The 113,056-nt window shown below is 42.3% G+C and overlaps 11 protein-coding genes across 22 annotated transcripts; 5 read left to right on the forward strand and 6 right to left on the reverse strand.

The window, feature by feature from the left end:
* Nucleotides 1-337: 337 nt before the first annotated feature.
* On the reverse strand, nt 338-18,424 carry LOC127611703 (cholecystokinin receptor). Its single transcript, XM_052082429.1, has 5 exons — nt 18,280-18,424; nt 9,802-10,050; nt 7,458-7,719; nt 6,085-6,212; nt 338-2,913 (listed from the first exon to the last, which is right to left on the reverse strand). Exons 1-5 carry the CDS (start codon nt 18,422-18,424, stop codon nt 2,369-2,371), a joined length of 1,329 nt encoding a protein of 442 aa, XP_051938389.1. The 3' UTR covers nt 338-2,368.
* rsph1 (radial spoke head component 1) lies at nt 9,658-25,551 on the forward strand. 6 transcript variants are annotated; one of them, XM_052082420.1, is made up of 9 exons: nt 9,658-9,695; nt 9,813-9,904; nt 9,989-10,076; nt 22,494-22,607; nt 23,553-23,658; nt 23,743-23,833; nt 24,132-24,267; nt 24,473-24,544; nt 24,687-25,551. In XM_052082420.1, the coding sequence occupies exons 3-9, from the start codon at nt 10,032-10,034 to the stop codon at nt 24,858-24,860; spliced, it is 738 nt and encodes a 245-aa protein (XP_051938380.1). In that variant the 5' UTR covers nt 9,658-9,695; nt 9,813-9,904; nt 9,989-10,031; the 3' UTR covers nt 24,861-25,551. The 6 variants fall into 6 exon arrangements, with proteins under 6 accessions (XP_051938380.1, XP_051938381.1, XP_051938382.1 ...); XM_052082421.1 differs by having other exon boundaries at nt 9,663-9,695; nt 9,986-10,076; XM_052082422.1 differs by lacking the exon at nt 9,658-9,695 and having other exon boundaries at nt 9,809-9,932; nt 10,007-10,076.
* A 1,666-nt stretch (nt 25,552-27,217) lies between these two features.
* On the forward strand, nt 27,218-30,932 carry pdzk1 (PDZ domain containing 1). Its single transcript, XM_052081558.1, has 7 exons — nt 27,218-27,761; nt 27,839-28,052; nt 28,825-29,157; nt 29,230-29,426; nt 30,187-30,423; nt 30,488-30,760; nt 30,865-30,932. The coding sequence occupies exons 1-7, from the start codon at nt 27,552-27,554 to the stop codon at nt 30,916-30,918; spliced, it is 1,518 nt and encodes a 505-aa protein (XP_051937518.1). The 5' UTR covers nt 27,218-27,551; the 3' UTR covers nt 30,919-30,932.
* Nucleotides 30,933-31,312: 380 nt separating this feature from the next.
* On the reverse strand, nt 31,313-36,172 carry si:ch73-390b10.2 (Golgi pH regulator). Of its 2 annotated transcripts, XM_052081560.1 has the most exons (14): nt 35,910-36,171; nt 35,661-35,720; nt 35,473-35,576; nt 35,070-35,176; nt 34,884-34,985; nt 34,693-34,813; nt 33,992-34,072; nt 33,789-33,898; nt 33,617-33,705; nt 33,137-33,229; nt 32,961-33,056; nt 32,030-32,119; nt 31,843-31,908; nt 31,313-31,770 (listed from the first exon to the last, which is right to left on the reverse strand). In XM_052081560.1, exons 1-14 carry the CDS (start codon nt 35,949-35,951, stop codon nt 31,564-31,566), a joined length of 1,368 nt encoding a protein of 455 aa, XP_051937520.1. In that variant the 5' UTR covers nt 35,952-36,171; the 3' UTR covers nt 31,313-31,563. The 2 variants fall into 2 exon arrangements, with proteins under 2 accessions (XP_051937520.1, XP_051937519.1); XM_052081559.1 differs by having other exon boundaries at nt 31,843-32,119; nt 35,910-36,172.
* A 573-nt stretch (nt 36,173-36,745) lies between these two features.
* LOC127612203 (dynein regulatory complex subunit 2-like) lies at nt 36,746-38,565 on the forward strand. Its single transcript, XM_052083171.1, has 2 exons — nt 36,746-36,901; nt 36,995-38,565. Exon 2 carries the CDS (start codon nt 37,188-37,190, stop codon nt 38,526-38,528), a length of 1,341 nt encoding a protein of 446 aa, XP_051939131.1. The 5' UTR covers nt 36,746-36,901; nt 36,995-37,187; the 3' UTR covers nt 38,529-38,565.
* Nucleotides 38,566-39,083: 518 nt separating this feature from the next.
* zgc:113337 (uncharacterized protein LOC503741 homolog) lies at nt 39,084-47,523 on the forward strand. The gene is made up of 7 exons (XM_052082769.1): nt 39,084-39,262; nt 40,141-40,258; nt 40,994-41,314; nt 43,523-43,855; nt 45,810-46,094; nt 46,919-47,020; nt 47,234-47,523. Exons 2-7 carry the CDS (start codon nt 40,171-40,173, stop codon nt 47,239-47,241), a joined length of 1,137 nt encoding a protein of 378 aa, XP_051938729.1. The 5' UTR covers nt 39,084-39,262; nt 40,141-40,170; the 3' UTR covers nt 47,242-47,523.
* A 4,090-nt stretch (nt 47,524-51,613) lies between these two features.
* Nucleotides 51,614-55,948, reverse strand: si:ch211-214p13.9 (cell surface glycoprotein CD200 receptor 1-A). Of its 2 annotated transcripts, none has more exons than XM_052082772.1 (6): nt 55,723-55,948; nt 53,696-54,004; nt 52,462-52,728; nt 51,959-52,055; nt 51,775-51,835; nt 51,614-51,700 (listed from the first exon to the last, which is right to left on the reverse strand). In XM_052082772.1, the coding sequence occupies exons 1-6, from the start codon at nt 55,790-55,792 to the stop codon at nt 51,629-51,631; spliced, it is 876 nt and encodes a 291-aa protein (XP_051938732.1). In that variant the 5' UTR covers nt 55,793-55,948; the 3' UTR covers nt 51,614-51,628. The 2 variants fall into 2 exon arrangements, with proteins under 2 accessions (XP_051938732.1, XP_051938733.1); XM_052082773.1 differs by having other exon boundaries at nt 51,808-51,835; nt 55,723-55,946.
* A 1,897-nt stretch (nt 55,949-57,845) lies between these two features.
* Nucleotides 57,846-64,510, forward strand: cfap91 (cilia and flagella associated protein 91). Of its 2 annotated transcripts, XM_052082752.1 has the most exons (17): nt 57,846-58,133; nt 58,221-58,291; nt 58,849-58,994; nt 59,081-59,164; nt 59,992-60,045; nt 60,123-60,298; nt 60,406-60,583; nt 61,047-61,204; nt 61,296-61,472; nt 62,062-62,198; nt 62,266-62,355; nt 62,440-62,511; nt 62,619-62,765; nt 62,977-63,198; nt 63,263-63,411; nt 63,515-63,606; nt 63,926-64,510. In XM_052082752.1, exons 1-17 carry the CDS (start codon nt 58,052-58,054, stop codon nt 64,099-64,101), a joined length of 2,211 nt encoding a protein of 736 aa, XP_051938712.1. In that variant the 5' UTR covers nt 57,846-58,051; the 3' UTR covers nt 64,102-64,510. The 2 variants fall into 2 exon arrangements, with proteins under 2 accessions (XP_051938712.1, XP_051938713.1); XM_052082753.1 differs by lacking the exon at nt 59,081-59,164.
* Nucleotides 64,511-64,887: 377 nt separating this feature from the next.
* On the reverse strand, nt 64,888-90,359 carry gsk3ba (glycogen synthase kinase 3 beta, genome duplicate a). Of its 3 annotated transcripts, none has more exons than XM_052082761.1 (11): nt 89,562-90,359; nt 85,221-85,414; nt 79,198-79,281; nt 72,611-72,721; nt 72,188-72,318; nt 71,998-72,104; nt 71,808-71,905; nt 71,619-71,726; nt 70,206-70,419; nt 69,778-69,876; nt 64,888-69,190 (listed from the first exon to the last, which is right to left on the reverse strand). In XM_052082761.1, the coding sequence occupies exons 1-11, from the start codon at nt 89,647-89,649 to the stop codon at nt 69,120-69,122; spliced, it is 1,305 nt and encodes a 434-aa protein (XP_051938721.1). In that variant the 5' UTR covers nt 89,650-90,359; the 3' UTR covers nt 64,888-69,119. The 3 variants fall into 3 exon arrangements, with proteins under 3 accessions (XP_051938721.1, XP_051938722.1, XP_051938723.1); XM_052082762.1 differs by having other exon boundaries at nt 70,206-70,392; nt 89,562-90,358; XM_052082763.1 differs by having other exon boundaries at nt 70,206-70,392; nt 71,631-71,726; nt 89,562-90,357.
* Nucleotides 90,360-92,063: 1,704 nt separating this feature from the next.
* Nucleotides 92,064-106,275, reverse strand: gpr156 (G protein-coupled receptor 156). Of its 2 annotated transcripts, XM_052082748.1 has the most exons (10): nt 103,128-106,275; nt 98,153-98,305; nt 97,545-97,672; nt 97,142-97,277; nt 95,841-95,951; nt 95,497-95,622; nt 95,281-95,376; nt 94,228-94,464; nt 93,949-94,107; nt 92,064-93,427 (listed from the first exon to the last, which is right to left on the reverse strand). In XM_052082748.1, exons 2-10 carry the CDS (start codon nt 98,267-98,269, stop codon nt 92,192-92,194), a joined length of 2,346 nt encoding a protein of 781 aa, XP_051938708.1. In that variant the 5' UTR covers nt 98,270-98,305; nt 103,128-106,275; the 3' UTR covers nt 92,064-92,191. The 2 variants fall into 2 exon arrangements, with proteins under 2 accessions (XP_051938708.1, XP_051938709.1); XM_052082749.1 differs by lacking the exons at nt 98,153-98,305; nt 103,128-106,275 and having other exon boundaries at nt 97,142-97,272; nt 97,545-97,673.
* A 154-nt stretch (nt 106,276-106,429) lies between these two features.
* Nucleotides 106,430-112,697, reverse strand: LOC127611958 (leucine-rich repeat-containing protein 58-like). Its single transcript, XM_052082770.1, has 4 exons — nt 111,927-112,697; nt 108,791-108,919; nt 108,416-108,693; nt 106,430-107,663 (listed from the first exon to the last, which is right to left on the reverse strand). The coding sequence occupies exons 1-4, from the start codon at nt 112,382-112,384 to the stop codon at nt 107,467-107,469; spliced, it is 1,062 nt and encodes a 353-aa protein (XP_051938730.1). The 5' UTR covers nt 112,385-112,697; the 3' UTR covers nt 106,430-107,466.
* Nucleotides 112,698-113,056: the final 359 nt, after the last annotated feature.

A 113,056-nucleotide genomic window follows, 5' to 3' on the forward strand; every position in this document is an offset into this window, starting at 1 on the left:
CCATCCCGCTCACGCTCACACCTAAGGACAATTTAGAGTGTTCGATCAACCTGCCATGCATCTTTCTGGAATGCGGGAGGAAACCGGAGTACCCGGAGGAAAGCCACGCAAGCACGGGGAGAACATGCAAATTCCACACAGGAAGCGAACCGAACCCTGTGCCGTGAAGCCGACGTGCTAACCAGTCAACCACCGTGTCATTTGAAATTAATTAATTATTAATAATAACATGCATTAAGGGTATCTGCATATTGTAAAAGCAACTCATGTCCAATGATGATTAGACTAGACGAGTGCAATTAGGGTTGTGCGTCATAATCTGCTAATTAATTAAGAATTCTGTGGATTTTGTGGAAGTGACTCGTGATTAATTGCGCATTGAAAATCAGATGGGGGCGGGGCGTGTAATGCACTACTCTGAAGTAACTAGCATAGGCGCTGTTGATTCACTCAGTGACTCGCCGTTTAGAAACGTATAACATGATTTCATCTGAGGCAATGGTCCTCAACCACCCGGACGCGGCCCGGTCCGAAGTGTCATGCGGACAGGTACCACATAGATGAAAAAAAAAAAGAAAAAAAATGTAAAATACTTCTGGTTTATTTATCTGCAGAAAAAAATATTTTGAAAAGTAACTAGATTCTCTCCATTCCGTCTATGAATGAATCGTGACTCTTGCCAAGTTGTCTGGCGCAATGCAAATGTTTAATCCACAAACTAGCAAAATGAGTAATGTAGACATATTTAGAAAGTTTAGTTGCAATGGGGGGAGCCAAGTGATGATTAGACACAAGAGGCTGTGCCCAGGAAGAAAGACGGTACTTTAACTCTGGATTTACGGCTACAGGGGATTCACACGGATAAACTAAGTCATATCTGCACAATATATGGTGAGCGGCTCTCCAATGAGGCTTTCAAAACTGATTTGTCAACAAATTTAAGTGCCTTCAGAGTGCCACACTTGGTGGCTAATCACATTGGTAAGGGTAAACCTTAATTCAATATTTGAGGCAAAAAAAAAAACAACCAATGAGTTTGTGTGGATTGTAGAATTGCCTTTCCCCCTCCAAAGCCATCCCCGATCGCTGTATAGTGGTCGGTCCGCGGCGGAAAAAAATAGTTGGTACCACTGACCTAGGGTAGCTACACACTCCTATCACAATTTCTCTGGAAAGCAAAATTCCAGAACGGAAAAAAGTAAGCCCACTTTTAAATATTCATTAAATAAGACAAACACATGGAACAAATTCAACTCGTACCTTAAGCTACCTATTGTATACATTTGAATCACGTTATAATCTGCTATTAAATGCTGTCTTTCTTAACACTTGGAAAAGATCTCATATAATTCTTCCCTGGATTTCTGACGGTACCACCGCGCCAGATTCCAGTTCTTATGATTTCAAGTTGCTTCATCTTTTCAGTCTACATCAACACGTCTCAAGTCCTAGTTCTTGCCATGACGTTGCACTGCCAAGAACAATATTAACACGCAGGCACTTATTGCACAAGGCATCTGAATTACCATTGATAACAATCATGTCAATAAATAGGTGACAGAAATATTTCACTGGTTATTTTCTTCACTGATGGTCCACCAAGTTGGCAAGTTTCATTATTTAACAACAGTTGACCAAACATTTTCTTTCAAGGTGTGTGTACAGGCAAATTGAAGGACGCAAGGGTTCCTTTGACATTCGTCACCCTTCATTTATTTACAGTCGCAGATCCGTGTAGGTTAAGATGTACTCAGCTCTATACATTTTATATATATACAATACAATACATGCTGTTTATATAGCGCTTTCCCAACAGCGGCAGCTGTAACAAAGCGCTTATCTATATATCTGGCTATTTTAAAAAATAAAATAAAATTTGGAATTTGACCGGCAATCTCTAATAAGATGACCTTGACAAGGAGCGGAGCGTTGAACAAACAATTTGTCATTTTTAATTTTCGCCGAGTTATATTTATTCTTTTGGGCGCTGTGAAGAGAAATGTTGTTTCATTTTTGTAAATCTCGAAAAGCTTGTGTATATATATTAAACAAGTGTAGTTGAAGCAGTCAATTTTAGGACACGAAATAAATAAATAAATAAATAAAAATGGGACAGCTGTAGTTTGGACGTGAACCGATATAACAGCTAAGCTAACACCTTCTGTTTTTGTATCCTTTGAGGTACATACCGTCCATTCAGACACTGGAATTGTTAATACCCCTATTTATTTTCTCACAATCATAAATTTAAGCTTCGCTGTCGCTACATTATGCTAACTGCTTTCGCGTAGGCCAAAACAAAGCGGATGTTGTACACCGCCTTGCTCTTGTAACTGTCTCTTCCTGATCGGACTAGCCTCTTTCATCCTCAGCACATTCCCATGGTGCTGACCGTTGTGTAACTAAACTTGGACATGGAAGGTCCCATGGCCGTAAAGTCCTCCTCGTTGTCTCTCAGCCCGCGGCGGCGGCGGCGGTGGCGACGGCAAGGGCTGGCGCAGCAGGAGAACATGGCGAGCAGAGCTTTCCGGAAACGGGTGTTCATGAAGCAGTAAATGATGGGGTTGACGCAGGCGGAGGTGTAGCTCAGCAAATGGATAAAGGCGATGGGTGTGCCGGAGAGGGCTTTTTTGGCTGAATTGTCATCGAAAGCTCGCCAAGTGTTGATGCAGTACAGAGGCATCCAGCACAGAAAGAAGAGGACCACGATTACCACCAGCATGCGGATGACTCGCTTCTTGGCCTCCAGCTTGGCCTCCGACGTGTTGCTGCGTGGCCGGTCCGCCCGGGGCCTCTTGACGGAGGCGGACATCGCGGACATTTCCAGCGAGTAAGGACGCTGGACGTTGACGTAGCAGCCGTCACCGTCATCACCGCCGCACGACATGGTTGAAGTCAGGCCATTCTTCACGTCTGTATTAGGCAGCAAAAAAAAAAAAAAAAAAGAGAGTTTCACTTTCTTTACACACTTTTATCTGCTGCAAGAAATTAACCCTTGACAAATCGAAAAATTCCGATTTGGTCTTTGGCCCTTTTGAGTCGGAGCTTCGCAAAGACTTGTGAGCCATTTCTCAGTAGATGACTGCTATCCTCCAACCAGTGATTTGGGTCATTTCCATACAGTTTGGTCCTCAAGGGCCGCTAATCTGTGCCGTACAAGGAATTTATTTTATTTGTTTAATTTGTGCCTTTATCACATCACTGTTGAATAAGTGTAATGGATTTTACTTTTGGAGTCAGCCAGTCCTTTCTCCAGTTGGTCCAGAATGCTGCTGCTCGCCTCTTAACTGGAACACATATGAGGGAGCACATAAAGTCCTATTCTGGCCTATCGCCACTGGCTGTCCGTGCACTTTAGAGTTCATTTTAAGATTCAGCTACTTGTTTTCATGTATTCTCTCTGAGCTGCTCCTTCCATACTGCCTGAAAATGTTTTTCTTCCTTGGTTTTCAACACAGCATGTGACTTTGAGTCCTTATTTTAGTTTTTCAGTTTTTTAGGGGGTGGGGTCATTGTTTTGTTCAATTGTCATGTCTTTTGTTTGTTCATTTATTTACAGTATGTTGCATCAGCTCCAGTTTAGTTCTCAAAATGAAGTTGAATTAAATATTTCAATACGAAAACACAACGAAATATCCGTCTCAAATCTGTTTAGAATTTTGTTGGGGCAGGCTTCATTACTGTACGGAGCAGGTCGTTGTCTTTTGATCTGTGTGTGCACTTGATGACCAAGGTATCCTTTTGTGTGTGTTTGTGAAAGCTTTGTCTGTGCCTCTTCAGCCATAAAATTGTCCTGTCGCCAATTTAGGTTTTAATTCAAGCAGTCTCATGGTACATGAAAAGCCAACCACATATGAGTGTTTTTGTATACATTACTCTTGTCATTTTTCAGAGATTTGAAATGTACATAGTGGTAGAGAGATTGAAATACTGTGTGTTTGAAACTGTTGTTCCATGTGCCCTCGTCATAAATTGGGCACCTCCAAAAGTCTCACCCATGCCCCCTGAAGAACAGCAAAGACTCATGATGACAAACCAATGATTGTGAACATCGCTCCGTGTCGGTCGGTGAGAGGACATTCAGGTCAAAGGGCAAAGCTGAAAATGATTTCCGTCTATTTAGGTGCCATGGAATTTACCGGTCATATGCGGCATACCTGTACACGGTATATACCATCACAACAAACTATCAACAATTGCTACGCACAGTTTGGTATGATGATGCACTTCACTCTGGCCATTTGTCATGTCGTGGTTCACATAGCCGACTTTCCTGCACCTTAGTCAGAGCAGGATGAGCAGTACAGAAAATGAATGGATGTACATTCTGGTTTTATAATTCTACAAGACTCAGGTGGAGGGCTGAGCTGACGAGACGCAGGCAGAACCAATAATCGGATAAAAGACAGGGAATCGAGACAAACATAGGAAACACAATTCCCAACCAAAAGAGGAAATGATCAAATGATTCGCCACGCAAACGGAACTATAAGCTCATAATTGACAGCCAATAGTGTTTCCTACCAATGAAAAACGACTGTTGATTCCACCCTCTCATCGAAGCAACCGTTATTTTATATCTTTAATGAAGACAATGTACATATTTGGAATGTTTCTATTCTTTCTTTCTTTCTATTCTTTATTTATACAATCTCTGCCTGTAGTTGCCTTGGTTACTGCCAAGGCTCCACAGTGCGAAAACATATTTGATTATGTTTGCCAGTGACTAAGACCACTAGACCAGACTAAATTGCGCACTGCCCTGCAGCATGATGACTATTTTTATTTTACTTCTACAATGCCGGCATGGAAAAAAAAAATTCAGATTAATTCTCCTAAAACATCTGAGAAATGACAAATGATCGTTTCGTTCAAATATTTAATTCAAGACTGGTACCACTTTTACGGCAATATAAGTACACGTAGAATATGCTTAATGGATTATTCAATTTGCCTCATTTTCCATTAACCTCCCATAAAATCTCCCCGGAAATTTTTTTTATCCCTTTTATCGGATTTCCACTTGGACTTTTTTTAGCCATTAATTTTTTTTTTTTTAATATCACTTTGTCTCTTTTTCAGACAACCTCTTTCCATGTAAGGCCAAACAGATGGCGACATCCATGCCAGCAGCTGCCAGCCAATTCCATCCTCCGCTCTCCGACTCTCAATTCCAGACCCTCTTGTAAGTACACTAACAGTTCCAAAGAGCACCTCATCACCCAGAGGACATCATGATGCGATGTTGCTAATGAAATCGTTACAGTCACAATTGGATTCATCTCGACAAAAATCATGCGGGGGTGAGGGGGGGCCGCTGATAAAATGAGATCCAATATAACAGCACCGGGCTTTCCAAAGATCATTTTCGCACAGCCACCGAGGTACTCATTTGACAATGTGCTGATTATGTTGGTTGTTGCAAGCAGTGGAATCGGACTCACGCTACCCCCACCTCCGAAATATTAAAAATGCATCTGAGAGTTTGCAGAAGTGTGTGTGATCTACAGCTTCTACTGTGTGTTCTTAGACAGGCCAGATCTGTCCCGCCACGTCATTTTATGTGGCCCACGAAAGCAAATTAAACATGTCCACTTCCATGATGCTTGCTAAAATCTCTACCAAAATTCTCATATTTAATAACTTGGAAACATATTTTAAGCATTTTCTTGTGACCAAACCCCTCATTTCAGAAACCTCAACAATAGTTGAATAAATCGTTATTATATGATTTCAGTCATAACGGCCCTCCAAAGGAAAAGGTAACTAAAATGTGGCCCGCGACAAAAATGAGCTTGACACCCCTGACGTATACTGTTGACATTTTTTAAACGCACGCATACATGAAACATTTTCTTTGGCGGGAGCAAATACTGCTTTGTGGTTTTCACTTTTCACGGGGGTCTCCGATTCCCATGAACCGCAAAAAACGAGGGATTACTGTACCGCGCTAGGTGATGCATCATACTTATAGGACATGTTCCCATGTTAAGTCATTCTCCGTGAAGGCGAAATTCCCCTCAGGGAAATTCTGATGACTTTCCCCGTCATCTGTATTCTGTCAAGCTCTGCGGGTGTCCTCACCTGTCGAGTCTTTTTTGTGGCCCATCTCAAATTGGATCCCTCTGTAAAGCTCCCGAGAGATGAGTCCATAGGCCACGCTCATCACCACCCCGGGAATGGCAAATAGGATAAGCAGCAGCAGCACGTACCTTAAAGGCACAGGAAAGGAATCGGTGCAATTTTCACACAGACAACGGAGAGTTCACAGCTGCGCAGTTTGAAGACTCGACTCTCAGGATCCCTCGGAAGTGTTAGTATCCACCGTGCGTTTATAGTGGCGCTCAAGTAAAGGAGGTGAGAATTGACTTGGGGACGCGAAGTGATCTGTGAACATGGACTATTTGCGCATTCTTGAAGGTGCGTCTAAACCATCTTGATAAAAACGTTATCTGCTGCAAAGTGAAAAACTGACAGACGGTACTTGACGCACTTAAGTGCTTATAAACACATTTTGTAAGTTTTTATTCATCGTAAATTTTGCCCGCTTTCCTACTTACGCACTTCGTCGAATGACACAGTTGTGGACTGTTGTTTGGCTTTCAACTTAGTCCCCGTCAGTCAGGGGTCGCCACAGCGAATAACTCGCCTGAGATGTTTGGCACACTTCCTACGCCAGATGCCCTCCCTGATGCAATCCACACAAGTTAAAGTAAACTTACTCAAATATTTGTACTTTTCTTCCCCACTAGACGTGTGACAGGTTTTGAAACCTGTCCATACCGTTCAATTTGAGTTTTTTTTTTTTGGGGGGGGGGGGGGCGTCTCATAGTCCGTTTTGTCATTTACTGAGAAGGTGAAGTGGGATTCGTCATCATGCCACCGCTGCTCACGGCTTTCCTCCCGGGGATTGCGCCCCCCCCCCCCCCCCGAATTTCCTAGCTTGTTTATGCACTATATATTGAGTCTGCAAAAGTTCGCTGCGCCCACCAGGACCTTTAGAGCTATTGGCAACTTGCACCAGATATGCTTTTCGACTACCACATACTGAGTCAGTTGCTCTTCAAAGAAAAGTCTCTCTGGTGCATAAAAACAGATTCCAAGTAGTCGGTAATACGCACCAGATAATTTGCATTGGAGAGATTTCCCCACACCGTTCACCCGATTTTCAGATTTCCCGTTTTAAGGACTTTGCATCCCACCATGCAAGCACAGTGAAGATAAATTCAGATGTTTGTGCTAAATCATTCACATCCTTATAATTTGACTTACACGCCATTGTCCGGTACTTTGCAACAGCACTCCACTAACACCCTTCGCTGTTTGTGCGTCGTGACTAGTTCAGGTCTTCATGTTCTTACTCATGGATATATATATATATATTTTTGCATGAACAGTCGCAACCTTTTTATACAAACCTATGGATACACATAATACCAGTTCACTATTGGACTCACCAGGACTGCTTGGCCACGGCGACGGGCCACTTGTGGCGACACTGGTGGGCAGTGGTGTTGTCGGGGCGTGCAAAGGAGTCCAGGTGACTCACCACCGGATACGGAATCATGATGATGATGGCAATCAGCCATGTCGCGGCAATTACCCGGTAAGCATGGGAACGAGTCTGCCACACCCGGGACTTCAGGGGGTTACAAATGGCGCTGTAGCGCTCAATCGCTATGGCAACCAGGCTAAAGGTAGAGATGCTCACTGATATACCTGTGGGAACACAAAACCTGATTTTAGAAACGCACGACGGCATCCAAGGGTGCTTATCACTACTCTTGAGATGTGGTCCATTCTAAAAAGTAACAAAAGGCTGCAAGTGATATCCGCAATCGAAGTGGGAACAAAAGCAGAGACGTGGTAGTGTGTTTACAAAAAACATATGCGAAGCGGAGAGGCAGGGATGGGTATCTGTTGAAGAGGAAATCATGTTGGTCTCAGGCTCAGATCCCATCTGCCTTTTCCCTCCTGACAAGACCAGACGGGAAATTACTCTTTACCTCTTTTATCCGCGTACGTCAAAAATGCAAACTGAATGTTTGTTTGGGTGTGCGAGTCAGAGGTGAAGTGTGTCGTCAACTCCAACTCTTCCCCCAAGAAAGTCTCTTCTATTGTCAAATTCCGCAGGCACAACTTTTTGTTCCACTCCTAAACACTGAGCGGCACAGCTCCACGGTCTTCTGTGATGCAATATAAGGATCGTATCAATCCCAAAACTTGTACCTGCAGTGATGTAATATATTATTTACAACGGGGGAAGTAATCAATTGATTTCCTGCTGAATTTGGAAGGTTTTTCACCAAAAAGTCACATGGAAATGACATCTTGAAAGTTATTCAGCAGCCACTTGGAAATCTCACGCTTCAGCTCTCTACTCCGTGACCTTTCTAGACTTCTTATTGAGACACAGCTTTGTTGCCTTTATGGTATGTTTTGGGCCATCGTCATGCCGGAAAACACCGCTTCAGTCTTCTTGCCAAGGAAAATGTGTATTTTTTAAATTTGGAATACTCAAGATTTTACATTATTGCACATGGCTGCCTTCAATGGCCCCTCAATACGGTAAAACTGCCCCAAACCAACATTTACATCTCCATGCATGACTGGGGGGGGAGGGAATGACGTCCTCCGGGTCATACTGATTGTTTTACACAACAGGTCAAGTAGCTGCCCGATTGTTTAACTCCAAATGTCATCTGACCAAAGAGAGATTTTTTTTTTCCGGAGTCGTTTAGATGTTCGGTTAATTGAGGCCATGTTTACGCTCCACTTCGCGGACAACAGCAATTTGGTTTGCTTGAAACATCGTGCGCTGTAGGTTTTTGGCTATTGTTTTTTTGTTTGTTTGTTTGTTTTACGGTATTTAAGTATTGTTAAAATTTCACACGGTCTACTACGGTATCTGTGACGTGCAGGTAAGGGATAAGGCTGCCGAGTCCTGGCAGTTCCAGAGTGCACAACAGCTCGGCCCAGTGTTTGTTTTTTTTATGGGGATGTTCTGTCAAGGCTTTCTGCAGACGAAACCAACGTTGGATTGCATTTGTGTCCCTTGGCAGAGTCGGATGAAACTGCCAGGCCTGGCTCCAGACTCGGCATCAGTGTGTGGGGCGCACATACTGTTGCTCGATGTTTGTTTGATACACCTAATTCACGAAAATAATTTATTGTAAAGCAAAATATGACACAGCCCATTCTGTCTTTCCATCTGTCTCTCTGTCTCACTCCCTGTCACATTTTTTTCATGTTTAGTCGCGTTTTACTTCAGTTCTATAATCAGCACCACAAAAGCATTTTTTTTTCTGGACAGTTGACAGTCTATTCTGTCTCCCTGTGTTGTAAACACAATCTAAGACGGAGGCTGTACATGTTTATTCTTGAGCAGGGGCACTGCGAGATTTCCGTCAATGTGTCACGTACTATTTTTAATTGCCGTCAGATCCTTCTCAGGCCCCTGCCGTGGTGCTTTGGAGCTGCTGCCTTCCGTTTCTGTTCATCACAACCCACAACTTGATGCAAGATCTCGCATGGAGCTCCAACTGAGGGTCAGTTTTTGTGTGGCACTTTCTGAATAATGTGGCGGTGGTCATCATCTTTCAGGTTGCTAATCTCGTCCATTACGTCTTTTGACATAGAGCTCGTTAATCTTGCCCGTGGTGGAATGGAAAGGAAGAAATTTATTCCTAGAACAGGTGAGTTGTTGTTTGCATATGTTATAATAAATTTTGAAATGCAAATCAATAACAACCATATATCGCCCCCCCCCCCCCCACCCCCCGTTCCCTTGACTCATCTCACCCATGAGGTAGGTTACGATCTTGCACATGATGGCGCCAAAGATGAAGTCCTTGAGGATGCTCGGGATGAGGCTGAAGGGCATGCAGAATACGACCAACATCAGGTCGCTGACGGCCAGCGACAGCAGGAAGGTGTTGGTGACGGTCCGCATGCGCTTGTTGATCGTCAAAACCACAATGATCAGCAGGTTTCCGAACACGCTCAGGAAGAAGATGAGGGAGTAGAGCAGGATGATCAGCGTGTGGTCATCTAACGCCGACGAAGACGCAAACAAGGTAGGATGTTAGAGTGTGAAGATCTTTTTGTCTTGTTCAACTCAATTGTTGGCTCATCTTTCGATGGCGATCATCACAATCGATTAGGTGTTGTTATTAATCTGAGCAGGCCACAAAATGCAGAAGTGCAGAATTATGATACATAGCATACTGAGACGCGTATTTGCTCATTTACATTCTTGATCTTACTTACGTGTGCCTCTTGGGGGTGCGGGGGGGCATATGTCGGTGACACTTTGTAACGCAGTTTATGCAACTCAAAGTACTCAAACTTGATTTTTTTTTGGGGGGGGGGGTCAATTCCATGACTCTCCTGCAGCTTTTCTTAAGTGGAAATAAAACAAGTTCAAGCCTTACAGTCGAATCATTCAACAGGGGTATCGTATTCGTTAAGATTGAGTGGTAATTACGCCCTCATCGATTCATTTTCAGAAACTGATTTGGCCTCTCAAAATTGTTCCTTGTAGGCATGAGCAGGCAAACACATGCATACTGAATAATGGCCACATTTTCTTCTCTGGACCACATGGGATGCAATAGTCTGTGAAAATCACAGATGGCGGCGGAGCTTGCTTATCAAAAAGCATCAAGGTCAAGCTTTGAGAACATTTTGACTGGCTGCAGCTTCTGCATTTGCTTTAAAAAAAAATACAAGTTGACAGATGATGTGTCACACTCATGATCGACTTATCGTTCGAAAACCAAAATGGACATCATAGTTTTTTTTTTGTGTGTATTTTTTATTTCTTTTTTACATGAATTAGTTTCAGTCATGCTCCCATTTTGCCCTCTCCCGTCAGTCAACTTGCTCGACACTGTGGGAGGCGGGACAAGTCATATTTTTCAGTTGCCGGCTTCGATAGATAGATCGATTGAGTCCATCGTTACATCTCGACCTATCTTGCACCGAGATTTGCAACTTACATATTCACTTGTAGTATGAAAGCAGTGTGAAAAATGTGCCGGCAGGTGATTGGATGGAACAGAAGTTTCTTTCATTTGTTTCTCTTTCCGCTATGCTGGATAGAATATGCTGCCCAGGCGTCTGCCTAATCGAAGACAATTAGCTTTCCTGTGTGCCGCCTGACTGTTGATAACTCTCTCAGTACATTTACATGAAAAGGTGACTCAGGAAATTCTCAATTGTTCCTCTGCTCAAATATGGTAGAATGAATTCAATTTTTTAATGTGCTCCATTCACTGGCTTATTTTTTATTCTTAACTGTGCAAGAATAACAATGGAGGACAAGCACAAGACTGTTTAAGTTATAATGATGTTGGCGTGTGGCCCATGTTTGACTCCAGTTCTTGCTTTCATTTCCCCAAATTAGCAAAATGCTGTTTGGTTGAGGCACACAGTGACAGTACCACTTCCAAATGCAATGTATTTAGGAGTTCCTGTAATTTTTTTTTTTGGGGTGGTAGGGGGGACACATTTGGTGAACATATTTGTACAAATAACAGACAGGATTTTACACAATATGGCTATTGTTGTGGTCGTAGTTTGCAGCGGTATATAGCTGCACTGGCATACCAAGCGCTGATTTGCTTGGGTTGAGTAAGATAAATAAATGTTACAATTATTTCTCTGTAATGCCGGAGCCGCTTCTCCTCACAAGGGTTGCGGGCATGTCCGAGGCCGTCCCAGATGGCTTCGGGCTGTAGGCGGGCTATACCCCGAACTGGTTTCTCCATAACGTTTATTTTCAAATGCTGTACATCAGATTGTGCAGGTGTACCTAATCAAGCGTCTGAGTGTCTCGTATCACCCAAACCATCTTCTCAGTCTTTGACGTATTGTGGCCACAACCGTTGGGGCAGCACGATGGTCGAGTGCTAAAGTGCAATTGGCTGACGACCAGTCCAGGGTGTACTCCACCTACCGCCCAAATTCCTACATACATCTCACCCGTGACTTTAATAAGATGCTGCAGTTTGGAATTTATGGATTTACAGTCTGCCGTGGAAACAAGTGGCTTTTCACTGAAATCCAAGTGTCAAACCCTACATCGAAACTTTTTTTTATGATTCAAATCATTTTAATCTGTTGTCCTTGATTTTGGGCGATGGGCTAACAGTCCAGAGTATACCACGCCTCTCGCGCATTCAATCAGTGAGCCGCAATCCTAGATGGTATGTGCGGTAAAGATGACGAATGACTGGTTGTTAATCTGGAGCGTTTTGTTCCATGTTCTTTTGCTCTATTTATGAATGACCCGCCACTAGGGGAAAAAAAACCCCGCATCCAATGACATCTCCTTTTCCTTTTTTCATCCAAGCTAAGATTAATTGTGGGCAGAGGCTTTTATAAGACACGCAAATACTGTAACTTGTGGCTCAGTTCATAATAGAGTTCATTGTCTGCCCATGAATATTTAACATTTAATCAGCTTTTCCCATTCAACAAATCTGACATTTTATGAACGATGAATTATTCTCTCGCCGCCTGTCTGATAAGTATGCAGCACGGCACTTTCTATTCCAGTTGGCTCTTGTGTCAGCGTGCCTATGTGAGGGTGGGGGGAAAAAAAAGAAATCTGCCCTTGCTCCTGTAAGGCTGAGGTATTGGTAAATGTCACCACGAGTGTCTTATCCAGCGCCGCAAATGTCACCTCAGCTGTGTCACAAAGCTCAACGGCAATCCACAACAGTTAATGGAGGATGCTGAAAACCTCTTCCCGACGACAGACTGTTGGAAGTACGTCCCTTCTTGCACTTGCTTTCAATTGATAACAACATTGAAAGTTGCGCAATCAACACGGCAGATGTAGCAAATATTTGCTTTTACAAAGATAATAATGCTCAGTTTTTATGCAATTAACCCTTTCAGGGACAGCGGTTACTGCAGTGGACAGCTGACCGTGTGATCAGGTTACAGGGTGCATGAAAGGGTTAACTACCGGTATGTGATCATTACCTTGCGCATTTTTTAATATTTTGGCTACCTTACTTGGTGTCATGAGAGCGTCGTTCACCTTATTAAAAACAGCTCTCGGTGCTCGAAGCTAAAACATTTTTTTTTGGTTTAACAGTATGAACATAGTTGTATTGCAGCAGAATGAAACTGAGGGATGTTTCTTAATATGTTCCCCTCTTTGGTAGATGCGCTTCAACCTCTAAGGTTGAACACAATCAGTTGTATCATTCAGGCGCTTCGTGAGAAAGACGCGTTGCTGATGGTGGCACAGGAATTGCATGAAATGCTCCAAATTGAGGCTTTTGAGGTCAGTGGAGTGAAAGTGAGTTCTGCCCCCTCACCCCCCCCCCCCCTTTCTCATCCGAGTAATGCCCTCCTGTTGATGCTTGATGAATTGCAATCAGCCCTCATCCTGGATAGCTCATCAACATTGTCATTGACTCGCTAAAGACCTCCTCACTCGTTTGCACTCCGCGAGACAGCGATCCAGCCAGGCCACTTCATTTGATGTCTGCATGACTGCTGAAGTGTGAAATGATGTTCACTGTGGCAGTTTGCTGTGTGCCTTCAAAACCACCTGCACACCCCTCTTTTTGGTTCAAGTTTTGACGCTCAGCTAGCTAAACGTAGGAGCAGTGAAGTCAACTTCTCATTATGAATTAAACAATCAGCGCATGCTGTCGCAGGTTTCAACATGACCCATTAAAGTCCCAGAGAAGAAAATTGAAGGACATCTTTTTTTAAATATGCGGCACCTTGTTGGTGATTGGATGGATGCTGTATATTGACGGGTCTGGAGATGAAGGCGCATGTGTCAAAATGCTAATCTTGACTGCACCTCGCCTCGGTAAACTCCATAAATGAAGATGATGTGTGTAATGGACAAGGAAGAGCGGTTGGCGGCCGTGAGCCGGTGCAGCATTATTTCCGGTCTGAATGTGAGCCAGTGATGCTGAGAGCAGCCGCGCTGGGTCTGATATCCTCTTGAATTCTTTTATACAGGCACAATATAGTGTCTGAAGGGAAAACTGGGGTCTCTATTTAATGTCAGACACTGAACTTGTCAAAAAAGACTCATCGCCATTTTTGTTTTAAATTGCCGCCATGATTAAAAAATGTGAGCATAGTTGATGTTGCATATTCGCTAGCAGGTAGACCCGCCGACATTCAGAGGCCTCGGTAGTTATAGCATGCGGGAGCACTGTATGAATCATTTACACCAAGTCAAAAATAATCTGATTTTAGGTACCAAGTGTGTTTGTTAAGCGCTTCAAAAGCACAGTGCACTAAAATGCTTCAGAGAGCAATTAATGACAAAATAGTTTGCAGAAAACTCTTTTGTCTCACAATGGAGAAATTCCCAATTTACAGCAGCAAAATTATGTAAGGGAAAAATAGAAGAACAAAAAAGTATATAAATATACGCATATTAAAAATGGGTGAGTGGAGGTGAGTCCAGGTTTTCAGGTCTCTCTATTTAATAGCCCAATAGAATAAACAAAATTACAAGACAAATGTCAGTCATAAAAGGAGCAATAAAATCAGCACGAATAAAAATAAATTAATCATAAATAGGTCAACATCCGATCGGATGTCAGAGACCACGAAAAACGACAAGTTTTTAAGTGCGGTTGGTCCACAATTTTGGAGCAGAAACTACAAAGGCTCAATGCTGTCAAAGCTTCCCTTGCTTTTTGGCTCAGTCAAGACCAGCTTGACCTGTGATTGTCTGTCAAGAATATTGTTTCAAATCAAATAAAGTGATTTTAACCCTTTCGGGGGACAACGGTTACTAAAGTGGCCATCTTACCATGTTATCAGGTTACGGGGTGCATGAAAAGGTTCAATTGAATCCTGAAGTGCACTGGGTGCGAGGGATCTCAGGGTAAGATGATGGAAATGTACTTGAGTTAACATGTCCAAGTTAAGACGCGCACCGGCTATTTGTAAGCGACTCATGGAAGATGTACTGACAAGCTCACAGAGTCCACACTATTAGTCCAGCCAGGTGCTGATAATGCCATAGACTCTTGTTTCAAAGTGTTGACTTGAAAGAATTGGCTTGACTTTGGCCAGCTGCCTGCAGGGACTTAACTCCTCTCATCTGGCTCTCAAATTTCGGATCGGCATCCAACTCGACAGCAAGGTTTGAGATTGTCATCTTATTCAGAGTGGCCAAGGAATTTAATTCTACCATGGCGTTCTCAGCTACGCCGCCCAAAAAAACAAAACAGCTATTGTCATTGTAACTTAAACAGTTTAGAGCCAGCCATGCCATTTATATGAAGACACCTCGGCAATATAATGGGAGAATGTCCATTATCCCTTTTTTTTTTTAGAGTTACATAACTGTGGCCATTGTCCATGTTAAAAAAAAAAGTAACTTTCTGATTCAGGATCCAAGTGTAATAAAGTAAAAGTGGGCCGAGAACTGAACCCTGAACCTGGAGATAAAGAATCTAATGTTTTTGAGCATTCTTCAAGCAACATCAGACATGAACACGCCTCTGTTCTGACGTCGTTGCTACCGCAACCTGCCATGCGGGTCAGGACTGCAGCCAAGTCTAAACAAGGCCAGATACTATTTGGCCACGATTGTGGACAGTCAGCCCTAAAAATCAGATTTGAGGAGGAATCTAATTGGAACCCGATATGCCTGCAGTCTCAACGCAGCCTATGTGTCAAGTGTGCTTCAGCACTTCCTCCAAATCCACTTCTTCCATTTGTGGTGAGGCTTGGGAGACATGCATTGTAGTTAAACACTGTATGCACTCAGCAGTCCAAACAATGTGGATTTAAGGTATCAAGCGTATTTGAGCATGCCACAGATTAGCTGGATACGTGACCAAGTCCACTTCTTCCGGCCGGTGCTGAGGCCTGGATATTGTACCAGGGAAGAGCGTGGAACAAATCACTTGCACTATTCAAAACACTCCACTTTCGAGGTATCTATTATGTTTGAGCAAGTTATGAGCAACAATAAGAGACTATTGCTGTCAAGCGTGCGTCGGCGTCATATGAAACAAGACGACAAATTTTAACTATCAAGTGAACTTCAGCATGGAGCCCATCTCAACTGCACCAATTCCTTGGAAGTGTACAATGCGTGATCGCAGTATGAAACGCTTCTACCAGTCAAAACAATCCAGGCTTTCGGTAATAAATGTGCTTGAACATGGCATACATTGCCCACTGTAAATGAGTCGGACAGTCCCTCAATCGAAGAACATCTGTTTTCATGAAGAGACAATTGTTTGCATTCATTTGTGGTTTTCCCCACTCTGACGCCACCTGATGGTTATGCTCACATACCCTGAAGATGAAGTGTGTCAGTCGGACTGCTTTCTTATCACCTTTGCAGCCAAAAGGTTCTCCACCTGTTTGTGAGGCAACACAAAATCCTCTGGATTGCTTCAACCTCTTGGCATGCCAACACCAGACTTAAGTTGATTGCTTATAGCGCGATGTGTTTGACATGCAGTCTTTTGCAGAATGCGTTCCAACTTTTGTCAAGTGAGACATTCTATAGGAGGTGGGAGCTGAAGATGCCAAGTGAGTAAAGAACCAGTGAGACAGGTTTGAGAAAGGCATTGGTCGTTTGAACAGCACGAAGCATTGAATCGAAAACGTGTTGTCTTTGTCGACACTCCTAATGAAGGTACTTCATTTTGTGCGGTGACTCACGCACACACACTTCATTAGCACACCATAAAGGAGGGCCAGTTAGAGTTTGATTAAAAATAGCATGATATGGTTGATAAAGTAGCATTTTGTCTGTTTTCTATATCACATACTGTCAAGCAGGGGGTTGGAAATCTATGGCCCTTACGACCGATTTAATCCGCCCCCCAAAATGAAAATGAATAAAACCTTATTAGAATCAATCAGTATATTTTTAGCCCCACTACTACTTTCCTTCACTAGGGTACACCCTGAACTGGTTACGAGCAGGGTACATAGAGAAAAACAAACATTCAATTCTCGTCGAGACGCAATACAATTTTCAATCAACCAAGTTTTCAGAATGTGGCAGAAAGCCAGAGAGAAGCACGGCTAGAACATACCAACTGGCCCAACTCTAAAAGGAAAAACCACGTCCAGATTTTAACCCAGAAACCCTTGACTGTGAGGCAGAAGTGCCAACCACTAACTCGCTGTGATACCTTCATTCATCTGACCGTTGCATTATTTTTTTCACACCTTTAGTATTTCCCCGGGGGTACTAAAAAGCTGAAATTACCCCTGACAGGAAAACTCTTCCCTACTGCAGAAGCGTGACTATGTCACAGTCCAGATGTGAGGTCAGCTGATCAGCTAAATCCCTCTCAACAGCCAGGTTTCATTTGCACTCTTATGCCTCACGCCACAGCGGCGGCTACATTTAGGGCTTCAAAATAATGGAATGGCTTTCTGCATGATACTCAATTTGGCTATTTGAGATCGTGCAGAGCTACAGTTCCTCGGCATCGCACTTGTTTACCTTGGCAGAATTTGTCTTAAAAATCTGAAATTTTTTTTTCAATACAAAAGAAAAAAATATGCATGAATTGTTTAGATGACTTGAGAATTTCAATATTCTTTTCAATAAATCTTGTTCAATATGTCACTATCGATTCAAGAAAATGATAAATGAATTCATTAAAATATGCAGGCCTATATGTAAAATAATGAATTCCGTGCAAAATATTAGAATGGAGCAAATGAAATGCAGTAGTTGTTTCAAGCGGCAGATGTGTATCCCTTTCAGAAATTAAGCCATCATAATTATTTTCAAGAACTTTGTGTTATACCCGCCAGCCGCAATATTGTGAATGCTTGCAATATATGTATCATTATTCTTTCTGCCTTTATGGTGGCAACGCTGTTCAAGTTGGAATGAGTCCGTCTGACAAGTCTCTATATTCCTCTCTGATTATTAATGTGTTTTATGCTTACTAATTTAATCAAATGCATCGTACTGATTTGTAAAATTTTTTGACGACGACAGCGTAACCAAAAAGTTAGAGGAAGTTCTTAGTATGATTCAGTATGAACACTGAAAATGAATACCGCTCTGACAGCGTCAATCAAAATTCAACCATTATCTTGTATTGGGTCTCATTCTGTTCTGCAAGTGGTTACATGTGGCCGGTGAACCTAAGTAAGAAATTGAGCTTGAGTGAGTTTAAACGTCAACAGCGGTGATTTAAAATGAAAAGAACCTCGGGTATCTTTTGAAATCGTGACGTCACAGCGCCACGTACGTTCTACATGTTTTTCCCCCCCAACTTCTATATGTTTTCTCACCCTTTGGCCGCACGCCACGAGGGGTGAGCGCCGTGGAGATGTTGCCGCAGCTCCGGTTTGAAGCGTCCGGGTTTCCGTCCTGCGCCACAAAAACGCGTGCCGCTGCACACTCCCCAGACGTCTCGTTCGGTGCTAACGAATCCATAATTCTTTACTCAACTCGCATATACTGGTAAGAAGTTATAAGTGCTCAAATTCCAAAATGTTGCCACGCACACTTGCATCCATAACGTACTTCTTGCAAAGTTCTTGCTTGGGAGGGAGGAAAAAAATTCACTTTCCTTGCAGCTGCTTGTCTCTGCGTGTCAAAAACGAAGGGAGAACCCTGCACACTGGTACCTTGGCACTTAAGTGAATCTCACGGAGGGTGTGAGGCGTGGGGGCGGGGGGGGGGGGGGTGAGAGAGAGAGGGAGAAAATGCCTCGTCGTTCCCATGTAGTAATTTCACGACAACCTTCTAGTTGAGAGTCCATCTATTTTCTAAAGCTACAGCGCTTCATAAAAGGAAATCTGTTCAAATAATTTATCACATCTTGTTCTGTGCCTTAATTCACTCCAGATGTGTAGTTTCATACTGTATGGAGTGACCGGCTATAAACCCCTGGGAGTAGAATTACACGCACACTATCGCCTCCTTGTGGCCAACACCCATAACTGCATGTCGTTTTGTAAGGTTTGAAAATCGAAATTATGGTCATTGCACATGTCACAAGTACAGAGCAACTAAAATAATTGTATTACTGGTGTTCAATACAGTTTTCATTCTTTGAGCTTTCACCAATGATTAATATTGCGACCTTTTAATACATAAAATGTCATTTAATACAAAGAAAAAAAAATGTGAACAAAGACTTACTCCGGATTTATTTTTTGCTATAAGTATTGACAGCATCCAATGAGAACCTGCTACCTTCAAATAAGGCCAGGATCAGTCCGATACAATATTATATATAACAGTTTCAACCTCTCAAAGAAACACACGGGCTCTGTGTGGGATCTGGAAAAAACACATTATCCCATAGTGGCATGACCCCACAGACCTCTTTTTTTCCCTCCACTTGCTTGGGAGGGTTTTTACTTACAGTTCACAATCATGCATATTTACATTTACCACCACAACTTTCAACATCACAAAAAGGGTTCCAAAAGATAAACCCAGATTGCAATCTGAAATGGGTGGCATCTCATCATGCTCTTCTTTTTGCATCTAATCTTGGCATCGCTGGCAGTTGGGGGTCAATTACACAGCCACTTGCTTCACTCTGTGCAGAACAAATGCACATACTGGCCCTGACCTCACTGAGGTTCTGTGCTGTAGTGGCGTAACAGCATTAATGTCAGTGCGTTTCCTCCTTTGGAGATGCATGCTCATGCAATCTTATTGACCGAACAAAAAGTGCAATCTGTTTTAGATCTTGATTATTGATGGATCGATTCCGCATTTAAATGGATTGAACAGGAACCTTGTTCTTTTCTAAAGCCTTTGCGTGTTGGTGATTTCAAATGAAAAGTATCACAAAAGTATACTAAAGTAGAACACGATGTGTTGCATTACACTGGTTGACTTGACCACCGTATAATAATGAAATACAATTATTCATATTTTGCAGAGGGAACAGGAAGATGTCAGCGTGGTGATTGCCACCCATTTGTGTTTTATGAATATTGCTGGGACTGACGATGACTCGCATGATTTAGGTGTAGTGTATCAATTGTGCACATTCAATATTTGTATTTCTACTTGGTGATAATGATTTGTGTCAGAAATGTTTCATGACTTTTATTGTGTATTATGTTGCGGTGTGTTCCGTTTCATGTTCTCCAGACAAAGAACACTTTTTTTTTCCTCTCGGAGGCCCGTTTGAACATTTATAAAATTGTAAATATCTGACCGAATGCGTTTCTTGTTATTTGTTTATTTTAAGCATTTGTGTTTTAAATGTTTAGGGCTATTTTTCTTATTTTCTTTTGATGTTATTTCTTTTTAAAATTTCTTGACAGCCAGATATGTACAACTTATCACAACTTAATGGATGGTCCGTCTCCTATGTGCCACACATTTGGGTGGTCAACGTGTTGTGATATATCTAAACAGGGGACCATCTGCTCGGTCTGGAAACATGTTTTGTTTTTTAATGACGGGAAAAATTAGAGGGGAGGGGATGGCCCAATATGCCTCAACTCTAATCATTTTTTTCTCCTGTGCTTAATTGGCTATCTCAGCTAGGTCATGTGTCGAGCCACTTAGCCCAGATAAACAAGTCATGCGAGGGTGCCAATCTGGATGAGGAGCGAGACTAGTGTTTCCCTGTCGCGGCTGGTAATCATGAAATGCGCTGATGACTGCTGATTAAGACACGTTGGAGATAAATCAGTTCTAGTGTGGCATTTAGCAAGTGGCATGTCTGCAATTATTTGTTGGAAACACGACTGCTACAGTCAGCTCACGGAAAAGCATCCATCTTTTGGCCGGTGCATTTCAAGACAGCCCTAATGGAGGGTGCACACATCAGTGCTAGGCAGAGCTCAAGAGGATTTTGGGTCCAACATGCACACTTCTCTGGTGCTCGCTAGCAGAGACTCATACACTAAGACGTGGACTTGAGTCTTTTTTTTTTTAATTCACACACTATGACAAGTTTAAGCCATTCTGTGTTGTAACACAAGTGGAGCGTGAACATGGTGTGATACAGACAACAGCGAGGAGGCTAAAAATGTTGATCTTTCCATCAGCAGCTACCCGTGCTTGTCAAATGTACAATCACCACACTTCCCTGAAGGTGTGTTGTTGCTGAACATTCCCGGTCGGTGATGACGTCCATTTGAGGCATTTATGCTTTTTAAAAACATAAATGTGTAGGGTTTTTTTGTTGTTGTTGTTTTTTTTTTACATGTGCAGAGTACATACTCCATGACACCAAATGGGGGCCACATTTCTTTTTAGTGTAATATATCCCCAGAAGAAAACTCCACCATAAGCAACTAAATAAACCACCGTAATGTCAGCGTATAGTATTTCATGTGACTTTGACATCCCAGACCCTTGTCTGTTTTGTGTAGTCCGTTTTGTACAATAATTTCTTGTTATGAACATTGCTACATAAATGTTTTTTTAAGAAGCAAAAGACACTACATCGTGTGCTTTTGAATGTGATCCGATGCGGCAGTCTTTCATCATTTGTAAGGCTGGATCCCCCAGGGAATGAAGTTTATTTGGAAACGTATTTGTCTGTCTCCTGTAATTCTCTTAAGTGACACTGAAGGGTGCAGTTGCTTCCTTGCATTTGTTTCAGTACCTTTGTTTCACCTTTGTTTCAGTAACGGACTGCGATGATTAAATTAAAAGGAAGGACATGCAATCGCTGGAAACACCCCTTTTTGAGAATATTGTTTTTGTTTTTTTTAGAACATTCATGCTGTATGTATACGAATCAATTACAACAAAATCAACACAACGATGCAACCAATTAACAGCATTCACAAACGGAGATAAAATAAGCAAATGGAACGCTATCCTGTTCTGGTCACGTTTGATTGACAGGAGTCAAAGCAATTTAACATTACAGCGTTGACGTAACCGATTTCTCGAAATTGGAATATCTTATAAGCAAACTGCCTGTTTTGTTTTTCATTGTTGTTCAGTAGATAATGTGCAAAGGTGACTGGGATAATGTTTTAAGGTCGAAACGCGAAAATACAAGTGAAGGTGAGACAGCTAAGTTAGATGAGTTAGAACTATCAAAACATGTAAAGTTTGATATTCACGTCATGTAAATACAGAGCACTAAGTTTGACGATTATGACGGCGCGCCCGCGGGGGAGGGGGTAATAGAAGTGCTATTTAAAAATGTATATCTTTTTACTCGCGAGGACATGACAAACTAAATCATGATGTAAACTTCCGGAATTCAACCGACTACGAGCCGAGGTGTCCACGCACCTCAACGCGTCATCTCCTCAATATCCCCTTCCCAAATTAAACATTTAATTATTCTTATTATTACTTTTAAACGGAACGTTAATAACAATGTCCGATATCGACTCTGACGAGTTTGACGAGGAGCGCAATAAACTCGGGGTGAGAACCAAGACAATATTCGTGACTCGACTGTTTTGTTATTGTAAGGTAGCCTAGGTAACGCCACTGAAATGGCATCCATGCTAGCTGACGCCGGTAATTTCATGATTTAGTTGCATTATTGTATTTGTTCCAGGAATACGAAGGGGACCGAAATGAGGCTGGGGAACGACATGGGATGGGTAAAGCTGTTCTGCCGAAAGGAGACGTTTACCAAGGACGATATGAACGTGGGAAAAGACATGGCAAGGTAGGATTAGCAATTGTCAAACGATGTCAATCCGTCATGAAAACTGTAAAGAGTCGTTTGTTTGTTGAAAGTGTAATGAATATTTCTCATGGGCTGCATTGTGCACAAGTGGTTGGATGGCCACGTCACAGTCGCCAGGTTCTTGATTTGAGTATCAGGCCTGTGTGCACATGTTTCCTTGGTTAAGGCAAGATGCTTAATTCTCCATAGATGTGAATGAATGTATGTCTATGTGCACTGCAATTTTCTAGCGATCAGTCCAGGTTGGAATGCACATCTTGCCCAAAGTACACCGGGGTGGACTCCACATCATCCTAACGAGGAAGTTTTAGCCCTTTTAGGCCAACGTGCCAAATTTGGTAACCTCAATTTAAGTCGAAATTATATTTGTCATGATAAGGTACGAGTATCATGTCATTTTTCCAACCAGTAAATACATTCATTCATTCATCTTCCGTACCGCTTGAGCCTCACTAGGGTCGCGGGGGGTGCTGGAGCCCATCCCAGCCGTCTCCGGGCAGTAGGCGGGGGACACCCTGAATTGGTTGCCAGCCAATCGCAGGGCACACATAGACGAACAACCATCCACGCTCACACTCACACCTAGGGACAATTTAGAGTGTTCAATCAGCCTGCCACGCATATTTTTGGAATGTGGGAGGAAACCAGTAAATACAAATAACACAAATTAAATTGTTCTTGTTTATATGAGTCCTGCGATTGTCTGGCGACTCAAAGTCAGCTGGGATGAATTCTAGCTCACGGCAAGTCATAATGACGACATTGGAAATAAGTGGATTTTGCAAACATGTGACTGACCTCTGTGTTTGGATGATGAATATCATGAATATCAAATCGAACCATCAACGACAATGAATGCTACCATCAACTTCGAAAACTTCAAGTAGCATTTAGAATTGCTGTCCGCGTGTGTGCTGCTGATAGGGCACATACCGCTTTGTGAACGGAGCGAGATATGTGGGAGACTACCTCCAGAACATGAAACACGGACAAGGCATCTTCTACTACCCAGATGGATCCAAATATGAAGGTATGTCAACACTTACAGCACGTGCGTATGTGACGGTGGATTATAATTATTAACAACTCGTTCCCTCATCCGCTTATCTCACAGGCTCGTGGGCCGAGGACTTGAGACAGGGTCATGGTGTTTACACATACTCCAATGGGGACACGTACGTTGGAGAGTGGCTAAATCACATGAGGTACTTCTTCAAGAAGCGGTGGGAGGCGAGCGTCCGTAAACATAAAGTATTCTACTCGTGGCAACGGCGGTTATGTCTTTGGCACGTGAACATGTCAACAAACACAAGGACCCCGATTTCTACTGCATCAACAAGTTCCCAGACAATTTAAACGGCGCTAGCAAATGCTAATCCGTGCATTCAACAAAACCCAGGACAACTCTGCTTTCCTGACAAATCCAAATTTGCTGAGGTCACATGTCGAGCTTGGTGTTACCTTTTCACATGAGAACATTTTGTTGACATATTTTTGATAAAGGCACGGCGAGGGCACCTATCGTTACCATGACACCGGGTCGGTGTACACCGGGATGTGGGCGAATGGCAAGATTGAGTCTGTCGGAGAGTTCATCCACGCCAACCACAGATACAGCAGTAACTTTGTCAACAATAATGTGAGTTCTGGTTCTAGTCGATTCTTTTAGGTGTAGTTGCAAATTGAAATGACATTCAATACATTCCAGAAGATACTCATGCTCACTTTTGTGTGCCAATCAAATACCTTGACATGGTGCGCGGTCACCACAAAAGACATCTTCTTGGTCATGGGTCAAATTGTCAATAATAATCAAGTTCCCTGTTGTTGTTTTTGTTTTGTAGCCATCTGGTCCAGGAAAGTATGTGTTTGACATTGGCTGTGAGCAGCACGGTGAATATCACCAAATAGAGCAGGTAATAGCATGAACAAAACAGAAAAAAAACACATTTACCGGTACTCATTACATCTATGTTGTGGCCGAACACCAGCAAGTGCATCAACAACTTCTGTCTCCCTCCAAAAAAAAAAAAAAGTATACTCACTCTCCTTCCACAGGACAGGGCCGAAGGCGAGTGGGGTGAGCCAGGCTCCAGTACGCTTCTCAAGTGGTTTCCAAAATGCATCACGGGCCTTACGTCGCAGGAAACTGACGGCGAGGGTGAAGGCGAGGGCGTGGGTGAGGGCGAGGCTCCACCCGAGGTTTCACTCGAGGCTCCAGCCGAAGCGTAGCCAGCGACCAACCTTACTATACGCGATACGGTAGAAATTGAAAGAACATACCTGATATGAACAGTACAGCGCGCACATTGAACTCCTTCTAGGCCGTGGGGGAAATACGGCCTTTAGAATTGTACCCATGTTACATTTAGACAGAAATGTCCTTTTTTTTTTGCGTGTGTCATCATACAATATAAAGTTGTTTTTTTTCAGGCCTTAGATGAGTTTGCGTCACCTTTGACCCATCCCAACCCGCTGAGGTATCATAATTACATATTTACAGCTGCAGGACTCTCCCAGTTACCGTAGCGTCCATAAATTCACTTGACGGACAACACGCACTGTTCCTTCACTGTCAATTTTGCACTTGTCCTAGAAACAAATGTCCCCGTTTTCTTCAGCAGGTCTTAGATTGTTCTTCTTGACACAAGATGGGTACTGACAAAAAAAAAAAAACGTTTTCGACATAAGACTAAAGTATCCATACATTAAAACATTTAATCCCACCGGTCACATTTGTCAAGGACAACAATGATTTAATTTACAGGACTCTAAAAATTTATTACCGATTACTTAAAAGGGCTACCTGATTTTGACTTTTAAATGTCTGGGAAAAACTTGGGTTAATACAAACGTGAATGAGCACAATAAAGATAATAAGTAACAAGTCACATTTTGTAAAATAATAAATGTGAATTAGATTAACTGGGCTGCACAATGATTGACTGCTTAGCGTGTCGGCCTCACAGTGCAGAGGTTGCACGGTTCGATTTCCACCGGCTGCCTTCCTGTGTGGAGTTTTCATGTCCTCTCCCCATGCCTGCGTGGATTTTCTCCGGGTACTTCGGTTTCCTCCCACATTCCAAAAACCTGCATGGCAGGTTAACAGAACACTCCAAAATTGTCCCTAGGTGTGGGTGTGAGCACGGATGATTGTTCGTCTATGTGTGCCCTGCGATTGACTGACGACCAGTTCATGGTGCACCCCGTCCGTCTATTGCCCAAAGACGGCTAGGATAGGTTACAGCAGGCCTTGACCGTTGTGAGGAAAAACGGATCGGAAAATGGACGGATAGTCTGACTGTTGACTGATTGTGAATGGTCATTGTCAAATGGAAAGCGTGCATCTCCTCATTCTGAATTTCTTCTTGTCTAAAACAACCACAATTATTTATCGACAACAAAAATAATTATCCTATGGTTAAGAAATGTGGATGTATGGTTGATGGAGACTAGACAAACACAAGGTTATCATGTTTAAAAGTTTCATTTTGCAGCATGTGTGCTCTCGCAGCTTGGACACAGTGGAGCACAGAGAATCAAGGCCAAATTGAAGGCGCTTGTTCACTGATAATACAGGACGTGCCCGCACTGATGAGAATGTCCTTGAGTAAAGTTACAGTTGTCTCAGTTCGTGGAGAAATAACAAAGTACCTGTTGATTGCGCAGGGAGTTGTCTTGGTCTAAAAATGTCTACCGAGGGCCGTATCGGAGGGCCGGCCGAAAAGCACGGCATGCAAGGGAGACTGTTTGTCTGATATGTTACTTGAAATTTTCATATGTTCCCAATAAATGTTCGGCATGGAGCACAGAAAGCTGAGTTTTGGTTGGAGTTGTTTGTTCAACTTCACATCTCTGACAACGGTCAGTGAATTGATTTGCTCAGAATGTTGTCGGCTGTGCAGAAGTGATGATCATCACGTTTTGGAAAGACTGCAACCTGCGTCACAAACCCAAAGACAGCGGATGACATAAGTCTGTAAAGGCACTCCTACCTTGCACTGTTGAATCACTCAACCTTTAGGTTCACCTTCGGCCCATCAATGTTCCCTTGGAGGGCATGGGTAGGAGGAGAAAGAGGAGGAGGGAGCGTGCGCGAAGAATAACTCGGAAGCCGTGACAGGTGAGCGCTTGCTTCTAGGACGGTGACCGAAGAAAGACGTGAACTGGTAAGTGATTTTGTTTTTTTAAAACTTTATTTATTTAAATGTTTGGTGCCCATTCCTTGTGTATAATGACTCAAAATCATTTAAAATGAGGTAATTTTGTGTGCTGGGGTGTACTTTCAAAGTTTTTTAAACTATGCTGGTACAAAATTTGCAAGGTCCATTTTTTTTTTTGTAACTACTGTAAAATGTGGCGCCAGATTAACTCCCTTATTGTCGTTAATCTCCAATAAAAAGCACCTCTCTCCAAATGTTGAGATTGTCGATTTCTGAACCATATTTCATATGTAAAAAAAACAAAAACACTAACGTTTTTTTAATACATATGAAATATGTACAGTGTTTTCTTTTAAATTGGTCATTTGACCATATTCCACTCTGAAAGAAAATCTGATAAGTATTTCTCTAGTTTCAGGATGTTTCTTTTCACGTGTTTTTAGTTAGCCGCTGTTCGAGAGGGACCAGTGATCATTTTGTCAGCTGGCACGTGCACGCCAACGAGCGATTAATGAACATCTGATTTGCAAGGTGGATGACGGTGGCAAAATAGTTCAAAGTGCAGCTTGTCTTTTCAACCCGAGTCATCACAGAGCAAAGTGATTAACCATTAACTGCCACCTTGAAGCTAGCGCGGAAGATTAGCTTTCTTATCTTCTAAGACTCGTTTGGGCTCAGGTGCTGTTCCGTGAAACCGTGATGGTCACATGACTGAGACATTTAAACCTTCTGGAATGTCATTTTATGTGTGTGACAGGACATGGCCGCCGGGTACAAGCCAAAGGTGATATCTCTAACCAAGAGCCCAGGTCAAACATTCGGCTTTTATTTGAGGATAGAGCACGATGAGGAGGGCCACCTGATCCGCTGCCTTGAGATGGGAGGCCCGGCCGAGCTGTCCGGCATGAAAGACGGAGACCGGGTCCTCAGAGTGAATGGCAAATATGTCGATGGGCTTTCCCATTCTGAGGTAAGTGACCCTTGTGCTGTCGTATAACAATTTCAGAAAGCCTTGTTCACTTGTTCGCCTTTGCTCCGTGCGGCCAGGTGGTGGAGTTGGTGAGAAGCAGCGGTGCCACGGTCAACTTTCACATACTGGACGAAGCTTCCTACAAGCAGGCCAAGGAGCGGGGAGTAAACCTGGCTGAGCCTCCCCACTCGACAGCAGTCAACGGTGGCGCCCGGCGCGCCCTGAAACCAAGACTCTGCTACATGGTCAAGTCCGGCTCAGGCTATGGCTTCTCTCTGCGTTCCGTCAAAGGTGACATCATAAAAATCGCCTCCCACTTCATGACTTACACTTGCCTCATCATCAAACTGAAATAATAATGCTGATGCAGTAGAGAGGGTGGCCCGGTAGTCCAGTGGTTAGCACGTCGACTTCACAGTGCATAGGTTTGATTCCAGCTCCGGCCTCCCTGTGTGGAGTTTGCATGTTCTCCCCGGGCCTGCGTGGGTTTTCTCTGGGTATGCCGGTTTCCCCCCCACATTCCAAAAACATGCATGGCAGGCTAATTGATCACTCTAATTTGTCCCGAGTTGTGAGGGTGGATGGTTGGTTGTCTCAGTGTGCCCTGCGATTGGCTGGCAACCGGTTCAGGGTGTCCCCCGCCTACTGCCCGAAGACAGCTGGGATAGGCTCCAGCATCCCCGCGACCCTAGTGAGGATAAAGCGGTTCGGAAGATACAGTAGAGACACCAAAACTATTTTACAAATTTTGGATCTGTTGCATCTTCTCCCACTGCTTATGTGGGTTTTCTCTGGGTACGTGCAATGTGTGATGTTTCACTTGATCTGGCGATTAGCGTGGGTCTTAAACGGAGGTGGCCAAAAGATGCCTAATTCAAATCAAACTCCATTAATAAAATAACCACCAGACGGTGCACAAATGGAAAAGAACCCGACTTATTTAACAGATGTGGTGCTTTTAATTCCATGACGTGACGATACTGTCACAATTTTAATATTGGGATGTTGCCGTTACGGTTGCATCCGAAATGACTGCACACGTCTTTATCGTCCATATATCCAGGTGAGCAGGGCGTATTCGTATCGGAGGTGACTCCGGGAGGCGTGGCGGACCGAGCCGGCGTCAACACCAACGACCGTCTGGTGGAAGTGAACGGCGAGAATATCGAGAGCTACACCCATGAACAAGTGGTGGACAAGGTCAAGATGGCGGGCGGGAGCCTCATGTTCCTGCTGGTGGACGAGGAGACCGACCGCTACTACTGCAGCATGAACATGAAGATCCCCGCTCAGTTCGCCACCACCAAGTGCCTCCCTCACGAGCCGCGCATCATCAACTTGACCAAAGCGCCCGGCGGCTACGGCTTCCTGCTCAAGGAGGAGGCCAACATGGGAGGTCGGTGCCTTGCGTTCTCCCGTCGCCGTGGAAACCGGCGAGCATTGACCGCGAGCTCTTCGGTGTGTGCAGGACACGTGATCACGGATATCGACAGAGGCAGTCCAGCGGAGAGGGGAGGTCTCAAGGACTTGGACAGGCTGGTGGCTGTGGACGGCCAGCAAATGGACACAAGCGCTCACGAGCAAGTGGTGGACGCCATCAGGCAGAGCGGCAACAAGTGCTGCTTGCTCGTGGTGGACAAGGACACCGACCTCATGTATGCTCAGGTGAGATCCCCCTCTGCCATAATATTAGGCACACCTGCACAAGCGAACGAGACGGTTGTCACTGCCTTTATTTCACAATAATTATACATCTTTTTTTTTGTCGTTTGAGTTTTTTTTAAATTCATGAGTACAGGTGGTTAATTTAAAATATGTGAAGTTTTTATAATTGTAATACATTTTAGTTTTTATTTTCATTTTAAGGTATGCCATTTTTATGAATTTGATTAAAAAATAATAACAAAATACTTATTCAAAATGTGATCTTATTTTTAATTAAATAGAGTACCGTACCTTATTTCATGTATTGACCAATACATATGGGGTCTGAGAAAATAATTTCTGGGGCTGCACAGGTTTCTGTTTGGGCTGAAGCACCCCCCTCACCCCCCACCCAAGCCAGAGTGTAGCACCCTCCTTGAATATTAAGCATCTTATTTTTAATATCTTCATTATTTATATTAAAACACATCATCAAATTTGGATTGTATTTTAAAGCCATTGTACATATTTAATTTGTGCTTTTACTTGTCTGTTTAAAATGTGTGTGTGTGTGTGTGTGTGTGTGTGTATATATATATATATATATATATATAATCCATTCTTCCATTTCGATCACGTATACTGTTCAAAGTCTTGGATTTTATTGTTAAGTTGTACATCGTCGGCCTTGGTGGAGTATTGTGCTCTACTCAGCGTTTACGCTATTCTCGTTTCTGTCAGCGCAGACGTTTTGATCTCGTGTGTGTCTGTGTCCACCCAGGGTAAAGTGTCGCCCATGCTGTTCTGGGAGGAGAAGAAGGACTCTCTCTCTCCGCCTAGTTACTCTGAAGCTATCACCTTCCCCGCGCCGTTTAAACCACCCACAGCTGCTCAGGAGAGAAAGAAAGATGAAGAAATAGAGCTGAAACCTAAGTTGTGTAAGATGGAGAAGACTCCCGCTGGATACGGTTTTCATCTCAACGGCATCCAGGGTGTGTTTGGACAGCATATTAAAGAGGTAAGACAATCAAAAGAAAAGAAGCAAAGTTTTTCTTTTGGTGACATCACCGGCGGACATACAGGTGGTGAAGGGCGGGGCCGCCGACGTGGCCGGCCTGGTGGATGACGACGTTGTGGTGGAGGTGAACGGGAAGAACGTGGAGCAGTGCACGCATGACGAGGTGGTGGACATGATCCGCGGAACGGGGAGCAGGCTGGAGATGCTGGTGGCCACCAAGAGCGTCTACGAGCAGCTCAAGGCTAGAGGGACGCCCGTCACGCGTCAGCTGCTCGGCGAGACGTCGCAAGTGCAAGTCCACAGTGAGGATCAGGAGACCGCACCGGTTAAAGAGAGGGTGAGCAGCTTTTTGTCATTGTTTTTGAAATGTGCGCTATCATGAAAAATAGCGACACATTCAAATCAACATCGAGACATCTAAGCGGGTTTCTTTTCTTGCAGACCTCATCGGTGTCTTCATCTTCATCTTGTCAGAGTTTGGATGACAGACTTTGACAAGCAACAACATGCTGAATGTTTTTATATCCAAACAATCCTCATCAATGGCCAAAAAAGAAATTGGATCCTTACCGGTACAAAAATTTGTCACACGTTTATGTTAAACTATCGTGTAAAGGACCGATGGAAGACGGGCTGCTAAATCTTGGTGACTTATAGGCGTATTACATTTTGATCAGATCGCAGTCCTTATCTCCTGGCCTTCCCCGTTTTATTGCCGACCGTCATACAAGTCTCATTCTATCAATTTGGGCTTTCTACTGAACATGGAACCTGGGTAGCTTACACGTGTTTGTACCTCAGATGTTTTACTCTACTTTTGTTCCGTTCATGGTGGTGGAAAAGAAAAACTTGTTCAAATGTTGAAAATTCAGAAAACAATTGTCCTCCCCCCAAACGATGCTGCTTTTATTGAATGCTTTAGAATTAAATGGTGACATAAAAAATGCAGAAGCAGCTCCAGTGTTAAGACTGAAAGAAAAAAAAAAGTATTATACAAAACAAATACATTTTAGCAAAGAACAAAAAAGAATCCTTTTATTCCGTACTTTGTAATTAAGGGTCCGCTTTTCAAATTCCTGATTCAGGAACAGGGGATTTGGAACCATTCCAATGATCCAAAACATGGTGGGGTGGGGTGGGTCACAGTGTCATGTGCTTCTCGGGTGCTTGCTTGTGGGCCAGGTAGAGGAAGAGGATGCTGGACAGGGCGCTGACCAGGAATATGACGTCGAACCAGCGGTGGTAGAAGTTAAACTGCAGCTCTCCCAGAACCTCCGTGACGATGGAGCGGTACTCCAGTGGCATGCTCATGCGCATCAGCAACACAGATGACACAAAGTACATGCCCTGACACACACACACACACATTATGAGATCTCTGCTCCACTCTTAAAGATGAGGCAAATTAAAGAAACTCACCATGATCTGAGCAAGGACCAGCACAATGACGTTGGAAGATTTGCTGCTTGATATAGCGTAGAAGAACTACAATGACGAGAAACAGTGACCGTTTTACTTGTTTTGCCAAAGTCTGCCAGGGCCAATGCACACTCTTTTTTCCAAGCCACTCCATGATTTCCAACGTGCTTCCCTGTAGATTTTGTACCTTTGTGAGGGTGATGAGTAAGCCTCGTATGGAGGTAACGATGATGATGCCAACCAGGATGAAGGAGATGTGCTGGGACCAAAACTTCACCTGAGAGTGTAACATAACCACATTTTGTATTAATAACTACAAATGCGTTTTCAAAGAGGATGACGGGATTTTCAGTACACAGGTCTACCAATTGAGTATTCTGGTGCTGAAGAAACTCGCTAACTGCGAGGTCTCTGTAGGTCCTTAAATGTCCCTTTTTTTTGTTTGAACTTTCAACGTGATCCTTACAAATGCAGAGAACAGAACGTTTTGTTTCCAAAATGTCCTAAATTATTTTAAATTAGTCTGTCAATATCAAGACATTTTTACTACTTACCGCTCCTGGTGTTCATATTTCCAATTATCGTAAATTTGCCCTTAAGCTGCAGTTATCCTTTTGATCTTAACATGTTCCAAAATAAAATGTGCTCTACACACAAAAGCCATGTGTTGTCCATTTTGTCATTAAAAAAATTGACATATAATTCAATGAATCAAAGGGTAAGTCTGTTAATTTACAATGTGTTCTATTTATCTAAATTCAAATGTAAAGTGTTTAACTGTCTATACAGTAGGCCAGCATTACATGGACAATGCTATTTTGACACACCTCGTAATGAATTACTGTCATGAACGAATAGTGGAATGGACTAGAATCTTGCTTCTTTTAGCAAGACGACTTGTGATTTCATGCTTGCCAAGTTTATGGAAAGGCTTTTCTCTGTTTTCATTGCACTTCGGGAAGAAAAAAAAAATCACCTTTGGGGTGAATTCAAATGAAGGAAGAAAGCCTTTCTAGACAAGCAAGCATCACATTTTCTTCCATTTTCACTTCACTGTCATGAATGAGTGAACTTTATTTTTTGTGTGTGTATGTCAAGAGGGAAACTTGAGGTCTTACGTCAAACTGGATACCCAAGTAATTGACTGTTATTTCAATGCCCCTGGTCACCGGATCCGTCTTTCCCACCCGATCAAACACAATGTTGATGGTGGCCTACGATGGATGGACAACCGTGTTTCAACCACATTTGACACAATTCAAAATATATTACAAATCAGTGTGCGCGTGCTCACCATAAAGATTTTCCACACGCAATAGATGGAAAAGAAGTAGCCAAGGAAGTTGAAGTATTTGCCCTGAAATGTCTTGGAGTACTCAATGCGCTCCTGTAAAAGATGGCAATGAGCCCGATGTGATTCAGTGAAGAACTCGGATAATTCATTTTTTTTTTTTTTAATGAAGCAAACTTTGCCTCACAGCGTCACGGTGATCATTTCTCGACACTAAATAATCTTGTTAATCGGCACATTCATACATGGGCGAGAACGCCCAGTCAGACTGGCTAACCGTTAGCCAGTTAACAGGCAGCTGCTAACAAGAACTCACAATAGGCAATTATGTGGCACACCCACGCAAAAAAAAAGTCAGATTTTTACCGTGTGGAAAGTAAGGATGCCAAACCCAAGTCGACAGAATTAATACCTTCACTCCGTTTTGTTATTCTAACATGTGAATGAAATATGTTCAACAATTTATCTGTGTGTGTGTCATACTTTGGTGGCTTGCAGGTCTACAGTCTCGAGAAAAAGCTGTCGACTAAGCTCCTCCAGAGCGTCCACCTCCTGCTGGATGAGTGACAGGTCTGCGCGGAACAAAAAGGAGACGTGTAAGTGAGCGCAATTTATCGCTGCCATTGAGTTGTTAAATCTTTCAAAGAGAGGCTACTTTCGCTTCCCGTTTGCGGTGAGGTGACGCTCTTGATCATGCCCCACAATCCCGTCTGCTTGTTCTGGTCTTCTCCGCGCTGGTACATTTGCCTTCGCGTCATGGCGATGCTGCACATCACGTTCGTTCATTCCATTTATTTTCCTGAGCATTTGTTGTCAACTTTTTAAAAAACATACAAGATAGTTCTCAGGAGGCCTTACCGTTTTTTCTTACTAACGATCATGTCCATAGTTTGAAGCAGACGCCTCTCCAAAGCGAGGATGTCACTGTCTGTCACATTTCTGTGAGTTGCAGCAAATAATGCTCATAACGTTTTTTTTCTACCCCTCAAGGATGCAAATTGAAATAAACAAGAAAGAGGGTAGTCCCCAACTTTTTCTCAACAACCATTTAGAGATGGGGGATGATGCTGGATGCTAGCGGTCGTAAATTAATCGCACATTGAGCGGGGTGGAGAACATACATTCCCCATTGGAAAGTATAAGTTCCGCTACATTTAAAAAAAAATAGTTATATCCATATCAAATTGCATACTGGGTCACATACTGGTGTTTGGGGACCACTGCTGTAACTACAGTATTTAGAAAAATAGATACATATCTAATCATATGAATTAATTGATTACAAGTTTAAACTTAACAACAAATAACTTTCTGTGCAATAAGTGGAGAATAAAATATATTTTTAATAGATTAAATAATATGCATAGCAAAGGAATACCTAATCAATTTCAGACATGCACTAATTTAAAAACGGAACAAAAAGTAAAATAGTAAAAACATGGCCTGTAATAACTACCAATTCAACATGATAAATTCATACACGCACACACAGTTAAATTTAAATAATGCCACTTATCTACTGCTAGACCAGAAGGAATGTCTGCACTGCTTGGACCTACCTGAGGAAATAGGACATATACGTGTATGGACAGTTGACTGCACCAAAGCCAGACAAGAGAGCCATGAGGGTGACTCCTATCACACCAACACGACTGATGAGCTGTTCAATGGATAGAATGCCTAAAGGACATATAATATAATTACATATATACTGTTTTTGTCGGGTGGTGCGATGGCATGGCTGACTTACCGTGTTTTGGACTGAGGATGGGAAAAGGGTCGCCCAGCTTCCAGAAGAAATACATGAAGGTGAACCACACCATGCACGCAAACAGCAATCTGTGTCTGTGCACTGTAATGCAAAAACGACTTTTTTTTAATGTTGCGTACAGTGTGTGCAACACATCAAACAAACCGCTTTGGTGTGTGCACTTACACAGGCGGATGTTGCTAACCACAAAGTAGCCAATGTAGAAAGGCACCACAAAGATGAGGACCAGCAGAATCACGTAGAGATTCAGCTTCCAGTGAAAGTATCTGGAACTTGAAGGGCAGACTCAATATCACTTTAAACCTATCAAGATGTAATTTGAAAAATATGAACAAAAGGTTCATTGAGGACTCCAAATTGACCAAAGGCGTGAATGTGAGTTTGAATAGTTGTCTCCTCTATACAGCATGTGCCTAATAAATGGCTATCGATCAATCATGTGTGTACCACGCCACATGCTTCAAAGTTAGCTGGGATGGACATCCGGTTCACCCATCACTCTCGAAAGGCAAGCGCTACAGAAAAATGACGGATATAAAAAAATAATAATAAAAAATAGCGTCCTTACCTACTACTTAAGGCACCCAAAATCTCAAAAATGATGAGCTCAAACATGGTGCATGAAAAAGCAAAGGTGACAGAGAAGACCACCTGCACCACATACCGACGCACCTGCCAACGCATGCAAACAAAAGTTACTCATAACACACAGCAAAATAGCGATGTACAGAATGTAAAGAAGACTTTTTGAAGTACCTCGTAATCTTTGAAAAGCTGTCGCATGAAGAATAGCCAACCAAACCCGAAGAACAGCACCTTAAAATGGATCGCAAAGAACACAAAATATGGCATAAAATGTTTTTCCTTAAATGTTTATATTATAGAACACATGAAATAGGAAATATTTAAATACTGAAATGGGATGTTTAATGGACGAGACGTGAACGTTATATTCGATTGAATTTTTACTGTCAATCAAAATAGAATACTGTCATTTGAGGGTACCTGAGACGTGAACATGATCACGGAATCCACCAAAAACGACATCGTGTTAGGTAGGGGTGTATTAAACGGCCGCTAATCCACCAAATAATCGATGTACCTCTGAAAGAGGATTGGAGAAGCCTTTCAGATCATGCCGACACAAAAACCAACCACTACCCTTGAACGATAAACATTTATTTTACTCATAATGGACGAGATATTATGAGTGCGACAAGTTAGAAGGGTCGTCTGTAAATGCGTCATCGTGACAGCTCGGGGGAGAACTTCCGTCGCCATAATATGACGTACGCGTGACATATTTAACAATTTTTTTTATACCCTCACATTTTGTAATGTGTAATTGGTGTGTACAGCAGACATTGTTTAGAATATATTTTCGAATATAGGTTGAAGTTACTGTCGCAGCACCATCCTTTAGCGTCTGGCGCGTGTGTGCGGGTGTGTGTCTAGGGCAGCCATAATGGAGCGGTACAACTCGTGTTAATTCGTGAATGTCCATCCAAGTAAAATTTAGGAATGTAAAATATAAAAAACACCAGAAGGACGATTTGCTTTTGTAAGGTCTATCTGCAACCCTGTCATTAGATTGTGATTGTTTTTATGATATTTATTATTGAAAAAAACGAAGAAAAATAAATCATAAAAAGTTTTTTGAAATTCAAAAAATTGATTCAAATTAAATCAGCAACAAGCAAGAATCAATCCGCAATTAATATATGTATTTATATTTTTCACTTTATTCTTTTTTCAAGGATATGTTAAAAATAAGAATGTCATATTCACCGAAGTGCAGTTTCTTACCAACATTCCAAAAAGATCCATGTTCCTTAAATTGTCCATATGTGTGAATTTGAATGTGATGTCATTTTGTCTGCATTTGCTCTGTGATTGGCTTCATTCAGCGATCAATCTGTTATGTACACCTCAAGTCAGCTGTGTGAGGCTCCAGTTGAACCCTAATGAAGACGAGCACAATTGAACATGGCTGAACAGTAAGACTTTGATTCATTGATGCGAATAGTCTTTGCCTCTTTTCTGGAGAAAGTATGCCATAACCGTTGTACTCATGTTCTTAATGTTATTAGGGCAGAAAAAAGGGGTGCTAACATCATCATGACAATGTTGCATCACTGGGCCAAAGACCTACTTTCCTCTAATGCATCACACTAAATGACAGGGTGATGTCATCTTTGCAGCTACCAATGACAAAATCCAGACACTTGGAGTGCCACATTCTCACTGCTGGTTCAAATTGTTTAACAACGTGCGAAAGTCAAAATGCCTAAAAAGAAAGGAAAGAAGAAGGGCAAAGGCGCAGGGGATGACCCCAGTCTGCGCCCACAGATCATGAGGGACAAGCTGAAGAAGGAAGACGCCAACACGGCGTTGAATGCCATAACGCTTAACGAAACCTATCGCCTCAGCCTGCGCAGCAACCGCTGCGATCAGCTCAAGGAGGAGATAGCGGCCCTCCGGCGTACTTTTGAGCGGCGGGATCAGGACCTGAACCGCGCCGTGGAAAGGTTCGCGTGCTGCGTGCAGGAGGGAGAGCGTCTCTCGGCTCAAGTGTGGCGTGTGCACCGTGAACACGTTGAGCGTCTGCGTGCCATGCAAGAGAAGCGGCTGAAGTTCCTGGAGGAGCAGTGGGACATGGGTCAGGACGCTTTAGACCACAGGCTGGAGGTACTGAGCGAAAGAATGGCGACCTACTTCCTGCAGTCACGCGTGGGTTTCGAGGACACGGTGGTCCACCTGGAGCGTCACCACCAGCAGGCCTTGGCAACCATCCACATGCTGTACAGCGAGCCCATGGAAGCCCACGGGGTCTTTGAGAAGAGGAAGGCTTTCGAGGTGGAAGAGTGCTTCTTAGACCAGAACGTGAAGGTCCTCAAGAACCAGAAGGCCGAGAAGCGCTACCTCCACGAGATGGAGAATGTGGAGCGCATGGAGGCCAAAAAACAAGTCTCGGTGGTCACTTCGAAGAAGGGCGTGGCGCTCTACAACACCATCATCGAGGTGCAGTCCCGGCTGGAGGCCACCGAGAAGAGCAACTCCGACATGACGGCCAAGCTGACGGCAGCCCGGAACGACGCTAAGGCCAAGATCCACATGCTCCTCAGCCGGATGGCTCGGGACCGCGTCCCCATCCAGATAATGATCAACGAGGTCAGCATGCATAGCAACGCCGCCGCCAACAGCCTGAGGTTGATCATAGCCAAGGGCGCCCGGCTCCTGAAGGTGGCCGAGATGTGTCGCCATTTAGAGGCTCAGCAGAACGAGGAGCAGGTGGCAGCCGAAGAAGTCATCCAGGGATCGGAGACTGTGGAGCCTTCGCCAATGTACGAGTTCCCTGAGCTGATGAAGCGCTACAACGCCGCGCAGCTCCACCAGGACGTCCTGAAGCGGCGCAACAGAAACCTGCGGCGGGAGAACCAGCAGCTACAGCTCCTTACGCGCCAACGCGTTGAAGCCAAGACCATTAACCCGGACACCCACAACGGACCGTACAATCCTCTTCTTCTCAAGATGGCCCCCGTCATGGAGAAGGACGGCGCCAAGCAAGTGCGATGTGTCATCGAGGGAGTGCACGCCATCAGAATACTCTCCCTCAATGAGTGAAGATGTTCATCAGGGATGTCAACACAAGGATCCACACTTGGGGGTCGGGGGGGATTGTATTTTTGCCCATCCCAAGTCTTAATGTCTTTTGCTTTGCACAAGATGTCTTTTGGAGCTACCAAAGATGACAGCTGATGTTTCAACTTACTTTCCGTTTACATATGTCGTATTATATTTGTATATAGAAATTATATTGATCCAATATGATATGGATGCACGCTAATAAATTACCGCTTCAAACCATCATGTCATTTGCTTGGCTCGTTATTATGGCTTACGCGCGTAAGCCTTCCTACGTGATTAAATACTGTAGATGTATATGCTGTACTTGATTATACATAGATAACAGTCAACAATTGAGTGACGTTTGCGTCATAATTTAATATGCCACTCGGAGGACTTTCAAAAAACTGAAATCCCCCCTCGCCCCCTCCCACGACGTGCAACAACAAAGCCTCGCTCACAAGAGGGCGCCGTGAGTCCAATCCAACGCTACCAAGTGGTTCCCCCCCCCCCCCCCAAGGCCCCCCCTCACACCTCCCCTCTGCGTGGGTCCACTTCTTTGCAATCCGGAGCTTCACTCTGCTGCGGAACATTTGGGCTCACAATTGGAAACACTCACGCTGAGGCAAAAGCCTCTTTGTTGTCCTTTGTGGGATGTTCGGAAGTCACTGTTCCAAGTGACATGTTGCTGAGGTAGAGCATCCTCAAGCATCGTTTGGACACAAGGAGAGGTCAGTGTCTTGTTTTATACTTACTCCCGAAATGTCCATTCTACGTATTGTTTGATTGCGTGTAGCTTTTTAGAGACCTATGAGAGGCTTTTGCAACCAAATGATTGTGACACTGAAATGTTCGAAGCATTTCAATCTTGCCAATATGGTTTGTTGCAGTGGACGTTTGTCTGCTATTGAGACAGTGACAAATGTATTTAGACCACCACCTGATGAAAATGTTATGCCACGGCCACTCTCAATGAACAGCATTTCTAATTACCAAGCTCCGCGTTTGACGTTTCAATCATATCTAAAGGACCTGTAAGGAGATTTTTAATGATAACATTTTATGGTGCATAAAAACTAAACAAATAAAATAGTGAAGTTGTAATAGGGTAGTTTAGCGCGTACCCAGGCGGCCCGGCAAGTGGTTGTAGCACATCTGGGATTTAAATCTGGGCCCAAGCCCTAGTGTTGCATGCCAGTTCGGTTGTTTGAAGATTCTAAAAATATTTGAAGACTTTCAATTGCCCATTCGAGTGTGAATGGTTAGTTGTACTCTGCGATTGTCTGGTGATGAGTCCAGTATGTACCACGCACCCTCGCCCCCAATTCAGTTCTGAGTGGCTGCAGCACACATGACTCGAATGAGGAACCACACGAAGGCAAGTGGGTGGCTAGATGTTGCATTTTTTTCCAGTATCCATACTTTCCGTGACATTTTAGATTAGTGTCGTGTAATGGCATGTATAAATGATATTTCTAATGTAAAGAGGGCACCTTGGCTCTTTGAAGGTGAGGAAACGCCGCCTGAAATTGTCACTGCTGTGGGCTGGAGATGGCGTATGACGGGATGACCAGTTTGAATTCTACAGCAGTTGTTTTTTCTTCATCAGATCTTCATCTTCCCTGTTAAATGAGCAAAGATGATGATGATGATGATGATGATCCGGGCCTCCTGTAGGAAAGGTCTACATGTGTGTTTGCTCCTTCTGCTGGTGGCAAAACTGCAGGGTAAATATTTCATCATGTTGAACTCACATTCCATGGGTGGGTTAGACAATGGATGGATGGATTTATGTACCACAAACGATCGCAAAACACGAATATGATTTCAAACTCATCTTAAATCATCCTAAGAAATAAATGGCTTGCATGTGATTAGATTTTGGGGAAAAAAAAGAATTGCCCATGCATGTAATACTACATGTAGTTCTATATGTAGTATTGCATGTTTATGTAGTACTACACATGTAACAAAGACTCTCCATTACAGCCCAGGCTAAACTTGGCTCCTCCTTGACATACAAAGCTTGTCGAGCTCTATCACTTCAACACCCCGCCCCTCCCTCGGACCAACTTGACTTCTAAAGGATTTGCCTTGCTTTGTCTTGTGGCATTTTAGGTATTTTATAGTGAATAAAGGAGAAAATCTGAATAGCCGATTTTGTAAATAGCAATTCACAAACATGCTTTTTACTGTATGCAGATCAATAAAACTATTGGGGATGCCACTTCTTCCCTCATTTTTCTGAAGAAAAAAAAATATGATTTAGATTTTTTGCGTCATTTGTGGTCATTTGTTGAGATGGTGAATTTTTGGTTTTGGTTTGCTGCCAAATAAAACCATCAGAACATTTCATTTACAACTCAATTTCACTTTTTTGAATGGAACAACTTACATCAAGTTTTCTCACAATATTCTCATTTATTGATATGTACCTATAAATGATATCATATGTGTCCAAGGTAAGGTCACAGCCCCGGAGCGAGTGCAGGCCGGCGTGGGCAAGCCGTTCACTTTGACGTGCGCCTTCTCGAAGGACAAAGGTGATGCTGTGCGGCGGGTGACATGGCTGGACGTGAACAACCAGACGTTACTCAGCTACCAGCCGGGCAATAAGGACAGTGTGAGCGGGCAGCAGCACGTGGAGCTCACCCCCTCCTCGAAGGACACCTCGTCCGTCACCATCCAGAGAGTCAGCTTCAGGGACGAAGGATGCTACACGTGCATCTTTGACACGGTCAAAGCTCATGCAAAACAAGGACGCACCTGCCTGACCGTCACTGGTGAGTAAGGCCCGCATTGTGTCACTTTACTACTAATGTAATTCTCTTACACAAAGTATATAAAAATAAAAATGTAGCCGTAGTAGAAATTTGACAATTACTGTAACAATTGTTTGGATTTTGTAGAAGCAGTCCTAGATGTTCTTATTTTTATTTTTTTGGCAATGCTTCACTCAGCACTTACATGTATTGTTTAACTATGCAGTTCATCGTAACTTTGGGCTGGGTAATCACATGGTTTCTTCCAAAAGTAAATTTCCTTCCTTTATTTATTTTATTTTTTTGCATATGCGTGTTTGATTGTGTTTGTTGTTCAAATCAAAAGAGACAGTCGAACATCCGACGCTTTAGGCTAGCAATCAAGTGCACTCTCGAAGCGTAAGTCATGAACACATGTAGGAAGCCTCTCTTTGAGATCCGAATGAGTTGCGAGCATGGCTGACAGGAGAGGATTTTCTCCACGGGAGAAGTTCGGATACTCAATTTTCAAAGCTGTTTTTCGCTCGACACTTCTCATATCATGTCTGCTGCAAGACCTCATGGGTAGTGAAAGCACATTCCTTTGAGTAGGAAAAAGGCTTCATATTGGCCCAAGAATAATCTGACTGACTAAAATGCGTTACCCGTTCATTTTATGTTCAGATAGACATCAAAATTATGGGGTGTCATAATTTGACTCAAAAGTAAACGGTGACAAAGTCACGCTGCTACTATGCTGGCTTTGAAAAGAAGATTACGGGGTAGTGTGGTTGCCGTGACAACTGTGATTTCACTATTAACAGTCTACATGGGCCTTAATGTTGGACCATCCATGAGACCTCTCATACCATATTTTCAATGGATTTTTTAATTAATTGTTTTAATTGGAAATGTTTTAAGTTTTTAATATCACTCAATGTGGCAATGTAAAATCAATAAAAAGTTCAGCACGGATATTTTGCATCGTAAATAATGCAAGGGGAACTTTATTAGGTGTACTGGAAATGTTTAAAATAGAATTCAAGTGTAAAAAGAAGTTAGGAAAATCAATATATAAAATCAAATCAAATTTATGCTCCATTAGGGTCCCTAAATGGCTGCTTATGACTCCCAAAATTTGAGATTGTACAATTTTCTTTTTCTTTTTTGGTGCTCGCTCAACCAGTAAATTTGATGATTCTTTCTCTTATTTTTTTTTCTACAATAGTCAATAAAAGCTCCAGAGTTCTCCACAGTCAAATGAAGGAGAACAACTATCCAAAGAATATGAATATTAATTATGAAACGGAAATCCGCCCGTCCGAGATGCCAGATGTTTATTGAGGTTAAGCATTTAGAAAACTATGGACTTGTCCATTAAGAGTCATTTGTAGTCATATAACACGCATATCATATGACATGTATATCCGACCTCTGTGGGCCTTCCAGATGAGAATGTTCTTCATTCCGCGCGGCGGACAAGCATGATGAAGTCCAGCCAGGTATTTTCATAAAAGAGAGAACAGGGCTCACCACGCTAAGCAGAAACAGCTGTGGTTTGTTTGCTTTCTGTTTTGGACACATATTTTTCAAAATATTTGAACTGTAACCGCTCCGGGGAGAGGAGGTCCTCAGAGCACGGGTGCCGACGGTTTACACGTCAATATAATTCAAAGGTTGGGGGAATAAATAATTCGTCGGGTTACAGGAGTGCAAAGGGTCAGGTCGGTGGCAAAATAACAAAAGCAAGATAGCAACGTGCAAACGTGATAAAATCTGTGTTGTGCAATTGATATTTTACAGCTGGCAAAGTGCTTTGTTCCCTGGTCAACTTCCAAGATGTTTCAAAGCCATTTTATTCATTGGAAACCATGTATTTGCCTGTATATATTTTAACTATTGTCATACAACTAAAATAAAGTAAAGTTACTCGCCCTTTGAAGGTGCTGGACAGACACATAATGAGAGGGAAAAATGTTTGCACTGCGATACTGCCATCTTTTTATGGGAACTGATTAATTAAGCGTCACATTGTTTTGATGTATTTATTTTGTGTCAGCTTGGTCAAGTTGTCTTGTATTTCTCATATTGGACTGAGCAGCCAGTCCTTTTCCTAATTCGGAGGAAGTTTGGTAGTCTAGGGTTTCTCTCGCTCACACGCACGCACGCACGCTTTGAGCTGAAGTTCACTGATTCCCTCCTGTTTTGTATTTAGTGTTCACCCCCCTTCCGCATGTGTTTCCCTTGCAGCATCGGTGATAGCAGACAGCAACAAGACAGCAGTGAGTGGGAAAAAGGCATCCCTGTCGTGCTCTTACGGCCTGCCCGAGAAGGTGCAGCAGGTCAGCTGGCGGTACGCCTCGGCACCGGGGGGGCTCTCCTCGGACGTGGCCTCCTATGCCAAGAGGAGCGATCCCATGATCGAGCCCGCGTACCAGGGCAGGGTGCGGCTGAGCACTTCCCTGTCGGACAGCACACTCACCATCCAACCAGTTGCCATCCTGGACGAGGGCTGCTACACCTGTCTGTACAACACTCATGCGGACGGGCCAAAGAGCTCCACTGTGTGCCTCTCCACATATGGTGAGCATGTTGCTAAGTCAGGGTTTCACATTTTATGAACCAGCGTGAATAGTTCACATTGAAAACACCAACATACACTGGCCACATGGCTTATGTCTAGATTAAGCCCATTACATTATTTTGCCTTTCAGTATACATTGCCGGCATAGATAAATGAAGAAAAAAAACACACACAAATGCTAACATTCGCGTAGCAGCTATGCTAATGTTAGCATTTGAAATGTTCATTTTGCCGTTGTGTCACATGTTACAACATCTTTCACACAAATCCTGTATAGAAAATTACACACACGCAAAGCTAATGTTGTATGCTAACATCGGAACGTGTGTTTCTTTTTGTCATTTAACGCTGCATATGCTCAAATGTTATTAAAGCCTTTCACAAAGGGTTCACGCGAAAAAATGAATAACATGCCAAGCTAGCATATGCATCTGTGTTTATTGTGTTTTTCCAGGCTGTGTTTCCTCAAATGTGACAATTGACTCTCTAACTTTACACAGAACTCACACACAAGAATAATTTGAATGCTAAGCTAATATCCATCCATCCATTTTCTAATTTGTTTATCCTGATGAGGGTCACGAGGCCTGCTGGGGCCCATCCCAGCCATCTTCGGGCAGTAGACAGGGTCAACCCTGAACTGGTTGCCAGCTAATCGCAGGGCACACATCGACGAACAACCATTTGTGCTCACTCTCACACCTCGGCACAATTTAGAGTGTCATGCATGTTTTTGGAATGTGAGGGGGGAACAGGAGTACCCGGAGAAAACCCACCCAGGCACACAGTAAGGCCGGAGGAAACGGTTAGAAATGCCCAAAATAAACACATGCTAATGTTACCATGGTTTCCATTGGAACATTTGTATCCAATCTGTGCTTGTGTGTGTGAGAGGGAAAAAAAACCCAACAAAAGCTAGCTCCCCTCAGACTTCACAGGAGCATGTCTGGGATTTGAAGCAGGAATGTTGATCCTGTCTTCCTGGCTCATTTTGCAAGGAATCGGAGCTGCGCGAGACTAAATGGTGTGAATTGCTCCCGATGCATGACTGTTGTTAGTGTTTGTCAGCACACAGTGACCGGCCTGTGTGCTTAGTCTCTGCTTGGCTCTTTGGTTCCCACTCCCTCGCTCTCGACTTCCATAAACACACGTGCTTTTGTTCGAAACACTACAGTACAATACAGTAGGTGTTTCTATTTGTTGAGAACTATTAGCATTTGGATTGTTCTCCTCCATGACAACCTCCCTCCCTTCAAGTGCTGCTATACTGGAGAGAATGCAAGACCTCATTCGATGCATGCTGCCCGTTAACAGTGGCGACTGCAACATATCTTATTAATGGCAACACTTGCTTTTGTGTCGTTATCGGCTCTGATAATGTATCTTGAAATGTGGATACATATCCGCACACAAACATGGTAACTACTGATCAGAACATTATAAAGGCTGAGGTGAACTTTTCAGTAAATTCTTGGCCGCCTGTAAAAGTACAATATCCAAATAACTCTGGCCAAATAACGTGTTGCTGCCAATACAAACGTTCCAGTCGACCATTCCTCCTCAGAACAGCAAATTGAAACCAGACAGAGGTTCTCGTATGGATTTTATGGAATTCACAAATCTAAACGTGCTCTGTTCAATCTCTACCACATTAATACATTTAAAATAAATGCCCCAAAAATAATCCAAATTATCATTAAATTATTGGGAAACATCTATGCTTGAATTGTACTTTTTTTTTTTAAAAGTTGGATACACCTTGGGCGGTGACTGGTGGTCGACTGGTTAGCACGTCCGCCTCACAGTGCAGAGGGTACAATGTATAAACTTAAAAGCAGTTTCAGGTAGTTTTCATTTTGTTAATAAAACGGCGGGGGTGGGGGGTTCAATTTTAATTTTAAACAACCCTGCTGTCCATCCATCCATCCATCCTTCTCCTTATGTTTGTACCAGCGCTGCCCAAACCTCAGGTGAGCTACAAGAGCACGTCGGCCGGCGTGATCGAGGCCAACTGCAGCGCCGTGTCGCGGCCCCCCGTGGAGATGGTGTGGAACGTGGAGCAGGACAACCGCACCGTGGGCCCACCAGTCACGACGCTGCTGCCGCGGGACGACGGTACCACGCTGGTGACCAGCACGCTGACCGTGCGGTCCGGCCTGCTCAAAGACGTGTCCGTCAAGTGTCTGGTGCACCACAAGGGCCTGGAGGCCCCCATCGCCGTGTCCATGAACACCAAAAGTCAGTCTGAAATCGTCTCCTGCTAAAAATATGTCGTTTTTGTCGTATTTAACCACATTGTGGGGGGGAATTATCTTTGTTCTCCTCAAACTCTGTTACTGTTTTAGTTTAACTTTTTTTTTGTCTTCGCATTTCAAGAAAAGTTTATTAGTCGTAAAAGTGGTAATCCTCATTACTCCTTGTAGCCCCACTTTTTCGTTTGTGCCCTCTCTTTTTCGACAGCAAGACTTCTGACACTGTTTCCCCACTTTTTTTTTGCTTTTTGCAATGCATAAAAGTCAAAAGTCATTTTAATCGCTGTAAAGTCCCTTGAATAACAATTATTGAAAAAAAAGGAATCCCAAATTGACAGGAATATTATACAGGGGACTAAATAAGAAACACGTTTCACATATTTATACATTTACCAGTACCTAGGCAGTACTAAAGGGTCGTGGGGATTAAAAAAAAAAGTCATTATAGTACATTTCATACGCCATAACGCAATATGCATTACGTACTGCAAATAAAGTACGTTAAAAAAACCCAACAACAACATTTTCAAAGGTATGATTTTAAAACGACCTTGAAAGCCCTTAATGATAGGTAAAAAAAAAAAGTGTTTAGTTTTTTCACCTGGGATTAACCCTTTCAGAGACAGCGGTTACTACAGTGGACAGCTTATCATGTTATCAGGTACCGGAGTGCATCAAAGGGTTAAAAGCATTCACACTTCATTGGTCTGTTTTGAATATTCATTTGTATTAGTCACCAATTTCTTGACAACTAATGGAAATATGAATCGCCTGCAGTTCTTGGCTAAAATGTGTGTCATGTCCTCATAGTTGGGACGGCCCTGGCCATCCTCATTTCGGTGACCACGGTGGCAGCTCTCCTCGTACTAGCCCTCTGCTTCTGTCTCTGGAAGTGCTTCCTGCGCAAAGAAGGTATGTGAGCCGGTCCATTCATTTCTTTTGCCGGCGTACACCCGCAAAAAATGCAAACGACTATGTCGTTCATATAAGGTCTGATTTGAACGGGTTTCATTGGAAACTTAGTTTCCAGTTCAAACCTGTTACATGACTCTGTGACATCACAACAGGACAACTACTTTACCGTTCTTTTCATCTGCCATTAACTCTTGATTGTACTTGTTGCAGCCGACTGATGACTTCAGCACCGCCTCACAGCATTTCTATCATCGCAGCATTGAGCGCCGACATTCACAACTCCAGAGGATGTCAATCACTCTCCTCGACAACCCTACGACATTCGTCTTTCCGTGTATGCTTGACTCCTGTTTAAAAATTGAAAAGGAAATCTTTTTGCTCACTTGCATACACTCTATTGTATTTTATTTAAACACAATGAATAGTTAACCCAAAGTGTTTAGAATTATTATTAAGAAGTATTGGATGATGAATTAGCAATAAAACATGTATTTATTATTGTTGTGGGCTCTTTTTTGTGCGTATGAAGCCTTAAGAGTGATCTATTTCAGAGAGTGGCATTCAAGGAGCCTAAGAAACAATTCAAATGTATACATTAAAGAAATGATGATGAAAAGCCTAGAATAATAAAAAGTTTTTAAAATATATTTATAAATATCCATATAGCCTCTCAGACATTTGTGTTTTGTTTTTTTAGTCCAATATGTCTCTTTCAATATTTCGGGTTGCCTACCCCTGGTTTAGGGTGATGGCTTGGGGTTAGCTTGGTACACCTCCAGCTGGAATGAGTCAGTCTGTGACCAGTTCCCCACCCTCGCAGACATACAACACAAACTTCACATTCAACATGTGAGCTCATGTTCTTTTTTTGACACTTTCTCTTCCTCAGTTCTAACACTGGAGTTGGGTGAACTGATGGAAGACATTATCTCTCTGTCTGTGCAATGTCCATATGATGCCCATGTGTGTGCATTTGCATGCTCTGTCCTAATGAATCCTTTGTCCTCAGAGAAATCTAACACGAACGAATGGGGACAACGTGTGTTGTAATTGTTTCATGTTGTGTGTGCCTGCCACGACAACACAGAGCACTTAAATTGTTTCATTTTCATACTGGCGAAATGACATTTGAGCAAGTCCGTGGTTCACAACACCGCCCTCTGGTGGATGGTGGATAGCTAGCTAGCTAGTTGATGAGCTAGCCGGATAGCTAGCTGACGAGCTTGGTGGCTAGATAGATGTAGACCATGGACTGTATAGGAAGGCGTTTTTAGGCGGAAAAAAAATGACTATGTATAGTAAGTCGTTTTGAGCCCAAAATAACGACCATGTATTGTAAGGCGTTTTAGCTGAAAAAAAACGACCATATATATTAAGGCGTTTTTAGCCCCAAAAAACGACCATGTATAGTAAGGCGTTTTTAGCCGCAAATAACGACCATGTATAGTAAGGCGTTTTTTATCGGAAAAAACTGACCATGTAAAGAAAGGCGTTTTTAGGCGAAAAAAACGACCGTGTATAGTAAGGCGTTTTTCATCGGAAAAAACTGACCATGTATAGTAAGGCGTTTTTAACCAAAAATAATGACCATATATAGTAAGGCGTTTTTTATCGGAAAAAAACGACCATGTATAGTAAGGCGTTTTTAGCCGTAAAAAACGACCATGTATAGAAAGGCGTTTTTAGGTGAAAAAAACGACCGTGTATTTTCGGCTAAAAACGCCTTACTATACATCGTCGTTATTTTCGGCTAAAAACGCTGTACTATACATCATCGTTTGTTTTGGCTAAAAACGCCTTACTATGCATGGTCGTTATTTTTGGCTAAAAATGCCTTACTATATATACATGGTAATTTTTTTTTGATGAAAAACGCCTTACTATACATCGTCGTTATTTTCGGCTAAAAACGCCGTACTATACATCATCGTTTGTTTTGGCTAAAAACGCCTTACTATACATGGTCGTTATTTTTGGCTAAAAACGCCTTACTATACATCGTCGTTATTTTCGGCTAAAAACGCCTTACTATACATCATCGTTTGTTTTGGCTAAAAACGCCTTACTATACATGGTCGTTTTTTATGGCTAAAAACGCCTTACTATACATGGTCGTTTTTTATGGCTAAAAATGCCTTACTATGCATGGTCGTTTGTTTTGGCTAAAAACGCCTTACTATACATCGTCGTTATTTTCGGCTAAAAACGCCTTACTATACATCATCGTTTGTTTTGGCTAAAAACGCCTTACTATACATGGTCGTTTTTTATGGCTAAAAACGCCTTACTATATACATGGTCATTTTTTTCGGCTAAAAACGGCAAACTATACATGGTGGTTTTTTTGGGCTGAAAACGCCTTACTATTCATGGACGTTTTTTTTCGGCAAAAAACGCCTTACAATACATGGGGGTTTTTTTTGGCGAAAAACACCTTCCTATACATGGTCGTTTTTTTCGGCTAAAAACGGCTTACTATACATGGTCATTTTTTTTCGATAAAAAATGCCTTACTATACATCGTCGTTATTTTCGGCTAAAAACGCCTTACTATACATCGTCGTTATTTTCGGCTAAAAACGCCTTACTATACATCGTCGTTATTTTCGGCTAAAAACGCCTTATTTTATATCGTCGTTTGTTTTGGCTAAAAACGCCTTACTATACATGGTCGTTATTTTTGGTTGAAAACGCCTTACTATACATGGTCGTTTTTTTCTGATAAAAAACGCCTTACTATAGATTGTCGTTATTTGCGGCTAAAAACGCCTTACTATACATAGTCGTTATTTTCAGCTAAAAACGCCTTACTATACATGGTCGTTTTTTTCGGCTAAAAATGCCTTACTATACATGGTCGTTTGTTTTGGCTAAAAACGCCTTACTGTACATGGTCGGTTTTTTTTCGACGAAAAACCCCTTACTATTTCTTTACGTTTGTTTTGGCTAAAAACGCCTTATTATACATGGTCGTTTTTTTTTCCGGCTAAAAACGCCTCACTATACATTGTCGTCTTTTCATCTAAAAAAGGCTTACTATACATGGTCATTCCGTGTCTTTTATGCATGTTTTCACTTTTAAATTGTCCTGCGGGCCTGATTAAACATCCTTGCGAGCCGGTTCCGGTTTTTGGCAATCGTGAATAAAGTCCAAATAAAACACCCATTACGCACACTACCAAAACGTGCAAGACAACTTTATTCTTTGTTTCAAGATGCTTTTTTTGATCAGGGCAACTCCGCTGGAATAGTCTTTGCTGGTCCTAACCGGGCCGGAGGCTGAAGAACCTGCAAAACCCAAAGGATCGCGGTGAAATAAAACTTCGTTTCAAATTGGGGGGAGGGGACATCGGATGACTGTGGGCCCCTATAACTTTTGTTTATGAGCCTCTGGGCGCGTTAGAACTGTGGGGGGGGGGGGGGGGGGAGAGCGAGAGAGATAGTGAGAAAGAGAGAGAGACTCTTTGTACCGGCTTGTTCGCGACCGACACATAACAAGACAGCAGAGAGTGCACTGCGAATCTGTTCTCCTGAGGATGTCACCAAGGTGGCGTTGGCTGTGGTTTACCTCAAGACCGTCGCAACAAAGACAAAAGTTGATGAGTCAAAGGAAATTGCAGGACTTCATGATGATGATGATAGACAGTTTGTCTTTCCATTTGATGTCTCAGAAAGCGGAAACATAAGACATGCTGATCAGAGCATCTTGTGACAAAAATCACATTTTCATTTTGTATATATACCGGTATGTCACAATGCAGTCATCTAAAATCGAATAAGTTGTGCCTCCGTGACAGTTTGGAATTCATATTGTACATAGTATCAAAGGCCAAAACATTTGGTACACTTGGTCCTACTTATATTGGGTGTTCTTAAAGTCACTATGCCATTATATTTTTATTAACAGAGATATTTCAAGGGAAAATACATTCAGGAACCTCTTGTAATCTATCATAAAACACGTCCGTTAATAAAAATAAAGAAAAAAAGTGCTCAATGACTATAAGAACACAGTGTAGTAACACCCAATTTGACAATATACATATCAAACAATCTGCGGGGCAAAAAAATATTAAGGGCCGTTTGTTTCGGACAGTGATTCTCACAATGTAATATTTTGACCTCTTGTGACGCACGGGCTCCATCAAGTGGTTTGCATAGGAAACACTGCCTGAACACCATTCAATTGTATTTAACTTTTTAGTACAATTGACACATTTAACCTTTAAATAAAAACAATACAGTTTATTTGTAAAGTTACTGTGGTGATAACACCCAGTGAAAAGCGGATGGGTACGTGTCACATTTCTGCAGAAAGTAAAGGGGTTTGGAAATAGATATATACATATGTATACAATATGTATTACTCTTCGAGTGCTCAACCAACATTGAAGACATCCAATACACAAAGTTACGCACCATGTACTGTATATCAAACATAACTGCGTCCGATGTATTCTTGTAAAAGCTCGACGTGATTTTCTCTCAAGGTTTCCCAAGTGCATTTTCTACTTTGGTTAACAAAGCACAAGAGTAGTGGGATTAGTCAAAACTGGTGCTAGTACCCTTTTGCTTATTTTTTGGGGGGTGGGAGGGGGGGGCACATCATGAGTTATAAATGGAGTTGACACGTTGAACGTAGCTGGCGTAAGGCTCCACTTCCTCGACGCTCTCTGTCTGGAAAAAAAAAACAGACAAAAAGTCATTATCGAAACATAAAAGTGTGCTCGAAAAAGGAAAAGAAACTTAACCTCAAGAGAAAGGAACAACTCAAAAACACCTACAGGTTCAGATTTGGTTGACAAGCGGCGTCTGTGAAAGGGAACAGAATTGTTCAAGATGTAAGGAACAATTTAGTCACAAAAAAAAAGGTGAAATAAAAGGGACAAATAACAGAATTGTAGAACGTCAATGAAGTAGCTTGTAGATGCTCACCTAAGCGTGATTCGCTTCTTGTATATAAAGAATGAGAATGCAGCCAGGACTATTAAGACTGATGCAACTACAAGGCACACTGTAGTATTGGGAAGACCTGAGGAGCAAAACAAAAGAAAATGTACTAGAAGTTGAATTTTCAAAAAAAAGGGAAAACAGGATATCAGTCTGTGAAGTTAATTGCACCATTTGGGAAGCATTTTAATCCATTTTTAATCCTTTGATTCTACATTTTACAGCAATTTTGAATGTAACTTAAAAAATCTGTTGACGGAAATAGTGGTTTTACTCCAAATTTGGCACTTAGTTTTTAGTATTAGTTTTATATTTAGGTGCGGGACAAAAAAAACTAAAACAAAGGTTGTGTTGTGCAATAAAAGTAAATTTTAATTCATTAACAATTGTTTGGTAGTCACTTATCGACATTGAATGTAACAAACGAAATGTCCTGCACTCTCTTCCGTAGCATCTTTGGCACCAAAAAAAAAAATCTACCCACAAACCTTTTCGGTGCTTTGGTACCAACATCTTCTCTGCTGGCCAGAATGGATGTTTGATGATGCATGTCGCGTTCTTCACGCCCTCGGGTAGTTTCAGGCGGCTTTCTACAAAGAACAATCCACCGGAAGTCCAGTGCTTCTCGGCGGCGGACGCATTCTTGGCGTGGCGCCACATGACGGCGGCGGCCGGCTTTCCTCCCTCGGCTGTGCAGACGGCCTCCGTGCTGTTGTCATCCCTCGGCTCCAACCAGGACGAGATACGAGGAGGAACTGGAACAGAAGAATTGACACGACCATACTTTTAAATAGGTAGGGGCCCGGAGCAGGTTGATGCCATCAAAGGGTTATTTGTATAATCTGAAATGTGGAATTAAAAAAAACCCTAACAAACAAAACAAAACAAAGGAAAATCCACGTGTTATTTTTCAAGATATCACTTTTTTGGAAAAATAAAATAAAAAATAAAATAAAGAACTGGGCTGTTTTTGCATTACGGCCTTTTTTTAAATTGTTCTTTACAACTTGTACCAAATTTTTCATTAAATTTTTTTAAAAAACATTTTTATAGTCGGGCGGCCCCATGGGCCAGTGGTTAGTGCGTTGACCTCACAGTGCAGAGGTCGTGGGTTCATCGTGCGGATGGTGGTTTGTCTAAGTGTGCCCTGCGATTGGCTGGCAACCGGTTCAGGGTGTCCCCGCCTACTGCCCGGTTGGGATAGGCTCCAGCACCTGCCCCGACCCTTGTGAGGATGAAGCAGTTCGGTAAATGAATGAATGAATTTTGCTAAGTAGTATTCCACCCAACGAGTCACTACGGTGGACAGTTATCAGGTTATCATTATTGGTGCATGAAAGGTTTAAAGTTTCTTGTAACATTTCAACTTCTTTTCTTCTTCTTCAAAAAAAGAATTTTTCAACAACACAGTTTCTCCTCATAAATTACAATTTGTACTTTTGTTTTACACAATTATGACTTCTATGGCTCCCAAAATCGCTTTTTAAAAATGCTTTTTTGACAACATTTCAACATTTGTCTTGAAGAAATCAGTACTTTGAGTGAAACGACAATTTTTTTTTCTCACTAAAACAATGTGACATTTTCAGGTGTGTAAACTCATACAGTAGCTTTTTTGCAATATTACTCCTTTTTTTGGTAACATTATGACTTTTTCATTCAATTTTAAATTGTTTTACATTCCAAATGTTGCCCGATGTGGAAATTTGTGCTCGGTCGCACCTGTGATGGACACGCTGATGTTACAGGTGTGGGATCCTCCAAGGAAAGCCGTTTCGCACCTGTACATGCCCACGTCGCGCTCGGAAAAGTTGGGGATGTGCAGGTAGAAGTGGGACTCGGAGACTTTGCGCAGAGACTTGCCATCGGCGCAGGTGTCAAGCACTCCACTTTTGATCAAGCTGTTGCCCACCTGACACTGTTTGTGTCCCGCCAGGTCAACTTTCCAGATGACGTACATCAACTTTCCCCACGACACGTCGGTGCAGTTTAGCTTCACCTCGCTGCCCACATTGAAACATAAGTGGACCACTGTCAAAAGAAATAAGAAACAATCATTTATATATTTGCAAGAGTTGAATTTTGGATACCATCGGCTTGTGCAGTTAGAAGTGGAGAGACTGAATTCACTGGAAATCCGTATAGAGTTCACTGCTTGCTGATTCATAGAGACAGGGCGAGCATCGGTTGGCTTCTTCAATGGAACGTCTTGCGTTGCCTTTGCCTCTTTCACTCTTCTTTCCGCTGACATTCTGACTCATAACTGCACTGCATCTAAGCCACCGATTTGCGGTGCATATAGTACAGGGGTGCCCCATTACGTCGATCCTGATCTACCGGTAGATCTAAGACAGGTCCCAGGTAGATCTGAGGAGTGTCGAGGAGAAAAAAAACAAACAACCATTTGTGTGCTTTGTACATGTTAGTCATATATTTTTTGTGTTAATGTACGCTGCACCATAATCATCCTATCAGTCTTCTTCACAAAAAAAAGACAATTAAAAAAAAATAAAATAAAGCAGGTAAATCTTGAATTTGCGGTGGTGTCGTGATTACTTCACCGGAAGTTGTTAGCGCTCAGCAGTCTTTTATCGTCATTATTCTCATTCAGAGTTTGCTTCGTGTGCAATGCACCGAGGCCACGGGCAAAGAATAAGAATCTAGAGGGCCGAGGGAAGCACTTTAAAACAGTACGTGTGAGCTACGATAGTTAACAGGCTGCAAAAGTACATCACATGTCTCAGTTTCAGGCTGTTTATCATCATAGCGTGCATGTGTGTGTGTGTGTGTGTGTGTGTGTGCGTGTGTGTGTGTGTGTGTGTGTGTGTGTGCCGGTAAGGGTAGATCCCGGGAGGTTAGTTGATCGAAAAGTAGATCTTCGGTCCAAAAAGTTTGGGCACCCCTGATATAGTACATACACTTCTATTTTTTTTAAAAAGGTGGGGAGGTTTAGTTAATAACCTCTCTGGCCATGTGAAAATAATTGCGGAATAGAAAACAGCAACAAAAAAAGTGACAATAAAAAAATAGTAATACTTATAAATGGCATTGATGATGTATAAATGACATGAGAATTTTTTTAAAAAACATCTGAAAAATAAAACTAACAATAAAATAGAGTACAAAACATGCATTCATTCAAAAAATGAAACTATAAAACGAATGAATAAATCTAACACGCATATCAAATTGGTATACTCTGAAGAAATGATGAACAATCTAAAAAGAAAAACCCAACACTGTTACAAAAAAAATGAATGAACCGAATACGAATAAAATACATTCTAAATATATATTTTTTAAAAACACAAAAATTAACTGGTCCAAAAATGTAAGAATAAAAAAATAATACTGACAATACTCTTGACAAATAAACACGTCTCGGGTAGTTTAAAGATAGAACAATGTTGTCTGTGTCACTGAAAGGAGGTTGAAAATTAATTGCATTTTTTTCCCCACGATATGAGGAAGCAATTATTCTGTATTTGTTTACAATGTCAGAGGAAGAAAGACTCAAATATTTTTAACTGTCTGCTATTTTATTTGGCTCAGTTTCTGTCAAGTGCCTGAATGCAACAACAGGTGATTCCCTTTATTGATATCGACTCTGTGGATGCCTGCAGACTCATTTGGGATATTTATACCTCTCTTTATAGCATGTAAAATAAAACAAACTCTGAAATGAACATTTATCCAAGAAGTTTAAAAAAATATATTCAACTGATACCTAGATTGCAACTATTACACACCTGAGTCGTGGGTCCATGCTTGGCACAGCAACGAGAGAATGACAGCAAAAACTCCAGTCGGCTCCCTCATTTTCAGCGATCCACACGACTTTTAAACCATCTTTTATCGACTGAACCAGCTTCTGGTTAAGGAGTGATGCAGCTCTTCCAAACCACAGAGAGCATTGTCAAGGCACAAGCAGCCTGTGGTCAAGTGTGCTAATCCCTCCCTCCCTTCTTCCTCCACCACAAACATCATCATGTGATCACAGGAAGTTGACTGCAGCTCTTTATAGAAAACCGTACTGCATTTCTTTATTCAAATTGCTTCGGGGATATGTGATGACTCTGTTTTTGGTGTACTGTGCATAATCGAATGGCTCATTTGAACAAGGCTCTGAGTTTCCAAACAGTCGTAGAGAACCAGGACACACTCTGAGCATATTTCGGAACGTTTCCCTTATCAGTCTTTAGGAGCGCTTTTTGTGATTAAGTTGCTATGTGTTAGGTTTTCCGCTGTTCGACTGTTAGCATTTTGGCCAGCCTAATTTAAAGTACAGTACCAGACTACAAATCTTGATCAGTCTGTCTTAGTCGGCTACTCATTTTGCTGCAGTGCTAATGTTCGCATATCAACTGTATAGCATTTGATTGATCAATTCTCCTTCAAAATTCATAACTCTGCCTTCAGGTTGCTATCTTGCTATCCGATGGCATGTTAGCATTTTGTCAATTGGCATAATTACCTGACTGAAGAACATGTAAAATCCTGATAACTAGCACGCGGGGTTCTAGCTTGCTGTATGTTAGCATGTGAGCAATTTATCAATTTTCAGTTGAAATAGTACTCAAATAAAGTATAAGACGTAAAATATTATCGAGTTGACTGGGTGCCTTCTCTGCCCAGGTTGCTAGCTTGTTTTCTCAGCAGGCATTAGCATGTCCTCAAAGTAACATTATGAGTCAAATGAGTCACATGTAGCTGTTGGTGTATAAGCGCTGCCAATAAAGTCACACTTACACAAAGTGATGAAACCACTTGCTCTAAGTATGAACTCACCATTTGTTATCAGCAGTTTCATCACATAGGAAATATGAATCATAATTCAGCAATTCGTCATGGTGCACTTTGTCCTTTTTGCTATGGAAAATAAATCAGACACACATGTCGGCAGTTTCTGTGCAGCAAGAAGTGAGAGAAGGGCACTGGAAAAGTCTTTTCATAACAGCCAAAATGACAAAAGGCATCTATTTTTTCTTTCCTCTGTTGAGATTTAATATTAACCGCACATCTTCCTAATTTTGAGCCTTCAGAGCTTCAGCTGACTGTGAGCTGGCATTCTTGTTTCGCAAGACATCATAGCTTTTCAGCTGCTTAGGTCAGCGTAATTTCCCCTGGGCCAAAAATAGGCGCTTTTCAAGTTGAGATATATTTGACTGATACAACATTGACACGCTTGTACAGCACTTTGTATGCAGTGATGGCTGTTTGAAAGTGCTCTATAAATACAGTTGAATTGAGTTGAGCTTATAGGAGTGTGTGCGTGTGCGTGTGTGTGTACTAAGACGGACATCCTGTTGATGTCAAAATGAACTTAAGGGTAATGCAATATGTTCTGGCAGATAACAAAATAGAAAGCACAATAGCCTTGATGTATTTTTCAGCTGTTAATTTTTCATTTCCTAATCTATAAAGGAATGTCAGACCTCAATGACACAGACTGACTATATTTTATTGGAAATATGTTTTTTTTAATCTTTTCAAAGTTGTTATAGTTTTAATCATTTTCTATTTAGCAACCAAGAAACGTTTATTGATTGGTTAACCTTTGCCGAGGTGCATTTTGGTAGTTGTAGTTGTGTAACCCTCTTTGACGTTCTTTGTAAATGACAGCTTTATTTTCGAGTAAAAACGCACATCTCAATTCAGAAATGAAAGCCATGCGACATGTTTCATCTCACTTTGATGAAGAATTTTTCGAATTGCCTTTGCATGGTGCCAATTCAAACGCAACCCATTTTTTGTTCAAGTTTACCGTTTCCATGGTTACAGCGAGGCTGCGCTAGTCGTTGCTATCTCAGGATGCACCGCGCACGAAAAGAAACTCTTTGTTCTCACATGGCAAACTAAAGAAGCACGTGTCTAAAAATAGCTTTACACGATTTGACACAAGACATTGACATATTTACATGTGATATATACATTTTCCCAAGGCTAGTGACGTCATAGAGGACGTAAACTATTGTGAAGCGTGTACTCCTAAAATCATTACTTCACATTGAGACTACACTAGAGTCGTTTGCGGCAAACGCCAGTTGCGAGATTTTGTTGGTAAAATTAATATTTAAAATGACAACCGTCACGCATACCATTCCCAAGCCGATTGACGCCAGAGTTGTGAAACGAGAGCGTCTATATGATTACTTGTATGGTAAGTCATGTACGTTTATTTTGCTAGCTAGCTCGTTTGGGGGACGTAGCTTTCCTAGTTGTAATAAATGTCACTTTTGTCCCGCAGAGCCGATATACTTCGTTTCTTCGGAAGTCGACCATGTCAAGTCCAGTTATAAGAGTTTTAAGGAGCGAGTTGTAAGTAAACGGCACTAGTTATTAATAAATAGTAAATATCTCCACAGAATCATTCCTCATTCCCATTTTTTTAAATACAATTATTTAAAAAAACAGTGTCTCACTTGTAATGATTTGATCATATTCATTTTATACATTTCTCAATGTATCCTTATTTATAGAACACTTTAAAAAAGCAGCAACAAATAGGTGCACCTTAAGATCAAGCACAAAACATAAAATGAAGAAATTCCAACAACAAAAAGATTCTTCTTTAAAAACAAAATGAGTTATGATGTGGTTATGATTATTATTTCACATGCTTTCTCCTTCAGATTGTATTCATTTTTTGGTGTAAATTTCTTTACCTCGTGTAATTTTGTGGATATTTTCTCAGTATTTACATGAATAATAATAATAATTTTTATATTTGTATTATTTTAAGTCATATGCTGTAATTATTTATAATTGACACATGATATTGCAGAAGTACAGTTATCTTTACACTCCTAATGACCTCTTCCCCGACTTAGGAGAACCAACATAGATGACTCGATCTGTTCTATGTTTATACACAGAGAAAATTGCCCGAGTTTGAAACCATGTTCAACAATGCAAGGGTCACCTTTCGTCTGGACCCCTCCGATCCACTGCCAGATTCTGTGGACCGTCGCTGGCGTGGCAACGCAGAACAACGACAGCAGGCCCTACAGCAACTGGCTGGGTAACACAAACATACACAGATACGCAGATTGTATTTTACCGTTAAAAAGTTAGGTGATTGTCATTCATGATTGTCTTCACTGACAGATTTATTCCAAATATTCAGCCCATGATGAAAAAAAGAGAAACAAGTCAGCCGAGTGGAGCTGATCGCTGGAAATATTTTAAAAGGTTTGAACTTTGCTCGCTCAGAAACGCCAAATGTAACATACATTCTCTGGCCATTTCATCAAGTACGCGTTACAACAGGTTCCATGACAAGAGCGATATCAGAACTTCTGCTTTCACAAAGATAACGATGCCCCATTAAAAAAAAGAAAAAATAGTATGTCAGACAGGTATTAATTAAACAATAATCTGTTAATTATTGTGTATTTGCAATGCTTGTACATGTGCACTGCTTTGTGATGTGGAAATGAAGCTTCAAGATGCTTCACGAACCAGTTCTATTTTTTTTTTACTCATCTGGATGGCACTGTTGCTTTAAAGAAAAGGGCTTAAAATGGCTTTTGGCCCTACGTTGAACAGAGTGCCATCTAAATAGATATCCACTGACATTGTTGGAAAATCATTAAAAATATATCTGAACGTTGTTATAGCCTCCATTGCTCAAGCGCCTGGCTTCCTGTACATAAGCCGCATGGTTAAGCCACATAGATTAAGGGTAAATATATGTTTTGTAAAAAAAAAAAAAAAAACATATTTGAGGCACGTGAATCGATTAAAACTCGCCAAGGCTTACATTCAAGATTCTTGAAGTGATTTTTTTTCCTGCAGCCTCAATAAATAATTTTTTTTAAAGATTTGTTGTGCAAATCATGTGCGTAATCCGCTCAGGGGACCCGGAACAGGAAAGAAGTCGAAAGTAATTTCTTAGTCATGTACGTAATAAAGTGACCAGTGAATGTGCAATGCACACTTGAAGTGGACCATGATGAAACCTGAGAAAAAGGACTGATCATGTTTCACTCTGCGGGACTCCATTGTGCTTCTTCCAGGCCTCTTCCATATGTGCAACAGATTCCCTTGGATGTGAATCGTGATAGTTATCAGTAAGTTCAACACGCACACTGTTATTTTTTTTAATTTGATCTTTTCTGAGGAGTTTCCTCTTTTCCACCCTCATCAGAGAGGAGTTAGAAGCCACCGGCAGACATGCTGGCGGCGTTCCCACCCATTTCACTGTGGCAGTGCAGACAGACTACAGGGAGAGCGAAGCACAGACGGACCCGTACACCCCGGACTATTTGCTACACACCGGAACCACCCCTTCGGAGCTGCTGGCGGTGGCTTCTTTCACCTGGGGTATACGCGCACCAAACCGTGTCACCCTCCATTATTTATGTTGCCCATGCCTGCTTTAGAGCCATTCCTTCGATGTATCAGACTGTATTCAGCCCCTTTCCCATCAGAGCGAGGCCTGCCCGCAAGTATTGAAGAAGTGGAGATGATCGAGAGGGCGCGCGCTAGACGGGTCTGGGAGGCTAGGCTTCCTGCACTCAATGACCCAAATCTTCTGCGCAAAAGGAGGCGGATGATGGAGGAAATGGAAGCTAAAGAGTGGGCCTTCAGAGAAGGAAAAATACAGAAGTAATGGCTTTTTATTGACTGATTTTCAATACCTTATTTTTTTTATTAATATTTAACGGCAATTTCTTGTTTATAAGAATTGTGTGGTTTTTTTTTTAACTCATTCACTCCCAAAGACGTTTTTAAACGTCTTTTCAGAGTTGGTCTAGAATTGGCTGGTACTGAATGAGTTAATTGTTTGTTTGTTTATTGAACATAATAATTGTGATAATACTTTGTAATTCTGATTGTTGTGGTGGCCCCACCCTTCCTTGATTGTATGAAGGGGAACCCAGCGTATCAGATGACAAACTATATATCGACTCTAAATATCCAAATATTCCATCCACACAACCCACGGTAACACTGTACAGTCATTTAATAATGGTGAGATTAGCAACAAATTAGCAACAAACTTTTTTTTGTTTTTTGTTTAATCAACTGCCATTAGCCATCTCGGACTCAGCACATTTGTCATCTGCAGGTTGCAGGACGCTCGTCTGGCCGTGCTGGAGGAGATGCTGCAGCAGAAGGACGAGGCCCAGGTGGCCTTGACCAAAGATCGACTAAACCACATCTACTCCAAGCTGCTCAAGGAAAAGGAGAACAAGCTCAACAAGGTGGACAAGGAACACATGAGATGTGAGACAAGAGCATCGCAGCAGTGAAACGAGTGCCGTTCAAACTTGTCTTTGACCGTGAACACTTTCGCCCCCCAAAAATCTGTATGCAGCAATGAGGAAGCTGGAGGCCAAGCGGAGGGACATGGAGGAGAATATCAAGCAGCTGGGCACTTGTAAGGACTACACCGTGTACTCCTCCCTGACGTGCGCCTCGCGAGCATGCGGCGACACCTTCGCCCTCAAGAAAACAGCAAGTCACGAATTTCAACGTCTGGAGACATACGACGGTGTGTATTGAAAATGTTTGTGTCGCTTTGGTTTGAGCCACGGGACGATTGTACTTTGAAACAGATTCAGATCCCAAATTTGAGCCGTAATCCAGATGCTAAACGCATTGTACAGTGCAAAACTGGGGGGGGGGGACTAAACTGATTGAATTTTGCTGAGAGCCTTGTTGCAATCCATGAATGAATGAATTTTGATCACGAGCTAAAAACCTTTCATAATAAAGGCATATCAACAAATATACCAATTTCAGTAAATTTCATATTTAGCTCCAGTGCAGCCCATGGAAATGTGATACAATAGAGATCCAATCGTTTTGCAAGACAGACGATCCATGCAAAGTTGTGAATGGTTAAATTTCAGCCCCCGTTGCGATATGAAAAATCAGAATGGATTTGGCTTCAATTTGGTGTCGTTTGGTCTGATCCGAGCACAAATGCCTTCATTTTTTAAATCCGATTCAAATCCAGAATCTGCATCCAACTATTTTATAACGTGAACTTAACAAAAAAAAGTTTTTGGGGTGCTGATATTTGCAGTGTAGTTTTTATTTTGAGCCAAGCACAAATTGCTTTGAACGGTCATCACCAGGCTTGCTGAATCGAATGCAGAGACCCACCCAAGAACTTCTCAAGCAGCTGAAGAAACAGTCCAAACACACACTTAAAACAGGCAAAGTCACCAAGCCCCCCGAGAGCAGAAGAAGCATTCTGTTGGAAAAGTACAAGGTTATTAAAAGAAATGCACATTTTGCACGCCTCCCCACGTCCCTGATCATCATCCGTGTTTGTGTAGAATATGAACGACGACATGGCAAAATATCTCATCAAGAAGGAAAAGCCCGCTCCTCGTCCTGTCACTCCCACTGTGGAGGGGCCGCCAGAGGCCAGTTCGCTTCTCTTGACACATGCGCACGTGGAAAAGTGACCATCTTATGTCTGACATTTGAATTGTCATGTTATTTTCTAGGGGGAAGAGGAGAAGGAGCTGGCAGTTATCCATTTGCAGAAACTGCTGAGGGGAAGGACCATCCAAACGGAGGTTTTTGTTTGCATGTCGCAACACCGAATGCAGCCTCATCCACATGCTGTGTTGCTGAGCTCTCTTATGCACCCGTGTGTCTGTGCGTGCGCGCGCAACCTATGCAGATATTCACTGGCAAAGAGAACCACTTGGACCTCATCAAGGAGATGAGGACGGCACACGCCCTCCGAGCAGAGGAGCAGCAGATGCAGAAGGCCGACAAAGAGATGGTCATGGCCCTCAAAGAGGAGAGAGACAAGCTGCGACTCAAGGTATTGCCACCAAAAAAAAAAAAAAAAAAAAACAGGTTGCTTTAAATAGGAAATTCAAATAATTGCTTCTCTAAGTGTTTCTACAAGAAAAGTAGTGCTTCAGCGCCATCTTGTGGCATTGTGGTGTCACAAAAAAGCTGTAAGAAAGCAGTGTACTTCACTCCACCCAGCGTACCTCTTCCACCCACAACCGTTTCTCCTTCCTTGGCAGAGGTCCCGCGAGGACGCCCTTCACGCTGCCGCCGTGGGTGCCGAGCTGGAATACGTGTTCGATACCCTCTCCAAGGAGCTGATCCGTCTGCAGGAGGAGCGTCGCATCCACGCCTTCACGCTGCTGGCCGAGCGGGAGCGTCTGAGGCGCGAGGCCGAGGAGAGCGGCAGGAGGCAAGCAGAGGAACGGCGCCGCAGGGAGGACGACCAGATCTTCCGAGAAGTACGTCTACTTGAGAAAGTCCTGCCAAGACGGATCGTGTCACGAGTGTGCGTGTGTGTGGTAGGTGGTCAAAGTCCACCAAGAGACGGTGGACTTGTACTTTGAAGACATCATCCTGGACACCATGGAAATCACGGCAGACCAGCAAGCCCGAGAGGAGATCCGCAGGGTGGCCAAGGAGGTCAACGACATCGCCTACGCCATCGAGGAGAGGTGACAGACTCCCGATAACACGTCTGAAAGATGTCGGTTTGCACAAAAACAACCAGAAAAAAAAAACATGTAATCGATTCTTTTTTTTTTTTTGCGCAAGCAGCCGCAACAACCTTCAGTCGGAGGAGATCGTGTCTGAGTTGGTCTACGGCTTCCTCATTCCTGAGGTGGAGAAGATCAGAGTCAGGGAGAGAGGTTTGTTGCCATCATTGAGAATATTGGCAGACACTTCGAAACAATGAAACAACTCAAGTTAGGAATGTAGAGGTGCACCTCAACGAATCTGAATATGGTCGAAAAGTTCATTTCCGTAGTTTAAGAAGTGAAATCCATTCAATAGATTTGTTTTAAAAATATTTCTGAGTCAGTTTCAAAGTAAGTACAAATAATGTTCTCATTTCTTCATGGTGAATTTATGTTTAGATGTAAGATTATAATCCCAAATTTATACGCACCGTTTGTGAAATGTACAAAATGCTACTTTGACATGCCCCGCCCCCTCCCACTGTCCTAGTGCACGAGAGGCAACGCAGACACCTGCTGGCGGTGCGCAGCATCGTGGAGGGCAACGCAAAGCCGCAGATCGTGGCCAGCACAATGGGCACCCCGCAGGTGACCCGCCCCTCCGATGTAGCCGCCCAGCAGTTCCTGGACGACATGCTGGTCCCGGGTCACAGGGGTGCCAAATAATCACGGTGGCCTAAAACCAAATCACAGATCATCTAGGATGAACGTAAAAGCTGAGGGTGATCTGAATATGAGCCACCGCACTTCACTTTCTTTGCCTACTTTGACGTCTACGGTAACCGAATCTAGAAAATCGACCATGAAAGGTAAATGACTGACTCACCAGGTTATTTGGACCTACTGTTTTCCGAGGCTTCTTTCCACTAGCGCTGCTTTCACTTTTCACCTGAAAAACTCAAGAGTGGCCTCAAACAGATTCACAATGGGACAAGTCATGTCAAATGTTTGAAATAAAATGGAAAGTTACAAATGGAGCAAATAAACCATAAGTAGTACAAGATGTGTGCACAAAATGTCAATTAAAAAAAATCTGCAAACATATTTGGCTTCCTTTCGCTCCTTTATGACACTTATTTACAGCAGTTGTTTTATGGTTAGAGTAGATTCTTATTTGTTTTGCCTATCATGCAAAGTGTAAAAGGAATAGTTACGTAAGTGTAGCATCACCATCAACAATAACCAACAAATTCAACAAGTAGTTTGAAAAACATTTTGCAGTTTAATAATCATGATTTTTTTTACAATTTGTTTTCAATTTCAAAGATGCAATAAAATTTTCGGTCATTTCGTTTTTGTTTTTAATTTGTATTCTTAATATCTAATTGAACTGTGTTTGTTTCATTTAAAAGGAATGTTTTTAGGGTAATTTCTATAGGTAATTAAAAAAAAAAAGTATGTAGGAAATAAATGAAGGCTTGTTGGCAAAATAAAGACAAAAGACAAGGTGTGTTAATTTCCAGGCTATCCTACTCTTTATTTAATGCAAATTACAGTACCAGGGAGCTATTCCTCAGAGCACGCAGAAGGAATATTTACAGAGGCGCACATTTAGCATTTCTTCACAGAACAAAAGAAAAACAAATAAAATAAAAATGTTCAGTCACAGAGTCATTCAAGTAGTAGTACTGTTATAATGGGATTTTTTTTTTTAAATAATCTTCAACAATTCTCTTTTCTTAAACCTGGTTAGCACATTGTGCTATGCTACCTTGAAACACGAGCATCTCCACTTTACTTTTTTTTTTTTGGCACCCTTTGTGGTGTGGGTTTTTATTTTATTTTTTGAAGTACATGTTTTGGAGAGGGGAATTTGGTAGGTTGTGGAAGGATTCAACATGTTTGGATGCAAAATTACAGCGAGCAGGAAGCGGCAGAGATGTCACATGACTCGAACCCTTAGGTGCTACTGAATACTGGACTAAGCTTCCCAAAGATGTCAGATATACGGTAAAAGGAAAACAACTCCACGTTACTACCTCCAACAACCAACATAAGGACTGCTCGGGCCACAAATAAGGGGGGGCATTTCCATTACAACGGTCATGTTATGAGAAGATGCACATTTTTGATAATTAAGTGGCTATAGTTGTAATCTTGTGAAAATAATGTTGGGACTATTGTGAAAATGAAGTTGCATCGATATAAGAATAAAGTATGGTACATAAACAGTTGTGATATTCCAAGGATAGGCCCAATATTTTAACAATGGAGTTACGAAATAAATGTAAAACTGGACGTGTTAAACTAAATAAAAGTGTAATGTTACAAAGTTGTACAATGTTCGACTTCGAATAGTAATAGTATGTGTATAATAACGCCCCCCCCCCAGACGCCTCCCAAAAAACAAATGATACGAGAACAAAATTGCAAGTAAAGATTGCAATGACACGAGACTAATGTCGTCACGTAATATTGAAGAATTAAGTGGTTAAGAGCAAAGAAGGAGAAATGTTATTTCAATGAAGCTGCAGTCTCAGCTCAATTGCAATTTCATAACTTTTTAACTGTTGGAAGTGATATCTCAAGCAATTCTTGGGTTTTTAAAATTTTTTTAACGGTTTGTGAATAAAGTCATAGTGATACGAGTGTAAAGACAATGTTTGACGATTACGAGAACAGTCGTACTCCTAAACCTAAAGTTGTCATCTCAATTCTTCTAATTTTACAACTTTTCCTCTCTAACTGGAAGATCTTTTTTTTTCTAACCGTCGTAATATACCGAGAATAAGTCACAATGAGGAGGATAAAAGGCAATAGAAAGGTGGAATATTATGAGAGTTAAGTTGTAATGATACAAGAAAACGTTACAAGGGGAAAAAAAGTTGAGATGATACAAGTATGAAGGTGTAGTATCACAGATGAATTTGTTATCTTCATTACTTCAATGTTCCAACTTTTCCTTTCGAAAGAAATATTAGATTTTTTTTTTGAGAAAGACAAAACAATACGAGAATAAGAACAAGGGAAAAGGTGCGGTGTTATGATAAATAAATGTGGAATATGAGATTTAAGGCATTAAAGAAGGTTTCTGTTTTGGTGAAAAGTTTGGAATAGGAGAATAATGTTACGAGGATCGGAACTCAAGTCAAAATGTTGTAATTGAACGATCATGAATACAATCATTTGTTTCAACCTGTTTATGGGAATAAAGTCAAATTTTCTGGGGGGAATTATTATTACCGGTACTTACGAGAAATGGCCGAATAAGACAAAAAAGTTGTAGTGTCCCAAGGATTAAATCCCATTTTTTAGATTTAATTTCTGTGTGAAATTTGTACTGAAACCATAACATCGTCACAACTCGTCACTTTTAGCTCAAGTTTCAACGTCAAGCTTTTTCTTGTAATATGATAATTTCACATTACTCCAACCTTTTTTTTTTATCAAAGTATTTTAACTTTATTAATAAATTCTCTCTCTTTTTTTTTCTTTCACGTGGACCCTCGCATGTATAAACACAATATTGTCCTGGACTTTCAGAAAAAGGTTTTTTCAATCCGTATCCCATTTTTGTCTGGACATTTCTCGTATAACATTAAAACTTTGTGCTAGCAACATTTCCACTTTCTTGCAATTCCATCATTTCCACTTTACTTTGCTGCTTTCGGTGTGGTCCTAATACTCCCTCGTCATTCTGTACTGCACTTCACAATATGTACAGTCTCTCTTTTTCTTTTCTTTTCTTTTTTTTGTCAAAAACTTCATTTGAGGTTTGTCCGTGTATGTGGACTACTGCGGTGCTGCCTGCTTGCGTGCGCGTCCTGGATAAAACTAGACTACCTAGTCAAATAAACACTCAAAAGGAAGCGATCCTTAGTCTTAACAGTCCATCAACAACCTACTATATTACAATTAAGGGTGTGTGTGTGCGCGTGGCCGATGGGGGGAATTCAACAGCACCAAAGGGGAAAAGGTGGCGAGTCACGATTACAGGAGGGGTGGCGACAAGGCGAAGGTGTATGAAAGCAAAGGCACTCCAAACTATCGTTACACTATACATGACTAGTTGTCATTACAAGAAGATCTACTGTACTGTACAGGTCAACATCGGACATATGGCTGGATAAAGAGCATTGAAAATATTATCCATCAACCGATCAACATTTGCCCTGATTCTGCCGTTGGTGTTTTTTTTTTTTTTTTTTTAAATTTTTGTTAAACAGTACATGGGTCTGCGTATGTACATAACACACAAAAAGAAACCAACGTAAAAATGACTTTTGGTGAGGAGCATTTATATTGTATGTACAATTTCAGCTTTTTTCCTTTTTTTTTCATTTTATTTTTTTATTTGTCTGTCGTGAGCGTTATCTGTTAGCAATAAGACGCATCGATGAACTTGAGCAATGGCGGTAGGATAGCTTAGTGGTTATAAAAGAGAAGGGTGGGGACCATTTTAGTTTTTCCTCTAAGACGGCGTTTAAGTTTGTGCAATGAGCTGCCATTTAAGATTTTCCGATCAGGGGCCATTCTAGTTTCTCTTCAGATAACCCATTGTCGTTTTTTTCAATCAGCTGCCCTTTCTGTTTGTGCAAAAAGGTCCCATTTGAAATTTGTCCTTTGAAGGCCACAAAAATTCATTAAAAAAATATTAAATACATATGAAGCACAAATATTCCTCGTATATATTATGAGCACTTTTCATGACACTGACACTGAATTTGGATGTTTATTGAACAGCATGGCAGGCTGTATATGGACAGAGGTACCCCACCCTAATCCACAGCTTCAATAAAAATGACAAATGGAGAACGGGGGGGGAAAAGGGATGCTGAAATTTTAGTACATTCCAGCAAAAGCAAGGGAAAAAAAGGTGATCCACTCCTTTTTTGTTGTCAGCAGCAAATATTGCAGCCACTCGTGATTTATATGAACTCACCCATTAACAGACTTCTGAACCATAGTAGTTAATATACATATATCTATATATACTTTTTATACAGAAGGAAAAGTAATATATAAATTGTGTATGTAATGCGATTTTTTTGTATGTATATATTGTACAAGCATACAGGACCAGATAAACATGTCACATCCGACATAAAAATAATGATAATGAGGGTTGGGGGGGTAGAAAAATATTTTAAAACAAAGTTGAGTAAAACGGCTTGCAAAGCGTGTTAAAAACAAGCCCTGGCTAAGGGAAAAGAAAATTCCCATCTGGATTTGCTTTTTTGCACATGCATCCGTGTGTGTGTGTGTGTGTGTGTGTGTGTGCGCGTTTGCACAAGCCTCATGCTTCGACTCCGCCCAACACCGACAGCCACATTCCCTAACCATTCTTAGACCATGCATTGTACAGGAGGAAAAAAACATGAAGAAGAATTGGGCCGGGATTCTGAAAAACGGGGTGATGTGAAGGGGATTGGGGGGGGGGGCAAGTATGACTATTTCTTTCCTTTTTTTTTTACAATCATCCTTGAAAACATCAAGAGACGAACGAGGCTTTTTGTGTACAATAAAGTGTATGTTTATCTTAAGTTCACACACCTGTTTCGGTGGGCCGTCGCCCCGCCTACTTGGAGACAACCGACAGCTGGATGAAGGGTCTGTGAAGGGGGTTTGCAGGGGAGGTCAAAGGCAGATTTTCATTTGTGGTTGTAGCCGGGCTGCGCTACCCGGGACAACAATGTGGAGGCCGCAGGCTGGGGGTATGAGACCGGTCGGGAGAGGAAGGGTGCTCAGGAGGTGGAGTTGGAGGCGGAAGCCGAGGCGCTGGTGGTGTTAGGGGATCGCTCTGTGCTGCTGCCATCTGTGGACACAAGGTGGCCATGTTGTCAACATTTTCAGGAAAACTCGTTTGGACCACTGGCCCGAATGACATCATGCAACCTCTCAGTTCAGCAACCATCCATCCATCCATTATCCGAACCATGAAAGCATACATGTGGTGTTTTCCACAGAATTCTGCAAAAAATAAAAGTTAGCAGACAAGCAAACAAAACTGAGTAAAAAAAAAAAAAATAATAATAATCATTGGAGAGCTTATCTGAAAAGTGGAAGAGACTGTGAAAAATAGAAAGCTGCATCATTTAGGGCCCTCCAAAAGATGGAGCCAAAAGTTAATGCAAAAAAAAAAAAAGTGATAAATCCCAATACCCATGTTTTAAATGCCCAAAAGTCTGACCTAAATATAGCGAGTGGGTGACATTTCTTTTTTTCTCTTTTTTTTTTTTTTTTAGAATAAATAAATTGTTCATTTAAGTACACAATTTCGGATAAAGAAAATGGACGTGTTTAAAGTACAACAGAACGTTTTGAAACTTTTGGTTCGGTTTCCGTTTTGTCAGTGAAAACAAGTTGAGAAATGAAGTGGGTGAGGGACAGCATGGCTCCTACCGGTGGTGGCAGAGACGTTGGTTGGGGTGCAAGCGGCAGCCTGACTGCGAGCATGGGCGGGGATGAGTATGGAGGCCAAAGACGGATTACTGGACAACTCTGACAAGAGACAGAAAAAAAAGCATATTACAGCAGCTTTTCGCTTATTAACACTAATGTCTGCGTTCGTTCGTCTAGGTGGATTCGTGGTCATCCAGGCCAAGGTAATCCGCAAGGGTTGCCATGCCGCAACTGGCGTAACTTGTTTGTTGAATTTATTGTTTGTTGTTTTGCAAAAAAATTGTTCACATATGCAATTATGCTTTAAAGCTAATGCCATGTATTTTGTACACTGCCTGTAACCGAAGTTAAAGGTGAGATCGAAGCATTTTTAGGTACTGCAGTACAAATTTGGTCGCGATGGTAAGAAAGTTGTTCAAGTGCCCGACCTTGGGTAGTGAAATTGAAGAGCGAGGGCTTCTCACGCCCATTGGGCAGCTTGACGTTGGGGTCGCGCAGCTCGTCGAAAAAAGAGTGCGCGCAGGCCTCGAGGGGCGTGAGGCGGGCGGTGGGCGTGTACTCCAGCAGGCGCGAGCACAGAGCGATGGCCTCTGGGGGCGTACGCGGCCGGAACACCTGCACACCCATCGCACACACAGACGTCTGTACAGTGATCACACACACAAGTCAAGAAACACAACATACACGGCATATTTCTGTTTCATGGGCACAAAACACAGCATGGCGAGGCAATATGAGGCGGCAGTCGAACGAGAGCGATGATTCTCAAAAGTGCGGCACGCGGGTTCCCTCGAGTGAGATGTGAAAGAATCACTGCCTGAGAACAGTAAAGTTGTACCATCAAATTTACGCGTGAAGAACTATGTTTTCTAAATATTTACTCAGTACAATTTGAAATTATTGTGCAATACATTTTAATTGATTCGTTATTTCAGTCCCCCCCCCCACCCAAGTATGTTTAAGCAATGTTACAGTGGCTTACAAAGATATTAAATATACTATTCGGGAATCTGTCTTGTTACTGAAGACACGTGGGCCTGCTATACTACTGTTTTTTCATGGTGGTCATGGTGGTGGTACTTTTGAGCCAGGATCGCCGAGAAATTCTCGGCACTTGTGGTTATTTCTTTGATTGCATTTAGCTACGTTGTGTGATGTCTATGTTGAACGGGGCGAAATTGTACTCCAAAGTATAAACACGGTTCAGTCAATCGCATATCGTCAGATTGGAAAACATTTAAAATTAACCATCACAACGGTCGCAGGGTGTGCTGGATCCTCCCCCAGCCGTTTTTGGGCAGTAAGCGGGGGACAACCTGAACCGGTTGCCAGCCAATAGCAGGGCACACAGGGACGAACAACCATCCGCGCTCACACTCCCACCTAGGGACAATTTTGAGTGTTCGATCAGCCTGCCATGCAATGTGAGAGGAAACCGGAGTACCCGGAGAAAACCCACGCAAGCCCGGGGAGAACATGCAAACTCAACACAGGGAGGCCGGAGCTTGAATTGAACCCGGTACCTCTGCACTATGAGGTCAACACGCTAACCACCGGACCACCCTCAAATTAACCACTTAAATTCAATGAACACGCTTTCATCTGAATTTGGGTCAAAGTCAATCCCAATTTCGAAAAATAAGACCGTTGGTTACCGGCTCCAGCCCGGAAGGGATCCCATGGCGCGTTTCACACTACCCTGCTGACCAGATCCAGTAAATTCCGATATTCATGTCCGAATCGCAACTAGCACGAGCAAAATCAAGCCGCCCCACATTGACTGCAATGACATCACACATGCATGAAGTGGTATATTAAGAGAATAAAAAGGGCTCCTGTACCTGTTGACTCACCTTAGTCCAAGGATGGGCCTTGATCTGGGGGAATTTGAACTCTGTGTAATTGGGGTTCATCTCGCGGATCTGCTCCCGAGTTGGGGTGCCGAGAACCTGGAGTGAACAGGTGAAAAGCTCAGTGACAAGAACTGGACTGCTGGGCGGCGACTATTAACTCTTCCCGAGTTGCCTTACCTTGATAATTTCAACCAACTGATCGACTCCGCTGTCACCGGGGAAGATTGGTTGTCCGAGCAACAGCTCTGCAAGCACACAGCCTGCTGACCAGACATCTGAAGAGAAGATCAAATTCAGTTTTATTCACGAGAAGCACAAAAGCACATCAGTGGAAAAACGGCAACAGGAGGGATCAAGCTTACGGTACCTATGCTGGAGGTGTAATCGGTGGCCCCAAAGATGAGCTCGGGAGCTCGATAGTAACGAGAGCAGATGTAGGACACGTTGGGCTCGCCACGAACAAGCTGCTTGGCACTAAACGGCAAAAACAAAACGGACCGCCGTATTATTCTGCCAGCGTGAGGTTCCCCGCGGTCGGGCGTAATGCGGCCTCTCACCTGCCAAAGTCGCAGAGTTTCAGCACAGCCGTCTCGGGATCCAGGAGCAAGTTCTGAGGCTTGATGTCCCGATGGCAGATCCCGAACGAATGGATGTATGCCAGACTTCTGAAGAGCTGGTACATGTACAGCTGCAAAGAGAGTCACACAGATTATGAAGCATAGAGGGCTGAAGTTGTGTTCACGATTCAACTTGCGTCATACAGCGAAATATTTGGTATGTCTTGAGCAATCTTGTTAAGAACGCAGTAACTGTAACTGCTGTGGAGCAAGCTGCCGTTCTTTCGCGTCCATGCGATCTTACATATCAGATTTTTTTCTTATTGGTTTGTTGTACTCAAATTGAAACGGCCATTCCAACCAGATTTTGGACTTTGTCTGAACGCCATTTTTGTCGTGGTATTGAGACATCACATACAGTACCTTGACATAAACCATGGGCAGAGTCTGTTTGGCTCGGCTGTAATGTCTGGCCACTCTGTAAACCGTCTCAGGAACGTAATCCAGAACCAAATTCAGGTACACTTCATCTTTCTGTTGGTGAGGAACACAGATAATAATAATGAAAAAAAAAGAACATTCAAGGAAAAAGTACAGTTGTAAATCAGAGATAACTCGAAAGCACATCTACATCATCGAGTGGCACTCAAAATGCGACTTAATGCCTCTGTGTTTCCTTTCCCTGTCTATTGCTCATGGCTTCTTGAGCGCTGATGTAAACGACATTTTGGCCAGAGTCAAACTGAAGGGGGCCATTGTGGCGGGTTTGCCCCCGAGGGGCAGGAAACACACATGCATGCGTCACAGCGTCCTGTATTCCAGAAGAGGCCGCAGACAGTGATATAATTTCCTCCATGGAAGAGCACGGGGATTGCGCACGTTCTACTCTGGAGCACACTGACCCTGAAGGGACACAGGGGCCGCTGTATTATTCTGGGACTACTTCCTTTTCCCTGCGCTTCTGAATGGATCTTGACCTGCACTGGGGGCTCTGAACTACTCATTGAATTCTTGCTATTAGCAACCCTTGCGACCTTGACAACTTCCTAGGCCGTCTCCTCACTTGCACTCCATTCCTACAGGTGTTCAGAAATTACATAGCCACTCCCACCACACTCTGGCGGGCCCACTACCATTGTCCTGCTCTCTTCCTATCCAAAATTATCCTTTCCCTCCCTCACAAGGCGACCTAACCAGACAGAACAAGCTTCGTCTATTACTATCCGAGATTTATGGAGAATTAAAGCCATAATTAACTTGAATATTACATTATTCCTGTGGTGAGGGATATGAACATATTGTGTTTTATTGGCGGCACAATGTAACAAACGGAAATGACATCTGTTTCCATTACGACATCTGCACGGTGCGAAAGTAGCGAATGTTGCATCATTTGTCGCAGGGGAATTTTGAATACATTCAAAATGTCCTTTTTGACAAAGAAAAAAAGCAAACTGTCGGCAAACATTTTGCAACCTTAAATGAACTCTGATGAACCCTGACGTGAACGCACATTCGCTAACCTTCACACCTCAGTGGGATGGAGGTGGTGGGGGGGTTTTGAGGAGACAGATTCAGGTCCATACTCAGTCCAGTATTGTTTCAGGGTTGTAATCGACTTGCATTGGAGTTCCATTCGATTCTCACTAAACTATGTTCATGCACTAATAGGCATGGTTTTATTCATTATTGGTATGAAAAACATTTGTAGGACAAAAGTATAAAACAATCAAATTAGAGCTTGACTTTTTATTCAGGGCCGATATTGACAGTGAGTATTAGTCGTCAAGGAGTCCGATAACCAATATTTGAAGCAGATATTCATTTTCAGTAAAAGGGAAAACTTTGCCATCAAAATTAAAAATAACGATATATACAGACGTCAATTCTTAACTTGTTGAAATGTCTTTATGCAAGTCTCTGGATACTGACTCACTCTCAAAGATGGTTATAGGGGACGCACCCAAACTACAAGGTACACTTGAGTTAGCACAATGCTGTACTTTTTTAACGTCAACTGCCAGCTGGGATTCTCTCGGCCAAAAAGATAGAAATAAAGGACCGGACCACAATGACGAGCATCATTACCCAAATGGCTTTCAGCCCTCTGGTGGCTTCGGGTGTACATTAATTTGGAGTCACCCCATTTCACTTCGTGTATGTGTGTGTTGTAGACACCCGTTGATAACATTTGCCACTACTAGAGAGCCCAACCTACCTCCCACTATTGCCACTCAAGCTATATTTAGCCTAGCAACAGTGATGACTCACTTCCTGCCTGGCTACAAAGCCACTTCCTTGGCTGGATCCCAACAGGTTATACCCAGGCGGCGACCTGATTGGCCTGCCTCTGTTCAGTAATTCAGATGCCAGTTGGCTGGCGTAGCTGCTCATGTGATTGCTGTGTGGAATCCCAAACATGACACATTACGTAGGTGGCAATCTAACATTGTGGATCAAGCAAAAAATAAAAATAAAAATAAGGTGGGCTACGGCTAAACTGAATACTCAGGTTTCTTCTGGACTTACAGTGTGCAATGCCAAGTGACACAATCTCCGTGTCATCTCCCAAGTGGCACAATTTGGATAAGCATCACAGCAGGGAAAATAGAAGAACGGGGCGGGAGGAAAAAAAAAACATGGAATCATCCATCTTCATTTCGGAATGAGGACTCTTCTAAATGTGATACATGTTGGATGTATACCAATGCAGGAGCACAGAGATCAGATATAGCCTGTTAATGTGAGCTTGACGTCATCCAACTACACCAATTGCAGATTTGCCCATATCCGTGTCTGCTCAAATAGCATAGGTAAGCACACTAAAAATCATGGACGATGAAGCAAAAGCATACACAAACAGTTTAAATAAAGTATGCTACATCATAAAATGAGCAAATATTACCAACAGTGGCCAGTGGAGTAATGGGGTAAAAATTCAATCAAGTGTGTCAGGACCAACAAAACAGTCCAGATCATTTAATAGAGTATTTGTATGAGTTATTCATGGATTATATTTTAGAGTGGACAATTGGTTTGGCACATCGGCCTCAAAGTTCTAGTTGTGAGACTAAATCCATTTTCCGGCCTGTGTGGCTTTTTTCCGGGTACTCCGCTTTTCTCCCACATTCCAAAAACATGCATGGTAGGTTCATTGAAGACTAAAAGAGTTGGCTGATACTTTAATATCAATATGTATTGTGATCGACACGTGATCGCTAAATAACAAATGGCGAGCAATTTCATTAAGCAAACTATTTACGTGATCACTGGAGCAACTTGATGCAGCACGATTGTGCTCAATAGAATTCTAATGACAAACACCAGTTCAGAATGTATTTACTACTATCAAAACTACCTATTAATCCAATGGCAAAAATGAATAAACAATCAAATCACTGTCACATTCAAAATGCCACGAGTAGTGCAAATCATATTGAAGTGGTGAGAGGGTCAAAGTAGTGCGTGTTGATCACATCGCATGGTATCGGTTACATAAGATCACCTAAACACGTGCTCACACATAGGGTTCACACGGATTTTCCAAGGTCCAGGTAAAAAACTTTTCTGAGTATTTACAAGATTATTCTTTGGCATCTTATCTGACGGCATTGCAATACAAACACAATTCTGTTTACTCATAGCCCAGGGAGTAGAATTTGTAGTGTCAGTTGACCTGGTCAACTCTGTCGTTGCAAAAATTCGAAACAAGATTCAACGCTTGTAAAACACAGGATTTTAAAAACTTTGGAGCACACGCTCTCATCTAAGAACCAGTGAGGTCACACGACAGCTGTACTAGTAGTAGAGTGAGAGCAATAGTAGTGGTTGCTTGGCACACAGCTGCACCCAGCAAGAACTCTTATCCCAAATTGCAGTGTTCTTATCTTATCTCCCGCCCACTTCAGCCTATCTTATGCCCATCCGTCATTTGATCTATCGACTTGTCAGCAAACAATCCCACTGTGCTCAAATTGTGATTTTCACTACTGGGTATGAGGACTCATTAACCACGCAGTGGAAGTGCGCAATTAGTACAGACTGTCGTAGGTTTACGACCTCTATAAATTGAAACTAACGTGACTTTTGTTTTTTATAAGAAGCAGGTTATCTTGCGCCTGATTGTTAATTTCTCTCTCTAATATATTACATTAAGATACCTGCAGTACGGTAAATCAAGCAATGGACTGCGGCCTGAGCTGGAATATCAATTCACAGGTGTATGGTGTTGGGCAGTGTTCTCCATGTTTTGATTTGGATTACAATGTGCAGTACAATGAACACCTGTACATGGTGGTGAAAATCCACACATGGAGACCACACTAAAAACTTTTAGATGAAGTTTTACCTCTCTCAAGAAAGGGGTTCCAATGACTGTATTTTATTTATTGGGTCGGTGGAGGGGGAGGTGACAGCCGAGCACCGATTCATGCGAAATCAAATGGGACGACGTTTAGGTTCCGAACCATGTCCAGGTTGTGACTGTGCGGTTGTGAAACAAAAAATTGATTTTCCATGGCACACATGAATGCAGCAGAGTTGTGTGAGTGGACAATATCATTATATTGTCCACTCACACAACCATAAAGCATTTCAGGGTTGGAAGTCAGCGAGACTCGACTAAAAGTGCACACAAATACATGCAGTGTATCGGAACAATTGTAAAGCCGTGCACTTCCCAGCATACTTTGACTGCATGTGCAGGAGATGGAAGTCTTGGCGGTGACGACGGGCAGAGTGGCTAGCGGTGTTCCCGGGTCAGAGCACGATGTCTGAGAGGGAGGACGCCACCGAACGGGAGCACCTTCCTCTGGCCAGCGCCAGTCCAAATAAGTCCACCTTGCATCACTGAATTAAATCACGTTGGGAAGTGTGTCCACCTTCCTTTTAAATCCTTTCAGGCTCATTAGTTTTTAATTCTGGATGCTTTGTTGACAACGTTCATCCATTTTTTAAAAAATTACATGCATCCTTTATCCATTGTTTTAATATGCATTGCTGTTTCGCGGGAATTTAAAAAGCGGCTGTAAAGCGTGCATCAGCATCTGTGGCTCTCCTTTCCCATATGTGAGCCCATTTCAATAAGTGAGTTTACTCTATTGTCTTTTTAAGGATTACCACTATACCACTTTTTTTTGACAGATTGCCTCATCCAAGTTTCACCCCCTGGTCCCATGGTGTAAGGCCAAGGCCTGCAAAAAGACGACCAGGGACGGACATCTTCAAAGCAATCAGGCTTTATGAAGAAGGAGGTTAATGACGTTGGCCAAGAGCCCCGGTTATCCCTCTCTAGCGCCACTAAGCCGCTGAGAGACGCTGGCTAACTGCAGAGTATTTGCTCTGACTTACGCCTGAATCAGCTTATATCTGGTTTAACGGGGTGTGGCGGTAAATCTAAGTAGAAAATCTAAGATGGTATGCTGCTGTACAATGAGCATTCGTACTGTCTGGAAAAAAACATTGCTATTGGCGATTCTTTTATAATAGATATTGGAAGTTCACAGTACGCGACTGAAGAAGGGGAAAAAAATGATTGTAACAGCCGAATGATATTCTGTCTATACAATGATATACAATGTCTACAAAACTATAAAGCAGATCCTTGGCTTACGTAACATATCCAGAATGCGCTGTTGTCTACCACTAACAGAAACACTTCAAGGCTAAAAATGACAAACGTCTCATTACAAATAAAACAACAACCAAATGAAAAACATAAGTAACAGAAGTAACTGGCCCCGCATTCTTGTGCGGGATCATTTCTTATGATCCTGTACAGTAGAAAATGTATTAAAACTGTAAAGTAAGTGTGTGATTGTCCTAAAAAAAAATCTAAGGTTGCCAGGTCAAGGCGCACATGGTGTAACAGCATGGAGAGAATGTCTATAATTAACAGACCCCCGCCAGTGTCCAGTCGCCTCTAGGGGCCCACGCAGTGGATCCTCTTTGAAACCCCCAGCCGCCATTTTTTGGCTTGGGTAGGTATGTAGCAAGGAAGCATTCCTAACTGCAGAGTCATGGTAAAACTTCCATGTGTGCGCGTGTGTCTATATTTGACACACGCACTGTTTGCCAGCAAAGGCAGTGACGCCGGCTCGCCTTTTTGTCGCCAGAGGACCGCCGATGCTCGACAAAGACGGACAAGTCCAGTCGAGCAGCGGACGGGGACTTCCCTTTATGCAGAGTGCAGATGAAGGGTGAAAGGCTACACAGAGTTAACAGTTGGATTCCCACACCTGTTGGGACATCGATGAACAAATTACAGCATGTCCTCGTAGGGACTACGCAAAGTAGGCCATTCAAACTGTGCGTCATCCCATTTGACAGCTGAAGTCGAGTGCATTTGGCAAGTGTGATTCTCTGACTTGTCATCAAGATTTGTGCACTTGCCCTCCTCTGGCACACTTGGAAGAGGCGAGCCTTGTTCAGGCACGAGAGGTCATGCACACGATTGATTTACAGGACGTCCTTGGTTTAGGATGGGCCCAACGTACAAGATTTCAAGGTTGTGAAGGCCGCGCAGCTAAATAGCGGTGACATAAGAAAACGTCATGTGGCGCAAGGAGGCACCGCTTAGGTACCTTTTCATTTGTTTTATATTTATGGCCACGTTGTTATTCATTGAATGACTGTAATTGAGTGTCATTATGACTTTACTACTGCGTTAGCATCGGGCAAAGTCAAGTCAAGTCAAATTTACATATATATGTAATAGTACATAGTACAAATAGTCCACAGCACACTCAGTTACCCTGCACGTGAAATATTCTTATAAAATACTGTAAGTTCCTCTCGCCAGTTATTCATGGCCTTGCACATAAGAAATGTCCAAAGGTAACTAAGAAGACTCCGGGCTCTGCTCCTGTCCTTGAAAGGATAGGCTGGATGGACTTTTGATGGACAGACAGACGCTTGCGACTTGTGATAGAAAACGCGTTCAGGTGTGCCTGATGCACTGACTGCTTCAGGCACGAGACGCTGAGACAGCCTACGATGGTGAAGTAACTCACCTTGTCTCCACTGGAATAGAAGAAGTAGCGCAGACGGACGATGTTGCAGTGGTCCAATTTCCTCATAATCTGTAGCTCACGGTTCTGGGTAAGGAAGGAAAAAAAAAGAATATGGTAAACAATTTTTTCTTGAAAACACCTGTATTTACATGGACATGATATTGAAGACTGCACGCATTTTACAATAAGATGCAAGTTGCCCATCGAGTCCCACAAAGATGTGAACGCAGCATTCGTGACACTTGAGCAGTCTTCTGCTTTTGAGCACCTGCGTAATTAGATGCGTGTCAGCGGGGCTAATGATGTAGAGAAAGTGTCATCCTTCACTTAAACACACATTATCTTCTTAAGAGCCAGCACAGCATCTTTTTCCTCAAGGAAAATGGTTCCTTCCACTGCCTTTCTTGTCCGCCAAGATGTGACATTACTGCATGTAGGTCACAAACCATTGTGCTCTGCAGGAAATAGCCTCATCTTATGGTGTGTCTATTGTGCACTCTATGGAGGACGAGGAGGAGCAGACAGGCCGGTCAGTAACAGAGTGCCGAGCTACTACTGCTCTCTTTCCTGCAAACAGAAGCCATAAAAAGTAGGTCCGATTTCGATGCATGTTTGGAGCGCTGAGATGCAATAATCCAAATTGGACAGGATGTAGTACAGTGACTGGCTTCCTTCTGATAAATACATTTATGGATATCAATAAATGATAATATAGTAAAACTTTTCATGGATGCAAGGGACCATTCATTCTCCATGTAAACCCAGCTATTGTTCTTTGGCACAATTCCAAAGGCTTAAATTGGGGGGGGCTAAACCACACAAAACAATCTTGCCCCTTGTACAGCATAAATTAAACCCATTTGCTCCTAGGCTATCTTCAAATGTTAATTTTAAAAAAGGTACCGGTAATAATTATCAACAGCTAAGACATGCCTATGTTGTGCTTTCATGATAGCCTCATTTGATGAATAACAAAGCTTTGATTTTCATAAAATGAGAAACTCAGACCATCGCTGACCTCTAAAGTGGGAGCAGTAAGGGAGTGGGAGTTGGTTTCACCGGGTGCGGGATGGGACAGTACAGGACAGGATTATTTTTCTTTAACTCAGGGAGGCTGGGACTGGGACAGGATGAGATTTCTGATGTGGGAGTGGGATGGGAGTGAAAATTATCTCCCGTGTCACGCTCTAGTCTCTCATAGGAAAAAATATCAGCAGGTAGAACAAGATGTAGGGTTCAGATAAGGGAAAACATTTGTTGGCAGTCATGCGAGGAGACTTCATGCTCATTTGCTTCCCAGCCACCTATAATTAAGAAGCACTTGGCTGAGCAAGTAAGTGTTCTAAAACAGAGGAAAGGGATTTAAAAAAAAAAAGAATGCACAGTATGCAAGCAAACCACTGGGTTGTTCCAGTGAATCACTCAAACCAGAGACTAACCTAACCGCAAGCTAGCTACATGATAACATCATGGGCAGACACGAGCAGGCAAACAAACATTTTGCAGTTTGCAACAGATGCTGTTGCTAAAATTAAACCAAAATAAATAAATAAATAAAAACGCAAAAAAACGACACTGGCTAGCAGCACCTGTTGGGTCGGAAAATTGAACATTGCGAAGAAGTTGAAAGGACAGAAACTTAAACTTCTATTACAGGCTTCAGCCTTTTATAATGTGACTGAAAAACAAGGCAATACAACAAACCTGATGAATCATCTTCACAAGTAGCTCCCAAGTGATCAAGGTGAACGCATGAAAATGGGAACAGTTTGCAGTTGCACAACCTGCCCACGTAAACTTTCGCAGTTCAGCTGCTAACAACCAGCCAGCAGCGACTGGACGAAAGCAGCAGTCCATGGTGTCACATTTTGATCACACACATTTGCTAATAGCGAGGATGCTAACATTTTATGTCATATCACAACTTAAACATTATTATTCACATTCACTCTCCCCAAGGGGTCCATTTTTAGCAGGCCTCTGTGTTATTTTACATTGTTCTCCATTTGTCGTAATGATGAATAAAATTGTTTGAAAACAATGTATATTAAAATGGTGAAATAGCCAAACTTGTCAGAACCAATGCTTTGAAACTGGGAATTTAAAAGCAATGAAAGAAAATCGATTTTTATGTCAAACACTTGCAAAACCTTCGCCGCTCAGTGTGATAACTGCTTTACATGCAGGTGCTCTCGTGCCTCTGCTGCGGCTCTGCTGCTCCTGCTGAAAGGCAGAATATTCGTAAGACCAGGTGGTCCCTGACTCAAAGTAGGAATTTGCCGGCTTTTTGATTCACTGTCAAAGAAGCCAAGAACGCTGAAGTATCCACACCCTGGTGGAATGAGAAAACACGGAAGTGTGGGAATCCTTGTTTAGACTGCTGCCCCAAGGCAAAGATAAGGATAATACCATAAACGTGTTATGTAATCATAAAGGCATCAACTCGAGCCTCTTCTATAGTGCAAATTATTTCCCCTTGATGGGACGCAGAAGACAAAAATCTCCATTATATATTAGGAGAGAGAAGGCGATTGAAATGCAAATACTGTATATAGCGGATCCAAATGCAGCTACTGACTGCTCTTTTAGGAAATAGCATGCAACAGAGCAACGTCGAGCAAGCCGTGGAAAAAACAAAAAAGCCTACCGTCAAAGTGACTCAAACTCAAGTCGGAGGTGCGCATGTTGTGCTTTGTTTTGAAAGGAAATCACACATTTCCACGTCGGCACCAAAAGGAAAGCTGACAGAGCACTGTTGTGCACTCACGCTTTTAGGTTAGAACACAGCCAAAATTTTACATGGGAAACACAGGTACGCAATAGATGCTCAGGATTGAACAGGCTATTCACTCCGGGTGAAAGGCAGACTACACCCTGAACTGGTCGCCAGCCAGTCAAGAGACAAACAAATATTCACACCCACATTGACAGCATCACTGAATGGGAACCGATCCCACACTGCCCGCATAAAAGTCAGAGGAGAGTACAACTATACCATCTGCGACTCCCTGTGTCAAATGTCCACCTGCCTCAATTTCACTTTGAACCTAATTAGACAAGATGTTGTTGATTTTGTTAATACCAAACAGAATCGAAAACCGTGACCACAAAGGCGAGATACGAACTAAACTGTGGATTTTGGGATTATTCCAACCCGATCGCAGACGATAAACGTACGTTAAGGCAGTAGTAGTCAAACCGGCAGCATATTGCTTCTTTAAAAATAAAAATAAAAAACACAGGTCCAATATAAAACAATCAAATGAAAAACACCACATACACTAACTGTGTGTGCTATCTTGTTTCACATGACAAGGTATTGTAACACAAACCCTTGGACAACTTTCACAACCCAGAAATGTCAGATTTAACAGTAAATACAGTACTGTATTTGTAACTTAGTGTGCCTTCCACGTGATGATGAAGTCTACAACCTTGCATGGGTTTGTAACCTCAAAATGTCGTATGGCGGGACCACACTAACCCTGGAGGACCCCCTGAGAAACCTCTCTCGCCCTCCATTTGTGGGGGTGTCAAACTTGCGTTCATCACAGACCACATGGTTATGGCTTCCCTTTTGTAGCCTTTTCTAAAAGTGGAACCACAAATGTATCATCTCGAGCGGGATAAAAAGTTCACTCAGTCACAGACAAGTATGTTGTACTTCCGTTTTAAAGTTGACTGTTTGGTTCATCAAGGGAACAAAATGCAAGGCATGTTCTTTTGTGCAAACGGACATTTTTGATGGCGTTTAAAAACAAACGTGTTTTTTTAAGGGAGGTATAGTACAACATAATTTTACCAAAAAAAAGAAATTAAGGATGCAAACAACTTTAACAGTGGTGTACGCCTTAAGCGCACAGCACTAACACTACACTTAATTATCAGTAATAGGTTCTGTGTAAGAATCCGTATAATGTAATATAATATATATATATATATATATATAATATAATATAATATAATATATATATATATAATATAATGTTGGTGTAGTTCCCCAACAGTTTAAACATGCTGTGGTCCAACCCTTGATCAAGAAACCTGGTCTTGATCCAGATGAGCTGTCAAGTTACAGACCCATTTCCAAACTGCCTTTCATTTCCAAAATTCTGGAAAAAGTGGTGCACATGCAGTTGAAACTTTTCTTGGATGAACATAACATCTTGGAGGTCTTCCAGTCAGGTTTCAAGACGATGCATAGCACGGAGTCAGCCCTGTTACGCGTTTCTAATGACATCCTCCTGGCAAATGACTCTGGAGACCACGTGTGTCTGGTTTTATTGGACTTAACTGCAGCATTTGATACAGTGGATCACAGTATTCTGCTGACTCGTTTGCAGCACTTGGTGGGCATTGGCGGGAGTGCTCTTGATTGGTTTAGGTCCTATCTAGCTGACAGGACCTTTTGTGTCAGCCTTGGCTGCTCTGAATCACGCACTGCTCCCCTGTCATGTGGTGTTCCACAGGGCTCAATTCTGGGGCCTCTGCTGTTCTCGCTGTATCTGCTCCCATTGGGTTCCATCTTAAGGAAACATGGTATTCCTTTCCACTGCTATGCAGATGACTGCCAGATCTATGTCCCACTGAGCAAGAAAGACACCTTCTCATTAAGGCCACTCCTATCCTGTCTGGAAGAAATCAAAACCTGGATGGCACAAAATTTCTTGAAGTTCAACGAAAAGAAGACAGAGGTGATATTGTTTGGCCCCAGTGGACCTTGTACATTCCATCCTGTAGACTTGGGCCCCCTATCTCCTTATCTGAAATCAACGGTCTCAAACTTGGGACTTAAACTGGACAGTGATTTCAAACTCGATCGGCAAATTGGTGCCGTTGTTAAATCCAGCTTCTTTCACCTAAGACAGCTGGCCAAAATAAAACCTCTCCTCTCACATGAACACTTTGAGACAGTAATTCATGCCTTTGTCACATCCCGGCTCGATTACTGCAACGCCATGTACTTTGGAGTCAGCCAGTCCTCCATCAAGCGCCTTCAGCTGGTACAGAATGCCGCTGCTCGCCTCTTGACTGGTACTCGTAAGAGGGAGCATATAACTCCTACTTTGGCATCCCTTCACTGGCTCCCCATTCATTTTAGAATTATTTTTAAGATCCTCCTCTTTGTTTTCAAATCTCTGAATAATCTCGCGCCACCTTACCTCTCTGAGCTCATACGCCCCTACACCCCTGCCCGGCGCCTCAGGTCTGTGGACCAGTCTTTGCTAGACGTACCAAGAACTAAACTGAGGCTCAGAGGGGATCGAGCCTTTTCTGTTGCTGGTCCATCTCTCTGGAATGACCTCCCACTGAACATTCGGCAAGCCTCCTCGCTGCCCATCTTTAAAGCCCTCCTCAAAACTCACTTGTATTCTTTGGCGTTTGACTCAGCATGACTTAGATTTGCTATTGGTTTTACTGCTTGGTGCTTTCTACCGCCTTATTACTTATTACTTATTACTGATTCGTCTTACTGTTTATTGTATATGTTAAATCGCTCCATGTACAGCACTTTGTATGCAGCGATGGCTGTTTGAAAGTGCTCTATAAATACTGTTGACTTGACTTGACTTGACTTAATCATAGTTTCATGTTACAAAATCATCCTCGCCTTTGGTTAGAATAATTTTTGATGAATAATTAAAGTCATTGAAAATTGTGAAACGCTTTTGCCAGCATATAAAATGACGTGAATGTGGTCTGCTAGCCTTGAGTTTGACATCTGGGTTCGACGGGCATCTTGTTACTGTGGAAGCGCACCAATATGCAACAATCGTACATGAGTTCTTTACCTTTCGCTCTATTTTCTCTCTTCGTCTCAAATGAAGTGAGCCGTTGAGTCATTTATTGAGTTTTAAGGCCCATGTCAGCAGCTGCTTCATATGATTTTGCTTGAGGAGTTCATTTTCTATTTGCACCCTTTGTACAACGAAATGTTGGATATCTTTGTTTGCAGTGTTATGATTACAGGCCCCGGTGACTGACATTCGTGCAAATTGGGAGAAAGCTGTAACATGATTTACCTTAAATCTCCTGTCCTGCAGCACCTTCTTGATGGCCACCAATTCTCCGGAGTCACACAACTTGGCCTGGTAGACGACCCCGAACGAACCGTTGCCGATGACCTTAGTGTCTGTGTAGCTAACTTCCTGCGGCCGGTCGGGGCCTTGCCCTGGAGTAGCCATCACTGTTGTTACCTTGCTGCCATCTTTATCCCCTGAGAGAGAACCAGAGAGAGAAAGAAAGTCAAAGGAAGAGCCTGGCACTGCAGCACAGATAATGTTCTTAAGTGAAACTCCAGAAGGACAAAGACTTACTGTAGTTTTCTGTGATCGTAAATTGTGGCTGAGGATTTCAAACTAACCAATAGTGAATTATGAGTGGGGTGTATATTTCATTCAACTTTGCTGTGTAGCACCCAACAGACCGAAACACAGGTAGAAAGTTTGGGTTCTTTGCTTTGCCTATCAAATGATTGTACCGCGGTATCATTGCCCCAAGAGAGCAGCATACGATTCAGCCTACGTAACTCCAGGCCGCCTCAGCACTTCCTCGAACTGTGAGAAAAGTCTGTTCGCACGCACACGTTCACACAGGGATTTCTCACAACTAAAAACAGCATGCGAGCCATCAGTGCGGCAAGGGAAATGCCAGTTTCTGTCAGGAAACCTCGGGACAGAAAACCGGGCATGTACTTGTAAATGATTTCTAATTATGGCTGTCAGTGAGATTCAGAGCACACAGAAAATGTGTGATGCCCCTACTACAGAGCCTCCATATCACATTCTCATCTTGTGCGTGGAAGCGCTTTCATTTGGCGTCAAAGAGAATAAGTGGCTCATTTTGTTCGCATCACGTGCAAAAGAGGAGCGAGGGCACGATGTAAAGGAAATGCGAAAACAAGTCGTCTCATTGTTCTTGGTCAGCTGCTTTATAAAATAATCCGCAGTCTAATATAAAATAATCTGCGGCCGTAATATAGTAACACCATACAATGTCAAGTGAAGAGTTGCGCCTAACTGTAATCGAAAGCAGGCTACAAACTACGAAGGCCCTGCACACAACAAACTTCCCAAGTACAAAAACAGCAGAGCTGACCCCGCAAATCAGAGGACTTAAGTGACAACGCTGATTCCAGTGAGCATCTCCTCATTCTCCAGTTAGTGGATCCACCAATGAAGAAGGCCAAGTTGCACGAATATGGAACTCAAGTAAAATTTCAAGAAAATGCGGAATCCACTTGTATGAATGTTAATGTTAAAATAGGACTTAATTGCCTGTAAACATTTTAGAATGTGACAATGATTGTGCAACAGACGATTTCTATTGTATTTACATGACTTCCTATTATCTTCGTAATATGGGGACCAATCAATGTCCAGGAAAATCAATTGAAAATACGGAAGCACGGCTGTAACTGACTGTAAGCTTGTCGTGCCATGTGACGACTTATATTTACCGATGTAATGTAGTTAGTGTGCCGTTTGTAACATCGATATTTTGTATCATAAGCGGAGGGCTCAACATTGTACAGTATATACGGGCTGAGACTAATTAGTCAATTCATAGAGTCCCTGATTGAAATTTCATTAGCCCTTTCATTTAGACGCTTCCCTTTGACAGGGATACAAAGACAATGAATCAAATTAGGTTTTAGCAGGTTAATAACACCATCATGTTCAGTTCTCAGAATTACTGCTTGTCTTGAGAACTTTGTTCTAAACCTCAACGCAATGCAATGTTAAGTCCAGGGAGGCCATTAAGCGGCTGCATGACAATTAGGACAAAGTCCATCTTTACGTTGAGCTTTTAAAAAAAACACACACACACACACACAAAAAAACAAAAAAAAAACAGCAGACCTGTTGATCAGATCTTTATTGTGCATGAAGCACACAAGTAGCCATATTTGGCAGACGGGATGATTAGCTTTAGTGTGCGTGCGTGCCTGAGTGAAAAGCCGGAGCCCTGGCCACACCCCAATAGCACACATCTCGATCAGCCCTGAAGCTCAGTCGGCATTCCTCGAGAGCCTCAGTCACACAGCGGGCAAGTGCAATTGTAAAAATGCAATAGAGTGGTCTCAACTGATGAGTTTAATGTTTTGTTCCGTGACCACACTCGTAACACAAAACGCTCATCTTCAATCCACTCTTTTCCAACTGAAATGAATGGAATTGCCATGAATGTGTTCCAGACCTCGCATATAACACCAAGAAAATAAACTGTAATGCGTTTTTAATGAGTCAAACTGCACTCTTCAGTACTACACTTCATGAATTGTATTATTACGAACAACATAACTAAACACGCTGCAAGAATTAAATTGCATCACAATTTCATGCGTACATCTGTGGCTCCTCCTGGCGAGCATGCTTGGTCACCAGTGGGCAGTATAAATACAGACATCCATGATAAAGCAAAGCTTCACAACTAAGCTGCAAAATATTTGCTTTTCATCAAATAATATATAAGTATTGTTAAAATGTTTATGTGTCTTACTACAAAGTTTTCTGTTAAAATATATGTTGCTTGAAATGTGAGGGACAACTTTGACACTAGTTCCGCTAGCTCGTCTATGGCATTTTGCATTGTGCATTAAGTTAGTAAATTTTGGCACACAAATATACGTGGTGTTCAGATTAAATACCCAAGATGTCACTATTTTTATGTTTAGTTTTTCAGTAAGCTTCGGTTGGGACTGAGAATAAGGAAAAAACATGAAGCTGTTGCCCGCTTTCAGAATGCATGATGAAGCCACAGTAACCACAAAAAAAACGATACAAGTGCATGGAGAACATGCCATCTCCACTCAAGAGGTCGAAGATTCAAACCCCATAGGTAACCACTAGGTCACTGTGCCACTTGGCCAAAAACATTTAACTCACAAATCCTCATGATATATATAAATCATGTATAATTTGGGGTACAGGACTGACTCGGCACTCCTGATGGGAAAAAGGTTCCCTTTGCCGATAAAGAATATGATTTATGTCATATAGATTATTACCCAGAATGCAAGAGGGAGGCTTGAAGCTCCACTAACCGGTATTAAATAACAGCAATGTGACTGAATGACAGCAAATGTGAATTAACCATGTAAATCTTTTTTTAAGGAAAGGATAGAAAAAGAAAGAATATCCATCCATTTTATATACCACTTGAGCAATTGGAGAACGTATGACAATTTCACAAAGTTTTTAATAGACATACTTAAAAATGCTTATTAAAGTGATTTTCTATGTACAATAGGGATGTGAATTTCTATTACCGGTATGTTTCAAGTCAAGTCAAGTCAAGTCAACAGTATTTATAGAGCACTTTCAAACAGCCATCGCTGCATACAAAGTGCTGTACATGGAGCGATTTAACATATACAATAAACAGTAAGACGAATCAGTAATAAGTAATAAGTAATAAGGCGGTGAATAATAAGGTATAATAATAATAATAATAATAATAAGGTGAGCTGGAGCCTATCCCAGCTCACAAGAGACACTTCACATTGAACTGGTGGCCTCTCAATCACAGGTCACGAACAGCCACAGTTACACCCCATGGACAATTTTTAGAGTCTTAAACACATTTTTTTGAATTGGGGGGGGGAAGGCATATGACCGGCAGAAAACAAGGAAAACATCCAGACTCCACTTAGCATGGCCAAGATTTTAATCTTTCAACTCCGAAATGTAAGGCAATGCTCATACCATACATACAGTATATCTATCTATCCATCTATGTATAAGTGGTGTATATTTTTGGATACATGACTGAAGTGGCCCCTGATAGGCAATAAGATCCCCGCCCTTCATATACTGGGGAATATGATAAGCCTAAATGCATCGGGGATGCCCAGACCTTCCATAAACCTCATTGTAGCCCTACGGCACTGAGAAAATATCACTTGATTTCAAGTAAAAACAGGTACAAAAGGAATAAAATCTCCTTTTTTGGATTACTCCAGTTGTACGGTTATTTTACGGGCGAACCTTCCGCCGTGACAGTTGCGTAATCGCATGTCTGCGACTGGCTCTGCCTGACATGTTAACTCGTGCAGAGCTTGTGTGGCAACCCGGCTATGACTCATATTGGTCCACAGTACCATAATCATCATTATCGCCACGGAACGGAACCCAGGCTCGCCTTCCACCACAAGGCCTAGGACCGGCCAAGCTGCCACGCTCTGGCCCGAGTCTGCAAGCATCTATGCGGGTTGCGAGCTAAGCTAATCGGCGGCTAACAGTCTGGTTCGTTGGGGGTTTATGGCTGGAGGGAGGGGGGAGGGGGTTCGATTGGTTGGGTGGAGCCCACACCGAATGGGCCCGGCACGGCGCGGTGCAGGTGGTGTGTAGAAGGCGACTTACTGCTGACTTTCATACTGCCGAAGGCGGACGGCTGCGGTACCGGCTTGCAGCTCTCCGCGAAGGATGTGGTCCTTGGCCGACCCGACATGATCAAGGCGCTTGCTGGTGGTTCTCGGAAGACTTGCTTGCACTAATGTGATCTCTGAAAATGTTCATCCAAAAAAATAAAAAAACAGGAGGCAGGGGACGACAGCGAATGAACTCCACAAGGGGGAAAACAGACAAGAGAAGCTCGCCTAATAAACTAAGACTTTCAGTCCAAATATGTGCATTCTCCCCCCTCCTTGGAGCTGTTCTGTCAAGGGGGCCCTTATGGAAGAAACGTCTCCTACAAAATGATCATGAATTGGGCCTCATTCGGGGGTTAACAACAAAAAAATCGTTCCGAATCCAGGGTGGGTTTCACAAAGATGCTAACGTTAGCATTAAGCTAAATGCGGCGTTTTTGGCCCGTCCAGTTCCTCTTCATATTCCGATGTGGAGCCTCGGAGAACCGACTGCCATGGCGGCTCCCTCGCCTTAGCCGACCGAGAACGTCCAGTGGCAAGCCCTCTCAATACCTTAACCCAGAAACGACTTCAGCATTCACAAGATACACCGTCAGGCACAATTTTAGCCCAAACTGACGTTAATTCCAGGTACGACTTCCAACTCAAACAGCGTTGGATTACGGAGAGCGGCGATACTGGATTTCTTTTTTTTATTCCTTCCCAATAGGTCTCAGGCTCGCCGTCTTTGTCACTACGCACGTTAGCTACGCCGTTTTTGTACAGACGTTGAAGAAGGTGTCATCTCCACGCTGCAAACGTAAACCGAAATGGAGAATACGGGAAGCCGTGAACGCGCAATGGCAACTCCCGAGAGCGGATTTAACCAATCAGAGAGGGCTATTTTTCCAGAAATGGGCGTCAAACGGGAGTTCAATACACCAATCAGAACGCCGTTCCAGAACACCACATGGCATAATTTGCTTTGCACCGCCCACAGAACTTCAAGAGCCCCCCCCCCAACCCGCCACATGGGAGGGCCGCAGCGTGATGGATGACTTCATGAACCAATGAAAATTCGGTATTTAAGCGACGTAATTGACAGCACCCAGCTGTCACGAGGACGCAGTAGACTTCAGCACTGTTGCTATGTCGGTGCAAGACGGCGCTTTCCTTCGGGACGATGTTGTTTTCGTGTTCCACCTGAGTGTGACGCGTGAATGCATTGTGAGCACTTTGAGTGTCTGGTTGTACAAAAAAGTGTCATGTTAAGTTTGATGTATCATTATTATTCTCTTCCTCCATACGTACGGTATCTTAATTGGAAGCAGTTAAGAGGTCTGTTTTACTCATCTCTGCAAGTAGACAATCATACTGTGCCCCTCTTAGAAGTCCCCCCAGAAAATAAGTGTTCATGACTGAAAAAGTAAAGAAGTCCTCATTATCAGTGAGTATTTGCAGTATTGAAACCGTCGCATTTTAAAACCATGATACACTGTCAACCCGGTAATCTGTTCCATCTATATTTAAAACAGAATAGTGATCAAAATTTGGAAATGAATTAGCAGTCTACAAATACAAATTGTGTTCTGCTTTATCACATCTGTGTGCCGCATTTACGCAGTTTTCTTTACTCAGCTATTTGGTGTTAAATGTGTCAGCGGCCTTCATATAAAAAATTGTAATAGGCTAATCTTAGTTGGTCTTCCCTCCCACACACGAAAGCTGGAGGAGAGCCTTTTGTGTGGTTTGTATCTCTTGTTGTACGCTACAAAGGGAATTCATCCCAGTCTGCCCTTCAGTGCTTCAATATGCAGAATGAAAAGTCGTGTCCCAGAAATAAAGCAACCGAGCAAAAATAATGCGAGATGCAGCGGCGAGACCAAAATAAACAGACTTTTTTTCTTATTTAAAAAGCAAAAAAGAATGCCCAAATATATATATTTTTGTCGTCTCACGTTACACTATCCAACCGCCCGCCCCACTGTCAAATCAAATGGTTAGTGTTAGTTAAAACAAAGCAAAGAAGCATAGAAACACTGTCTGTTTTGTACCCGTTGGCGATTTGTATACTTTGAGTTGATCTCTTCATGCAGAGCAGGCTACTGTAAGATCAGTGAAGTGTTTGAGGGTCATTGGGACTCTGTTGTGTTCTTTAGCACCACATAAGGAAAAATACATGAAATTATATTATGTACAGGTTTACTGGGGTATAATGGGATGGGTGTTGTAAAAGAGAGGCATTGAAACAAAAATCACAAGCATGCACGTTTAAATACTTTGGGCCAATGTCAAACGAAATCTCATCAAACACTGCATGGCCTGTCATGTCCGTTGAAACACCAGATGGCAGTATTGGACGTTTGAATGGGGCCTTGAGTCGTATACAGAATGATATATTTCAGGCCAACAGTTCTGTTTGCCATAATCAAAAACATTTTAACAAATAAAAGCCCGGAAAGCATACCTTCAACAGAAAGGAGGGAGATGATATTTAAAGACACAGCCGGTGTGTCTTTAAATACAATTACACCAAAATGTAGTCAAATGAATTAAATGACAATTAAATGCAGATGAGCGTCGGCGCTATCGAGTTTGTTTTTTTATTCAATCTTGTGTATTCCTTGAAAATACAAATGGTATTTACACAAATGTTGGTTTGAGGTCTTCCTTGAACACCACCGGATATGCAGAGCGGCAGAGTTGATAACCTTCGTACTCGCTGTCCGAGGAGTCCGAGGACAGCAGCGAGCCTCGTTGCAAGCAAGAGTCGCAATAGGGTCTGTGGTAGAAACAGTACTCCGTAGAGCTGCTTGAGTCTGAATCCCAGTACCCGTGGGGGCCCCCGCTGTGTCTGCGGGCGAGCTCCTTGCTGAGCTCCTGGCTGTCGTGACCCATCTCCATGTCAGATGTATTGACGTGCTCTGGAGAACATTTGTGAGACCTTGATGCCATACTTCCCACTTCTTCATCTTTCAAGTCAAAATTGCATTTGGGAACCTGGAGGATGGAACCATCCACCGAAACTCCCCCATTTAGGGTGATTCCCTCCGGATGCTTCTTTCGATTCTGACAGCCGTCCCTTATCCGCCTATCCGTGTGAAGGCAAGGTGGCGTCAAACCACGTCTTGGAGAATGGAAAGGCGGTCGACGTTTCCGCATAGCGTAGGGTGAGATGCTGGGGTAGCGAAAGACTACAGGAGAGTTCGGGGAACGCGGTGTCCGCAGAGAGATGGGTGAAAGTGGGGAATGCTCTGGAAATCTGCTATGAGAAGGCACCCTCGCAGATTTTAGAACAGTTGCCAAGACCGTGTCCACACTCAGTTCTTGGAGGATCTCCTGCAACTTCTCGCTACGAACGAAACCAGCTGGTCTGGCGTCTGGTCCCAAGGGCGATGTTGGTCCACTGGTTAACGTTTCTACCTCAAAAGGGTTCACAAGTCTGGGGGATTGTGGGAACGTGACAAATTTTGCCTTCTCCTCTGCTGTCCTATGAAAGCTCGAAGATTGGAGTGGATCCTCTGTTCTCAACTCGCACGGGTCTGCATCCAATCCACGGGAAAGAGGAGATGGGGCAGTGGTGGGTGTTACACAAGATGGCAAAGGGGAATGATCGTAAGATCCCGAACAACTAGTTGACGAGGGAACAGCGACGAGACGAGGGGAAACAGGCGGTGTCGGTGAGAGTCTGGACTTGACATCGCCATGAGGTAGAGAAGCTGAAAGTCGACAGGATTGAAGTTCTGTGGTCTGAGTGGAGCAGGACTGGAAGTTGTCCGCCTCCTGCTCCTCGGACGTTTGGCTGGCTGACACCAGACGCAGAAGTTTGTCTTTGGCGTTGCTCACCTGCTCTTGCAAGCTGTCAATCACAGCGTTCTTCTGGAAAACAGCAAATAAAAAGGAAGTTAAACTTTGGCGTTTCAAGAGCTTCAGACCAAAAGAATTCTCAAATCCCCCTGCGTCCTTAGCACTTCATCAGGATTATGGGTGAGCTGGAGTCTATAACTGACTTTAAGATAGATCCGGGGTACACCCAGGACTGATGGCGAGCTAATCACAATACTACAACTATCATTATTTGGATTTTAAATAATCAGTAATCATTTATAGTCCCATTTGTACAAAGTTGACCCAGGACAGGATAAGCAGGATAGAAAATGAACGGATGGCTCGGCAAATGGACTTGTTTTCGAACACTCCAAATTGTCCCTAGGTGTGAGTGTGAGCACGGATGGTTGTTTGTCTCTGTGTTCCCTGCGATTGGCTGGCAACCGGTTCAGGGTGTCCCCCGCCTACTGCCTGTTGACAGCTGGAATAGGCTCAAGCACCCTCAGTGACCCTTGTGAGGATAAGCGGATCGGAAAATGGATGGATGGATAAAAGATGTGGCTTCATAGTACCTCGCTGAGAAGCTTTTTCATGGAGTTGTTCTCCCCGAGGAGGAAGTAGATATCTTCCTGGCTGTAGACTGTAGGCTGACTTTTACTGGGGCTGCTGAAGTACTTGGCCATCTGACTCGGGTTGTGGTGCTCGTCCTCAAAATGCCTCCACTCGGTCAGCTGCTCATATAGGCAATTGCGAAGGGAGAAAAAAAAAACCAAACAAACAATTAAAAAAAAAAGTTTTCTTCTAATTTAATATACATTGCCCCCACATTCTATTGCGATGAGGTTTCCAACCTGGGGCACGAAGAGCATGCAGTTGGTGGCGAGCGTGCAGATGAAAATGGCACCAGCCACGATGCTGTAGACCACGTTGGGCCAAGCCGGCATGAAGATGGATACCGGTATAGCCACGCCGGCACAGAAGGTAACCAAGGAGACGGCCGTGAGAATGGTGGGGGACTGGTTGACCGGAGGGTGGCTGACGTTGCTGGTCAGGCCGGCCAGATATGTGCCGTAGAGCAGCAGACACCCCTGAAGAAGGACAGGGTGAAGAAATTGTTTTGGACATTTCGAAAAGTCTCTTAGGGTCACACTATAATGGGAAAATTACAAGGGAAGATATCGTTTTAATGAGTGACTGACTGTTGACATTCTCACACAAATTTTACTATCTTGACAGAAATTATGATAATATACTTATGTTTTTATTGTTAAATTATGGCTAGTTCTTGTGAAATTATTACTTATTTAAAACAGCTGATTTCATAAAAAATATTTTTTACAATACCATCATATTAAAACTTTCCTTTTAATATTAGTTAAAAAATATTTTCTTAATAGAATTTATTTCAAAAACTGTCAAAAACTGTGTTGCTGTCACTGTAATCCGGTAAAACTGGTGTTTAATTCCCCTAAAAGTATTAAATCAATGACAATACATAAAATAAGGACCATTGTCTCATGAAATTATGACATCACCCCATAAATTAATAACTTTTGAAATGGTTACAACTGCTTCCCGTAACTTTATTTGGGTGAAAATATTTTCTCATAATGTTATGATTTTAGTCTTGTGATTATTAGACTTAAATCATTCAATAATATTACTTGTCCCTTTAAAATTACATTTTTTTCCATCTCTACTCTCATAAAACAACATATTTATTCCCATGACAAATTTGTTCTCTAACTATTTTAATACAGTACCATTATTTTATTGTAGTTTCTGCGTGGCCCTTCCATAACACTGCATCATTACACTTATGGGAAGAAAAGCAAACCTAAACATTATAACCAGGGAGCCCTCAGATGGTTATATTTGTGGTGGAGAGTGAGGAGATAACGTACCTTTTTAACAACTATAATCATAACCCACAGATCCGAGTAAGCAGAAGAGCAGGAATCAAGCTGAGACAAAGAATAGAAGATGTTCTTATCCACCATCTAGAATGGAGAAAAACATACTGCTGGTCAGGGGAAACCACACACAAACTTAACAAATATATAGCCTGTTGGCCTTCAGAGAAATTTTGATATTCATCAATCCGACTGCATTAAATTCACCTTAACGACTGCACCAAGTGATCGAGAACAGCGAATAGGGTCTGAGAGGTTCCAGGCAGTCAGGACCAGCAGGTCCACCAGGATCAAGAGAGCCACCATGGCCATTAGCTGAATGTCTCTGATGATCTGACATGGGGAGTGTAAAAGGAGTACCAGTGAACTAGGTGGTGGTGAAAGATACTTAAAGTTTTTTTGAGTACAGGGATTGCATTGTGATATTTGTAACCTCGGATCTGTAACATAGATATGCTCACACTTAGTACACTGTTCTGCGTTTAAAACAAAAAACAACAACAACAACTAGTAGGTTCGAATAACAAGATCACCTCCATGGTCATACCTACCACTCTCTTGTCGGGCACTCTCTGGGTGAACACTCTGTACAGGCGCCATGTTTTTCCTAAAATGGGTCCAAACACCATCGTGCTGCCGAGACAGAGAGTCCACACCCGGGCCTGTGGAGGGAAATATGGACTGTATTTTACACACTATAACACGCTATAGAGTATAAGCTGCACCTTCAATGAATGGCCTATTTTTAAATGGTTTTCATATACAGGGCATACCGCAGTATAAGGTGCATATACTGCAATGAATAGAAGTTAGAATATTGGCTGCGGTTGCAATATGCATCCACTAGATGGAGCTACGTTAAAGGAATACAATACAATACAGCTTCATTTATATAGAACTTTCACAACCGCTGCAGCTGTAACAAAGCACTTAACAGAATAGTTCAAGTACTACTTCCAAGAAATCAGAATACTGATCCATATATAAAGCACATCGGATTATAGGGCGCGCTGTTGGCTTTTGAGAAAATTGAAAGCTTTTAGGTGCGCCTTATAGTGCGGAAAATACGATTGTACTGTAATCGAAGAACAATGACAAAATGGCAATTATTGAATATTGTGAACCATTTCAGTGTTTGGGAGTCAATATCGCAATAAGGTGCATTTGAGACTTCCCCATTTCACTCCCAAAATTCAGATACTTTCCACTCAACTTCATATTTATTATACTACATAAAGGGTGAAATGTTAGAAATAGATACGGCCCAAGTTCTCTAATTTTTATTTTCTCTGAATTACCTGCAATCAGACAATATGTGTGAAGAGCTAAAGATGCGCTCTTACTGGCTAATGTTAGCACTTACCGAGCACATGGTGGACCTTCACTTAGCAACATGATTCGGTTAGCAAGCCGATTGTGTACTGTTTAACAAATATATCAGGTTTTATACCAAGTGATATTTCACTATGACAGAGTGGACATGTTAAGTTTGACAACAGACAACTACAGGCATTATATGATGAAAATGACAAAACAAAAGTTTAAATATTTACGCTGCAACTAGCCACTGTTTCTTCAGCATTCACTGAAGAAGGACAAAAAAAATAGATTCCTAATCTGTTTGAGCATTTATTAGATATCATTGGTATCCATTTTAAGGTCCATATATTACTAGCAGGCCTAAGTATGGCACGAGTATGAAAAAAAACATTACAAGTGCGACAAAATAATTCTACCAATGCACTGAATTGTCTTATTAGTGATGACAAAGAGAGTAACTTAAGATAGATATCAAATATCATGAATAATTATTCGATCAGCCTTCCATTGAAGTGAGAGCTACTGTACCCACGTGTAGTACAGCTGTCGACGCTTCCATTTGAGGGTGCGGTCGCGGATCGACAGCAAACAGGAAGCCGCTGCTGTAGGTGAGTACACTTCCAAAGAGACTCAGGACATTTAGGTTGGGACTGGACATCTTCACTATCCTTGGAGAAAAAAAGAAAGGAATGTACAGTTTTGATTGACACTGTCAAAGTGTTATAAAGAGTTTAAGATTGTGTTTGCGAAGAACTGTTTCTACTCATTTTAGTACATTTTGTGCACACAAAAAAAGTCAATTTTTGAGACATTTTAGTGCCTTAACTTTTGTATCTGACAATATGTCAATGTTCCACTCATTTCAAATCCAGAGAAGTAAATTTTCTACTAATGATGAGTGTTAGAATAAGTGATTGAACTTAGCGTTTCACCACCTGTTGTTTTTGAAGCGAATGGTGAAGAGCAGGAAGCAGAAGGCCAGCAGGATGCCGCAGGAGAGCAGCGTCCATACCACGGCGCTCAACACCGGGGAGAGCGAGCGTCTCCGGACGTCCATGAACATCTGGAAAAAAACAGTACACATGCCTCATGATCATCCCAAAAATATTCACGGTGCTTCACATTTGGATGTTTTCGCCTTATTCTATCATGGAATAAATTCAATTTGTGCTCTCAAGTTTCTACCCACAAAAATACATTTTTAAAATTCTATATTTAAGAATTAAATCTGACTCCTCTTTGCGTCACCTTTTAAGCTTCATCAGGTCAGAAAGCATTTGTTACCTGTAGTGATGAGCAAGAATCTGCAAGTAATTGAGACGCACCTAAAAAAGGTGTAGAATTGCCTAACATGCCACCAAAGCACTACTTAGTCCAAATGAAGTTCCTCAACACATTTGATGCAAGATGGCGGAAAAGCACGACTTTAATTTTTGAATAACTCTCCGTAACATTTCCAAATGGGTGACAAATGAAGCACGGGGAGTACTTCCTGGGTGCCCTGCAAAATAAATGTTTAAATGTGGCCGCAAGCAATGATTACCCGACTGAGACTGCACAGTCTCTGCAACACCTCCATGCTCTCCTGCCTGTGGATCTTTGAGTGGCTGAGACACAGCTCGGAATCACAGCGGGAGCTGCAGTTCCACTCAGCCTCCATGACTGGCGTCAGTCAGTCCACTTTCACGCGCATATCCTGTTAAATATAACAAGAAAAGGTGGGGCGGTTGGAAGACAGAAAAAAGGATTTCACTTTCCAATCGCAGTACACATAGAATCCACAGTGTGGTGCTGTGACAGAGACTTTTCAGATAGAGATAACGGGGAACAACGAAGAAGACACTTGATTAGGTTGACAATTGCAAAATCCAAAACAAGATCTAAGTTCTGTCATGAAAAAGTATATAGTTACGTTAGGTTCGAACAGAAACTGTCAAAGAGGTATTCAATTCATACAATTTATCGTTTGGTCGCTAAGAGCTGTTTTTGATGATCTCACATGACAGATTAATGCTGGCTCTTTTGTACAAGAAAGTTTACATTCATTATTTTTTTTGTACTGAAGAATATAGAATCAACGAACTACGCATGTAAAACCTTGTATCTTTGTTGTACCTCAAAAGAAGTCGGTTTGATACTAATTTTAGTGATTTTCTGATTGAAAATTTGTCTTGTTCTACTCATGTTAATGCTATACTGCTACGCACGAAATATTATCTCTTTTCTTGTTATACTTATTTTAGTACTGTACCGAAAAGAAAAGGCAGTTTTCTACCAATTCCATAGTTTAGTTGCTGTACCTAAAAGGTTGTCAGTTTCTACCGGGGGGTGTGCGGGAATCAGAAAAAAAAAAACCCATCAGCAACATTAAATGTTGTTTTGTTTTTCTTGCTATCACATTTGTTGAAGAGTGTGGAATTATTTTAAGCATGATTCAAAGCTTTTGAAAACAAACTTTTCAATTAAGGTCAACAATGAAATGCCTTGTCTTCTGTTGTGGGTCTTCACAAAGGAGCACTTTTCAAGTACTAATTTAGTACCTGAATGTACAGCAATGTTAATTCAATACCATATTTGTTGTACAGTTCTGTACCAATATTAGTTTCATACCTGATAGTTTTCCATTAATAGTAATAATTATGATTGTTCCATTTTTTTTACTCTTTCCTATTTCTTTAATTTATAAAATGAATAATAATTATCTGTTACATTTTGGGGCGGCCCAGTAGTCCAGTGGTTAGCACGTCGGCTTCACAGTGCAGAGGTACCGGGTTCGATTCCAGCTCCGGCCTCCCTGTGTGGAGTTTGCATGTTCTCCCCGGGCCTGTGTGGGTTTTCTCCGGGTGCTCCGGTTTCCTCCCACATTCCAAAAACATGTGTGGCAGGCTGACACTCTAAGGTCAGGTCAAGGTGTGAGTGTGAGTGCGAATGGTTGTTCGTTTCTGTGTGCCCTGCGATTGGCTGGCAACCGATTCAGGGTGTGCCCCGCCTACTGCCCGAAGACACCTGGGATAGGCTCCAGCACCCCCCACGACCCTAGTGAGGATCAAGCGGCTTGGAAGATGAATGAATGAATGAATGAATGAATGCTACATTTTGTTTTGATTTTTGATACAACATTGTATTGGATCTCATGATATTGACCAAATGCACCGAGAGTTGAGGCTGGTTATTACAATTTATTATTTCCTGAAGTGATGTAATTCATTTCATGAAACCACGCACACTCGTAAAGCACAATTGTCTCTTGTTATTACAGCTCCAGCCTGTGATCGTACATAATAGTTGCTTGGGTATAGGATTGAACATTTTGTGTAATGTTATTGCGGCGAGACGATACTAGTAAATATATCTCTTATTTTTATCGCGAGTTGAGCGCGTACAACACCAAAGCTGTAATTTGCCCCTCTGACAAACAGAAAATGTAGGAGTGACAAACATAGATATGGACTGAGCAAAGTGCCTCCAGGCACCTTCACCCGCCTGCCCTCTCTGCACCGACATGTACTTGCGCTCGCGTGGCTGAAACTCACAAACCAACCGACTGTGACTCAGCCACATGTGGCTCAGACCGGCATTTACCTGAGCAACATGATGCAGCAGGCATCCTGTCTTGCTCATTGTCTAAAGTTTATTAAGTCTGAGCCATCACGGAGCACTCGAAGCTCCCGCAAAATGGCACAGAAACACTTGACAGTAGTCACTGCATCTGGATTGAGTAACATCTTTACATAAGCGGTTCCGAAAATGGTTGGGTGCTGTGAAGAGCTAAGTTTAGCCTGGGGCGTTGGTTGAAATTACGGAGAGTCTTTGCCATTAAGTGCATGTACGCACGTACTTCCACTGCATTTTTTTTTGTCACATTGCCTGATCTTCTAAATAAAGTAGACATAAAAAGTCTGCACACCTCTGTTCAAATCTGTTCAATCTGGAGTAGTATTCATAAAACATTAGTTATTAGTTAGTCGTATTGAACCAGCGCTTCACAGATGGTGGCGCAACATGTGTAGACAGACAATATAACAACAATACTGACAGGCATACTAATTTACCTGGTGCAAAAAATATATTACGATTACTCCAGTTTAATGTGTCAGTTGTGAAATTCTGTACGATTAAATACAAAATAAATGTTTTTATGAGGGGAAGTCAAAATAAACAACTGAAAAAGATGGGATTGCATAAGTATGCGCACCATTTTAAAACTGGATATGCGGCTGTGTTCAGAGTGAACCAATCAAATTCATACTCGGGTTAATTCGGAGTCAGCACACGCAAAGCTGCCATTTCAAGTGCCTGTGATTCACCCCAAGTGAAATCGAGCTGTCCTCGTAGGCTTTTCATTTTTTTTCGTTGTTTCCAACAGAAGCCTGAAGGTTTTGTGGTTGCGCTTGCATCAAATATACCTTTGAGAATTATGGCCAAAATGTTCCAACTTGCGTTACGTTGGACCATAACAAAATCTGCCAATCACGTGTGGAACATGTGTAATGATCCAAAGAAAGAAAAGCTACACTAAAAAAAAACAATGTCCTTACTTTTCGCTTTGCTGTATTAGCAGGACCAAAAAAAAGCTTATTCTATTCCACAAAGTTTGCTGAATGCTCGATTGTGTACCGTTTTACTATGTCATAATGACTACTGTGAATAAGGAGCCATTAAAACAACATCGCTAGAGGATTTGTTGCATTTTATGTGTCATAAGCTCTTTTTGAATCAAAGCAGCAGAATCATCGTTCCCTAAAGAAACAAATACAAATTGATGGTATCGCCCACATTGACCTACTTCGACTAAAATTAACGGTGTTGAGAGAACAATGCAGCAGCATATCTGGGAAATGTCTGCAGTTCCTGTTCTTGTCCTTTTCGTCACTTTTCCGAGTTTAGCTTGCACTCCCCGCTACTTCCTGCAGGAAAGCCCCCTGCGCAAAAGAGGCATTTCCTCCCCGTTTTTCAAGAACCCCACTTTGTGGCAGTGGAAAGGTCAGCAAAGATGGCCTGACATTCGTCAGCGAGGGGATTTTAAAATGTATCGTCAACGTGACAACATTGTTTAAAACCCCTGAATGCTAAACAGCAAGTAAACCCCGAGCAACGGAGTGTCTTTGAAAGATTATCCTCACAGTGCACGATGGGTGAAGCGCCATATTTCAGTCGGCAATGGTAAACATGAATCATTATGCGTGTGGTTTCGCGTTTGAAATCGTTCTAACATTTATGATTGCCAGATCTGATTTTACGAGTAGATTATGGAGGGAAAAGTCACTCCGCGAGATAATCACTCAAAATGATCTTTCAGAGAACTCCAACAATCAGGCCTTTATCGGATCGATTATTGCAATGTAAAGAATGTAGCCCTCTTGAGACTGATTTTCCTTCCTGTCTGACTTTTTAATCGAGGTGATAAAATCCAGCCCCGTTTGCGCTGTATTGCAGTTATCCCACTTCCAGGATTAAGATTAACTGCGGCTGCTGGCCTCATGTAAATCCGAGTCGAGAGGCCAATATTGAGGCATTCCACCCCGTCCAATGCTCCCTTTATGAGTTTATTTTCTGAGCTGAGTGAGAATGCAATTTATTGGGGATAATCTCTGGGCACATGGTGGTGCATTTTGTAGCAATGGCGCCCTGTTGGAGAGAGGGTCAAGAATATAACCTGGTTTGATGAGTCGACTCGGTGGGAGACATACCTTCATTTACCTACTCTATGAGATACTATGAGGTACTACTTCTGGTGCCTGGTCGGCAGGAGTCCCAAGTGTTCTTTATTGATAGCCAATGGCAGATGGTTTTCACTTAATTAAGACGAGGAGCAGTAAATGAGCACAATAAAGATGCAGTGTGTTCGTCCACAATCTCCACTTGGCTGCAATGCCGGTTAATCGTTGCCCTTAGTCTCCTCTCAGATAATATCTCCTCATGGCGAGAAGTAGTGCCTTTGTTGTTCTTTGTTAGATTGTCGTGTTGTGAAGACTGTTGCGTTTTCATGCTACAAACCCAAATAGGAATTGGGATCTGGAGTAATATTCATAAAACATTAGTTATTAATTAGTCATATTGAACAAGCTCTTTGCTAATGGTGGCGCAACATATAGACAGACAATATAACAGTACTGACAGGCACACGTTCTTTACCCGGTGCAAAAACCCCCCAATAAAAATTACAATTACTCCGGTTTACTAAGTCAGTCGTGAAACTATTTTTCACGTGGGTCTCGATGTCCGTATTGTTCTGCCCCCGGTAGCCAAGGGGCACACATCAAAAGGAGAGGCACAATGTCTGTGTAATTGAAACAAAAAAAGAAATGGCAAATATCGTTTCCTTGTATCGTGTTTCATTTTGTCATCATTATTTTTTCCAGGTTTTTTTTCCCGTTTGTTGGCAATTAAGACCGATTACATCTATGTGAATATTTGTCATGCTTTCATCACAAGAGGAAGTTATGAACTCACCAATTCGCCTACCTGACAAAAGAGCCAGAACAGACTCAAAGGAGTATAAAATGAATCAAGCCAACCTTAGGGTGATCCCAAGTGGTCCCGTTTCGGTTTCCATGGCACAGGACTCCGATATGCTTGGATGAAGAAGCGACAGCAAGCATGGCTTCGCGTTGGATCCTCACGCTTGATCAGAATCCCATTTCCAAGCACGCGTCAAACTTTCCACACCACCTCCTGTCAGGAGAAGCTCGGCACACTGAGAGTTAGTGAGGAGGGAGGTGTGTGTGTTTGCGTGTGTCACAGGAAGGGTGTGTGTGTGTGTGTGTGTGTGTGTGTGCGAGGCTCTCTTTCTTTCTCTCTCTCCCACATCTCTACAGCCAACGGAGTTTAAACTGTGGTGGCCCACTCAGGTTGTGACAGAGTCCTTGGGGACAGGGTGGCACATGTCGGCGAGGCTACCATGCAACAAATAAATACGCTTGTTTGAATGGAAAGAGATACACACACACAAATACACAGAGATCATGTGTCCACATTGGCTGCTGTGACAATATTTGGATGCATCAAGGTGGTCTGAAAACTTCACCAGCATTTACAATGCCAAGCTTGACAAACAATTGATGATGGTGGAAGCATCTCATCCAAACAAGTTGCTGTAGCGAAGACCACATAATAAAGGTGGGATGTCAAGGGTGGGGGCCACACTAAGACAAAAAGACAAGAGCATACACATTTACACACACGCGCACACACACACACACATTGACAGCGTCATTCCTGATGAGGGCGTGTCAACACTGCTCACAGCTTTAAGAGAGACACCAAGATATCATTGTAATATAAACACAATAACGTTCAAAATACACTGGCATTACCACAGCCAGAGAGGTACATGTGTCATCCTTCTCATAAGTTAATCAAAATATTTGAAACTGTACGATGATGCATTGCAAACAGTAAGCACATTGAAAAGAATACATGTCTGACAATTTCAATTAAACGTGGAAAAGTAGGTATTATTATATCGTACTCACTGTACAAAGAAAAACAGGTATGCACTTTTCCATCTGAGTAATGGTTCAATTCGATGAATGTATCTCCAAGCGGCTAAGCAGCTATCAACTAATTTTTTGGGGGTGTTTCTTAGTATTTTCTTCCATGTTTACGTTTTTTTGGTATTAATGGGCACCCGTGCTGTCCATTGGACAGTGACGACTCACCTGCTGTTGTTTTAGATTGTGCTTCACTAATTTTGCAAATAAGCATCTGCAAACAAAATTCTTACAGGTTCTGAAATGTATTTGAAAAAATAGAAATGATTTGTCGGGTTTTTGGTGAGGATCTGGATAAAAGACTTCTGGACATTAAGGAATTGAGGCATTTTATGTCATTTTTCAGAATTTGAATGGTGCAGGTGTAGTCAACATTGTCATGAAAAAGCAGAAGCGAGTGAAATGTGATTACACAACACAAGTAAGAGCAAGCGTCAAGGTGTTGAAAGCGCTTTGGAATCCGATGACAGCGCGCTCGTGTCCCGTTGAAGAACAAAAGCGTTTCTGTTACACGCGGCGTGTGTCAGCCGCTATCATGCCATCAGGATCAGGTTTAAGATGGATTTGTTTCGCAGATGCAATGTCACTGCTTGCTAGAGGCCTGCTGGCGATGACAATGGTCAGATTACAAACGGGCTGAATATTTCATTGACATACAGAGCAGGAGTCAGTTCGTCAAGGCGAGTTGTTGACCTGGTCCTGTGCAAAAGTCACCATTAGAGTTCCATTTCAGCAAGGGTATGATGTGATGCCTTACTAAAGCATTGCTTACAATCGACTATTTTGATCTAACTTCAGTTCATTTGATGACATCAATCAAGCATCTTTGCGAGATGCTAACAAAAGTAATACGGAAAGAATGTCACATGGAAGATGATCAATCATTTCAAGTTGACCAGCCCAGGAAATGCATTAAATTCTCAAGGAGTTCTTTTTTAAAGGACCCCTGATTCTTCAAACTAAAATGGCAGATTTTTTAAGTAGGGATTGTTGAGATGGTTTTGTTGCAAATTTCCTATCACTTGCTTTCCAATGTTTTGTTCGAGTCAATTTTGGGTGAGCATTATCGAATTCGGGCCAGATGTGCTGCGTGTGAACTGGAAACATTTATACCATAATAATTTTCCAGCTTCGCTTGTTGCTGGCAGGCGGCACCTCAAGCTTCCTGCCACTGAACTGTATTGTGATACATGAGAGTTGGGAGTTGAAAGCCAATTCAGGTTGGAAAATCCCTTGAAAGAGCAAGGAGCCACTTTTGGTAACTACGGTATAAAACGGAGATCTTACTATAGAGGCAGAGGACAGACAATCGGTGAAAAAAAGGTCATAGTTACAAGGGAAAAGTCACACTAAAGTATAGTAAAAGTACATCGTAAAGGAACTACAGGTGTAAATTAGCATGCGCGCTAACTACAGAAAATGTATGTTTGCATTGAATACTGTTGTTCATTGGCACTGTCCCCTGGAAATACCAATGAGTCAAATATTTAAGGATTTTTTTGGTTTGTTTTTACACAAGTTTGTAGCATTTGGAAAAGTGCCAAAACGATGGAGCAAATGTTACAAAAACTATGTCAGCCAAGAAAAATGATGAAATAATACACTGAAGTTGCAATCACTCAAGCAAATGATGGTGAACAGTGAAGAGAAACAAAAAGTGGGCATTAGGATTGACAAGCTATAGGACCTCATTCCTATCAGGAAAAAAAAAACTTTTCTCAGAAATAATATGAATATAAATACAATTCCTCAAATAGATATTACACTTATTGTAGAAATGAGACTGCAGACATTTTCTTAAAACAACATTCCCAAACAAAATCCTTTCAAATTTGACATAATGCAACTTTATTGTAACAGTAAAAATTATTGTTCCCCCACATTGATTGAATTTTTATTTGGTGTCCTCGAGATTGATTTGTAGGACACTCTTTTTGAAGAAAGAACGAAGAGCAGTCACTTTGAAAACGCTCGGTATAGGTTTCCTTTATAAGGTTGGCCCGCATACATAATCATAGGATTATCACGGTAACTTTGGCAAGTCTTGATTGTTCTCTGTTAGGCCAGTCTGGATTCATGCAGACTGTCATGTGTAAAGGCTCAGTTGAGTATTGGCACTGTACATTCAACCCTTGTCATGTGCGGGGCATTTATACGACATCTGTGGCCCTTATAGCTGCGATTTTAAGAAATCGGCACAATTAGGCATGAAAATCGTCTTTGCACACACACACACACAAAAAAAGGCCAACATTAATGATTTTTAAAAAAAATCAGAATAAAACATCGACAATAGGTTAAACTTGAATAAATTGTCTGACACACTGTACCGCACGTGTCTTTTATTATTACCATTGATTATTATCATACTCCTATCGATGAGAAACATTCTGATTAAGAGCAAAGTACGCTGCAGTTTAATTTAATAAGTAGTTGATTATTTTTATTTTTGTAAAGCGATTGATAGAAAAGCAGTTATTCGGTTATACACTTTTTCTGTATTAAAAAAAAAAAATCAGACTAGAAAAAAAATGGCAATACCGGTAATCTCGTCACATTTCAGGGTGCTTATATACATCGTTGGACAGACACAAACAACAAAGTATTGAAAAGACATTAGGAAGAAGCTATTATTTTATTTATTTTTATGCTTTAGGGAACTCCTGTAGTGTGCCTAGGATACGTCAAGGATTGATCTTGGGAAAGTCAAATAAAAGGAGCCCTTCACTTTTGTGTTTGGTGGGGGTGAAATAAAATCTAAATTATTACCTATTGGGAACAATCAATGGATATTAAAGGGGACCTATTACAGGAAATGGACTTTTTAAGTGCTGGTATTCTATAACATGAAGGTATTTATCCACTGATTTCAGAAAATGTTACCCGACAATGGGGCCAACTTCAATTAACACCCCACAAAATGTATCTGCCAATGATATGATCAACTGTGCTGGGTGAAGAACCTGAGCCACTTCCAAGTGACAGTCGGGCTAAATTAGTGGGTGGTGGCTTTGAGCAAGTGCCATTCATTTGCAGTCTGGACGCGGCGGAGTGACATTGCACAACAAGTTTCAATTTTTACAAAAGCAACACGTTTTCCCCGCACCTTCTCCAGTTTTACAAGCACATTTTGTGCAGTTCTGATTCCAAAGTCTATGTGGTATGTGTATTATCAAATGTGCCCCTGTGTGCTGTGCAGTCATTCTTTATCCTTTGGGTATTTTGTCAAAGTTGTGTCACTGACCCAAGACACCAGGGAACTGTTTTAAACAACTCATTATATATTCAAATTCGATGTGTACAAGTAGAAATTGTGCGGAATGGCGTACATGTTGGGCGGCGTATGTAGAGAGATGGTAATGTCCTAGCCCAGCAGAACCTTCTGGAGACGGTCGGCAGGCACGCTGTTCTCGTCCTCAGATTCTGCGTCGCTCTGCGGGTTGGAGCTGCAGGGCGATGTGGTGCACTCGGGCGAGCACAGGTAGTGCATGAGTGGCAGCCGGTACTTGCCACAGAAGTCCACAAACTTGATGTGGCGCACGCACGAGTCAAAGTAGACACCTGCCAAAGAAACCGAAAATTATAATGGAATCTGATAAAAAGTTTTTTTTTAAAATCCACATTTGAGCAGAAAATATAAATGTACAAGCAATATAAAGTGGATATCAAATATCTACACATCCAAGTTCAAATGTCAGTTTATAAAGTAAGATAATCATTTCAAAACTTTTCCACCATGAATTAAACCTAGAAATAAAAACGATCAAGGCAAAGTAACACTAAACAATTAAACTTTTCAAGTGCATCTGAAGAACCTCAAATGAAGTGTGGCTCTTCTATAGGCCATTGCTGACAAGCTAAAAAAAACAATATTATACTCACCGTTCATTTAAGAAGAGATAAATGAGATGACAAAGAACCGGACGATCGCCATTGAGAAGGCGCGTCTCTTCACCGTCTGAGGAATATGTCGCTCTTCGGCTTTTTTAACGCTCGTCAAAGAAATTTTGAGGGGGGTTTTTTTTGGGGGGGGGGGTATTTTTTCCCAGCCAGAGATGCAAGTCAACTTAGCTCAAATAATTTTTTATACCGATTCCAAAAATTGCCTTCCCCGTATTTTTTTCTGTAGAACATTCGGTTTTCAATCTGTATTAGGAATATTTATGGATTTTTTTTCCCCGATACGTCATAGCTATAAATGACAATGCATAGTATAATCCATATTGCACAAGCTTTTAGAGATAAAACAAAAAGCCATTATCAGCTTTCAACTCGTTATCTTCTGGAGATTTCTAGGATGCGGAATAACTGACCTGCACATTTGGGGTTGGGGCACTTGCTAGCCAGGTCCAAGTACTTTAGCAGGTGGGAAGGCATGTCTGACGGCGAGTAAGGGACATTCCTGCTTTTGATGGTTCGCCCGGCCAGCTCCAGCAGCGAGGGGGGGTCGTACATCAGCTCCTTGACGAAGCGCACCACCAGCGGGTTCCCGCGGAGGCTGAGCTCCTGCAGGTGCACAAGGCTCAGGATTTCCCGAGGCAGATACGTGAGCAAGTTGTTGTGGAGACTCAGCGAGCGCAATGAGTGGAGCCTGAAGCCAGACAAAAAAAAAAAAAATGAAATCATAATAAGATCAGGCTGAGGCTAGGGCACCTTGGTGAGATGACAACAAGGCGTTCTTGACTTACCGAGTCAGCTGCGGCGGGACGCTTTGGATACGGTTGTCACACAGCACCAAGTAGCTCAGGTAAGGCAGGTTGGCAACCTCGGCAGGAATGGCTGAGATGAAGTTTCCACCAAGATACAACAACTCCAGACTGCCAAAGCAAAGAGACAAAAGCGGTCCATAAAGATGTAACATCAGGAATCATTAATTAAAAAAAATGCACTTAATGCTTAATATAGAGGGGGGGGGGGGGGTTAAGCTTATTTGAGACCTACCAGGAAATGATGCATTTATAAGCACATGAGCGGCCACGACTTTACCATCGCGTGTGTGCATGCGTGAACTTTTTCATGATTTTTAATGTTTTTTTTAATCTTGTTTACCAATTTCAAAATGTCTTCATATTAAATAGTAATGAACACAACTGTCACATTACACCTACCACTATGTCTTATCAAAAATAAAATGGCAATTATTCTTGTATTACTGTTTTCATTATCAATTTTCTAAACAAAAAAGATTTGTAATCTATCCACTTTTTGCTTTAAACATGACTGAATTCTAATAATGTGAATATACTATTATAACAATTTTCTTGGGAAAGACCTTTCTTATGACATTTTAAAAAAATAAAAATGCAACTTGATATGATTGCCCATTTTTTCCATCTATAAAGAGTCAACAGACTACATGATATAAACATATAGTGTATCCCCCCCCAAAATAAAACTTAATTCCAAGATTACCTTTGCAGCTCTCAAAATGAGAAATTCTAGCCCCCCCCCCACCCATAATTTGACTATTTTAATACAGCGTGGCCCGAAAAATCCTCCTCATTTATCAACAGAGGAGTTACATTTATAAAAACTGAGAAGCATAAGCAGAGGCAAATGTGGCAATTTGTACTTTTAAACTGGACTTGAACGATGCGGCCAAGCAGATTGAGCTGACAAAATCAAATTCACCAGTAGGGGGAGCTCATACTGCATTATGTTGATGCTCGTGGAAATGGGCAACAATTACTTGCAGTCCAACTTTCTTATGTTATGCAACTCAACTTTCACATGGCAGGGGCAAAAAAAAACAACAACAACAACAAAAATGAAATGCAAGCATATTTTTACTAGTCTGTGCTACTTTCTGAACTAACGTCTCGAGCACCGCGTGATGGATCCCTCGTGACAAAGGCGTTAAGACGTGGAAGTTTGATCTTTCACCAGGCTCCAGGTCACTGAAGCGTAACGGCAAAACAATAAAACCTTCACTGGTCCAGACAACGAAAGCCTCTCACGCACCATTGTTTCCTGGTCATGCAATGAATTTGAAAAAATATATACGTACTAGCGTATTAGCAACATTGCAAGAAATAAAATAATGTACATTTTATGGACCCGTCTATCACACATCGTCTAATCTGCTCATGACGTCATTCATACACTGCATGAGTTGAAAGGTAAACGTGAACGTGCCCACTTGGCATGATGTCAAAGGTTGTGCGTTTGGCTACATTTACACTCTTGTCATTTTTCCAAATGTTTTGAACTTATGCTTCCATGTCAGAGTTTTACGGAGAAAGATTAGTAAAAATTCCCTGCATGCGTCTCATGTTGTTTGGAGCGCCAAGTAATAACCAGTTACGCCTGTGCTGTTTGCAGCAGAGAACATGATTTGGTCTCACGCTTCTACCAAGTCACTGCAATGGAAAAAGTATGACATCTTGTGCTTATTATTCGATATAGCTGTGGACAACAATATATGAAAAAAAATGTTTTGTTTTTCTCCCTTACAGTGTTTAGTTTTTGTGGGAAACGCATATTGGATGTTCATCATTGTTTTTTGAATAATTTGAGGTTTGCATTAAATAACTATTATACAATCCCCCCACCCCCAATGCATTTCAATGGACATCAATTATAAGCGGACCGACCCGAACCCAATACCCCGCAAAAAGTGGGGGTTCCACTGTATCGCAAACCTTGAACCCGGATTGGAGTAAGGTTTATTGTAGTCATTCACCACAACAAAAATGACAAGTTGAAGAGCTTGCAACTGTCCCCAGATAACCTAACAGCTTGCCCAGATTCTTAAAAAAAATAATCTTGTGCGTTTTGCAAAATGTTCGACGATTCTGGAATGACTCACTGGCTTATTTTCCTTTGCCACGTGTGGGGTTTCTCATATTTTGGAACTCAGGGATGCATGTACCCTACTTCAATCTAATGTCTGTTTCCACTTGAAGATGCAGATGTTTTCGTTTTGTGACTCAGAGAAAAACTGTTTTGTAAGAACTGTTGTTGGCATGAGTAGAAGTTCACTCAGATGCTTTCATTAAAAACCAAACATGTTTATGCTTTCCATCCCGTGCAAGAATAAGCTACATTGAGAAACCGGAAATACTGCTTGCCAAAAACTAAGTCAATATTTATGCATGACACAAACACACAGCTGATTGTAGCTACAGGTAAGAATTATTAATCTGGAATATTGAACATTGCAAGACAAGTGTAATTAAATTGAGGCTGCCACCCCGATGTCACAAATAAGAACGTCGAAACCTTGCAGTTTTTTTAGGCATTTACTACGACACCTACCAAATAAGTATCATTAAGTCAGAAATCAGATTCTAACAACAATACAAACAAATGTGGCAATGTCACTTCAACTTTTAGTATTTCATTCAATAATAACACATAGACTGCACTTCTTAAGTAATGAATTTACGTAGGCACTACATAAATTAAATGAAGAGCTGCAAACATGTTTTTAACCCACTTGATTAAAACAAAAATTAAAACAGTGAAGGCATCACCCACACGCAACGTACAGCTGAAATAGTGACCATTCATCCTCACACAAAGATGATTGGTGGGTCAAAGGTTGATGGGTCCATCGCAGGTGAACTCCACAACCCCGTTGCCATGGTGACAGGCCCTACTTTTGTGGAGCACATTGTGATGGAGAAAATCCCGAGCCGTACCCGAAGTAACCTCGTGTGCACCGCGTACGTCGCTCTCGTAGCGCAAGCCTCAACCTTTCTGAACCCGAAATCATCTAACAGCGACGACATTACGTCCACCTGCATCATACTCGGCACGTGTGAGGTAGAAGTCGTACCATTGTGACGTTTCTATCCGACGAGCACGCCAGCAGTGACCCACCTGGTTAGGTTCTCAATCTCGGCGGGAATACTTTTCAGTCTGTTTCCGCCGAGTGACAGCGACTGCAGACGCCGTAGTTTGGTGCACTGCAGCGGGATCTCCTCGAAGCGGTTCCCGCTAAAGTTCAGCACCTCCAGCTGCATAGAACCGAAGCCCTTTGGCAGTGAGAACTCGTTCAGGTGGTTGTTTTTGGCTATGAGCGTCTTGAGTTTAGCTAGCCGTGTGAAGTCCTCGCCGATGGCCGACAATCGGTTGTTGCTGATGTCCAGCAACTGGAGGTTGGAGAAGTAGGTGACCGACGTGGGAAACGCGCACAGACGGTTGTTGTTCAGAAAGAGCTGATTGGCGTCTTTTTTATTCTCGTCGCTCACGCTGTCCACGGTGAAAGTGTTTAAGTTCAAGCGCGAAAAGTCGAGCACGCCGCCACTGCCCACCGCCGCCCCGTTGTCAACCTCCATTTTGAGGCTTTTCTTCCAAGGAGTTTTTCTTCAAACCCCTAGCGAAGTCCGGTGTGGAAATTTTCGCTCAGACAAGGACGTCACTAGCTCGTCACCCCTCTTGGTTTTCACGCTCTAAACCACTCGTTGCCCCCTCCAACATTTAACCGAGTCTCGTGGTTCGTAATCCAAACATCACATGGAACTATACATGAGCTTTCATGTGCTGTGCGGCCACATTTGCAGTTGCCCTTTAATGCACCAGAGCTGGTTCCGGCCTTTTGTGATTGGTCGAACCTGACTAAACGTCCCGCCTAACTTGTTCGCTATTGGTCCTCTAATGATGATGATGATCTAGCCTTCAAACACCAGCTTGCCTCGAGTGGTGTGATGCCTCCGAGTGGCGCGAGGTGGGGAACGCCGGAGCTCTTGGGCCACTGATGCGGCTAAATGCCCACAAGCCCGCGGGGAAGGAAGTGGGGTCTCACCGGAACGCAGGGGAATGGGAGTAGCCGCCCCACAACCCTCAAACAATAATCAGGCCAGGGACCTTCCTTGGACCCGCACTGGGTGTGTGAATCTCGCGAGGTACCAGCGAGAGTCGTAACGGGGGTGGGAGCCGGGAGAGAGCTGTCAGTCCCGAGGACTGCCGATTGCCCAGGAGGAGGACACTCAAGCTCGAGTGACATTATG

Source organism: Hippocampus zosterae, chromosome 12 (assembly GCF_025434085.1).
Source record: "Hippocampus zosterae strain Florida chromosome 12, ASM2543408v3, whole genome shotgun sequence".
Classification (NCBI taxonomy): Eukaryota; Metazoa; Chordata; class Actinopteri; order Syngnathiformes; family Syngnathidae; genus Hippocampus; species Hippocampus zosterae.

What these genes read in the sequence shown, in the direction of transcription:
- LOC127611703 (XM_052082429.1), bottom strand. Translation starts at nt 18,424, where the DNA reads ATGGATTCGTTAGCACCGAACGAGACGTCTGGGGAGTGTGCAGCGGCA. An exon ending in TCGTGGCGTGCGGCCAAAGG is followed by an intron (nt 10,051 to 18,279) that starts GTGAGAAAACAT and finishes CGTCGGCGTTAG; the next exon opens with ATGACCACACGCTGATCATC. An exon ending in GATCGTAACCTACCTCATGG is followed by an intron (nt 7,720 to 9,801) that starts GTGAGATGAGTC and finishes GTGTTCCCACAG; the next exon opens with GTATATCAGTGAGCATCTCT.
- rsph1 (XM_052082418.1), top strand. Translation starts at nt 22,307, where the DNA reads ATGTCCGATATCGACTCTGACGAGTTTGACGAGGAGCGCAATAAACTC. An exon ending in AGGAGCGCAATAAACTCGGG is followed by an intron (nt 22,358 to 22,493) that starts GTGAGAACCAAG and finishes TATTTGTTCCAG; the next exon opens with GAATACGAAGGGGACCGAAA. An exon ending in GTGGGAAAAGACATGGCAAG is followed by an intron (nt 22,608 to 23,552) that starts GTAGGATTAGCA and finishes TGCTGCTGATAG; the next exon opens with GGCACATACCGCTTTGTGAA.
- pdzk1 (XM_052081558.1), top strand. Translation starts at nt 27,552, where the DNA reads ATGGCCGCCGGGTACAAGCCAAAGGTGATATCTCTAACCAAGAGCCCA. An exon ending in CTCTCTGCGTTCCGTCAAAG is followed by an intron (nt 28,053 to 28,824) that starts GTGACATCATAA and finishes CCATATATCCAG; the next exon opens with GTGAGCAGGGCGTATTCGTA. An exon ending in TTGGACAGCATATTAAAGAG is followed by an intron (nt 30,424 to 30,487) that starts GTAAGACAATCA and finishes GCGGACATACAG; the next exon opens with GTGGTGAAGGGCGGGGCCGC.
- si:ch73-390b10.2 (XM_052081559.1), bottom strand. Translation starts at nt 35,951, where the DNA reads ATGTCGTTTTTGGTGGATTCCGTGATCATGTTCACGTCTCAG. An exon ending in CATCCTCAGTCCAAAACACG is followed by an intron (nt 34,814 to 34,883) that starts GTAAGTCAGCCA and finishes TATGTCCTTTAG; the next exon opens with GCATTCTATCCATTGAACAG. An exon ending in ACCGCAAACGGGAAGCGAAA is followed by an intron (nt 33,706 to 33,788) that starts GTAGCCTCTCTT and finishes TGTTCCGCGCAG; the next exon opens with ACCTGTCACTCATCCAGCAG.
- LOC127612203 (XM_052083171.1), top strand. Translation starts at nt 37,188, where the DNA reads ATGCCTAAAAAGAAAGGAAAGAAGAAGGGCAAAGGCGCAGGGGATGAC.
- zgc:113337 (XM_052082769.1), top strand. Translation starts at nt 40,171, where the DNA reads ATGATGATGATGATGATGATGATCCGGGCCTCCTGTAGGAAAGGTCTA. An exon ending in CACCTGCCTGACCGTCACTG is followed by an intron (nt 41,315 to 43,522) that starts GTGAGTAAGGCC and finishes TTTCCCTTGCAG; the next exon opens with CATCGGTGATAGCAGACAGC. An exon ending in CGTGTCCATGAACACCAAAA is followed by an intron (nt 46,095 to 46,918) that starts GTCAGTCTGAAA and finishes ATGTCCTCATAG; the next exon opens with TTGGGACGGCCCTGGCCATC.
- si:ch211-214p13.9 (XM_052082772.1), bottom strand. Translation starts at nt 55,792, where the DNA reads ATGAGGGAGCCGACTGGAGTTTTTGCTGTCATTCTCTCGTTGCTGTGC. An exon ending in CATCAGCGTGTCCATCACAG is followed by an intron (nt 52,729 to 53,695) that starts GTGCGACCGAGC and finishes CTTCTGTTCCAG; the next exon opens with TTCCTCCTCGTATCTCGTCC. An exon ending in AGTTGTTCCTTTCTCTTGAG is followed by an intron (nt 51,701 to 51,774) that starts GTTAAGTTTCTT and finishes TTTTTTTTCCAG; the next exon opens with ACAGAGAGCGTCGAGGAAGT.
- cfap91 (XM_052082752.1), top strand. Translation starts at nt 58,052, where the DNA reads ATGACAACCGTCACGCATACCATTCCCAAGCCGATTGACGCCAGAGTT. An exon ending in TCTATATGATTACTTGTATG is followed by an intron (nt 58,134 to 58,220) that starts GTAAGTCATGTA and finishes TTTGTCCCGCAG; the next exon opens with AGCCGATATACTTCGTTTCT. An exon ending in CTGTGGAGGGGCCGCCAGAG is followed by an intron (nt 62,356 to 62,439) that starts GCCAGTTCGCTT and finishes GTTATTTTCTAG; the next exon opens with GGGGAAGAGGAGAAGGAGCT.
- gsk3ba (XM_052082761.1), bottom strand. Translation starts at nt 89,649, where the DNA reads ATGTCGGGTCGGCCAAGGACCACATCCTTCGCGGAGAGCTGCAAGCCG. An exon ending in TGCCCATGGTTTATGTCAAG is followed by an intron (nt 72,319 to 72,610) that starts GTACTGTATGTG and finishes CTCTCTTTGCAG; the next exon opens with CTGTACATGTACCAGCTCTT. An exon ending in CTTCAATTTCACTACCCAAG is followed by an intron (nt 69,877 to 70,205) that starts GTCGGGCACTTG and finishes GTCTCTTGTCAG; the next exon opens with AGTTGTCCAGTAATCCGTCT.
- gpr156 (XM_052082748.1), bottom strand. Translation starts at nt 98,269, where the DNA reads ATGGAGGCTGAGTGGAACTGCAGCTCCCGCTGTGATTCCGAGCTGTGT. An exon ending in ATTCGCTTCAAAAACAACAG is followed by an intron (nt 97,278 to 97,544) that starts GTGGTGAAACGC and finishes TTTTTCTCCAAG; the next exon opens with GATAGTGAAGATGTCCAGTC. An exon ending in GCATGCTCTTCGTGCCCCAG is followed by an intron (nt 94,108 to 94,227) that starts GTTGGAAACCTC and finishes CTATATGAGCAG; the next exon opens with CTGACCGAGTGGAGGCATTT.
- LOC127611958 (XM_052082770.1), bottom strand. Translation starts at nt 112,384, where the DNA reads ATGGAGGTTGACAACGGGGCGGCGGTGGGCAGTGGCGGCGTGCTCGAC. An exon ending in GAGATTGAGAACCTAACCAG is followed by an intron (nt 108,920 to 111,926) that starts GTGGGTCACTGC and finishes TTGCTTTGGCAG; the next exon opens with TCTGGAGTTGTTGTATCTTG. An exon ending in CCCCAACCCCAAATGTGCAG is followed by an intron (nt 107,664 to 108,415) that starts GTCAGTTATTCC and finishes TTTCTTTGGCAG; the next exon opens with GTGTCTACTTTGACTCGTGC.